We start from the raw sequence: 122,776 nt of genomic DNA, 5'->3' as shown, positions 1-122,776 counted from the left end.
CTTCGTGACCCCAGAGCATGCCAGGCACTCCTGTTTTCCACTGCCTCCCGCAGTTTGGTCAAATTCATGCTGGTAGCTTCGAGAACACTGTCCAGCCACCTCGTCCTCTGTCGTCCCTTTCTCCTTGTGCCCTCCATCTTTCCCAACATCAGGGTCTTTTCCAGGGAGTCTTCTCTTCTCATGAGGTGGCCAAAGTATTGGAGCCTCAGCTTCAGGATACAGTGGTACCTCGGGTTACATACGCTTCAGGTTACAGACTCCGCTAACCCAGAAATAGTGCTTCAGGTTAAGAACGTTGCTTCAGGATAAGAACAGAAATCGTGGTCCGGCAGCGCGGCGGCAGAAGGAGGCCCCATTAGCTAAAGTGGTGCTTCAGGTTAAGAACAGTTTCAGGTTAAGAATGGACCTCGGGAACAAATTAAGTACTTAACCCGAGGTACCACTGTATGTCCTTCCAGTGAGCAGTCAGGGCTGATTTCCTTCAGAATGGAGAAGTTTGATCTTCTCGCAGTCCATGGGACTCTCAAGAGTCTCCTCCAGCACCAGAATTCAAAAGCATCAATTCTTCGGTGATTCTTTATGGTCCAGCTCTCACTTCCATACATCACTAATCTGATCCTACTTGCTACCAATCCCCCATGGGCATTTCAGAAAGACACACCATATGGCTAACTGGTTTTGGAAACGAAGGATCGTTCAGAAAGCAGACCTTTCAGAACCATTTCAGCTTGCTGTTCCAATAAATAAAAAAATAAATTTGAAATCCCCAGGGCCTGCCCAAACTCTTGGGTGTGCCTAAACCAGCTTTATGGATCCCAGACATTATGTGAACTCTGTTGTTTAGTGGTGCAAAATTATGTGACTGGGCAGTATTTCCAGAACAACACTTATTCTGCAGCTTCATTGCTGCTGTTCCTATTTGGATGTATGGAGATACGTCCCACACATATATTGTTCTGTGCCCTTTTGCTGATAAATGTTGTGGTCACTGACAACCGCATGAAAATTAATGGTTCTGGAGATAAAAGGGCAGGAAAATGGTTGCCAATTTGGAATCTCTCCACAGACCCCAATGGCTTATGTATAAATATCCTCCAATGTTTGACTCAAGATACGAAATACTCAGAAGGAATTAAAAAGTTCGTTGTGTGGCAGTAAGGGAGCAACACCTATTTATACAGAATACACTTAAAACATGAGGACTGATCAAAGGGAAGACTTGAAGCTAATATTTTTCTCAAAAGCAGCTTCCAACATTAGCCTGCTATTTCTCTCTCTCTCTCTCTCTCTCTCTCTCTCTCTCTCTCTCTCTCTCACACACACACACACACACACACACACACACACACTGTTCAAGAGCAATTTGAAAGTAAGCAAAGTCAGACAAGGTTCTCTTGTAAAATAGAATTTTAAGTTTTATTATTTCCAGTTGGAAATTTACCCAAGGCAGGTCTTTGCCTTTCAGCTAAAGCCTTCCTGGAAATGAACACAATGGGAAAACCAATGTCACCTTCTGCATTCAAAATCTAGGGAAACAGTCAGCACCTTTGGTCTTTCTTCAAAAAACCCCATAAACAAACGGCTTTTAAAGTGTAGTGTGCTCAAAAACACCCAATTCTTAGGATGTTCTGGAGGTACATTTTCCTTCAAATTCACCTCTACACTTTGCATTCAATGGACAGTGCAATAGCTATTCAAGCTATGGGTAAGAAGAGGCTCATTGTCAAGTCACGACGAAGCTTTGTGGCTGAACAGCATCTTGGGCTTGCATTTGGAAAAAAATTAAAATCCCCACCTCCAGTGACATCCCCAAAACAAATAAGCTATTTTTCTTAACAGCATACAAAACAAATGAGGAAAACAGAGATTTGCTCCATCAGGCAACTGCAACTAGCAGTATATCATGTACTAATTTACTTCAGCAGGTGTTTTTGTAAAGACAGGCAGGCACACACTCATCCCCTGTTGGGTAGTCTCTACAATCCCATCCACGAAGGTGATTCTGCAGGCTTCAGCAGCATCCGTTCCCTCAAAGCAAGCAGCTTCTCCAGCTGGTCTTAAAAAATATAGGCAGATTAGCAGCTTTCCTTGCTCTAAGGCATCACAGTGTACAATCAAGGTAATGAGAGGATCCAGATGGAAAAGCAAGTAGTACTTTCTCCTTGTGCAGGAAGTTGTCAAACCGTGCAGACTACACAAACAGGTGTGTGTGTGTGGGGGGTCAAGTTCATGTCAAAGGCCTCTGGAGGTCTGGATTGCAGCGATCAGAAAGGCACACCAGGTCCCTGACATTGGGAGTCGTAAGGAAGGGCCTAGCAAAAATGCTACCCTTCCTTTGTTTGAGGTCCAGGGAGTACCTCTCCCCTCGCAAGTCCCCTTTTCTTTGGTAAAGGGATAAAGCTGCCTTGAGTATGCTTTAAAAAAGAGAGAAAGGGACTTATTTGCAGCACGATGGTGAGAGGCCTGACGAAGTAAGGCACTGGCAACGGGCTGCGCAAAGAGGTGAAAATTTCAGCCACAAAACAATACCACACTCCAGTGTTACACTATTGGAAAATGCAGTCCTAACCTACTGAAACTTGGGGGGAGGGGACAACAGTTTCTGCACTGCCCACCGGCATCTGTGTGCAAGATCTTTTTTTTTGGGGGGGAAACACAGCTGAGAAACTCTTAGAAATGTCCCCCCCAAGTCTTTACAATGCAGTTTCTCATTCCACAGTCTCCGTGTGGTCAGAAGATGCTTCTCCTATGTAACAGAGTTTAAAGTCATTCTTATCTTTGGCATCAGTTATTTTCTAAACTATCCCACAGGTAAACTATTTCTTAGGACAGGCTCGGCACCTCCGCAAGCTGCTACTTCCTACGCTGCTCACAGCATACAAAAGTTAAGAGGAAAAAAATATTTTACATCCTATCAACGTCCCTCCCCCTTTAAATCTACTGCAAAATAAAACCACTGTTGTTGTCCGTCTCACAATATGGAGCTTTGATTAACAATACTTATGGTACTCTAAAGGGCAAACTCACCAGCTTGGAATTTTACTTAATTAAAAAGAACTAAAGATACACCAATGGTTCGCTGTGTCCTCTTTGACCATCCCATCCCACAAAGGCACAAAAGTGTTTTGTAAGTCAAGTGTGATTACGCAGCATATTTGACTGGGTTCCCTTCTTTCTCTGAACTTGTCCTCTGTCTTCTTGGTAGTGGAGTTAAGAGAAGAGAAACTTTCACAAGAGGACCTTGGCAACAGACTTTGTGGCCCTTGCCAGGATTGCTTAGCTGAAGTACCAAAGCTGATGAGGATCTGCAGAGTTGCAGGAAGCCATGGAAGGATGCTCTCCCCTTGCAGACAGACATTTGTTAGATGCCACATTTTTAAGGAGGTGATCCTAAAAAAAGAAGATGATGAAGAGCATTGCCTTAAAGTCCATCCAAGCCCAGTATTCTATCCCTCAGAGATGTAGGAGAGATTCCTATGAGCAATTAGAAAAGGAGAACACAAAGCTGATAGATTTTCCCTGTATCCTCATAGAGTGTGATATATGGATATTATACCTCTGTACCTATAACTCAAGGATGCGGGTGGTGCTGTGGGTTAAACCACAGAGCCTAGGCTTGCCGATCAGGTCGGCGGTTCGAATCCCAGCGACGGGGTGAGCTCCCGTTGCTCGGTCCCTGCTCCTGCCAACCTAGCAATTCGAAGGCACATCAAAGTGCAAGTAGATAAATAGGTACCACTCCAGCAGGAAGGTAAACGGCTTTTCCGTGCACTGCTCTGCTTCGCCAGAAGCGGCTTAGTCATGCTGGCCACATGACCCGGAAGCTGTACGCCGGCTCCCTTGGCCAATAAAGCGAGATGAGCGCCACAACCCCAGAGTCGTCCACAACTGGACCTCATGGTTAGGGGTCCCTTTACCTTTTTACCTATAGCTCACAAGGCTTCCAAGGAAGTCCAGCACTCTAGGAATATGCAATTCTTTGGGGCAACACCAAATGCCCCTCTTGAAATTTGCCTGGTATTTGCTGGGGACAAAGTTCATTGGTTTTGGGGGTGGTGGAGGGGAAATATTTGCAGTGTTTCTGAAGTAAGGGAGGTTCACTTACCATAGGAAAAGCATCCTCTCCCCTCCTGACTGAAGGTGGGGAAAATATCCGCTACTCAAGTCAGGTTTTTGTTGTTGTTGTTTATGGCAAATGGCCATTGACAAGGAAAATGTTAACTCTTGTTGCTGCTACCATGGATAGAAGCAGCCAGGGGACAAGGCAGGAGTTCTTCTGGGTGGTCAGAGAGTGGCTACAGCTTCCTGCACACTCCTGAAGAGCAGAATATCCCAAAAACATGGTCGTGGGGAAGAATTGTGGCTCATTTGACATTTCCCCCAATTCTGGAAGTTTATTTTCTCCTAATCCCTAGCACCGTGGTCAGCATAACTCGCCGCTGCCAAAATACTGTGAATATGGCCACCCCAAAAACAAAATTACCCTGTTGGGGTCCTGTAGACTCACTAGCCCCCTCCAAGAAACAAAAGCCAGAAACATTTTAATTCCAGTGTTTTTCATCACAGCCCTATTGTTTAAAGATAGATTAAAACCCTGTCTTTGGCATCAACCATTTTCAGACAGGTTATTAAGCATCCGTGCTTATTTAGCTAAGCTCATTTGGCTCTTGTGGGCTCCCTGGGGAGGAAGGGCAGGATATAAATGGAATAAATTAATAAAAACTAGTTAGTCATTGAGAGACTTGCCCCTCCATGAATTTTTAGAATGACTTTTTTGGGGGGAGACCATCACCACACCAGGTGCTAGAGCAGGCATAGGCAAACTCAGCCCTCCAGATGTTCTGGGACTCCCATCATCCCTAGCTAACCGGACCAGTGGTCAGGGATGATGGGAATTGTAGTCCCAAAACATCTGGAGGGCCGAGTATGCCTATGCCTGTGCTAGAGAAACATGGAACAACCCAGCAAACAAATAGTGTTGTGAAAATGGTGTTCTCTCTCTTCCCCGCTTCCCCTTCAAAGTAGTGGGGGCGAATGGCTCCCACAATGCCAAGAGGGATCGTCAGATCCTCCTTTGTGGTGGCTGCTGCAACTTCTCATTACAGCACACCCCAAGCCCACACTCAGTGGCTGCTCTCAGAAGGAACTCCTTGCTCTCCAGAAAAAAATGGCAGAATAGAACTGCCCATTATATGCTTTGGCCAGGCCAGGCCAGACTGTAGCCATAGCAGCAAGGGATGTCTGCCTGGCAAGCAGCGGACAACTGATGGGAGGCAAAAATGGGGGTTCCGAGAGCAAGAGAAAAGCATTCCGCTCTGAAATCTACCTATATCTATAACTTAAAGCACTCACATTTGTCAGTTCCCATTCTTCATTTTCCGGCACCCGGGAGTGCTTCCCTGTATAGTGACAGTCTCCCAGTTCCACGGGTCCCATCTTGGAACGGAGGCAGAGCTGCTTGCCGATGTTGTGCCGCAGGTCTCGCTGGGATGTGTATTCAAAGTACTGAGAACGACACACAAAAGAACAGCCACCGGGGAGTTGCTAAGAGGCCTTCCTCATCAGAAAACAACTGAGAGGAGTCAGGCTTTTTGCTTTGTTCTGGGGTAGAGTAGTTTATTTTTACACTTCAAGAAAACATGGATGCAAAACAAAGGGGTAGGCAATCCTTTACCAGTTTTGCAAAACTGTTCTCAACTGTTTTGGGGAACAAGTCTATACAGTTGTACCTTGGTTGTCGAACTTAATCCGTTCCGGGAGTCCGTTTGACTTCCAGAACTGTTCGAAAACCAAGGCACGGCTTCCGATTGGCTGCAGGAACTTCCTGAACTCAATCAAAAGCCATGGGAGCGAATTGGAAATTTGGCTTCCGAAAAACGTTTGCAAACCGGCACAACTGCTTCTGGGTTTGCAATGTTCAGAAACTGATTTGTTCAGCTACTAAGCCATTTGAGATCCAAGGTATGACTGTAGAAGGTGTATTTTGATTAATGCAGTGTTCTTTTTTTCCTGTTTTAAAATGGAAACCTAGGGGGGAAATGTGGGTATGCTCTTATACTAGGAAAGTTGCAAGTAGTTCAGTGCAGAATAATCTCTACAGAAGCACTTGTTTGCCTGAAATCAGGGCAGCGCAAAACTTCCAGACTGCAGCGCCTGAAATCATAGCCCTGTGGTGTGTGCTCAGACATGAGAAGAGACATGGAGTGGGGTCCAATGAAGCAGTTCCATTCGCACAGGGACTTTTGGCTGTGCAGCGGAACATCTTTCCCTGTGCACCCCCTAAATCTGTTCTGGGGTTTTCTCCAATCCTCTAGAAGGGTGTGGGAAAGGGCATGAGAAGAGAGGAGAAGGAGGGTAAGTTTCATTGCACAAACAGAAACCCTTGCACGAATGGGAGTGTTTTGCTGGATTCCACCTTAAGACCGGACTTTTCTCATGAATTCCATACCTGATTGCCTCCCATCCCATGGCAGGGGTACATGATGAGCGGCTTCCCTCCATGATTGTTCTCTCCAACATCCAGGCAGCGTTTGGCACCCTCATTTCTAATCTGAAAACAATCCAACACTGTCAGGGGTCCATCTACAGCCAGAAGCAGTACCTAGGTGTGAATTTGCCTAAATACTCAGAGACACAGCCCTGTTGAATCTGCACTCTTTCTGTAAGCAGTGTGCAGTCCTGAATTCCCCCCTTCAGCCCAACTAACCTCCCACCTCTCTCAAAGCACCTCCCGACCTGGCCACAGTGATCCATGCGACCGTCATCTCCAGTCTTGACTACTGTAATTCGCTCTACGCGGGGCCAATTTGATTCCTTCCTTCCCTCTCTTTCTTTTTTCCTTTCCTTCTCCTCCTGCGACGAGGCTACATTTTAATATTTTAATGTTTCAATATTTTAATGTTGTATTTTAATTTTGTTTTTAAGTTGTATTCATTCAACTTGTTTTTATTAGATTGGTTCCTTAGTAGAACTGACGGAGATTGGTTCCTTAGCAGAACTGACGGAGGGAGGGAGGGAGAGAAGCAGGGGCTTAGGAAGGGAGGTGGTGGGGGTGGACCGCCCCGGGTGCCCTCACTGAGGGGGGTGACATTCGGCACACCACCTGCCCGTTACTCCCAAGCTTACCCTAAGCCATCGAGGTAAGAGGGGGAGCTGTGCTGCTTTGCCGGCGCTGTTCCGCCCTTCCCCCTTCATTTTGACAGCTTGGGGGAGGCTTGGGAGTTGCGGGCAGGTGGCGCACCGAATGTTCGCCATGGGCGGCTCGCTCCATCCCCAGCTGCAGGGACCCTGAGCGGCTATTCCATGCCTGGGAGGACACACTCTGCACCACACACCCCTTGGGAGCGTGCCCGCTCCGGGCAGCGCAGGCATATGCTCCGCTCCTGGAGGGAAGGAAGGAATCAAGAGTTCATAAGCTGAGAAGTAAAGGTAAAGGGACCCCTGACCATTAGGTCCAGTCGTGACCGACTCTGGGTTTGCGGCGCTCATCTCGCTTTATTGGCCGAGGGAGCCGGCGTACAGCTTCCAGTCATGTGGCCACCATGACTAAGCCGCTTCTGGCGAACCAGAGCAGCACAAAGAAACGCCGTTTACCTTCCCGCCAGAGCGGTACCTATTTATCTACTTGCACTTGGATTTGCTTTCGAACTTCTAGGTGGGCAGGAGCAGGGACCGGGCTCACCCCGTCGTGGGGATTTGAACCGCCGAGCTTCTGATCGGCAAGTCCTAGGCTCTGTGGTTTAACCCACAGTGCCACCTGCGTCCCTTAAGCTGAGAAGTACAGATTGACAAAGCAAAAATTAAAGCTTTTGAAGGCTGGTTAATGAAGGGTTTGCTTTATGTAGCAAAGCCAAAGGGCAGGTAATAAAAGACTCATCCAGATCGCCTTTTCTACTGCATAAGTCCCTTTTTTAAACCTCTGTGTCCAAGAGGTCCCCCCTCCTGCCTTGGCGCTTTCCCCCCAAAACCTGCTGAATCGGAGCAAATGGCAGTCTGGGGAAAACCTGAAGTGCCCTTTGTTGTGCTTCAGCTTTAAAGCATGGCGTTATGCCTGCAAAGCACAGGACAAAAGATATGAGTCGAAGTGTGAAGACATGCACCATTTTCACTTGCTGGAGAATCAAACGTATTCCCGGAGTTTCTCTCTCAGTCACATTGGAGTGGGATGGAAGATTGGAAATACATAAGCAATTTTAAATGTTTATACATGTAGATTTTACAGGCCTACCATCGGGATTTGGAACATACATATGTGCACAATCTGAATCTGGACCAGATACTGGCATTCTGAGCCATGTCCTCACTGCAGAATATATTATGAACCAAGGAAGGGCCAAGTGGAAAATTTGGGGTGTTTCTTCCTGAGGCATCTGGCGGAACGCGGTTGGATGTAGAAGGCAAGGCTAGATGCTCCTTTGCTGTGACCCAGAAAGAACTCTCTCATGCAATGAACACCCCAAACCCGCACTTACAGCTCCGTAAAATGCCGGCGTAAGGTCTGGGATGAAGATCTCGGGATAAATGGTTTGTAGGTACCAGGTGAAGTTCTTACAATGTAACCGCTCCTTCAGCTCAAGCCTCTCAGCGAGGTCTCCATATGTTTTCTGAAAATGCACAGCATGGTTTGTTTGTTTTTAAAGTATCACTTCATAAAAAGGAGACACTATCACTGCCCACCCTCCTTCCTGTATAAAGGTAAAGGTACCCCTGCCCGTACGGGCCAGTCTTGACAGACTCTGGGGTTGTGCGCCCATCTCACTCAAGAGGCCTGGGGCCAGCGCTGTCCAGAGACACTTCCGGGTCACGTGGCCAGCGTGACATCACTGCTCTGGCGAGCCAGAGCTGCACACGGAAACGCCGTTTACCTTCCCGCTGGTAAGCGGTCCCTATTTATCTACTTGCACCCGGAGGTGCTTTCGAACTGCTAGGTTGGCAGGCGCTGGGACCAAGCAGCGGGAGTGCACCCCGCCGCAGGGATTCGAACCGCCGACCTTTCGATCAGCAAGTCCTAGGCGCTGAGGCTTTAACCCACAGCGCCACCTGCGTCCCTTCCTGTATAGAGCCCACCAAATCTCTAAATGAATTATGAAAACAAACAATTCCTTACTTTATTTTTTTATTTGCTTAAGACAGCAGTCAGCAAACTTTTTCAGCAGGGGGCCGGTCCACTGTCCTTCGGACCTTGTGGGGGGCTGGACTATATTTTTTTTGGGGGGGAAATGAACGAATTCCTATGTCCCACAAATAACCCAGAGATGCATTTTAAATACATAAAAGGACACATTCTCCTCATGTAAAAACACGCTGATTCCTGGACCGTCCGTGGGACGGATTAGAAGGCGATTGGGCCACATCCGGCCCCTGGGCCTTAGCTTGCCTACCCATGGCTTAAGATGCGAGAAGGGCTGTCTTAAGCATATGCGGCGCTGGGGTGGAAAGATCCGCCCAGCGCCCCCCCCCCAGTTGCCCAGTCCCAGGCATGCAGGAGGACGGAGCTGGCTGACCGCTTCGTCTCCTCACTGGTTCGGTCTCCTCCGAACTCGCAGCGCAAAGCTGGCCGCAGGAGAAGAGCCCACCGCGGAGCTCTGACCGATGGGCAGGCTCTTCCCTGGACTCAACTCTCGGCCTGGTGCCCAAGAGCCCAGCGCCTGGGTGCCCCGCACCCCTAACACCTATGGGTAAGATGGCCCAGGATGTGAGCTTAAATCCAAGGTAGGCCTCAGCCCTGGGAGCTGCATCCAGGCTTAGTCTGCAAAGGCTTAGAAGGGCTCCACGCTACTCTCCTTTCTAGACTTCTGGAGGTTCTTGAGGGTAAGTTGCCTCCAACTGCCACGACCTGGCAAGGCCCCAGCAGATCTCTGCCTGCTCCCCAGCCTATGGCTGGGCACTCCAGAGGTGAGAGAGGAGGGGCAACTCTCAGTCACCCAACCGCTGAAACAGTGGAACGGTCTTCCTTGAGAGGTTGGACTCTCCTTCCTTGGAGGTTTTTTAAGCAAAGGTTGGATGGCCATCTGTCATGGATGCTTTAGCTGAGGTTCCTGTATTGTAGGGGGTTGGACTAGATGACCCTTGGGGTCCCTTCCACCTCTACAATTCTATGCTTCTATGAAATGCCCATACAGACATACCCTGGGATTACGGACGTTTTAGGTTGCACGATTTCGGGTTGCGCACCACGCCGAACCTGGAAGTACCGGAACGGGTTACTTCCAGGTTTCAGCACTTGCACATGCGCAGAAGCGCTAAATCGTGCTTTGCGCATGTGCAGAAGTGCTGAATCGCAACCCGCGTGTGCGCAGATGCGGCGCTGCGGGTTTCGAATGTGCTTCCTGCACGGATCACGTTTGCAACCTGAGTGTCCACTGTACAGGGCTTTTTCTTGCCTTGGTGAGGCTCCCTGCAACTATGTTTGAGAACCCTCTTCACTACAGCTGAATCAGCTCTACATACAGAAATGAGAAGACACGATGCAACAACTCTGAATCAGAGCTCCCCAAACTGTTGTCCTCAAGATGTTTGGACTCCAGCTCCCATCAACCCTGATCATAGACTCTGCTAGCTGGGGCTGATGGAACTTGCAGTCCAAAAACCGAGGAAGGCTGCTCTAAATACATGCTTGAAAACAAGGAACGGGCACTCCTGATCCTTCAGAGCGAGCTTTAGGGGAAGTTGGCTTACATACCTCTCTAGCCATCTGAGAGGCCTGCTGGTTCCTTCTGTAGAAGATTTCTTTGTAGTCGTCCATCCAGACTTCCGCCAGACGCACCTGGTTCCTGGAGATGACTTGAGTTCCTTTGGGGAAGGTGTGGGGACTCTTGGAACGGAACACGTGGCCAACCACAGAGCAGGGGATGATCTCCAGCTGGCCCCCACACTGCCAAACCTGCAGAAAAGATATGCCCCCCATCCCAACAGAAACCCTTAATTTGAGCCTGCCTGGGCCAAGGTGTGAAATGTGTGGCTATCTTTTATGCCTCTCTCTTCTTTAAGGCAGAGAATCAGCATCACAATTATTAGGAAGCTGCCTTATATGGCACTGGTCCATCTACTTTAGTATTGTCTACACTGAAATAGCAGCTTTGGAACGGTGGCATGGAGAAAATGTTTGACACTGCCTCTCTCGCTCTGCACCATGCTTGAAAGTCCAGGCACCAAAGCTGCTTTTGTTTAGAACAGTAATGGGGAACCAGTAACCTTCTGGGCACTGGTCAACTCCCGCTAGTCATCAAATCATTGAATTGTGGAGTTGGAAGAGACCTCGGGGTCATCTAGTCCAACCCCTGCATTGAAGGAATCCCAACATGACAGATGGCTATCCAACCTCTGCTTAAAATCCTCTAAAGAAGGTGAGTCCACCAACTCTTGAGTGAGTCCCAAATGGTCAGGAGTGAGGGGAATCAGAGTTAAATATCTGGAGGTCCACAGGTTCCTCACCACAACTTTAAAAAGCAAACTATCATATGTTCTATCGTATGTGGTGGACTTGTAAAAGGGTAAAAGAGTATTGGGAAATAATTTGTAATGAATTGAAAAAAATGTTTAAAAGTACTCCCCCCCCCAAAAAAACACACACAACAGAAATCCTTTTTGTTGGGGATAATTCAGATGGAAATTCCCAGGTGTCAAAAAAGACTATTTATGTGTGCCACTACTGTGGCCCATGTTTTGTTGGCCCTAAATTGGAAAACGAGTGAGGTTCCAACTAAAGAAGAATGGCAACTTAAACTGATGGAATACACGCAGCTGGCAGACTTAACTTACAGAATAAGAGCACAAGAAGAATATACATTTAAAGAAGATTGGAAAATGTTTACTGAATATATGAGTGAAAGTTGTGTACATTTGAAAATGCCGGCAGCATTAAGATATATTCAACAGTGTAAATAAGTTTTGATGGATGTAATAATGGGATACTGAATGGTTTAGTTTATGTAAAATATGCAGGGATCTATGGCATGCAAACTGAACAATGGAAGGAGAAGAAGGGAAGTCACTGATATTTTAAGGTTGTTCAAATGAATACTCTAAAATGCAAAATAGAAAAACGTAATAAAAATTATTTTAAAAAAAACAAATTAGCAAACTGAAACACAAATTACGCGTTTCACACGTCATCTACCCTCGTGTCACGACCATGAATGATGCGATTCAGGTACAGAAAGGTCCTGTAAGCAAGATTCAGAGAGCTCCAACAGCACCAGAGTCTGAGGAGCAGAAATCCTGAGATCATCCTCTTCCCCACCAGCTCCTTCAAAGGAGCCCAGGCCCCACACCCAGAACTGATGACCCCAATGTTACCAGTGAGGAGCTAAAGGGCCTCTTAACCAACCCAAGGATTCCTTATACCCCAAAGCACGCATTCCGCTCTGGTACGGATGAAACTAGGCCTTATCTTGGAACCTACTTAGAGGTAATCTGGACTTTGCTACTTTGAGATTTGTCTAGCTAGAAACCAGGGGTGGATGAACATCACTAGGGCGATACAAGCAGCTGCAACCATGCTTAATGTCTCTGCAACAGAACATGTGGCAGCTACTTGCTCCCTTCTGCTACTTGGCTGTGGGCACATTATAGATCTGAGTATACCACTGAAGGCACGACCGGGCATTTTTGTGGATGTGCATTGGCAGTCCTGGATAGGAGATCCCTGGCTCTCTAAGAAACTTCTATACCCACTTCTGATTTTCCTTGCAGCCACAGGGTGGCACTCCAAACAGCTTTTAGCCTTCGAAAGCTGCTTTTCAGACAGAGCCCTTTTGAAAATTAACCTTTATGCTCGTAAAACCACCATAAAGAGCACCCACGTGATCCACTAAAGCTTTTCATTGCAATAATGAAAGAAAACACACTTCTCCTCCTTTAAAAGTATTTCAGTTATTTCCTTTACTTTATATACCCATATCTAATCTGTAAATTTATCCCAGATTTTCTTACATTTTCCTAGTAATTCTAAGGTAGCATAACTCTTTCAATAATGTGTAGTTGTCGCACTTGCTGTGAGCAATTTCAGAACCACATTGCTGCTTGAACATATCCTTTATCAATAGAAATTGAAGGTACCGTATTTTTCGTCCCATAGGACGCTCCGTCCCATAGGACGCACCTAGTTTTTTTGGGGGGAAATAAAGGAAATTTTTCCCCCTTTATTTCCCCCCCAAAAGCAGGTCGGGGAAACCGAACCAGGTCGAGGAACGGCGCTGCGCCTCCCTGAGCTTGTGGGGCTGGCCGATGTCTGCCTCAGGCGCAGGCTGCTATCCGCAGCGTGGGGAGCCCTGCGGGGAACTCCCACAGGGCTGCCCAGGCTGCGGATGTGCTCCCGAAGCGCCGGGCGCTCTGCTTTCAGGGCGCCCGACGCTCCGGGAAGCAGGCTGCTATCCGCAGCCTAGACATCCCTGCCGGACCTCCTGCAGGGCTGCCCAGGCTGCGGATGTCTTCCTGAAGCCTGGAGAGCGAGAGGGGTCGGTGCGCACCGACCCCTCTCGCTCTCCAAGCTTCAGTGAAAGCCTGCATTCGCCCCATAGGACGCACCCAGATTTCCCCTTCATTTTTGGAGGCGAAAAAGTGCGTCTTATGGGGCGGAAAATACGGTATATACATGGAACTGCTATTTATGCAGGATGCATGTTTTATCACAACAGGAACAACCCTCTCTTCCCCACCCCTTTTTCTCCAAGGAGGAAGAGTTTGGAAGATTTTGCTTCCAGTTTTGGTTAACTACACCTTCCCTGTGCCATCCAAGTCCGACAAATGACGATTAATCTTAACTATGGTTTATTTGAAACAAGCCAACTTTGAAACTGTGGTTTATGAAGCTGGATTATTTCAACAAATCACAGATATCATCAATCACAGGTTTAGGGTTTGGGTGCAATGTTAAATTATGGTTAATTGAAACCTGAAAAAAGACATCTCGGGGGAGGGAAGTGAGCCCAGGGGGAGGCTAGGCTTGCTCACGTCACAATCCTTTAGTTTTGATTCCCCCCCCCTTTAAAGCAGCAAAACAAACCAACCCTAATAGCAATACATTACAAAGCAAATGATGGAATGTTGTTTCTCATCCTCTCCCCGGGATTGCCTTGTTGGAGAGCTGGTGATTGATTGATTGATTGGTTGGTTGGTTGGTTGGTTGGTTAGTTGGTTGGTTGGTTGATTGATTGATGAATGAATGCTTCCCTGTGCTGCAAATTTGGTATAGTTGGAAAATACGCCGGGCCAGCCATAGCTGTACTGCAATTAGGATATTGTACCTTTCCTTCTTACCCGAAAGGACATCTCCACGTTTTCCCCACCCCAGATTTCCATCTGATCATCGTAAGAGCCGATGTGCTCAAAATAGGACTTGGAAATGGCAAAGAGTCCGCCGGCAAATGTGGGAGTTCTGCAAAAAGGGAGAATTGTGAGTATGTTATTCAAATTCCAGCAAGAGAGATACTTAGTGAAAGGGAAACTGTAGCATCAATCAGTGCTCAGGTTCCTCTCTGAAATTCCTAGTTTGATCTTTAGGGTGTATAGACCTACGACTTGTTCCTTACACCGTCTGGGAGCTGCATGCATCAATTTCAGTCAAGCAGGTTCTGCCCACCCCAGAATACCATCATTACAGGAGATCAGATCTGTGGCGAGGAGCCAAGGCTTTTCTTGCAATATCCCTGAGGCTCTGAGAGAAGATTCAGGCAATTCTGCAAGGGGCATTCATTTAGGCTAGCTTTAGGAGGAGTGACCTATCGGTCCTTCTTTTTGCTGTTCTGTTGAATTAGGTTTTTTTAAAAAGAAAGTTATGCATATGGATTTTGTATGTGTTTGAGAGGTGCATTTGTTTATGATTGCTTATATCAAGTTCCCAGTAGTCTGCCGTCCCAAAATCTAACTACTTCCACAACTGATGCTCTTACAGACCACTGATCTGATCCTTGGAACTGTATTTCGAAAGTATTAAAACCAGTTTCTAAGCTATGCAACAGGAAGAATAAACGTGTATTAAATAAAACAGAACAAGAAGAACGTGCGAGAACAAGGGTCAATAGGACTAAGAGAACATCAAAGGCCTAGATGTTGACACCATTGCCCACCCATTGCTTCCATCACAGCTGCTGCTGCTGCAAATCTCAAGGAAGTGCAATCTATCTAGATGCCCAAAATGTTCTTCAGGAATTACTGGGTACAAAATCATGGCTGGAGAGCATGCAAAGTGTGTAGGGTTATTTTCCAACATGGTCCTTGAAGAATCATTTAAAAAACCCTGCACTTTTCGTGCAACTTTTCCAGTCACCACTACCTTCCAAACTTTTAAAAACCAATATATTTTTGTTGTATGCTATTTTGTCGTATGCTATTTTGCTTGGAGTCCTGCTGTCAAATAGATGTGAGGAGTGGACAAGTTGATTGAATATTGTAGGAATCAGTATAAACAAATACATAGCTTAGTAGGTCTCGAGTAAATCTAGAGTTGAAATAGATAGGGTATTTAATAGAGAACAAATTGGGTGATTAAAAAGTTGTGGATTACGCAGAGTAGTGGAAAAGCAAAGGAACCAGGAAAAGTGTGGAAGAGAAATCATATGGTATATGTATATATGCTGAAATATGTATATATGCTGAAACAAGTTTTAAAAAAAATCCTTCCAGTAGCAGCTTAGAGACCAACTGAGTTAGTTATTGGTATGAGCTTTCTTTACTCTATTTGGTACAAAGTTGTAAGTGGGACAGGGGAAGGGGGGAGGGGAGGGGGTTAAATATGCTCTCTGTTCCCATTTTTGAAAATGCAAATAATTAAAAAATAAAATTTGAGGATTTAAATGTTTTAAACAGTAGAAGCTGACCGGTGTGCCACACATATGCGCACCCACACCCACACCCACACATCCACCCTAGAAATTCCAAACACTTCATTCAAACTGAAACTATGAACAGCATAACTTTCATATGCTTATTTTGCTTCCAAAAGTGCCTAGAGCCCAAGACATGGCGTTGTATCCAATTTCAGCCATGCTCAGAGCAGACCCACTGCAATTAATGGACATGGCTGGCTTAGGTCCCTTCATTTCAATAAGTCTACTCTTGAGAAATGGACGCGGGTGGCGATGTGGGTTAAACCACAGATCCTAGGACTTGCTGATCAGAAGGTCGGCGGTTCAAATCCCCGTGACGGGGTGAACTCCCGTTGCTCGGTCCCAGCTCCTACCAACCTAGCAGTTCGAAAGCACGTCAAAGTGCAAGTAGATAAATAGGTACCACTCCAGCGGGAAGGTAAACGGCGTTTCCATGCACTGCTCTGGTTCGCCAGAAGCGGCTTAGTCATGCTGGCCACATGACCTGGAAGCTGTTCGCCGGCTCCCTCGGCCAATAAAGCGAGATGGGCGCCGCAACCCCAGAGTCGGTCACGACTGGACCTTATGTTCATGGGTCCCTTTACCTTTTTAGTCTTGAGAAAACCAGCAGCAACCAAGCCCAGATGTGTTAAAGGAGAGGGAGAGCTAAGGAGGAGGACGTGAGGCAGGCCTTGGCTGATCACATCAGAAGCAGCAGGAACAGCCCCAGTGCTTAGGATGGTGCTCAGTCACTAGGAACTTTGAGGCAGAGCCTTTTGGAAGCAAACAAGCCCTTCATTCAGCCTCAGGTATCATTACGATAAATGCATATTGCCAAGCCAAATTTGAGAGCACTTGGGGACGAAGCTTTTCAGTCTGCCCTGCTCCTTTCGCAAGAGGCATTTCTTTCTTTCTTTTTAAAAAAGAAAGAAATGGAGATTGCAGTCGAAAACTTGCTTCAACAAGGTCCCCCTCCCCTCCTGAAACACAGCTGTGTTCTTACCAAGGCGAACAGCGCAGATTAAGAGCCGCTGACAAGCCAACCTGCCAGTCCCTCTCCCTCTCAGAATATGCAGCAGCAACAAAAAGGAGTCCCTGAGCCCCTTTCATTGGGGGCAGAACAGCCTCCCGTCTGACCTCTGCACAAAGAAGAGCTGTACTTGAGGCCAAAAGGAACAGGGGTTTTGTCTCGCTGGTGCAATGGCAAGGGCCGGTATTAAATGTCTTCCACTTGATGAATTCAAGGTCATTTCGGGCTTTAAGAGGTTGGGATACTGGTTACCTTAATGACTCTGCAGCTGCCCACTGCCAAAACAGACAAGAGGCTGGCAGGCTTTGAAAAGAGAAAGGAATAAACCTTGGCTCTTTCATGTCACGGCCTTCATTATCCTGGCTTTTGTACCGCCAAAAGGGGGGAAAGGGAGGGGGAGTCCTGGCATTGTATCTCATAAAGAACTTCCGAGTATACCAAGTGGTTCATAATCCTTATATCCCAAGGAAGCGCCAGGAGGTAGATCACATTAATTTATATTTTTCTAACGGGGGTGGTGGTACGTGAAGTGGGGATCTACAACACAAAGTTATATTGTTGGACTCCAGGTCCCAGCAGCTCCAGCTGGCTTGGCCAATAGTCAGGGATGATGGGATATGAAGTCCATGGGTCCTCATCCCAGCATCTCAGGCCTGGCACCCACATGCAAAGTCATCTCTAGATGACTGCAGTATCAAAGGATGACTTGTGTGCATGAATGGGCCCACTGCACAGAAAGAACTGATTTCGTCACTATACCCTCAAACACATTGCTTTTCAGTGGCGTCTGTTCCCTCACTAAACTGCAGGCATCCAAGCCGGACAAAGGTTTCATCATAAAGTGCTTGGAAAAATTAAGAGTGATGTGCAAGCACAGCTGACCCAAATCTCAGGGGTCATTTACACCAAAGGTTGCCTCATCCACTAGAAGAATTACTGGGTACAAACCTGTGTATCTGTGCAAGAGGTTTCCGCCACATTTCCTTCAGCCAGCCTTTCGCTTACACACCCATTTATCATGCTCCGAATTGTTCTCAAAGCCACTCCACCTCTGCATACCAGAATTCCTTTGCTATTTTGTTTGCAAGGTCACTTATAGGTTGGAATACATGAAGGGACAGGAAGGACTGAGAAGCCCCTGATTCTGCCTGTGATTGCTGGTTTTCTTTGGCTCAATTCCACCGCCGATTGCCCTAAACTTTTTTATCCCACGGTAGCTGGCTTCCTGAAAAACCAACTGGGAAAAAGGTAGCTTTTCCAAATCACCATCAAACCATTGTTTGAAAAATAAAAATAAAATAAAATAAAATAAATAAAAATAAAATTAGTTCCGAAGGAAAGAAAAAACACACTTTTGAAGTTTTGAATTCTGACATTCGGTTATTACCTCAAACCTCACAGTGCTACAGTGTTGTATCATTTAGCTGTTATTTTGTAGTTGGGGTTTTGTGGGAGAATAGGTCCAACCAACCCAGTACAACTGATGCACTTCTCAGGCTATGCTCTCCCTATCTCCTACAGGAGAGCCAAGAGGTCAGGTGGAAAGAGAAAGAAAGAAAGAAAGAAAGAAAGAAAGAAAGAAAGAAAGAAAGAGTTAGTTGGTGGGATTATAGCACCAAACAGGAGGTGCCTGGAAAACTCTGTTGCTAGCTCTCACACAACTAAAATGAAGCAAGAAGGATGCTGCTACCTTACTCTACCCATCATCACAAACAGTGCAAAGGGACCGTTTTAGGAGAGGCTTTCCTCTCTCTTTCCACTTCATGACTCTTTTAAGATGACACCTCCTGGGTGGCTGGGGGACGCAGGTGGCGCTGTGGGTTAAACCACAGAGCCTAGGACTTGCCGATCAAAAGGTGGGTGGTTCGAATCCCCGTGACAGGGTGAGCTCCCATTGCTCAGTCCCTGCTCCTGCCAACCTAGCAGTTCGAAAGCACACCAGTGCAAGTAGATAAATAGGTACCACTCCAGTGGGAAGGTAAACGGCATTTCCGTGTGCTGCTCTGGTTAGCCAGAAGCGACTTAGTCATGCTGGCCCCATGACCCGGAAGCTGTACACCAACTCCCTTGGTCAATAAAGCGAGATGAGCTCCGCAACCCCAGAGTCGGTCACAACTGGACCTAATGGTCAGGGGTCCCTTTACCTTTACCTTAAACCACCACAACATCCGTTGCATTCCTGTCTCATTGAGGCATTTGGATAAATTTAAAGAAAGCTTTTAATTGATCCAACAAATGAAGCCAAACAAACATTACTAAATTTTATCAGGTCTAAGCAGTTAGTGTGTGGGTTTTGGTGCAGATTACGCTGTGATCCGCGGAGGTTTACTCAACAGGGAGTGGCATCAAAAGGTCTATCAAGAAGGAGCTTTCATCATGGACCTACTTGATGGGATAAGTCTCATCTTTCCTCCTCTGCTTCTCATGCTGAGGGATGGACTCCCATCCGAAAGTCAAGCTCCAGTCGAAGTTCCCCCGGCTGTGCTGCTTCCCATACTGAATTGGCTTGGAAAACTCAAAAGTGTTCAAGTCAATGGTGGTGATATCTGGACTGACCACAGCGGTGGGTTCCTCAGCAATGCGCGATAAGAGAGGCTCCAACCAGCCATGGAAACATTCACCTAAGAAGAGAGAAGGAGAAATGGGTGGCATCATCTGATGTTGTCTCTATATCATCCCGAGTCATTTCAGCCTTGCAAATCCTTTCAAAATTCCTTTCCCTGGACCTCATCTTCTTGACATTGTAACAGCCACTTCTTCTCTCTTCCACCTACTCCTTGTCCCCCACAGAATTTTTGCTTAATGGTTGCCATCAATTTGATTTTAATTAATTTTTATAATGAAATGTTTTTAGAATGTTGCATTATTTTATTGTTGTTAGCCGCCCTGAGCCTGGCTTCGGCTGGGGAGGGCGGGATATAAATAAAATTTATTATTATTATTATTAGTCCATTGTGAGACCATAACACCATGAGGCCATCCTGCTGTATCTGCGTGGCGGCTTCCTTGAGTTCCTTCAACAAAATTCAGCCCAGTCAGAAAGGCTCTGGAACTACGACAGGCCCCACACTGGGTGCCCCCATTTGTTCCACCATAGTTCTGTTGCTTTGCACTGTGGGGAGGATAAACCTCCTTCCTTTTGGCTTTCACTTTGTAGCCTCCTTCAAAAATACACTGTTCTGCTATTGATGCAATAGCCAGGGCGGGCACAAATGAATTGCATCCCAAAGAAAGGCACACTTTGTGTGAATAGAAAAAAAGAGAGAACAAAACATGCATGCCATTTTCATAACTCACAGCACGGGGCTGTGTCTTATTGTGCCTTCCATGAGCAGAACATTACTAAATCAGGATTCCTCACTCTCATCCCCAATAAAAGAGTACATTCACACATGCATGTAAGTCTCTTGATTTCTCTGCCTTTGGATCAGCCAGTTGATGCCATGTACGTGTGAGTGAGCCCGTTGAGCCTCACATCATCTCCTAACGCAGAGTCCTGCTGAGCCAAGTCTGCCCACACTTTCAGCTGCCAACCACGTTGATGCACCCGTACAGAGAAACCACGTTGTTCTTCTGCACCTTGTGAAGCAGCTCAGGTTGAGAAGCACAGCACCTGAGGCAATGGCCAGACTCATATCTGTGATGTTTGATCTGCCTCAGCTCAATCACGCATGCAGCTCACGATCAGATGCTGCCGTTAGCAGTAGTTTGCAAACTAGCCTCAAAGGTACAGCAATCAAACCACGTGCACAACACTCTGTGTGTGCTGGCTTTGCGAAGCAAGACAGAGTTGCCAGCCTTGGCAATATTTTGCCTCTAGAAGCCCCACATCGAGGACTGAGCTCGCCGACGGAGAGAGTTGCGACTTACAGTGAGCATCTAGGAAAGTGAGCACATCTCCCGTGGCAACGCTGGCCCCCAGCAACCGGGCAGTGATCAATCCCTTCCTTTCCAGCTGCCGGACGACCTTCACTATCTGCAGTTGCTTCACATAGCTGTCCAATTCGTCTTTCAAGTAGTCTGGAACAGAAGGTATCAAGTGTTAGAGGGGCACAGCGCTCAAACGCCTGGCAACTGCGTGGAAAAGGAATGATGCAAAAGGTGAGATTTGTTCCGGGCACAATTTTAAAACCTTTTTGTAAAAAAGCTGCTTAACATATCCTCTTATGCTCCCTTCACAACATATTAAAAACCAATAAGTGGTCATGGATTCGGACTGCAATAAGCAGGGTAAGGAGAAGAGAGGAAGAGGATGGAGACAGGAACGGGGAGGGCAGGAGTGGAGAAACTTCTGCAGTTTGGGGGGGCACATTTCCTTCTGGGCGCAGGGCACCAAGGGCAACAGCATCTGGAGCAATGGATGTCAATTCTAACAGGAGTTTGGATTTTATATCCCGCTTTATCACTACCCGAAGGAGTCTCAAAGCGGCTAACATTCTCCTTTCCCTCCCCCACAAAAAACACTCTGTGAGGTGAGTGGGGCTAAGAGACTTCAGAGAAGTGTGACTGGCCCAAGGTCACCCAGCAGCTGCATGTGGAGGAGCGGGGAAGTGAATCCGGTTCACCAGATTACGAGTCCACCACTCTTAACCACTACACCACACTGGCTCTAAAATAAATAAATTATATTTATACCCTGCCCTCCCTGGCCAAAGCCGGGCTCAGGGTGGCTAACACCAATAAAATCACAGTAAAAGCATAATAGGGGGAAAAGAGAGGGTGGGAAAAACCCAATTTAAAATACAGGTTAAAATGCAATTTAAAATGCAGCCTCATTTTAAAATAGCCGATAAATCAAGACCATAAGGGGAGGGAAACATAAGGGTCAGACTGAGTCCAAACCAAAGGCCAGGTGGAACAGCTCTGTCTTGCAGGCCCTTTGTACAGGGATGTATGGAGTGTTAGGGGAGGGTTTTAAGTCTTGTTTTCAACGTATTTGCGGTTTTTTGTGTTTGTAACTATCCCCAGTGTAAACTTTGAGAGGGTTGTTTAGAAGGCATCCCTTAGAATCCAGGCCTAGTCCTTCTCTGGCCACTTAGCTCACTGCCAGGTGTGGCGCATGGCAGGAAGCGGTTCAAGTCACTGTGGTGAGACGGCCTGCTTTTGCTCTTCTGCCACATCAGGTTCTGAGGCAAACCTGAAAAGCAGCTGCACGGAAGAGACCGCTTGAAACAGCATCCGCAGGAACAGCCAGCGCAGTACCAAGAAAAACAACGGCTGTGAAATGGAGGCAACTGCCATATAAGTGGTAGCTGTGCTAGCATGTTGCAGTAACTCTCTCTCTCTCTCTCTCTCTCTCTCTCTCTCTCTCTCACACACACACACACACACACACTCCTCCCCTCCCTCCAGACAACAGCTAAAGGTGCTTCCAGATGACCTATTTATTGAACATTCATTCTGCTTTGTTTGCAGGGAGGCTAGATGACATTAAATCAAATTAAGTGTCCCAACCTGTTTCCTACTGCATTTCCCCATCACTTTTCTGAGCACAGAAAGGCCGATCTTTTGAGGAACGGGTTTGTTGCGCAAGACCTACCAGTCAATTATAGTTGCACAACCTGAATTGGCCAGTTATGCGGTTGGGTCTCACCTGAAAATAGCAACAGTCTGGAAGTGCACCAAGCACTTGGTGATACTCAATAAACAACTTCCATCAGCCTCAGCCAGCATAGTCAACGGTCAGGGAAGACGGAAGTTGTAGTCCACAATATCTGGAGGGGACAATTTTGGTTACCCCTGGACTAGATGTAGCATCCAAATGTTTTGGATGGAAGAACCAGGAAAAACCCAAAACAGAACAGAACAAAACCCACAAGGAAGTGGAAACTATTTGATGTGTGCAAGTGTTAAGCATACAGTTCTGATACTCTGGTCACCTAATTTAGTGCAGCACAAGATTCAGAAGGCAACAGAAGTCTTACACCAACAACAGTATGACATGCTGAACAGGCATTTAGTTTTTCTCCCCAGTTCTTCCCACTGACTACAGAGATTTAGGGCCAAACAGCTATCATTTCTGTGCCCAGGAATACCATGCCGGCCAATACTTGCATGCATTCTTAACCTTCCCAGAAGCCATGCTCAGATGGAAATTAAGCAACACTCCCAGCAGAACATTTGCTTTGGAGATAGTGAATGCACTGTATACCTGCTCAAAGGCCCAAACATAAGTGATGGCATTTTCTAAAAGAAGGAAGGAAGGGAGGAAGGGAGGAAGGGAGGAAGGGAGGAAGGGAGGAAGGAAGGAAGGAAGGAAGGAAGGAAGGAAGGAAGAGCTAAGCAAGTATTAGGGGAGTAGAATTCCAAGCATAAGAGATGGACAGAGATTAAAGATTTGCTGCCTTCAGTCTGTCATTATTTTGCAGGAGGGACTCAAGCACAAACTAGTACTTTAGATTTGAGCAGCTAAAGTGGATTAAAGGGCTCTGTCATTACCCCAGCGCAACAAAACCATATGTCAGGAGTGCTCTGATGGTGTTTCCTGCTTGGCAGGGGGTTGGACTCGATGGCCCTTGTGGTCTATTCCAACTCTATGATTCTATGAAATCCAGTACAAAAGGGGACTTTTGCAGTTAGGAAAGTAACGGGGAATGCACGGAGAAGTGTGAGATGAAGAGATGAATGGTAAAAGACCCCACAAGCAAATCAGTGTGAACAGAAAACAAATGTTCCTTGACGTATGACTGCTCTGCAAACAAATCAGAACAAATGTTCAATAAAGTTTGGAAAGAATCTAACCCCCGGGTAAGCTTTGTGCAAGCAAATCAGGGATTAAATAACTATCTACATTAGACTAGCTGATATGTTAAAAAGAACTCACAAACCCTCCTTGATGAGTTCAACAGCCTTCTGAGAACCTGAGTAGCTGAGATTCAGCACAGCAGATACTCTTCATCTCCCTGCTCCACCCCTGGGAAGTCCTGATGTTGAACTGTGTCATTATCCTAACCTCGGGCACAACCAATTTAGATTACTAAATGGCAGCTTGTGGTTACTAAAGTTGCCCAAGTGAGCAATTTATTCCCAGAAGGGAGCTAAATATGGCCTGTCACATCTACAGATCATGGGGAAATGTGTCTCCAGTCAAATGGCAGAAATGGTCAAATACAGTCGTACTTTGGAATTCGAACGGAATCTATTCCGGAAGTCCATTCGACTTCCAAAACGTTCGGAAACCAAAGCACAGCTTCTGATTGGCTGCAGGAAACTCCAGCAGCCAACCAGAAGCCCCGGAAACCACACTGGACATTTGGTTTCTGAAAATTGTTCAAAAACTGGAACACTCACTTCTAGGTTTCGATCGTGCAGGAGCCGATTTGTTCAGGAACCAAGGTGTTTGAGATCTAAGGTACGACTGTAGCAGGATTAAACCCCCCCCCAATATAAACAGAACAAAAGCAAAACCATCAACAACCTGCCACAATGTGAATCAAGTTGAAGGGTGCATTCTAACAGCAACGGATCAGGAACAGGAAGCTACAAAAGGCAGAGCCTAAAAGTTATTCACTTCCCAGGGAAACCCAACTACACCAGGATCTGACCACTACCAGATTTACTTGTATATTTCCTCTCTGGCAAGTTCTCTTTCAGGACTACTAGTTAGGTTGAGCTCTGAATCTCACCTCTGCTGGCACAAAACTGGCAGGGGTTTTCCTTAAAGAAGAATGAAAGCAGCTGCAGAAACAGCACCAATAGTCACAATGGATAAATATTTCAAAATAAAGAACAATTGGGTAAATAATCAGTTCTCCACATTCCCACAGCAATTTGCGATTTTTTTAAAACCCAAAAAGTCCTCATGAAAATTTGTCAGCATATTATTCGGAATTTCTCCTCATACTTTTTTGCAAAGCAATTTCCCCATACTGCATGTTTCCATGTTATTTTCATTAATATATACATTTATATATGCATAAAGGTAAAGGTAAAGGGACCCCTGACCATTAGGTCCAGTCACAGACGACTCTGGGGTTGCGGCGCTCATCTCTCTTTACTGGCCGAGGGAGCCGGCGTACAGCTTCTGGGTCATGTGGCCAGCATGACTAAGCAGCTTCTGGCGAACCAGAGCAGTGCACAGAAATGCCATTTACCTTCCCGTCAGAGCAGTACCTATTTATCTACTTGCACTTTGACGTGCTTTCGAACTGCTAGGTTGGCAGGAGCAGGGATCGAGCAACGAGAGCTCACCCCGTCGTGGGGATTTGAACCGCCGACCTTCTGATCGGCAAGTCCTGGACTCAGTGGTTTAACCCACAGCACCACTCACGTCCCTATATATGCATACTTTGCCCTAATATAATGCATTTTTGTGGGTGTTACTTGGTGGAATGACTGCATTGCAAAATTCAGGGAAGTGTGAATTTTGGAGGAGGGCTGTGTTTCAGTTTGCATATTATTCTAGAAAGTGTGACTTAGGTAGGTTCACCTTCAAATTAAATAATATGTCTCTCTTCTCAGGAACATTCTACCATATGTGGTGGACATGTAGGAAAATACAGGTATTCTGGGAGAGTATACATGCAGAACTGCAAAAAATGCTAAAGATCTCTTTCAATAAAAAACCAGAGGCCTACCTCCTGGGAATAACAGATTTGGATATTCCACAAAAGAGGAAGGGTATCTTTTTATATGCGACGGCGGCAGCAAGAGTTTTGATCGCAGCAAAATGAAATGATGAATATCCCTTCTATACAATGAAAAAGTAATGAAATCCCCTCTATACAAGATTGGATCCAAAAGCTGACAGAATATGCTGAATTAGATGGTTTATCAGAAAAAATAAAGAATAAATCAAAACAGGAACTTGTTTCTAAATGGGAGGTTTTCAAATAATATCTGAAAAATAAATATAGTAGTTTAAATTCTGTTGCAGCATTCGAGGAACTTCAGTAATAGTTGCTAGGTAGATAGAAGAAATTAGATTTATTGAAAATAAGTTTAATTATGAAAAAAATGTGTATTGGCAGTAAGTAATATGAATTTGAAATATGGAATAGACGGGAAGTTGGGTCTTTAGTGTTAAGACCAATAGATGTTTTATTGTTTGCCAAGAAAATTATGTGTCTATGGTTATTTTTGTAATTTGTGTGTAATTTGGTATTTGTGGTTTTTTTGTGCGTGTTTTTCTTGTTGTATAAATAAATAAAATAATTTTAAAAAAATCCTATGTCTCTCTCATCCCTAGAGCCCTTATTCAAAAGCGAGAGGTTTGTTCTGCCTGTCAGGATGAAGCCCACCTGCACCCAGCTCCCAAGAGATTGTACTTACCATCTATACTGGCATCATCCACAAGAATGATTTCCTTCAGCAATATAGCTGGGGAGGAGTACAGGACGCTGAACACAGTGCGAAGCAAGGTTGACCAGGCCTCGTTATGGAAGACGATGACAACGGAGGTGGTCGGGAGGGGCGGGCAGCGTTTGAACTTTTGGTCGATGCACCTACAAAAGGAACATCAAATCCGTGGTGTGCATGAGATGAAGGAAGGGTGGTTCTGTTCCCCCTCTAGTTACTAGAGCAGAGATGGGGCAACATGTGGCCCTCCAGTTATGGTTGGACTACAACTCCCATCAGCCTCAGCCAGTAGGTCCAACAGTTAAGAATGACTGTTTGGGAATCACCCAAAGAGCTACATCTTCCCCATTCCTATAGTGAATCTTAAAAGCTTCTCTTTAAACCAGATAGAGATTGTTCTCTATGCTGCTAAAAACTAGGGTCGGCTCTACTATGAGACAGAGTGAAGCAATGGCCTCGGGTAGCAGATATTGGGAGGGGAGCATCAGCAACCAACCATTCGGCTACCCCCCCCCACAGAATAGACCAGAGTAATGTGTACTACCACTGAGTATCACCCCCCCCAAATGCTAGAAGGATCACCCTGAGCTCTGCTTATACAGTGGTACCTCGGGTTACATACGCTTCGGGTTACATATGCTTCAAGTTGCATACGCTTCAGGTTACAGACTCTGCTAACCCAGAAATAGTACCTTGGGTTAAGAGCTTTGCTTCAGGATGAGAACAGAAATTGTGCAGTGGCAGTGTGGTGGCAGCAGGAGGCCCCATGTGCTTCAGGTTAAGAACAGTTTCAGGTTAAGAACAGACCTCTGGAACGAATTAAGTACGTAACCAGAGGTACCACTGTATGTGTGAATGCTGCTACCTCACTTCCAGTCTTGAAGGAGGATTCAATTGGCAGTCCTCTCAGCTTCTGCACATCAGGTGATGGTGAGACACATCTTGTCTGTTGCCTCAGGCAGCAAAATGTCTTGGGCCAACCCTGCCAAGACCATAACTATTTATGGGAGTTTTAAGCAGGTAGAACTTTTGATCACAGAATCATAAAAAACCTCCAAGGAAGGAGAGCCCACAACCTCCTGAGGGAGACCATTCTACTGTCTATCAACTCTTTCTGTCAGAAGGTGTTTCGTCGGAATCTTCTTCCTTGTACAGTGGTACCTTGGGTTAAGTACTTAATTTGTTCCGGAGGTCCGTATGTAACCTGAAACTGTTCTTAACCTGAAACACCACTTTAGCTAATGGGGCCTCCTTGCTGCCGCTGTGCCGCCGGAGCACAATTTCTGTTCTCATCCTGAAGCAAAGTTCGTAACTTGAAGCATTATTTCTGGGTTAGCGGAGTCTGTAACCTGAGGTACCACTGTATCTTGAAACCGGAGCAGGAGGAGAAAAGCTTGTCTCCGCTTCCATGTGACAGCCCTTGAGATATTTGAAGAGAGAGAGTAGAACAGTCTCCCAAGGGAGGTTGAGGACTCTTCTTCCTTGGAGGTTTTTAAGCAGAGGTTGGATGGCCATAAATCATGGATGGTTCAGTTGATATTCCTGCATTGTAGTGGGTTGGACTAGATGACCCTTGGAGTACCTCCCAATTCTACAATTCTCTGATTCTATATGTAACATTTCCAGGACATGCAACACAAAGCATTTCTTGGTGAAAACACAAGGGGAGGAAAAAAAGAGAGTCCAAGGCTTTAAATAATTTCTACAACTTGCTCCCCTTCCCGTCAATCTCTTTTGATTTCAATGCCCATACCCTTCTCTCTGAATTTTCCAGCAGGAAGACAGACGAGTCCCTTACATGCCGCATACCTCTGGTCCACATCAAAAGGGGGAATACGTTCCACATGGTAGATCAGGTTTTTCTTCTGCCTCTCCCCCCGCCCCCCCCAAAGTGCTCAACAATAAAAGTTTCATTCATGGGCTCCCTCCATCTGAGCCAATTTCCCCAGCTCTCCCGATTTATGGTTTTGGTTCTGGGAGGGCTTTGCACTTTAATTTAAATTGGTTTATGCCTCTTTGGTTGACTGAATAACATTCTTGCAACTCCCTGCATAGAACAGGGCATTCTTCCATTGTGACATCTACACCTGCTAGGCAGAAATAATCGGTCGCTGGGAGGGCGGGAGGTAAGGAGAGGAGAGAGACTGTCTGCAATCGCTCCCCCTTCAGCCTAGGTTTTTTTTTTTTTTTTGGAGCCATTATTCGGGTCGCCTTTGTTGGCTCACTTCTTCCCACCCACTGCAAGGCCTTGACTGACTTATCTCCCCCTCTATGAGAAGCAGCAGTGGCCTCAGACCACAGGGGAGGCGGGGGAAGAAGGGGTCACGTTTGACTCCTTCTTTGCCCCCCTGCTGTACTGTAAGCCGTGTCTGTTCCACTTGGCAAGCAAAGTGAAGAAGGAGAAGAAATGGAAAGGGGCGCCGAAACTGTTAGAAGTGGGAAGGAACGGAACAAAACCAAGGGCGGGCAACGGAGGGAATGAAAAAGTTTTTGAACTTGGGCTGGTGGGGGGGGGGGAGAAGAAGAGAGGGTTGCAATTGTAAACGCTTGCTGCTTGATAAATGGGACGCTAGTGGGGCGTAGAAGGTAGGGGAAAGCAGGGGAAGAAGGGGTAGCCGTGGATAATTAAAAAGGGAGAAACGCACCTCAGGCCTTTCTCTTCACCACGGATGAGAACCAGCAAGATTTCAGCTCTTAGCAGAGGGGATTTTGGCAGAAGGAAATGTACCTCCTGCCCCCAGCTGCCTGCCGATTGCCACTTCTTCAGTAGACAGGGCCCAGGAATCTGTGCAGGCAGCTGGATATGGGGAGACCTTCTTGATAGCAACCCCCCCGTCACAGACCTCAAATGGTCCAAAGTAGTAGCTACAGAGTTATTTTCACCAGAACAGTTCAACCAGTATTGCCAGGTGGTCAACAGTTCACAAATTTTGAATGGTCTTTTAATTAGAGCCAAAATGAACATTTGCAAAATACTTAAAGCTCAGCACAAACAAAAAAACGAAACCCAAAGACTAACCAAACAACTTCTAAATGAGAATTTTGAACCAGTGGCGTAGCATGGGTTGTCAGCACCCGGGGCAAGGCAAGTAATTTGCACCCCCTAACCCGTGGATTTGCGCCCCCTAACCCTAACCCCAGATGTTGCGCCCGGTGCGGCCGGCCCAGCCTGCACCCCCCACGCTATGCCACTGTTTTGAACTCCACATTCACAATTTCAATGAAATGTTAAAAAATAATATCCTCACAATTGGAAAGCTTCAGACATGTTGGAATCTCTTAGTTGTTTTTATATGCTTCAAATATGAAACAATAATAATAATAATAATAATAATAATAATAATAATAATACAAAGAACTTGTATTCCAAGGAGCTGGAAGCAATGTTCTTAGTTGTAGCCCCTAAGAAAGTGTGTGACTGGCTCAAGGTCACCCAGCGAACTTTATGGCTGAGTGGGGGTTTAAACCCACATCTACCACTGGTCCTAGTTCAATGCTCTAGCCATTATACTGTACTGATGCTTTTATACTAATTAATTACATATTGATCCAAATTCCACAAAATGGTTGTGCTAGTGGGAGCCAGCGCAAGAACTCCATCTAGTGCAATGGGATTTTCTACTCTCTCTTCCCTCCCTAATAGGCTTGGGGGGGGGGTGTCAGGAGGAACCCCAGAACAGCACACAGGGAGAGCAGAAGTGAGACCATCCTGTCAAGCAAGCAGAAATTATCATAATAGCATGACGTTGAATTCTTCCCACTGTCTTCAAAATATGCTAATGAATGATCTTCAAGGCAACTTTTGCAGTCTGATGTGCACTTTAGACTTCAGCTCCCATCAGCCCCAGCCAGCATGGCCAATGGTCAAGGATGATGGGAGTTGTAGTCCACAACAGGCAGAGGGCACCTGGCTGTCAAAGGCTGTGCTAAGGAATTCTGGATCCTTGGAGTTTCTCAATGGAAAGATCATCAACAGGAGACAATCTTCCTGGAATATACTCTCCCTATCACAATGGATCTTTCTCTGCAACATATAGATAAAGGGCAACATTGGGTGTGATACAGAGCACATGATTCGCTCACAGTGGGTGGAGATGAAGCAAAAACAACATAGTATGCATACCCGGCAAATTTGCAAAGGTTCCATAGGGTGCAGGTGAGAATTCTTTGGCAAAGAAGACAATGTGGAAAGTGCTCCCTGAAGTAAGCAAGCTACACGTCCAGCTGGTTTTAATGGTATTAAGCTGATCTAATGTCATCTTTCGGCTTATGGAAGTGAGAGCTGGACCATAAAGAAGGCTGATTGCCGAAGAATTGATGCTTTTGAATTCTGTTGCTGGAGGAGACTCTTGAGAGTCCCATGGACTGCAAGAAGATCAAACCTATCCATTCTGAAGGAAATCAGCCCTGAGTGCTCACTGGAAGGACAGATCCTGAAGCTGAGGCTCCAATACTTTGGCCACCTCATGAGAAGAGAAGACTCCCTGGAAAAGACCCTGATGTTGGGAAAGATAGAGGGCACAAGGAGAAGGGGGTGACAGAGGACGAGATGGTTGGACAGTGTTCTCGAAGCTACCAGCATGAGTTGACCAAACTGTGGAAGGCAGTATAATGCCTGGCGTGTTCTGGTCCATGGGGTCATGAAGAATTGGACACGACTAAACAACAAATGTCATCTTTGCTGCCATGGTCATCCTAGTGGCTATGTATTTTATTGTTTTTAAAGATATCTTGATGTTACGTGTTTATGGCGTTTGCCATTTTGATTCTTCCTACTGCATTTTATTGGCCTTGTTAGAGTCCCTGCCCTAAAAGATGGCCTATAAATACCTTAATTTTTTTTTAAAAATGTACCACTGCTTATCAATTATGCCATCACAATCATATGCTAGATGCCTCTGCATACCAGCTCAGAAATGAAGTCTTGTAACAACTGTCATATCAAATATTGAAATGATTTCCTAACACTACTCACCATTGCCCCAAGACCAATTTAACACTCTTCAAGTTGTGCCAGGGTAAATTCTGCACCAGGGTGCACATATACGAGAATAAGACAACTTCTGTTAGATGACATGTATCAAGACTATGCCAAGTTGGATGGCCTGCAAGAGGCCAGAGGATAAATCTGGACACAGGGGACTAATATTTGAGTCCCCAATAATCTCGGGAAATTCCAGGCAACTTCAAAGCAACATCGTTCAGCCCAAGCAACTTCCAGAGATGCAATGTCTGCTGGACTTTTAACTCTCCCTAGGTTACACCCCGCACTGGTCTCGCTTTGCAGCCTCAAGTGTTTTTGCCTGACCGGATTGCAAACACTAATAATTCCTCTTGCTTTGTGTAGGAACTAGCCTATTGCACACAGGTAAAATATTGCTCCTCCCACTTTTGCTCTTCCTTGGCATGTGGCCCTCGGAAGGTTGAGTAGAAGGGAAAGTGGCCCTCATGCTGACAAAGGCTCCCCACCCCCACTGAATACGGCTGGCTCTCCATGAGACTGTATGTTCATAATGCTCAGTTACGCACTTAGTTAAGGGTTGCCTGTATCCACTCAACCCTACCTGCCCCAGACTGTCTCATAAGAGTGGTGCATGCTCTGGTTATCTCCCCCTTGGACTACTGCAATGCGCTCTACGTGGGGCTACCTTTGAAGGTGACCCAGAAACTACAACTAATCCAGAATGTGGCAGCTAGACTGGTGACTGGGAGTGGCCGCCGAGACCATATAACACTGGTTTTGAAATACCTACATGGGCTCCCAGTACTTTTCTGAGCACAATTCAAAGTGTTGGTGCTGGCCTTTAAAGCTCTAAACAGCCTCGGTCCAGTATACCTGAAGGAGCGTCACCATCCCCATCGTTCAGCCCAGATACTGAGATCCAGCTCCAAGGGCCTTTTGGTGGTTCCCTCACTGTGAGAAGTGAGGTTACAGGGAACCAGGCAGAGGGCCTTCTTGGTAGTGGAGCCCACCTTGTGGAACACCCTCTCATCAGATGTCAAGGAAATAAGCAACTATCTGACTTTTAGAAGACATCTGAAGGCAGCCCTGTTTAGGGAAATATTAATATTTGATGTTTTATCGTGTTTTTAATATTCTGTTGGGAACCACCCAAAGTGGCTGGGGAAACCCAGCCAGATGGGTGGGGTATAAAAAATAAATTATTATTATTATTCTATATCAGGCTTAGGCAAACTCTGGCCCTCCAGATGTTTTGGAACTACAATTTCCATCATCCCTAGCTAACAGGACCAGTGGCCAGGGAAGATGGGAATTGTAGACTCAAAACATCTGGAGGGCCAGAGTTTGCCTATGCCTACACTATACTGAGTAGACAAAGATGACGTTCTTACTCAGGAGGCCTAGTGTCTGGTCCCAGAGCCCTCTGGAGGGAAATCCGGTCACTGGCGTAGGCGTTGAAGCAGTGCTTCTCGTAGCCCCGCTCTTTCTCCTTCGTCTCTTCTTGCGTCCACTGGTCCTTCTTGAAAGCTTTGCCATCGGCCCCTGGGCTGTTGGGGTCCTGCGGAGGGCGCTCCATGAAGGGCTTCAGTTCTGCGGGTGTGTAGTAGCCGGGCAGGCAGGACTTGCTGTCTTGCTCAAGGGCCTCCTGCTGAGCCGGAGCCCGGATCTGCAGCTTGGGCATGGAGTCGCGGATATTGTTAACTGCCCCCATCATGATGTCAATCATCTGATCCTTCCTGTCCACAATGTTCTTCAGCCAGGGCTCCTCCCTTTGTTCCCCGCTGCTCACATCTCTCTGCATGATGAAGAGGAAGATGACAAAGACGACGCCCACCAAAGCCAGCTTCAGTGGGCCGTAGTGCCGCCGGAGCAGCCGCGTCAGGTGGGCCATGGCACACAGAGCGGTATCTCCTCCGTCAAAGGCACAAGCTCTCCAAGGCTCTGGCTGACCGGTGGAGTCTCACCATCTTCTTGCAAACCTGAGAAACACACAAGGATGCCCATCAACCTTGGGGCAATGGCTTTGTGTCCCACCCCCAGACCCCACCTAAGCAAAGGGGAGAAAAAGAAGAGGAGATATTGCAGGGGGCACCACATGTGATGGAGTGGTGGGCACATGTGCAAACCAGAAAAACTATTGTGGGCACCAGATGTACACTGCAACTTCCCACTACCCACCCTTGGTGATCACCCCCATCATGGAATCAGGCTAAAAAAAAGTCTACTAATGGTTAAGTAAGGCTTCTTTCAGCAGAGGAAGGAGAAGGGGGATGGGACGTTCTGGGCACCCAGGGAAGGTCCTGGGGGGCGTATGTGTGCCCACAGGCACCATGTTGGCAACCCATGAGAAGCTTAATTATATATTTTGCACCACATTGTTCCCTGGCATTAGCCTCTTCACTGCGCCATGCACAGCCACTGACCCACACAGTTCAAAATAGTAAATCAAATAAAAGAAAAAGGGAAGAGGAAAGGGGAAAGGCTGGAGGACGGAAGGCTATTATCTGCCTGGCAGGCTCCTGGGGTCAAGATGAGCCAGACCCACAAGCACCTAATACTAGCAGAAGACTTGCATTGATAAAGACATAACCCACAGCAGTGGAGAGGAGGCTGCAGATCAGGGGCGGATCTACACACAGGAAAAACCCCGCTATAAATAAGTCATACATTAAATGGTTATAACAAAAGGGGGGAAAATGCTATGTAAAATCACAAATAATTTTTTGTTTGCTCTCCAGAGCCATCTAGTGTTGCATGTTTATAACGCACTCAAAGTGCTGTTGTTTTATTAATGTAGCCGAGTCCCAAGAAGCTGGGAAGATCATCCAGAGGTTTGGGCCAAAGTCAGGGATGAACATGCTTGGCAAACCATTCCTGTGCCTGGTACTTAAGCAGATGAAAGTACTAGCGTTCAGGAACAGTATCACCAGCCCCTGTGTAACTGTGCTCTATCCGTACACACAAGCACACTCAATTGCAGGTGAACCCTAGTGTTGCCCCAAAGTTGTAGAATATGTTGATATTGCTTGCAAGCCAGGGACATTTATGGAAGTTGAGCTCAAGTTTGGAACTCCTGTGGAAAGCTACCTAAACATCATAGCTTTTGTATTTATTGATCACCAACAAATTTACAATAATTTTTGATAGCATCCCTTTCCATTTTCCTCTAATAGAAACTTTTTTGATTACTGTATACAGTCATACCTGTGCTCCCAAAGGCCTTGGAAGTCAAACATTTCGGCTCCCGGACAATCTAAAACTGGGTGTGTGTGTTCTGGTTTTCAAACTCTTTTTTTGGAAGCTGAACGTCTGGTGCGGCTTCTGCTATTGTTTCCGGCACGCCTGCGCAATCGGGAACCAATCGGAAGCCGTCCCTTGGTTTCCAAACTTTTCAGAAGTCGAACAGACATCCGGAACAGATTCCGTTCAACTTCTGAGGTACGTTTGTACTGTGTTCATAAGCAGTGCCCACATTTGTAAGCAACTCTAAGCCACAATGTCTGGTTTAGTAAACTAAGGCACCCTTGCTTAAATTGAGGAGTAATTGAAGGGGGAAGGAGAGAGCTACAGTCTTATTACGGATGCCTTCAGACAGTTAACCTTCAGACAGATAAACCAATGTGCCTATTTCTTGTAGCAAAGCCATGGAAACACTATGTTTGTGCATGTGACTTAAATGTCCCTGAAAGAATCTGGGATTTCTACGTAGCTGTATAGGAACAATGTGTTTCTATAGTTGTGACTTTTCAGCATTCCAGCACTGTATCTGACAGACTTCACCACTCCTGGGGTTTCCTCTTACGACTTTAATTTCCTGAGACTGCAGTCCTGCAGACACTTTATTGGGGGCAAAGTCCTGTTCAATCTAGTAGACCTCCTCCTGCGTAAACATGGACACAGGATCAGGCTGCAGGAGGAGGATAGATCTTGGTGAAAAGAGGCAGAGGAAAGGCAACCCAGAACATGCGTCCCTCAAGCTCAGAATTCACCATTTTTCATTTACATGCAGATGATACAGGACTGATGGAACAGCCTGATGGAAATACTGGTGTTTAATTTACAGGAGTTTAGCCTTTCATGTTCCACCACCTAGGATGCCCACCAGAGCTGGAGAGGATCAACATCATAGTTACCAGTAACCAAGGTTTATTAAAAAATGACTATCACATAGTGACACCAGGCCTGCACTTACTTTGCACCAAGCCACTAGAGCTTGAATGTTGTCCCATTATTTCTTTCTAAATCTCAGAGCCACTTAACACAGGGCATATGGCACCTGGGAACTTAACCAGCCTACACATTCCCACTTCCAAGTCTGCAGCTCAATGATGGGGCACATGCTCTGCACTACGACAGCTCCAGGTTTGACCCCTGAACCTCTCATGGAAAAGATTTTGGGTTGGAGGGCTGGCCAGCAGCCAACAGGCCCTACAGACTAGCGGACGACCTCTGTACAAAGCACTTTATAGTGGTACCTCTAGATGCGAACAGGTTCCGTTCCGGAGCCCCATTCACATCCTGAAGCGAACGCAACCTGCGTCTGTGCATGCGCGGGTCATGATTCACTGCTTCCGCGCATGCGGGTGACATCATTTTGAGCAACTGCACATGCGCGAGCAGCAAAACCCAGAAGTAACGCATTCCGTTACTTCCGGGTCGCCGTGGAGCGCAACCCAAAAACGCTCAACCCGAGGTAAAACTGTATTTAGTTTCAACAAGCATTGCTGTTGGATCTAAGATTTGGGGAGGGAGTACCCCACTGGGCAAGGCACTGGAGACAGGACATGCAGAGTGAGAATTCTCAGTGATAGTGGCGGATATGTAGATGTTGGGCTAGTGGCGTAGCATGGGTTTCCAGTGCCCAGGGCTGCGTAGAAGGCAGGGTGGGAAGGAAACGGATGGGATATGTATGCACATTCAACTGGCTAATTATGTCCACATTGTTCAGGAGATTCCAGCGGCATTCTGTTGTCTGGAGAGGTCATTTCCTGGTTCACAGGAAGCATGATGGAAGCACACAGCTGTATTGAGGCAGCACCGGGTGTTGAAATTGTGTGCCCCAGGCAACTGCCTCTGTGCCCCCCATGCTATGCCACTCCGGTGGGCCCTCTGGGGATACTAGGGCCCTTGTCATTCTCACAAACTGGCCTTGGGTTTGAAGGCCATTCATACTGAAGCCAGATGGGGAATGTGCAGTTTCCCCAAAAAATGCTCCTACCCGTGGAAGTGCGAGTCACTGGGGAAGTAATGCAGCCCTTTAGTCCAGGATCAACCGCTTAGTTTTTCAAGAGAGGTGGCGGGACTCAAGCGTGCCAACAACCCAAGCATTCACAATGCCCTCTCAACATGCTCAGAGGCACCAGCTTCACTGCTTAAGCCCAGGACAGCTGATAGATGCCCTCCAGCATAGCGTCAGGGGTAATGGGAGTTGCAACCTGTTCTAGCACTGAGCCCTGCAAGTTCAGAACTAGGTCTTTGCTGACTCTTAAAATTAGCCCCTATCCACCAACGTGCAGATTATAGACAAAAAGAACAAACTCACAAAGCTACAGTAAATAAGGAAGTCTCATGATATTCTTTAAACATTCAGCAAACCATAGCAGTGCCAGATGGGTGGGTGGTGAATATATATTTTTATATAAAAAAAGAAAGGCACAGTTCTAAGAAAAAGGAGTTTCTAACCCCTGATTGTTATGCTAGAACTATTAATCCTTTCTGGAATCAAAGAGGCGAAACCCTCAAGCAAGAGAGCCAACAACGCAGACTGGTAAAATCCAGGACTGGCATATAGAGGTGAGACCTTTGAAACAGATTTGCATGATTCCCTAGGAAATACTTGGATTTTGAGAATCTCCTTTTTCAGGAATTTAGAAAGACCAAAAAAAGGAGAAAGTTTCTCACTGAGATGCTACAGAGTTAATTTTTTTTTATTAATTACCAGTATTCTATTCATCTTCCAAACAACACAAGATACACAAAAGACATCAAAAAAGAGATCATAAATAAACCCATAGTTTCAATACCATATGTCTTCAGGATCTTCCATCTACCTCACTCCGGCCCCCCCGCCCCTTTTCCTATTCCTGCATCCTTTATTGCCTTAACCATCATCTATACTATATTCAATACCTTAATTATCCATCAAGTACTTTGCAAAAATTAATCCAGGCATACTAAAGATTTTAGCTGGGAACAATGTTTTCTTAAATACCCTCTGTAACATTCCCACTCCTGTGAAAACTTTTGGTTTGTTTGGTTCCTGATTATCTGCACAGAGTTAAATTAGAAGAAAGGATGTAAAGGATCAGAAATGAAGAAGCTAGTACCAATTATCCTCTGCGCCAGGGGTGCCAACTTGAATAAAATATTGGGGGAGGCCAGGTAAGCCCAGCCCCACATAATCAATCACATGACACAGTGCACACGCACCATTAGAATGGCAATGCCCACCAACTTTGGGGAGGCCCAGCCCCTGCAAATATTTTGCCGGGTGAGCCCCTGGGAGTTGCCTCCTATGCTAGGGTTGCCATATCTTGAAAAGCAAAAACCAGGACAGCCCAAGCTGCTGCCAGCCCGAGCATGCAGGGCCGCTGCCACCACGCCCATGCCCCTCTTTCCCCAACTCAGGCTGGCAGCGGCCATGGCATGCAAAGCAGCCAGAGCCCGCCAAAACCCAGACATTTTCTTTAACGTGTAAAAATCTGCCCAGATGATTATGTTAGTCTCCCAAAAGAGGAAATGTCCGGGTTTTCCTGGACATATGGCAACCCTACTCTGTGCCATGTTGGAGGGTATGCAATATGAGATCTGGAACATTCCCCTCCACCCCCGATCCCTTTGTTGTTGTGGAGGATGGAGTGCTAAGAGAAGCCCAGAAGAATTATAGGGAAATACTTCACAGACAAGATAACATTGTTTGCTGTTGAACGAGCACAATGGAGGACTAATTCCCAGAATCTGCATGTTGCAGCAAGGTACAAAAATGGGGAGGAGGGGAGAGGACCCGGAATCCGTCTTCCTTTTCCCTTGGCACACAACGCTCTTTATCTAAGCAACACCCAATCTCTCTTTATCCAAGCATTAACATTGGGTTAAGCTGGAATTACCTACCACACCTACTGCAAACAGGATGTCCTTTTCTCTTCTTGTTTTTTTTTTTTTTTGGGGGGGGGGAGGAAATACATTGTAAAGAATGATCCTCGTATGGGTTTGTAAGTTGCATTTTAAAAATAAAAGCCAGAGGGCTGCCGACTTTCCCCTTCCCAATTGAAACAGAATTACATCACTTACACTTTTCAGACTCGAGTCATTGATTTCATCCTGAAGGCAAACAGGCAAGAGGAGGCAGATTTTACAGCCTGGAATTGATTCGTGCCATTTCCTTCCTCAGCGCTTCCTAAACCCTTTGAATTAAATAGCGTTGTACCAGCATATCTGTGTCTGTGTGCAATATATAAATGTTACATCTGATATTGACGCATGTCGCCAGAGCATTCTTAAATCCAGAAGCTTGGGAAATTATTACAAAGGCATAATAGTTCAGGCAAGCATGTGTTCTTCTAAATTAAGAAAATTTACTTGGGTGACAAAGGGCTCTGTCTTCACCCTTCAAATGCCACCAGTACTTGAAACTATTGGCTAAGACTCTGGGAGGCAGCGATCACCGCCGTGTTCACCCTGCAAGTTTACTTGCAGAATCAGGAACCCCACCGACAAAAAGCAAATACTGCTTCTGCATTGTGGCCAGGAAGTCCTTCCTACAAACATATTTGCAGCAGAAGACAACCCCCTGGTTGACCGGTTGCCTGGACCACTTTCCTATAATTTAAAAAGCAGCATCACAAACTAATTTCCCCACTTATGAAGGCGTCCCACCACCAATAATTTTCTTTTTTTTTAGATCTCCTGAGGTCAAATCCTTTTGTAGCAGAGAGAATCAGTTGAGACACTTTCTCTGTTGAGAATCAGTTGAGACACTCCAGGGGTCCTAAAAAGGTTGGCAACCCCTCAGGTGGAGCAAGGCAGCTGAGTTCTGGATGTTGTGAAAGCACAGTAAACCCTACAGTCTAAATTTACTATTATAGCAATTAATTTACTATTATATTGAGGGGCACTTCCCTCTGTGTCTGAGAGGCCAAAATAACTTGGCCAACCTTGGATACTGTGCTTCTCAAATTGGGAAGGGATGACATTTGCCGTTCCCCTTCAGGCAGCGAAATATCTTGGGCCTGCCTGGGCCCTCTCCATTGTCCTGCGTAGGAAAGAGAGAGCGAAGTATTTCCTGTTTGATGAAGGCAAAAGAGCACTCAGCCACAAGATGACTGGTTACTTAACCCCCGCAGTCTCAAGGTGTGCCTGGGACTCGAGTGATTTCTTTCTTTCTTTCTTTCTTTCTTTCTTTCTTTCTTTCTTTCTTTCTTTCTGCCAAGGACTTTCAAGGATGAAGGACAATCTCTGTTTCCGTTCAGCAAACAACAGACCCAGGTCCTGCTTCTGTGCAGAAAGGGATGTGGGCACATGCAGAATGCATGTTAAAGATGACCCAGGACTGTGGTCTTTGTGGACCTGGTTAGCCCCAGGCAGGTTCCAGCACATATTTAATCTTTTGCTACACCTTCAGGGCACAGCTGAGGAGGAGAATGGAATTCCCCCCATAGGCCTGGTGGGCAAATGACCCTAATGCAGGCACCCCCAAACTCGACCCTCCAGATGTTTTAGGACTACAACTCCCATCATCCCTGACCACTGGTCCTTTTAGCTAGGGATGATGGGAGTTGTAGTCCCAAAACATCTGGAGGGCTGAGTTGGGGGGTGCCTGCCCTAATGGGAGAGGGGAACAGAAAAACCTTTTGGCATGACAAGGGTTTTTCTGTGCTGTTCGTCCACATGTGTGAAGGCTGGAAAACGTTCCTGCAAATTCCCATGCACACAGAATTGCAAGGACAAAGGCAAAAACCCACCAGAAAGAACGATGTTCCCATTCAGTTTGGTGGGGCTTGTGCAGAAGAATGGCTATATTGTGCCCCAAGAAGTCTGGCCACCCTTATCAAAGCTGTTCAAGGTTAAGGAGCGAATGCACCGTCCGTTTTCCTGCCCCTGGCTTTCTGCCTGTACAATGTGTGCGGAGCTCAGTTCTCTCGCTGGGGCCAACCTAATTTGTTTTACCAAGCAACCCCTTGTCTGCAGGAACCTTTTGACATGGCACACCGCCTTTGAGCCTGCTCTCTTGTTGAGAGAAGTTGCAGGCACAATAATGAGACTCAGTCTGAGAAGCAGTTTGATACACAGAGCAGCCCAGGTTAGCACAGTCTGACAGTGTTCATGGCTCTGATTTTTAGGAGCTTTCAAGACCAGGGATGAACACATCTGTCCATTTTGGTTTCTCCCTGTTTCTCCTTTTCCCCATCTTCAGTTCCATTCTCCACACCAGTTTGCATTTTCTTTATTTTTTTTTTTTAAATTCCCTGTGAAAATTCACCAGAATTTTAATGCTCCTATGTTTGTATGTAGTTTTGCCTCATATTTACTTATTTACAACCTGCAATTCCATACACCAAGGTGATGACTAACACAAGTGTAATAAAAATAAATAAATAAATAAATTTGTCCAGTAGCACCTTAGAGACCAACTAAATTTATTCTGGGTATAAGCTTTCATGTGCACGCACACTTCTTCAGATACCATCAATCAATCAATCAATCAATCAATCAATCAATCAATCAATATCTGCAATACATGATTAGAAACTTCAATAAAACAGCAATAGATTACTAGTTGGTTAAAGAGAAGAGTAATCATGCTGTAAAAGACTATTTAAAAAGTGCATTTTTAAAGAGACATTTGAACAATGACAGGCTGGGGATTCCACAAATAAGGGGCTGCCGTACTAAAGGTTTCATCCGTAGGGAAGACCAACTGAACCTCTGGTGTGTGGGGAACCACCTAATGTCCTCTATCAGAGGATCTATGTGATCAAATATATAAGTATACACATTTTTACAATGTTCCCTAATAGAATGTACTTTGAATGTTCATTTCACTAACAAATGCACATTTATGCAAACTTTATCTCATTATTTGCATTTGAGTACACCTTACTTGGCTGAAGAGCCACACTGCAGAATTCAGAAAAGTGTGAATTCTGAAGGCCAGCTATGTGCGGGTTTTCTTCTTCTTTTTCTTTGGAGAGTTCTGATTTGGTAAGTTTGCCTTTAAATGCAAACTGAATTGAAATTCTCCCCCTCCTCTGTTCCGCATGGCTTTCTTCATATGTGGCAGTGCTATGGTGAATAGACAGCAGGCTGATTCACACAGAGCAACATTCCATACCTGCCAATTACACATCTATGTACTGAAAAACATTTCAACCCAACTTTCAGGTCACATTGCCCTTGCAAATATTTAAACACACAAATCATAAAAAACATCACATCCCTCAATTCACAAACTGCAATAGTTAAAAACAGAGCTTTCCAAACTGTGTATAGGTGACAGGTTAGGGTGTCGGCTGCAGTGTGTAGGTGTGCCGTGTGAAAGCTCCCTGCTCTCTTCCCGGGGATGGAAAGGGGTTAGTTTAACCTCTGGTTTGCTAGAAAAACTGATTTACTGTGCCGCGAAATGATGGCCATCTAAAAAGTGTGTCACCAACATGAAAAGTTTGGAAAGCTCCCCAAACACAAATCAACACAAACATGGTTTGAAGGTTTTTTGTTTTTTTAAAAAGTCTTTGGAGTATGCGCACACACACACACACACACACACACACACACACACACAGAGTAATGACAGAGCCATGCATATTTCTCCAGGGATGAAATTCCAAAGATGTGGGGCCACATCAAAAAAGACCCTGCCTTTGGCATCCAGCAATCTAACAGGTCTTACCAGCAGGCAAAAGAACAGGGATTCCAATGCTGCTCTTCAACCTTGGGCAGGCTCACTGAAGCAAGCAAAGGCGTATTTTTCCATTCCACTTGCTCCTCGACCACATGAATTGGCAGGAGCAGCACTGTGGCCAGGGCAGGCGGTTGTAATACAATAGCCCCAAAGCCTCACAAAAGGAGGTGCCGCCTTTTAAGTTGGTTTGGTCTGGAGATTGTCTTCCTGCTGCCATGGCTCCTAGCATGGAAATCGGACAAGTGCGAACATGCAAACCTGTAGCAGACAACCACACAGCTCCTTTGAGATAAGGATGTCATCAGAGAAATCATGAGGAAGCCAAGTCAGGGTTGTGCTCCCACGAGGCATCTGCTCAGTGGTTTCAAAGTTGTTTCAGCTTTTAAGCTGCTTGTCTCTTTTTATTTATGCCTTTGTTGCGGGTGATACTTTTAAATGTCCATTATCCTAAGCTAACTTGAGTGCCCAGTTAAGCATACAGATAGGATATTCAGTGGCACAACCTTTAAAAACACACACACACCCTTTCCTTGCCTCGATGCCAGGATGCACATGTCACATGGATGATTCCAGTGTTGTTTTTCTAGAAAAAGAGGTGCCAGAAGTCACCATGAACATCTCCCTTCTTCTCTTAGAATGGCAGTGGAACCCAACTGAGAGGTGCCAGAACTGAGTTCATGTGAGTTTCCCCTGAGAAAAAGCCCTGGATGAATCACATCTCAGATGTGCTCTAAGTAAAGTAAAGGGACCCCTGACTATTAGGTCCAGTCATGACCGACTCTGGGGTTGCGGCGCTCACCTCGCTTTATTGGCCGAGGGAGCCGGCATTTGTCCGCAGACAGCTTCTGGGTCATGTGGCCAGCATGACTAAGCCGCTTCTGGCAAACCAGAGCAGCGCATGGAAATGCTGTTTACCTTCCCGCTGGAGCGTTACCTATTTATCTACTTGCACTTTGATGTGCTTTCGAACTGCTAGGTTGGCAGGAGCAGGGACCGAGCAACGGGAGCTCACCCTGTCACGGGGATTTGAACCGCCGACCTTCTGATTGGCAAGTCCTAGGCTCTGTGGTTTTAAGCCACAGCGTCACCCGCATCCCTCAGATGTGCTCTACATCACTACATAAACCTTCTTATTTTAAGAGGATCACTGCCACAAACCTACTGAGGCCTGCATTTCGGTAGGAGCCCACGGCCACCCACTCTGCACCTCTGGGTCCCAGGGAGAGTAGAAGCAACTGGTGGGAGCACAAAGGAACAAGAGCAGCATACCCAATATCCAATATCCCAGGGATCACATTTGGGATCCTTGTTTTTTGGCCCTGAGCTCTGGAGTGAGCCAGCTGAGTGGTGCAAGAGCACAAGACCAAAACAACAACAACAACAACACACCAAGTGTCTTTTGGTGCTCTGGTGCGAGCCAGCTGATTCACACGAGAGCATGAGACCAAAAGCAAGTGTCTTTTTATCTGACGATCTGGCACAAGCCCACTGACTTGTGCCAGAGCACCGGACCAAAAAATGGGACATTCTGGGATCCCATTAGAACCCAGGGTGGCTTCTGTAATTCTGTTTTTAACGGACATTTTTTATTTTCATGTGAACCACGTACAACTGCTTATTACTACAGTGTACAGTTACAAACACCTCAGGTTACAAACACTTCGGGTTACAGACTGTGCTAACCTGGTAGTAGTACCTCGGGTTAAGAACTTTACCTCAGGATGAGAACAAAAATATCGCGGCGGCAGCGGGAGGCCCCATTAGCTAAAGCGGTACCTCAGGTTAAGGACGGTTTCAGGTTAAGAACGGACCCCCGTAGCGGATTAAGTTTGTAACCTGAGGTACCACTGTATTAAGTTGAATATACAATTAATTAAAGTGGTACCTTGGTTCCTGAACAGCTTAGTTGATGTAGAAATCGGCTCCTGAACACTGCAAACCTGGAAGTAAGTGTTCCGGTTTGTGAACGTTTTTCGGAAGCCAAAGGTCTATTTCGGTTGTTGGCATTGTTTCCAGGGCCAATCAGCCAATCAGAAGCCGCGCCTTGGCTTGCAAATGTTTTGGAAGTCGAACAGACTTCCAGAACAGATTGAGTTCGAGAACCAAGGTACCACTGTAATTAAGTAGTTAGTTAATGGCAGACCTGAGTGTGTGTGCCATATATCTTGCCATACCTCCCTTAAGCTTGCCTGCTGTCCGCAGGTGACATGGAGGATGCTGTCCCTCGCTAGCAGGTATCTGTGGGAGGGGAGGGGAGGCAGGGGAGGGGGCACTTCCTTGTCCTTTGCCTCAGCACTGGCAGAGGAAGGGAGGGGAGAGTCCACCGCCCCCAGGACCATCGGGGAGGGGGTACCATCGCTGTGCAATCCCCACTGCGCTGGGCGTCACATCCCTGCAGGTGGCGTGCTATGCCCCCGGGACACATGCGACGCCACCCGGGATGCATGCCATCCATGCCCCCACCTGCTCCCCGCCCCCCCAGTACCGGACCATGGAGTTTCGCCACTGTGCCTCAGGCAGCAAAATGTTTGGGGCTGACCTTGATGCTTGCTGACAAAGCTCATACACACAGCGCTGCATAGGGAGCTAGGCTGTACTCCCTCAGACCATCTGTCCGTTTCATCCAGAAATGTCCATGGTTTGAATGGCAGCAGCTCTTCAAGATCCCAAGCAGAAAAGAGGTCTTTCACACTGCCTATTTCCCCTGAGATGCCAGGAACTAAGCCTGGGATGTTCTGCATGCAAAACAAGCCCTCCTTTTCCAAACCACGTTCCTTTCCCACAAATCAAGTGGGGGAGAGTTCCCTCTTCACTACTTTTAATTACTCCCAACTTGCTTGCATGTAAAGACCACACGTCCACTTAGAAAAGAAGCCAAGCAGAGTCCCAAACTGTGCTTCTTAGGCACAGTCGTACCTTGGAAGTTGAACGGAATCCATTCCGGAAGTCTGTTCAACTTCCAAAACGTTCAGAAACCAAAGCACTGCTTCTGATTGGCTGCGGGAAGCTCCTGCAGCCAATCGGAAGCCGTGGAATCCTCGTCGGACATTCAGGTTCCAAAAATAGCCATATTTCCAGTTATCAGGTCATATTTCCAGTAATAGGCCATATTTCCAATTATCAGACCACCCAAGGATTACACTTTAGAGAAGAAAGAATAGAGTATTGCCTTGAATCATCATTTCAAGCAAAGACTGGCTAAGCTGGCCACAGTGGAGCAGAGCAAGCAAGTCATATGAGGATAAGCAGAAAGGAACCACACCAGGTTTTCCGTGTGTGTTTGCTTTTATTTCATACAAAGGTGAACAAAGAGAAAAAGGAAAATACCTTGGCTCACATATACGCACTCGTAGCATTAAGAGCTGCACCTGTTTAGAGGGGTGTTGCATTTGTAACCAGGGGCGGGGAATGGTTTTCAGCCCAAGGGCTATATTCCCTGGCAGGCAATGTTCTGGGTGCTGCATGCTGGTGATGGGCAGCGCCAGAGTCAGAAATGTGCCCAGCAACGGATATGACTCTTACCATTGTGCAGTTGGCTACATTCCAGCCATGCCAAAATTAAAGGTTCCTACACCCCACTCCTCCTCCTTCTCCCAGTCTCTCCATTCAGGGGCAAGCCAGGGGCAGCGACACAGCTGAAGATCAACTGTGTGTACACACACCCTTCTTATCCAATAAAATAAGCCCCGAAGCTCAGTTTCTTGAGCTCCTAATGATGGGAATCAGTAATAACTCTCCTTTAAACCTAACTTCATTTTTATTGGCTGGCATGGATTATTACACATCATAAAAGACTGCCCAATTTGTCAAATAGGCTGAAGACAATGCATGTTAATGTATGGTGTACAGATTTTGAGAGGGGATGTTTATAACTAGCCAGTTATGACAGCGGACTTTGTATGCATTGATTCTGATGCTCTGTCTCTGGTCTTAGCGATTTGTGCATCTCTTTCTCCCTCCCTCCTTCCTTCTCTCTCTCTCTCTCTGTGTATCAATGAGCAATACATTTTGAAATATTTGAAACAGTATTTTAATAGTTCTGCTATATTGGTTTTTAGTATTTCTACTGTGTTTGTGGGACGCGGGTGGCACTGTGGGTTAAATGACAGAGCCCAGGGCTTACTGATCAGAAGGTCGGTGGTTCGAATCCCCGTGACGGGGTGAGCTCCCGTTGCTCGGTCTCTGCTCCTGCTCACCTAGCAGTTCAAAAGCATACAAAGTGCAAGTAGATAAATAGGTACCGCTCCAACAGGAAGGTAAACGGCGTTTCCGTGCGCTGCTCTGGTTTGCCAGAAGCGGCTTAGTCATGCTGGCCACATGACACGGAAGCTGTACGCCGGCTCCATCGGCCAGTAAAGCGAGATGAGCGCCGCAACCCCAGAGTCGTCTGCGACTGGACCTAACGGTCAGGGGTCCCTTTCCCTTTACTGTGGTACCTCAGGTTAAGTACTTAATTCGTTCTGGAGGTCTGTACTTAACCTGAAACTGTTCTTAACCTGAAGCACCACTTTAGCTAATGGGGCCTCCTGCTGCTGCCGCACTGCCAGAGCACGATTTCTGTTCTCATCCTGAAGCAAAATTCTTAACCTGAAGCACTATTTCTGGGTTAGCGGAGTCTGTAACCTGAAGCGTATGTAACCTGAGGTACCACTGTCGCTTTGAGTCATTTTTATGACTAAAGTGACAAATAAATAAAGAATATAAAGCAAGCCAGGCGTAGTACGTGTAAAACAGTATTGGTTGCTACAGCAAACAGATCATTTGCCAAAGGAGCCTATAAATCATGGCAGCTGCTACTCGAGAAACAGAAAACTGTGCAAGAGCGGCCACTTCCCTCACATTCAGTACCAGCCACTTCTGCAGGTGCCAAAAGGCTCTAGGAAACAGAAAGTGATTTACAGACTTGAGGAGGCAACACTACCATGTGACCATTCATAATATACTACCGGCTGAAGTAGATGGTGGAAGCAGCAGTTGCTTAAACAAGTTGGGACCAAGCCACACAACAGATTAAACCCTCTAAACTGCTTGCTTTTAACTGAAGCAGGAAGTTCAAATGTCACTCAGCCACAATCTGATCTCAGGCAAGTTGCTTCTCTCTCAAGGTGCTTAATTTGCAGACGGGAAATCAGTAACAGGTTTTGTTAAAAATATATATATTTATCGGATTGTTCCTGGAAAGGACTAATCCAGCGAGTCAAGGCCGAGGTCTGGCTGGCATTTTGATGCCAAACACGTTGTATGGAAAAGAACACCATCGCCAAAGCAAACTTGCATGCAGGGAGAGCACCAGGCTTCAGATATCCCACCAGCAACGTGGAGATAAGCCAGCTATGGGGGAGCTGTGGCCCTGCAGATGTTGCTGAACTAAAACTTGCACCACCGATAGAACTTTCTTTATGTATGCCACAACAGCAGCAAGAATACTCATCGCAAAGTATTGGAAGACACAAGAATCACCCACCCGGGAAGAATGGCAGACGAAGGTGATGGAATACATGGAACTGGCTGAGATGACTGGCAGAATCCGGGACCAAGGAGAAGAGTCGATGGAAGAAGATTGAAAAAAAAAAATAAAGTATATTTACAAAAATATTGTAAAATTAAGGATTGTTAGAAAGATGTTGGAAAAAGAATGTTATGTGGTTTTGGTAGAAATGATATAAAGGATTAAGTAAAAATGAGTTGATGAAATTGATGAAAGAGAGAACGTTAAACTATAATATATTAAATTAAATTATCTAAATGAAAATAAGGTTGGAAGGATTTGCTGAAATAAGGTTTTGAACTAGAATACAAAAATGGGGGGTGTGAGGAGGTCAAGGAAATAAGTAAAGGAAGGAAGTTACGTAAAGGTATAATCCGTTCTTTTCCCTTTTTTAAAAAATGAGTGTATGTTTTTCTTTTTGTTGTTGTTGTACTCTTTTGTATTTTGTATTTTTCTTTTTTCTTTTTGTAATCCTTAAACTTTGAATAAATATTATTTTAAAAAATAAATAAATAAAACTTGCACCATCCCTGGCCATTGGCGATGCTTGCTGAGGCGGATAGGAGTTGGAGTCCAGCTCCCCCACACCTGAGATAACCATAGGAATCTGGATTACGGCCTGGATTACAATACAGTGGTTGTTGTTGTTTAGTCGTGTCCGACTCTTCGTGACCCCATTGACCAGAGCACACCAGGCATTTCTGTCTTCCTGTTCTTAACCAGAGGTACCACTTTAGCTAATGGGGCCTCCCACTGCTGCTGTGCCGCCGCCGCACGATTTCTGTTCTCATCCTGAAGCAAAGTTCTTATCCCGAGGTACTATTTCTGGGTAAGGGAGTCTATAACCTGAAGCGTCTGTAACCCGAGATACCACTGTACCTAGAATCCTGCCTAGAAGCTGCCTCTATTCCCGCCCTAATCTTGCAATCATAGCCGCTGGCATCTCCTGGATGAGCAATTGGTAGGAAGGAAAGTCCACAAAATTTTCATACAATGAGAAAGATGGGAAGCCTTTTCCAAAGCTGGAATGCCATCAACATGCTCTGGAATGAGCACTGAAGGTTCCTCAGCTGGCTTCCATCAGCCTTCTTGCCATGGGGCAGGCACCCCCAAACTCGGCCCTCCAGATGTTTTGGGACTACAATTCCCATCATCCCTGACCACTGGTCCTGTTAGCTAAGGATGATGGGAGTCGTAGTCCCAAAACAGTTTGGGGATGTCTGCCAGTAAGGGTGTGAGATTTATATTGTGAAATGGTTGTGGGGAGGATGGGTTAATAACTCGCTCCTAATCAGACACACAAAAAAGGGAGGAGCTCCTGATCACCGATCATCTGTGCCTCTACTTACACCCTTATTAACTGCTCCAATGAGCCTTCTCTGGTATTCAAGAGCATCTTTCTGTCACCAAGAAAACACTGGGAGTAAAAATAATAATAAACGCCTTGGGGAGTGGTATCTATGTGTATACATGTAGAAATGAGAGGCACAATTGTAGCCACATCTGTCAAATTCCTTTTGCGCATGAAGGCAAAAGGGCTTATTTGCCTAAAAGATGAAATCTGAGAATTTCAGAAGCCAAGACTGTCCAATTGCATTCTGGATTTTGTTGTTGTTGTTGTTGTTGTTGTTTAGTCGTTTAGTCGTGTCCGACTCTTCGTGACCCCATGGACCAGAGAACGCCAGGCACCTCTGTCCTCCACTGCCTTCCGCAGTTTGGTCAAACTCATGCTGGTAACTTCGAAAACACTATCCAACCATCTCGTCCTCTGCTGTCCCCTTCTCCTTGTGCCCTCCATCTTTCCCAACATCAGGGTCTTCTCCAGGGAGTCTTCTCTTCTCATGAGGTGGCCAAAGTACTGGAGCCTCAGCTTCACAATCTGTCCTTCCAGTGAGCACTCAGGGTTGATTTCCTTCAGTATGGAGAGGTTTGATCTTCTTGCAGTCCATGGGACTCTCAAGAGTCTCCTCCAGCACCATAATTCAAAAGCATCAATTCTTCGGCGATCAGCCTTCTTTATGGTCCAGCTCTCACTTCCATACATCACTACTGGGAAAACCATAGCTTTAACTATACGAACCTTTGTTGGCAAGGTGATGTCTCTACTTCTCAAGATGCTGTCTAGGGCTGTCATTGCCCTTCTCCCAAGAAGCAGGGGTCTTTTAATTTCGTGGCTGCTGTCACCATCTGCAGTGATCATTGGATTTTAACTCAGTGTAAAAACCAAGAAATCCACCTGCTGCTTCTGCAATGGCATGGCAGATAGCAGCTTTGAGATAAGGTCTCCAAGTACAGCACACCCAGGGTATCTTCTTGAGAAATCAAGGTGCACTTGTAATCCTTTGGCTGCAAGCACTACAGATGCCTTTCCCTCTAGATGTGCCAACTCTTCGGGGGGAACTGGGTTCTGGGAGGAGAACGCATGCTGCAAACTGTGGCTCGTGGCAGAAAGAGAAAAGGATGGAAAAAAGCACAGCCGCCTCCAGTTGCAATTTCTATTAAGCATTCATCATGATTTGTGCTCATGATACTATCAGGGCAGTTATACGTGTTCCTGCTTTCACTACCATTTGCTCCTACAAATGTTTTGGGGCAGATATATGCCTTCCTGGTAAAATCCAGTAATTTTTCATATCACAATTGTTCCAGGCTTTCTTCCTCCCACTTTTGCCTCAACCTGCAATGCTAAATATGCACGCTTACCTGGAACTGTTCCCATTGAACATACTGGGTCTTACTTCTGAGTAAACATGCACAAACTCTCCACGGACCTGCCAAAACTTTGAAGTCAAAATCTGGGATGCCACCTCCTGTTTTTATCGCCAGAGCACGGCAGCCATTTTGATTGCCATGATTTCGCGTTGCTGGGCACTGTGCAAAATCTTTTTTGGGGGGGAGGGAATCGTGTTGTCAATTCACGCAATATCAGAGCAACAAAAATGGCTTCAGTTGTCCTTTTCCCCCCTGGAACACTTGCAGGGTATGCCTCCACTCCTATACAAATTGTTATAGGACTGCATTATTGGGAATCCCGTGACTCATAAAGATCCATAACTGTAGACAAGTGTCACCAGCTGCAGTGACATGCCCGATATGTTCTAAGGCACTCTCTCACTCCATTTGGGTTGACAGTGAGACATAGTCAGAATCAGGGGTGTACAAAGTGGGGGGCGTCGGGGGCGGGCCGCCGTGGGTGCCACTTTGGGGAGGTTGACAAGATGGCCCCTGCCTCTCCCCAGCTGTAGAGCGGCCGAGGGCGCGGGCAGTCTGTATGGAATGCCACACATGCGCAGTCCGTATGGACGCCGTGCAAACGGCAGCCCATATGGCTGCCACGCACAAGCGGCAGCCCATACAGAGGGCGCATGTGCGGCATCCTGTATGGTTGCCACACATGTGCAGCCCATATGGCCTCCCCCACATGCGCACTCCATACGGGCTACCCCACCCTGGGTGCCAGAGAGGATTCCTCTGCCACTGGTCAGAATGCCTGGCACTCTTGTGAACCGAGCACATCCCAGAATCTTCTACAAAACGCAGCTATACAGCGGTCAAATTGACATAAAGAAATTTCCTTGACCGTAGGAAATCTGGATAGCCACTGCCAGTTACATCACACTGGCTCACAAGAATCATGCCTCTCAGGAATCTGAAATCTATAAAGTAATCAGGCGCTCCTCTTTGAAACGCATTCAGGATGCCAGGAGAAAATTGTTCCTGGGGCCGAAACACTTGGCTGCAAGCTACTTTCACTTCAAAGCACTCCATCATTAACAGATGATATAATTGTAGGCTTAGGTTTGCTACTTGTGAAATAGGCCTTGCAAAAAATGACAGAGCACATTAATAGCCCATGTCTCAGACAAAGAAGGCATTCTGATGGGATGCTAGAAGAGGCAATTCATCCAGTTTACTCCAGTGGGAGGGGATGAGGTGAGGGGCAGGTTCCGCCTCCATCCAGACTGTCAGTATTTTGTGGGAGGAATTCAAGCGCATTCTGGGAAATTTAGGTTTGCACAATTAAAGTGAATTAAAGCATACTGTCACCATAGGGCAACTAATCCACTTGGGGGGTGGGGAGTGGGGAAGAAACAGACTTTTTGTGGTTGGGATTAGGAAAGCAACGGGAAAATGCATTTTTAAAAGTGTGGAGCGAACAGTCAGGGTACAATGTGTAAACACAATGCAAAGTAAATCAAGTTTAATGATCGTTGTCATTTGCCCAGCAAATGAATGAAAGTGAATGCTCAGTGAAGTTCAGATATAAACTCTGTGTAAGCTTTCCGAAAGCAGGATGAGTGCTCAATAAACAGAGCATCTGGAGCAGCAATATACCGTATTTTTCACTCTATAAGATGCACCAGACCACAAGACACACCTAGTTTTTGGAGGAGAAAAACAAGAAAAAAAAAATCTGAATCTCAGAAGCCAGAACAGCAAGAGGGATCGCTGCGCAGTGAAAGCGGCGATCCCTCTTGCTGTTCTGGCTTCTGGGATAGCTGCGCAGTCTGCATTTGCTCCATAAGACGCACACACATTTCCTCTTACTTTTTAGGACGGAAAAAGTGAGTCTTATAGAGCAAAAAATACGGTAATACTACCACCCACAACTCAGTTCAGCCCTCAGAGTTACTATGACAGAGGAAGAGGATAAAGAAATCTCCTTGTCTGCCATTCTCTGCAATGTGTTCTTGGTATGTGCATTAATGGAGCTTTATTCTGCTTTATAAGTTGTTCTGAAATGCTTCCCCAGAGCTGGTGCATTATTGTTTTCTGGAGAAGCTAAAGTGCCACAAAAGCAGGGCACTTCCACCATCACCCTGGAACGCTTGTGGTATAAAAAGTTTATGGAGCTGGAGCAGGAAGTTACCAGACATGCAGGTGCAAATAGTATTGCAAATGGGTGGGACTGGGTGAAACTGCCCTGACACCGTCATGAGCACAAATCTTCAGGAATGTGCAATAAAAGGTGCACCTGGAAAGCGTCTTCTGTGTATCTGCGCTGTTAATCCCCCTCAACCCCTTTACTTTGTTTTTAAAAAGAGTAAAGGTAAAGGGACCCCTGACCATTAGGTCCAGTTACGGACGACTCTGGGGTTGTGGCGCTCATCTCGCTTTATTGGCCGAGGGAGCCGGCGTACAGCTTCTGGGTCATGTGGCCAGCATGACTAAGCCACTTCCGGCAAACCAGAGCAGCGCACGGAAAAACCATTCACCTTCCCGCCAGAGTGGTACCTATTTATCTACTTGCACTTTGACATGCTTTCAAACTGCTAGGTGGGCAGGAGCTGGGACTGAACAACAGGAGCTCACTTGTTTCTGACCCCCCCCCCCCACTAATAGTCCCCACTTGAAATCATACATATTTATATTTAAGATGAAAACCAAGGTTTTGATCAAAGCCCACAGGTGATGGTGCTTTCAAATGTTGCTTGGTGTTCACCCTGCTGTCCCTTTGAGTTACTGCTCACTATCAGCCAATTTTTTTTTTTAAAGAAAAGGTAAGCGATCTAGCAAGTTTAGTCTTGCATCAGTTAACTCTGTGGCAAGAAAGGCTGTTATCTTTCAAGCAGCTGCTAACCTTTCCATGCAGGGCTGTCTAGCTGGCACAGAGGTTAACCCTTCATTTGAACTAGACTTTAAAGATGCAATCTTTATAGGTGCTTTCCTGAGAATAAACTCCATCGGACAGGATTTACCACTGAGCAGATGGGCACAGGACTGTACTCTAAATCCCCCACTTTCTCTCCATCTGAGGGAAAAGAGCACAAGGTAATCCTTTAAAAAAATAAAAATAAAAATGGTTTATTCTCACAACAACTGCACCACCTGTATAAAAGGTGTGCACCAGCCTTCGACAAGATCACTGCTGCATTTTAAAAAATCAGTGTGGAGCCTGATCCTATGCACATTTACTCAGAAGCAAGTCCCATTGAACTCAATGGATCTTTCCCCCAAGTACAGTGTAGAAGTCTGGAGTTTCATCTGCTCATTGAGGAGTTGTTGGAGCATTCTTGGAATGTAAGTTTGACCCCCCCCCAAAAAAAAAACACACACCCTGTAACACATGCAGTTTTGCTATTCAGTTTTGCTATTTTAGACTCTGGACTGAATGGTGTTGATGGGTGGCTGGGTGAGCACCTTAGATGGCAATGTGCATTACTTCAAATTGTGATAATCCTCCAACATTTGGAGCCCTCTTGCTCATACTACTGAGTAGGGCTCTGGATGACTGCCATGAAGTATTGCCCCACAACCTTATGTTGACCTCCAGACAACAGTGTAACAATGAGTTTTGATCGACTGCTTTTTCATTTGCAGTAGCTGCACATCATATTACCCACAGACTTCTCTTCCTGCCCCATCCACCTGTAAGATCTGCATAAAGGTAAAAGTAAAGGGACCCCTGACCATTAGGTCCAGTCGTGACCGACTCTGGGGTTGCGGCGCTCATCTCGCTTTACTGGCCGAGGGAGCCGGCATACAGCTTCCGGGACATGTGGCCAGCATGACTAAGCCGCTTCTGGCGAACCAGAGCAGCGCACGGAAACACTGTTTACCTTCCTGCCGGAGTGGTACCTATTTATCTACTTGCACTTTGACGTGCTTTTGAACTGCTAGGTTGGCAGGAGCAGGGACCGAGCAACAAGAGCTCACCCCGTCGCGGGATTCGAACCCCTGACCTTCTAATCGGCAAGTCCTAGGCTCTGTGGCTTAACCCACAGCGCCACCCAAGTCCCAACATCTGAATACACGTAAATAAATCTGCTGGAACGATTGAAGCCCATTGGTTCTTACAGAGCGATGGAGGTAATGATACTCAGCGTTTCCAGAAAAAAAACTTGAGATGAGACTGGCTGGAAGGGAAAACATCTAATGCTCAGTTGAGTGGCAGCAGCTCACCTACCTTTAGGCAAAGTTGAGGAGGGGGAAGGGGGAGGAAATGAAAATGAATGCAGCTTTGCAATGCACTGCTTACTGAAGACATATTGTGGTGCCATTGTCCCCCCAAGCAATTTTTGTTTGCACTTTTTTTAAAAAGAAAGTCAAGTATAGGCTGTGCCTTTCCACATGTCATGGGACTACAACTCCCATCATCTTTAATCTTTGGTCCACAGTGGCTGAAGCTGATGGGAGTTGTAGTGCAGAACATCTAAAGGGCACTAGGTTGGGGAAGGTCAGTAATGTAGTGGTATAATCTGATTGCAGACTCAGTGCATACATGCATAGGTGCCAACTTTGCATGTCAAGTTGTCTGCAGAGAAACTGGACAACCGAGATTTTTTTCCTCATCAGAAGATGAGTGCAATCACTGTCACTTTTGCCACTTGTGAGTGCTGCCCTGTGTTGCAGACAAAAAAAATGACCCACGATCTGAGCACATGTTGAATCTTCTCTTGACACGGGCATACTTTTCACAGGGGGAAAAAAAAGTGGGATTGCAAATGGTCCCAACTTGTGACAGGGGGTTGGGTGGACTGGGCAAGTCGCATCTCAAAAGAGAAACATCAGTGTCATGACTGCAGCGACTAATCACTCCCTAATTGTAGTTTTATTTTTGTTGTTTGGTGATGGTGGGATTGTGGTGTCTGCCAATCCAATCTTTCAGATGGATAGAATAACTTCCCTAGACATTTGTGCTAAATTGTCCAAAGAAACTAAACTGTACTGAAAGTCTAAGCTGTGGACACAGATGTCCCTGATTAAACCGTTGCCTAAATTATCAACCCACTCTCAGGGGTCAGCAAACTTTTTCAGCATGGGGCCAGTTCACTGTCCCTCAGACCTTGTGGGGGGCTGGACTATATTTTGAAAAAAAAAATATGAACAAATTCCTATGCCCCACAAATAACCCAGAGGTGCATTTTAATAAAAGCACACATTCTACTCATGTAAAAACAGCAGGCAGACACCACAAATAACCCAGAGATGCATTTTAAATAAAAGGACACATTCTACTCATGTAAAAACACACTGATTCCCAGACCATCCGTGGGCCAGATTTAAAAGGCGATTGGGCCGGATTCAGCCCCAGTTTGCCTACCCATGGACTAGGTAGTCTCCAACAAACATCTCTCACTCCCCACTTGCAATACTGGATAATACAACCTCCCTTACTACATACATTGTTGAACATACTCTTTTCACTACAGTTAGAACCACAGAATTAGAAGGGACCACAAGAGCAAACCAGTCGAACTCCCTGCAATGCAGAAGTCTCAACTAAAACATCCAAAACAGATGTTCTTAAAAACCTCTGCTTGAAAACCTCCAAGGAAGGAGAGTCCACCACCTCTGGAGAAGGTCCATTCTGAGATTTGCTTTAGCCCGGTTTACTCTTTAGTAATAGGAGTAACAACAACTACTACAACAACAACTGCAGGTGGAGTTTAGAGAATTGCTGCATCTCCAATTCCAATCAGCTGCATCAGCCAGCAGGGCCAATAGCCAAGGATGATAGGAGTTGGAGTCCAACAACCATAAAGAAGTCTGATTGCCAAAGAATTGATACTTTTGAATTCTGGTGCTGGAGGAGACTCTTGAGAGTCCCATGGACTGCAAGAAGATCAAACCTCTCCATTCTGAAGGAAATCAGCCCCGAGTGCTCACTGGAAGGACAGATCCTGAAGCTGAGGCTCCAATACTTTGGCCACCTCATGAGAACAGAAGACTCCCTGGAAAAGACCCTGATGTTGGGAAAGATGGAGGGCACAAGGAGAAGGGGACGACAGAGGACGAGATGGTTGGACAGTGTTCTCGAAGCTACGAACATGAGTTTGACCAAACTGCGGGAGGCAGTGGAAGACAGGAGTGCCTGGCGTGCTCTGGTCCATGGGATCACGAAGAGTCGGACATGACTAAACGACTAAACAACAACAACAACAACAACAGTGGAAAGGAACAACATTGGCTGCTGCTAGTCTATAAAGTTGCATGCAATGGAATGGGGATCATCACTGCAACATAAAGGGCAACTTGCAAGCCTCCCCAAAGCCTAGGTAAAGGTAAAGGGACCCCTGACCATTAGGTCCAGTCATGGCCGACTCTGGGGTTGCGGCGCTCATCTCAATTTATTGGCCGAGGGAGCCGGCGTACAGCTTCCAGGTCATGTGGCCAGCATGACCAAGCTGCTTCTGGCGAACCAGAGCAGCACACGGAAACACTGTTTACCTTCCCACCTGAGTGGTACCTATTTATCTACTTGCACTTTGACGTGCTTTCAAACTGCTAGGTGGGCAGGAGCTGGGACTGAGCAATGGGAGCTCACCCCGTCGCAGGGATTCGAACCACCGACCTTCTGACTAGCAAGTCCTAGGCTCTGTGGTTTAACCCACAGCACCACCCGCATCCTTCCCAAAGCCTACACACTCACAAAAGCTGTCATGCCTAAATTTTCAATGCCTAATGAACATTTGAACCTCACAAGGGGTTATTTGGGTGCACTTGTGAATGATGTTAATGCAGGATAGGCGCAGCATTTCAAAATCACAGGGACGCAAACCAGAGTCTGCTTTTAGGCAGAGTCGAAGGAGATTTGAGAAAAGTGCCGCTTCCTGTGGCGCACTCACACCCACATCCGCAGAAGCAATCCCCGCTCTATGCCCCGATTAAGCAAGTTTTGCAGGTTTCGGTATTGGTTCAAAACCTGTCGGACCTGTGAACCAGAGACCCGAGTGCAATGACTGTGTCACAATAAGAAGCCACCCCTCCTTCAAGTCAGTCCGCGTGCAATATTTGACCCCACATGACCTTCAGTGGAAAGGGCTGGAAAGAACTGACAAGTGAATGGATAGTTAAGGTGGTTTACTCCCAGTGGCAAAACCCGCTTTCCATTTGTTCAGGATAGTTTGAGGAAGGAGAGATGGGAGGGAGAAGACAGCCAGGAGGAAGCAGAAAGAGGACATCTGAAGTAGCCGGGTCCCATCTTTCAACTCGCCTCCAACGCAACCCAACCACACCCTCCCCCCGACATCTTTCCTAAGGCAATAGTTTAGCGGGACTAAGAAACACAAAAATAAAGCCCCCTCCTCTCTATTTGGATCGCCAGGAGTTAAAACGAGATTTTCAAAAAGAGGAAAAATATTAAAGCCTTCTCATGTATATTTGTATCACTAGGACACTTTTTAGGGGGGGGGGGGTTACCACAGGTGAAAGCATCCCCGCGCAGCCACGAATTCACCCCAATTCCAGGGGGAAGCCCCCCACGCCTTCAGCATCCCCCCCCCACGGGACCCTGTCCCCAAATGCGCTTCCTCCTCAAACGGGAAAGCCACCAAGGATGGGGGGGACGCGCGCCTGCCCCCCCCCCGTGGCCAAGGAAGGACCCCAGCCTAGCGGCTCCCCAGCCCCAGAAAAAGTGGGTCCGCGCCCCGATTCCCGGAGTCCGAAGCACAAAGGCGGAGAGGCTGCACTCACCTCGCCCGGGACCACCTCGGCGCGGAGGTCGGCGCGCTCTCTGGCCGCGACTGCGGGGCAGCCTCCGCTCTGGCGCAGGTGGAGCCCGGAGGAGGCGGGTCCCGCCCGCCGGACTTCTCACCTGCCGCCGACCCCGGGCGAGCCAGCGGGAAACTCCGCCGCCCCAGGCACAGGTGTATCTCGGAGCGGCGCTGCCGCTGGGTCCTAGGGCCGGCGCTCCCCCGGCCAGGCGCCTCGCACGTTGGGTCCTAGCGCCCGGAAGCGCCCAGTTGAGAGGGACCCGCAGGGGTCATCTAGCCCAACCCCTGGCAAGGCAGGAAGCAGCAGGCATTGGGCACATTTCGGATCCCGCTTCATTGCTGAGTAGCCCTCCAGGTTGAGAAGAAGCAGGCTCCATCATCGGTAGAGCATGAGACTCACTATATAAAAAAAATGTTTAGGGGCACTCTCACTTTCCTTCTCATATTGAAATACTGCCCCTCAATGAGGCCAAACTTAGATTCACAAAATGGCTAGGGGTATGCGTACCCCTGTGTCCCCCCCCCCCGAAAAAAGCACTGTGTCTATATATATATTTTTGTTTTAGACTTCAGAATATTCATTTAAACAAGCCTAAAATGTCAACGACGAAGATTTGGAGATACGCTTCAGAGGTCCAGACTATGGGGAGCCCCGAAAAATTAATAAATACAATTTGGATTACAATTTGGTCTTTTTTAATTTTAATTTCTTGTTTTTAATTGGATTATGATGTGGATAAGTTGATTGGCTGTTTTTATTGGAAAATCAATAAAAATGATTTTAAAAAAAATGTCAGTGACTTCCTTTCTTCTCTTTCCATGGTTCATTTGCATATCATAAATCCCTGCATATTTTACATAAAGGAAGCCATTCAGTGTTCCCTTATTACGTCCTACAAAACTTGTTTGCACTGTTGAATTTATCTTAATGCTGCCTATGTTTTCATGTTTACACAATTCCCACCCCCATATATTCAATAAACATTTCCCAGTCTTCTTTAAATGTATGTTGTTCTTGTTCTCTTATTTTGTATGTTAGGTCTGCAAGGCTGTGCATATTCCATCTTCTTTAAGTTGCCATTCTTCTTTAGTTGGGATCTCGTAGAGCATGAGACTCAAGGTCGCGGGTTTGAACCCTGTGTCGGGCAAATGATTCCTGCATTTCAGGGGGCTGGACTAGATAGTCCTCGTGGTCAAATGATAGACAACACACCTGATGAAATGGGCCCTAATCCATGAAAGCTTACAGTCTCCCCCCCCCAAAAAAGCTGTTTTGTTTCAAAACTCCAACAAGAGGGTTTGTGGTTCCTGCAATGATCTAACGCAGCTTAGCCAGAAACATGATTCAAATTGTGAGCACTCCACGTGATGCATTGAGACAGGAGAGGAACCAAAACCGAGAAGGGAGACAGTGGAGATAAAGGAGAAGCATGCTTGCAGTCAGTTAGACTTCACCACAACCTTTTCAGAACTGTACACTGCTAAAAACGTCAGATCAAAACCATTTTTTAAAAAACCGTTTTGAGTTTTAAAGAAGTGTCTGTGCTGATTTGCATAGCTGCAGACACAAAGGTGTGAGGCACTGTGTTGAACCACTAAATGGTGAGACCAGGAAACGACAGAACAAACGCCAACTGTGTATCCTGGTACCTATCCTTAGGCAGCTCAAACTGACTCTGGTAAAGAGTGAATGGATGATCACCAGCCCCATGGCTGCAAAACAGAAAAGGTTGCCTAGCCACTCATTACTGCTTCTCAGTGTCTAAGAATAATGCGTTGGGTTGCTGTAAAAAGCTCTGCAGAGGCCGGCTGACTGTGAATCAGATATGGAATCGTAAGCATTGGGGGAAAACAGCTTTGCATATATCAGTCATATAGGCCTGGCCCTAAAATGGCAGATTCCCCTTCTGTGCAAATGTGAATGGCATTAAAGGTAAAGAACCCCTGACCGTTAGGTCCAGTCGTGACCTAACCCTAACCCTAATAGGTATCTAAAGCCATTTGCACATTTTAAAAAAATGTATTTTATACAAGTAATTGTTGAACTGAAATACAATTAAGAAGAAGTATATTAAGAGTGAAATAATTATTAAGCTCTTACTTAAAATGTAGGCACCCTATATATAAGGTAAAGGGGGCCCTGACCATTAGGTCCAGTCGTGACCAACTCTGGGGTTGCAGCGCTCATCTCGCTTTAGTGGCCGAGGGAGCTGGCGTACAGCTTCCGGGTCATGTGGCCAGCATGACTAAGCCGCTTCAGGCGAACCAGAGGAGCTCACGGAAATGCCGTTTACCTTCCCGCTGGAGCGGTACCTGTTTATCTACTTGCACTTTGACGTGCTTTCAAACTGCTAGGTTGGCAGGAGCAGAGACAGAGCAACGGGAGCTCACCCCATCACAGGGATTCGAACCGCTGACCTTCTGATCGGCAAGTCCTAGGCTCTGTGGTTTAACCCACAGCGCCACCTGCATCCCTGTGAATGGCATTAGAGACCTCTTAAGTACCGGACCTGCTGGTGTGGATATTTGTAGATAAGAAGAAGCTGTTCCTGAACAGAAGAAGCTGTTCCTGGAGTGAAGGGAAAGTGTGAGAATATAGAGCGCCTTCTGCAAGCATAGAGTAATAGGATCATAGGATCTTAGAGCTGGAAGGGACCCCCAGGGGTCATCTAGTCCAACCCCCTGCAATGCAGGAATCTCAGCTAAAGCATCCATGACAGATGTCCATCCAACCTCTGCTTAAAAGCCCCCAAGGCGGAGAAAATACCATCATTATTAGAATGGCAAAGTAAACTCTGTGAGTTTGTGGAAATGGCAAAAATGACAGCAACTATTAGAGGCCATTCAAATCAGAGAATAATTAAAGAGTGGGAGGGAGTGAAGGAATACAGTATATGAAAAAATATGGTTCCGGACCTGGAATATTAATAGATAACGTGTAAAACGTGCAGGGGTAAGCAAGGAAATAATAAAAGAATCAGCTGAACAATGATTAAATTATAACAACACAACAAGACGGAAGAAGTAAAAATAAAATACACATGGGTAAAGGGGAACGGGGGGGGGTATAGGGGAATTTGAAATATTATTTATAATACAAAAGCTTTAATATAAAATTTCTAACTGTGTTGTATTTGTATACAGCAAAGAGAAATTTAGAGTAATTAGGTATACTTTCTTCACCGCCTCTATTGCATCTGCAAAAAATAGTAGCAGGAGACTCTTTCAGGTGGTCCGCAATTTAACGGAACCACCTTTACCACCGGGGCCTTGTAAAGACCCCAAGATCTCCTGCAACGATTTTGCAAAGTTTTTTGCAGATAAAATCGCTCATATTCGGAAGGAGCTAGACACCACCGTGGGAGCAGGGCTGGGGCGGGAGAGTGCTAGAGCCCTGTCTGGTCAAGTTGCATGGAATCAATTTCAATCTGTTACCCCCGAGGATGTGGACAGGCTGCTTGGACGCATGAAACCAACCACCTGTCTCCTTGATCCTTGCCCATCCTGGCTAATAAAAGCAAGCCGAGAAGGGCTGGGCGATGGGCTCTGCGGGGTGGTGAATGCTTCCCTCTGTGAGGGAACATTCCCAGATCCGCTGAAAGAGGCGGTCGTTAAACCGCTTCTTAAAAAACCATCTTTAGACCCGGCCAGTATGGCCAACTATCGCCCAGTCTCAAATCTTCCATTCTTGGGCAAGGTGATTGAGCGTGTGGTTGCTGAACAACTCCAGGCACGCCTGGAGGATGCGGACCATTTGGATCCCTTCCAATCAGGGTTCAGGCCTCATCATGGGACTGAAACTGCCTTGGTCGCACTGGTTGATGATCTCCGGCGAGCTAGGGACAAAGGTGAGAGTTGTTTCCTAGTTCTGCTGGATCTCTCAGCGGCCTTTGATACCATCGACCATAACATCCTTCTGGACCGTCTAGAGGGGTTGGGAGCTGGGGGCACTGTTATACAGTGGTTTCGCTCCTTCCTCCTGGGCCGTGTTCAGAAAGTGGTGGTGGGGGATGAGTGTTCAGACCCTTGGGCCCTCACTTGTGGGGTACCTCAGGGTTCCGTCCTCTCCCCCATGCTTTTTAACATCTATATGAAGCCACTGGGAGAAATCATCAGGGGGTTTGGACTGGGTGTCCATCAATATGCAGATGATACCCAGCTCTACCTCTCTTTCAAATCAGAACCAGTGAAGGCGGTGAAGGTCCTGGTGAGTGCCTGGAGGCGGTTGGAGGATGGATGGCGGCTAATGGATTGGAGCTGAATCCTGACAAGACAGAAGTACTGTTTTTGGGAGACAGGGGGCGGGCTGGTGTGGAGGACTCCCTGGTCGTGAATAGGGTAACTGTGCCCCTGAAGGACCAGGTGCGTAGCCTGGGAGTCATTTTGGACTCACAGCTGTCCATGGAGGCGCAGGTCAATTCTGTATCCAGGGCAGCTGTCTACCAACTCCACCTGGTACGCAGGCTGAGACCATACCTGCCTGCGGACTGTCTCACCAGAGTGGTGCAGGCTCTAGTTATCTCCCGCTTGGACTACTGCAATGCGCTCTACGTGGGGCTACCTTTGAAGGTGACTTGGAAACTACAGCTAATCCAGAATGCGGCAGCTAGACTGGTGACTGGGGACGGCCGCCGAGACCATATAACACCGGTCTTGAAAGACCTACATTGGCTCCCAGTACGTTTCCGAGCACAATTCAAAGTGTTGGTGTTGACCTTTAAAGCCCTAAACGGCCTCGGCCCAGTATACCTGAAGGAGCGTCTCCACCCCCATCGTTCTGCCCGGACGCTGAGGTCCAGCGCCGAGGGTCTTCTGGCGGTTCCCTCATTGCGAGAAGCAAAGCTACAGGGAACCAGGCAGAGGGCCTTTTCGGTAGTGGCGCCCGCCCTGTGGAACGCCCTCCCATCAGATGTCAAAACGATAAACAACTACCTGACATTCAGAAGACATCTTAAGGCAGCCCTGTTCAGGGAAGTTTTTAATGTATGATATTTTAGTGTTTTCTGGTTTCTATGGAAGCTGCCCAGAGTGGCTGGGGAAACCCAGCCAGATGGGCGGGGTACAAATAAATTATTATTATTATTATTATTATTATTATTATTATTATTATTATTATTTTAATTTACCGTATTTTTTGCTCTATAAGACTCACTTTTCCCCTCCTAAAAAGTAAGGGGAAATGTGTGTGCGTCTTATGGAGCGAATGCAGGCTGTGCAGCTATCCCAGAAGCCAGAACAGCAAGAGGGATTGCTGCTTTCACTGCGCAGCTGTTCTGGCTTCTGAGATTCAGATTTTTCCCCCCATGTTTTCCTCCTCCAAAAACTAGGTGCGTCTTGTGGTCTGGTGCGTCTTATAGAGCGAAAAATACGGCAGTTAATTATGTAATAGGTTTAAGTTAGAAAATGAATATGGATGTTGAATTTGAATTTTTCTTTTTTCGGTTTTGGAAATAAAAGATAATAATAATAATAAAAAACCAAGGAAGGAGAATCCACCACCTCTTATTCCACTGCCAAACAGCTCTTGCTGTCAGAAAGTTTTTCCAAGTGTTAAGTCGAAATGTCCTTTCATGTAGCTTGAAGCCATTGGTTTGAGTCCTACCTTCCAGAGCAGGAGAAGACAAGCAAAGAGAACATTTCCCACCATCACCATCCAGTTCCTTCTATGTCTTTGTGACTGGTTCCCCGTCTAGACTGGTGACCCAGCTGTCATTGCAAATCTCCCAGACCACAATCTTTGAAGAGGATCAGTGTTTGTGAGAGATTCTCCACCCATTTCCTCCCTCTGGGCTGGGTTCTGCTGCGTTATGTGGCTTGGCTTGATCTTAATTTTGGTTTTCACATCATGAGTTTTAAGTAAAGATATCCTTTTTGTTTATTGACTAAAGCATTTATATCCCACCTCACGAGGTGTGGCCAAGGCACAGTTCGACCCCCTCCTTTGGTAATCCTCATAGAACTCTAGCCCAATGGTTGCCATTAATTTGTTTCTGAATTAATTTTAGAATGAATTTATTTTAAAATGCTGTGTTACTTTTATTGTTGTTAGCCGCTCTGAGCCTGGCTTTGGCTGGGGAGGCAGGGATATTAATAAATTATTATTATAATTATATTATTATTATTATTATTATTATTATTTGTTTAATGCAGAAATGGAGCACGTGGAACTAAGGATTTGAAACCTACAATTGCAACCCCTTTAAAATAAGCAGTAAAGGTAAAGGGACCCCTGACCGTTAAGTCCAGTCACGGGCGACTCTGGGGTTGCGGCGCTCATCTCGCTTTACTGGCCGAGGGAGCCGGTGTTTGTCCACAGACAGCTTCCGGGTCATGTGGCCTGCATGACTAAGCCGCTTCTGGCGAACCAGAGCAGTGCATGGAAACGCCATTTACCTTCCTGCTGGAGCGGTACCTATTTATCTACTTGCACTTTGACGCGCTTTCGAACTGCTAGGTTGGCAGGAGCAGGGACTGAGCAACAGGAGCTCACCCCGTTGCGGGGATTCGAACTGCCAACCTTCTGATCGGCAATATAAATGTTTTGAGAGGCCTTTTAGAGTCATGAGGCCATTCATATGACTGAACAGGCCCTCACTCTGGTGTGTGTGCTTGTGTGTAGGTACTTGTGTAGTCAAAAATAGACAAATCTCAGACTATTCAAGCTGACCAGACTATTCAAGCTGGCACTTCTCACACATAGAGAGAAGCGAAGCTGGTCCCTGAGGGTGTCTACCAAGCTCTACTCATGCCTGCCTCCTTATTTATCAACATCAGATCGGGGGTAGCACTGATGGGTGACCCATTTTAGTTTCTTTGAAGAAGAAGTGTGTTTTGGATTGCAGGTGTGACAGACTTCAGACACCTGTTGTCGAAGGAACTTTGCTAATTTTATTAGGTCCTTCAGTGAATCCACACTGCAACTGTGTCTAATGCTCGACGGGAGCTGTAGACATTTACGGCACGATCTTTGGATGGAATTAAAGTAAGAGTGATTCAAGACAAAAATGGTATCTTATGTGAAATGATTTGGGGGGCTTTGACAGATAAAAAGTTCTCTCGTGTGAAATGATTTGGGAGGCTCTGGCTGTGTTAGAGAAGAACCAGGAAGGGAGGGCAAAAACTATTAGAGGTTATCATATGTGGTGGCAATGTAAAACTATTAAAAAGGCCTGGGAAAAGACATATAAAGACCTGAAGAGAATGTGGAAAATGACTGTTGTTTAAAAAAACTGAAGTTTTGATATTGAGAGGTACAGGATTTGACGGCCTTATAGAGCAAAAGACTTGGCTCCTGTATTTGAGAGTGGATTCCAGGCCAAAACCAGACCATCTCTACAGAACAAAAAAGTCACCAGCAAAGAAGAAGAAGAAGAAGAAGATTGGCAAAGCAAAATACTGAACTATGCAGGACATATTAAATAATTTGAAATCCAAGAAAGAAAAAGGACATTGATTTTTTTTTAAAGGAGAAATGTTGAATGCATATTATGTAAGCTTTGTGATGTCATTAGTAACAATAGGAATAAGGTTTTAAAATTAGATTATTAAGAATATAAGATCATATGGACGTGCATGAACAAGTATAAAATAATGGAAACGGGCGGGGGAGTGGAGTGGAGGGAAGTAAAGACTTATGGTTTAAATATTTGATTGTAATGGGTGTTGTTGTTGTTGTTGTTTTTAGTTAGCATAAAATTAATAGTAAAGGTAAAGGGACCCCTGACCATTAGGTCCAGTTGTGACCGACTCTGGGGTTGCAGTGCTCATCTCGCTTTATTGGGCGAGGGAGCTGGTGTACAGCTTCCGGGTCATGTGGCCAGCATGACTAAGCCGCTTCTGGCGAACCAGAGCAGCGTACGGAAGGCTGTTTACCTTTCCGCCAGAGTGGTACCTATTTATCTACTTTGATGTGCTTTCGAACTGCTAGGTTGGCAGGAGTAGGGACCGAGCAACGGGAGCTCACCCCGTCGTGGGGATTCAAACCGCCGACCTTCTGATTGGCAAGTCCTAGGCTCTGTGGTTTAACCCACAGCGCCACCCATGCCCCTATAAAATTAATAAATTGTATCAAAAAGAAGAAGAAGACAAAGAAGAAGAAGAAAGAAGAACACCAGACATGCTACCATCACGGCAAAGGTGCCAGCAGAAAACTTCACCAGCAGAGCTGTTTTGCCAGGGAGCAGGCTGTGGGAACCGGTCCGTTTGGGCAAATGGGGCACTGCTCCACCAACCTCAGCCAGCCCCCACCTGCCTGCCTCCTTTCTTACATTCAATCAATCCAAGGTGTGGCCCCGGCTGTCAGCTTCTTCCTCCTTAGTGTCAGTGTTGTGCTGGCAGAACTCAGCAGGGAGGATGACAAGGACAAAGCTGGAATTAGTTAGCTCAGACTGTCACTGACTCTGGCTCCACCTACTGTTAGCCGCTCTGCCTTCTACCCAACCAGTCCCATCGCCCCCCCCCCCCCGAAATATACGGTACTCAGAGTCGCAAACTGTTTTCATGCTCTTTATTCAGCTCATAGTGTTGAGGAGGAATGAATGAATGTCCCCTCAAAGTATCTGCTTTATATACATTCTTTACACAATGGGCTGCACATGATTGGCTAATTCCGGAATTCTACTGTAAGCCAATCAGGTTGTGGATTCACTTCTATCTGGAGCATGATTGGGTGGTTCCTGCCAACCAATCATACTGCTGCATTGTTCTAGGACCAATCAGACTGCTGCATTCTGAATCCTATTGTTCTAGGACCAATCAGACTGCTGCATTCTGAATCCTATTGTTCTAGGACCAATCAGACTGCTGCAGTTTGGATCCTATTCAACTCAGTACATAACACCCCCCCCCCCACTTGGCAGAGCAGCTGGAACAGGACAGACTCAGAGGCAGGATGTGGCGGGAATGGGAGCACTGCTCCCAAGGAAGTATAACCCAAAAGGGGGAAGCAGGACCACTGGAAAACTGGGATACTGGAGTTGGGTGATGCACGGTACGTTTGTTAGGATCCCAGGAAGCTTCTGCACGAACCTAGCATAAGAAGCGGTGTTTCTTTGCATTTGCATACCAACATTCCCCCCCCTTTCCTTATTGGAAAAAAAGAACCCCAAGGCAGCAAACAACATAGTTAAATAGTTTTAAAACACTAGTTCAGGGGTCAGCAAACTTTTTCAGCAGGGGGCCGGTCCACTGTCCCTCAGACCTTCTGGGGGGCCGGACTATATTTTTTTGGGGGGAAATGAATTCCTATGCCCCACAAATACCCCAGAGATGCATTTTAAATAAAAGCACAATTCTACTCATGTAAAAACACCAGGCAGGCCCCACAAATAACCCAGAGATGCATTTTAAATAATAGGACACATTCTACTCATGTAAAAACACACTGATTCCCAGACCGTCCGCGGGCCGGATTGAGAAGGCAGTTGGGCCGCATCTGGCCCCCGGGCCTTAGTTTGCCTACCCATGCACTAGTTAGAGAAACGTTGAAACAAAAACACACAAACAAAGCCCCCCACAAAAATAAACCAGCAGCAGGAGGAAACATTATTCTAAATCAGCAGATTAGAACTGATACAAAAACCCCAACCATATGCAAACCAAAATTCTTCTTTAAAAGGAAGTTTAAAAAACAAACACATTCCTGCTACAGTATTATTACCTTTAGTTTCTGCGGTTCCTAGGTTGCAAAATTCTAATTACTGTTGGCTACAGTTGCCAACCCTTTATTCACGGGAACTGTCTCCTGTTGTGGTCCCTTTAACAACAGCTCCAGGCCCTTCCAGGTGGCCTGATCTTAAAGTATTCATCCTGAATGGTTTTCAGGGAGATTAGATGATGCTGGCTGTTTCATGAGCATATATTCTGATTTGTTTGTTGGGGGGCGGGGGCGGCCTGGATGATGTTGTGCCAAAGCAAGTGCCATGCTACACTTCCCACTGCACCGCCCCCCATTTCCTTAGTGCAAAAAGTCTGGTCTGTTGGTTTGCAGGTTTGTTGCACAAGACTTCCCAATCAATTATAGTTCTGCAACCTGAACGTGCTGCTAAGTGACTGAATCTCACCTGCGCTAAATAGGCCATCTAGAAGTACCCTCAGGCAGTGTGAGAACCAGTGTGGTGTAGTGGTTAAGAGCGGTAGACTCGTAATCTGGTGAACCGGATTTGTGTCTCCGCTCCTCCACATGCAGCTGCTGGGTGATCTTTGGGCTAGTCACACTTCTCTGAAGTCTCTCAGCCCCACTCACCTCACAGAGTGTTTGTTGTGGGGGAGGAAGGAAAAGGGGAATGTTAGCCACTTTGAGACTCCTTCGGGAGTGATAAAGTGGGATATCAAATCCAAACTCTTCTTCCAAACTCTTCTTCTGCAGTCACATTCAGTGTTTATGCTTATCCCCTGCTCACCCACCATTTTCTGGATCTCAGGCTTCTGTTAAAGGCATAGGTGCAAAGGCCAGCTCAAGCCATCTTGCTGTCTGACATGAAGGACAAGATTTCCCTAAGATGAAGGATAAGCTATGCCACCCCCCAATCCATGCACAGAAGGTGACTGAACTGGTGCTGGACTTGTCCGTCAACCCTGGCGATGGACAGCATCCACTATGTTTAGGGGCAGCAGGTGGCTTTTTAGGGTACAGGACATACTCTAACACCTTGCTACTCCCTATTTCTTTTCCCCGTCAGATGCCTGTGGGGCTGATATTGACACACTGCCACATAGTAGTGCTGGGATGGCCTGGTGGGGAAACAGAAGTGACTCCTGGTCCTTTAATAGTAATAGAGCAGCAGGGGTAGGCTGTGGCCATGCAAGCTATGCAAGTTGAAGCAACCTGTTCCACACCTGCCCACTTTAAGGAAGGCATTCCTGCAAAGGAGAAAGCCATGCCTGTTGTTATGTACTGAGTTTGGATCCTAGAACAATAGGCAGGTAGGATCCTAGAAGGCAGCAACCTGATTGGTCTGCAGGAGCCACCCATTCCGGTTCCAGGAGGAAGTGAATTAGCAACCTGATTGGCCTGTAGGAACAGTCCAATCAGGCTCCAGGTCGGGAGTTGAATCAGCCAATCACACGGGACCCATTGTGTAAATAATGTACAGTCATACCTTGGGTTACAAATGCTTCAGGTTGCTTTTTTCGGGTTACGGACCACCAAAACCTAGAAGTACTGGAACAGGTTACTTCTGGGTTTTGGCGGTCGCACATGCGCAGAAGCACTAAATTGCTCTTTGTGCATGCGCAGAAACACCGAATTGCAACCCGCGCGTAAGCAGACATGGCATTGTGGGTTGCGAACGCCGTGGGCTGCAAATGTGCATCCCGCACAGATCACGTTCTCAACCTGAGTGTCCACTGTATATATAGCCAGAGGTTTTGGGGGAAAGCACTCACTCACTGTTTACCATGAGCTGAAATAAAGAGCATGAAATCAACACTCAACTCCGAGTATATTTCACCTGTCTTTTTTCTGGACTAGTGCTGGTGGCTCGGGTAACGCGAGGGCTTGGTATGCAAGCCAAATCTGTCGATGCCATTGGCAACACAGCCTTTCCTCGAGTAAGAGAAATGACTGTTTAAGCACAGATAGGCGTGGATATCTTTCAATAAGCAAATCTCCATGGACAAAGGGAAGCACACACACCAGAATGTTTAGTCAAACCAAGTGGAAACATTGCCAATTGTTCTCTTGGTAGCTCCGCTGCGCCGAACGTGGTGGCTTTGAAGGATGCCTGGTGGACTATGTGCAGCAAGTGAGCAACCAGTGTCCAGTACTCTGCAAAGCACTTAGAACGGAAGGGCACCTTTGATACATTATGCACCTCGGTGGAAACTCCCACAGTCGTGTCCGTGCTGAGCTTTGTCACCGTGCTGCCCTAGTGCTTGGGATGCCGTCGGAAATGAGACTGGCGAAGCTTTCTCCATCCCTTTAACTCTATGGCAGTTCCCTCATTGCGAGAAGCGAAATTACAGGGAACCAGGCAGAGGGCCTTCTCGGTAGTGGCGCCCGCCCTGTGGAACGCCCTCCCATCAGATGTCAAAACGATAAATAACTACCTGACATTCAGAAGACATCTTAAGGCAACCCTGTTCAGGGAAGTTTTTAATCTGTGATATTTTAATGTCTTTTTGGTTTCTATGGAAGCCGTCCAGAGTGGCTGGGGAAACCCACCCAGATGGGTGGGGTACAAATAATAAATTATTATTATTATTATTATTATGCCAGCAGAACAGGAAGGTGCCCAGTCACACCATCAGGTCCTTCTGGTTCTGCATGATACCGATTAGCAGTGGCTCTCCAGGGCTTCAGATACGAGATGCTCCCAGCCAGTGCTGGATTTATGTATAAGCTAAACAAGCTATAGCTTAGGGCCCCACTCTCTTGGGGGCCCCAAAAAAATCAAAGGGAAAAAAACTGGATCTACATTTCCAAAGTATAAGATAAAAAGCAAATAAAATAAAACCTACATACAGCAACAGTGTTTTGTGTTGTGTAAGCTTATATGATGTAAGTAATGGGCTGCACCTGCCAGCCTGCTCCCTAGAATATCACTGGTTTGCTCATTTCATTTCTATATATAAGGGTGGCACTGTGGGTTAAACCACAGAGCCTAGGACTTGCCGATCAGAAGGTTAGCGGTTCGAATCCCCATGATGGGGTAAGCTCCCGTTGCTCAGTCCCTGCTCCTGCCAACCTGGCAGCTCGAAAGCACGTCAAAGTGCAAGTAGATAAATAGGTATCGCTCTGGCGTGAAGGTAAATGGCGTTTCCGTGTGCTGCTCTGGGTCGCCAGAAGCGGCTTAGTCATGCTGGCCACATGACCCGGAAGCTGTATGCCGGCTTCCTCGGCCACTAAAGCAAGATGAGCGCCGCAACCCCAGAGTTGGTCACGACTGGACCTAATGGTCAGGGGTCCCTTTACCTTATATATAGGGTGCCTACATTTTAAGTAAGAGCTTAATAATTATTTCACTCTTAATATACTTCTTAATTGTATTTCAGTTTAACAATTACTTTTATAAAATACATTTTTTTAAAATGTGCAAATGGCTTTAGATACCTATTAGGTCCATAAATTACCATATAGCATATATTCAGCACAAAAAACTGTGACAATTTGTTGTTGAAAAGGACAGCTGGACATATAAAGGGCCCCATTGCCTTCAGTAGCTTAGGGCCTCATCAGACCTAAATCTGCCCCTGCTCCCAACCCTACTTGCAGAAGCCATTGGGTGGAACTGGGGCGAATTTATGGCACAGTTACAGGTTAGAGTGGCAACCAACTCCAAAGACTGTAAAATCTTTGCTGGCTTGCAAAAATCACAGTACTTTGGGGTGGCGGAGCAGGTAGTACTTTTTGATGGGGCTAAGGACTAAGAGCTAGTACAGATAGCAAAAATGTACAAAACCGGGTCAAATACATGTTGGAAATGTAAAGAAAAAGAAGGGACTTTTTATCATATGTGGTGGGAATGTAGAGAAGTTAAAATTTTTTGGGAAATGATATATAATTGTAATGGTTATATGGGGTTGCTCGTGCGTAAGTTGCCGCCACTCCTGGCTAGGTTGCCTGGTTAAACCTTTTCCTGGCTGGACAGCCCTTCACTTCGTGGCTGTTCAGTCGCTAGCAGAATCCGTCAGTGGGCGTTTCTTGAACTTCTTCCAGCAAAGAAGTTCTTTGACACCAAGTCTACGCCTACTTTCCCTGCGTGGAGGTCTTCTGCGCAGGGTGGGTGTGGGTAGCGGAGGACCTGTGCTCTCCCCGCTGGTCTCCAGCGAAGAGTCCTGGAGCCCTCTCTCCGATTCCCCCATTCGCCCCCCTTTGTCCCTGGTGTTACGCTGATTTCCTTCCCCAGCTGCTGAGTCCCCTCTCTCCCTGCTTGGCCCTTCTCCGGCATCGCTTGGGAGCCCTGCCTCCACTTCTGGCTCCGATGTCAGTTCCCTGACAATAATGAAGTGGAAAAAAATGTTTAAAAGATATTTGTAAAAAAACAACAACCAGAAGCCTTTCTGTTAGGGATTGTAGGACAAGACTTGCCAAAAAAAACAACAAAAAACCAAGGAACTTATTCATGTATGCTACAACAGCAGCAAGGGTCTTGATAGCACAAGGATGGAAGAACGAGGAAATCCCAATGAAGGAACAGTGGCAAGAAAAACTGATGAGCTACGCAGAGCTGGCTAAATTGACATACAAGGACAACTGTGACTACGAGGAAGAATGGGAGCTTTTTACAATTTATCTAAAAAGACAATAAAATGAATTGGGCTCCTTGGCAGGTTTTGAATACACAAATTTATTAGTTGATAATATGGTAGATAGATAATGTAAGGATGTGTATACATTTATAACATGCAGAGAATAATATGTGCTGAGAAATCAGAGAGAGAACCTGAGGGAAGTATTGGGGGGGGGGGGGAGAGGGAGGGTTTGAGGGGAGGGAAGGGAAAAAATAATGAATAGGATATCTTTTGATAATTTGTTATGTTGAAATTGTGAATAACATCTTTTTTTAAAAAAAGAAAAGAAAACAAGAGCTAGAATGACCCATGCAATGGTACTACGTGATGGCAATGCATTCTTACCAAGAGCATTCCGGGTGGCGGCATGGGAGAAGGCAGCCACCATCTTTTTCCCCAGGAATGACCCTGGGATTGATGTCCCATCATCACATACTTTTCTTAGGAGGCATTCTGGCTCTTATTCTCAAAGTATTTGGCAGCCAGGCTCAACGTGGTTTCTCCTTTTTTCGTCTATTTTTCTTTCTCCCGGTTCCAGTTGTTCTTTAATTAGCTGTCTTCTTGTCTGGGTCTGTACTCAAAATTTGGAATATACAGGAAACGAATGCTGGAAGGTGGAGGTGCGTTCCTATTTAGAATGTGAAATTGCAACAAACATTGCCTTTGCCAGTGTGAGGTTGCTGAGCCACAAACATGAACAAAGGGTGACTCAGAATCCTATTTTTAGTTGGCTCGATGAATTGCTGAGTTGCCCTTCTGAAGGTGGTGCTCTCAGGATTACTCAATGAGTCGGTTTGGGTGATCCCATCTTGGCTCAATAAGCTGAGATATGCACCAGAATTTCACCTCTGTGTGCATCGCCTTCCCATTTCTCTTCTCTGTGAATTGCGATGAAACCGTAGTTCAACTAACCATAGCTTCCCATTGCATCCTAAGCAGGGAGTAAGATGGTTGCTCAGTTTAGAACAGGCACCCCCAAACTCAGCCCTCCAGATGTTTTGGGACTACAATTCCCATCATCCCTGACCACTGGTCCTGTTAGCTAGGGATCATGGGAGTTGTAGTCCCAAAACATCTGGAGGGCCGAGTTTGGGGATGGCTGGTTTAAAATGTTGTAAAAATATTTAATGAAAATGCTTCAGATGTGCCCAGGGATTTATAACTACAGTATGAGGGAATAATAGAATCAAAGAGTTGTAGAGTTGGAAGGGTCATGCAGGTACCTCAACTAGATCATACATGACAGATGGCCATCCAATCTCTGCTCAAAAAACCTCCAATGAAGTACAGTCCACCATCTCTCTGGTCCACTAACAGCTCTTGCTTCCACAAAGTTCTTCCTGATGTTTAGTCGCAATCTCCTTTCTCGTAACTTCAATCCATTGGTTTGGGTCTTAGCCTTTGGGAAAGGAGAAAATGCAATGCGTTATTTTGAGAACTTCATTTTTCTACAACTTTATAGTGAAATGTAATTCTGTTTTAGTGAATATCTATCATAAGAGTTTTGAGCTGAAAAGGGGCTTTGGTGGCCACCTATTTATTTATTTAAGACATTTATAACTTGCGCTTAATTAAATATAATCACAGAGCATGGTACATCATAACAAACTTGATACAAATTCAAAACAATATAACTTTAAAACAGCAAACGAAAAAAACAAGTTAAGTCCAGAGTGGGCAGACATGTTGACCTCCCACCAATTAACCTAAAGCCTAGATGAATAAGGACAATATTAACTGGCGCGGGAAACCCATCAGGGTTGGCAGTCGTTGAACCGGAGGAGGGAGGGCATCCCATGATTTGGGCACTAGTATTGAGAAAGCCCTCTCAGTCTGATGTGTTCAAGGGCCCTGTCAAAACAGGACCTATAAAGCAGTATGTGGCTCATACTTGACATTTTCATTCTCCTCTAGGTTAATAGCTCATTTCATTGAAGTACATTCTATATTTCACAACACATTTTTAAAGATTTGATTTGTCTGCCCACAATTCATAATCCAAACTGCTTTTGTGTTTATCTATGCTCCTGGCAAATAGAAGGGGAAGAAATGGAGGCAGTGAGAGATTTTACTTTCTTGGGCTCCATGATCACTGCAGATGGTGACAGAAGTCACGAAATTAAAAAACGCCTGCTTCTTGGGAGAAAAGCAATGATAAACCTAGACAGCATCTTAAAAAGTAGAGACATTACCTTGCTGACAAAGGTCTGTATAGTTAAAGCTATAGTTTTCCCAGTAGTGATGTATGGAAGTGAGAGCTGGACCATAAAGAAGGCTGATCACTGAAGAATTGATGCTTTTGAATTCTGGTGCTGGAGGAGACTCTTGAGAGTCCCATGAACTGCAAGAAGATCAAACCTATCCATTCTGAAGGAAATCAGCCCTGCGTGCTCACTGGAAGGACAGATCCTGAAGCTGAGGCTCCAATACTTTGACCACCTCATGAAAAGAGAAGACTCCCTGGAAAAGACCCTGATGTTTGGAAAGACTGAGGGCACAAGGAGAAGGGGACAACTGAGGACGAGATGGTTGGACAGTGTTCTCGAAGCTACCAGCATGAGTTTGACCAAGCTGCGGGAGGCAGTGGAAGACAGGAGGGCCTGGCGTGCTCTGGTCCATGGGGCCACGAAGAGTCGGACACAACTAAACGACTAAACAACAACAACAAATGTGATTGCAACTGTGACTCTCTGCACACACCGAACCCAGTGAGAATTACTTCTGAGTAGACATGTGGAGGATTGAACTGCAAACCTGCTGCATTCAGTTTGTGATGTGAATCAGAACGGTGTCTCCCCTCCCTGCAACTAAATGAATCACCACCCCCTTACATGTGCTGCTGTGCATTTCACGGTCTGCAGCAAGGGTGGGGAACTTTTGGCTCTGCAGATGTTGCTGAACTATAATAATAATAATAATAATAATAATAATAATAATAATAATAATAATAATAATAATTTATTATTTATACCCCACCCATCTGGCTGAGTTCCCCCAGCCACTCTGGGTGGCTCCTAATCAAGTGTTAAAAACAGTACAGTATTAAATATTAAAAACTTCCCTGAACAGGGCTGCCTTAAGATGTCTTTTAAAGATAGGACAGCTGCTTATTTCCTTCACATCTGAAGGGAGGGTGTTCCACAGGGTGGGCGCCACTACCGAGAAGGCCCGCTGCCTGGTTCCCTGTAACCTCACTTCTCGCAATGAGGGAACCGCCAGAAGGCCCTCGGTGCTGGACCTCAGTGTCCGGGCTGAACGATGGGAGTGGAGACGCTCCTGCAGGTATACAGTACCAAGGCCGTTTAGGGCTTTAAAGGTCAGCACCAACACTTTGAATTGTGCTTGGAAATGTACTGAAAGCCAATGCAGATCTCTCAGAACCAGTGTTATGTGGTCCCGGCAACCACTCCCAGTCACCAGTCTAGCTGCCGCATTCTGGATTAATTGCAGTTTCCGGGTCACCTTCAAAGGTAGCCCCACATAGAGCGTGTTGCAGTAGTCCAAGCAAGATATAACTAGAGCATGCACCTCTCTGGCGAGGCAGTCCGCAGGCAGGTAGGGTCCTAGCCTGCGAACCAGGTGGAGTTGGTAGACAGCTGCCCTGGACACAGATTTGACCTGTGCCTCCATGGACAGCTGTGAGTCCAAAATGGCTCCCAGGCTGTGCACCTGGTCCTTCAGGGGCACAGTTACCCCATTCAGGACCAGGGAATCCCCCACACCCGCCCGCCCCCTGTCCCCCCAAAACAGTACTTCTGTCTTGTCAGGATTCAACCTCAATCTACAACTCTCAGCAGCCCCAGCAAGCATGGCCAATAACCAGGGATGATGGGAGTTGTAGTTCAGTAGAGAGCCAGATGTTCACTTCCCTTGGTCTGCAGAAACTAGCAGGAAAAGCTTCTCATGGCACAGAGGTAAGTAAGCTACTCTTATGGCATAGCTGCAGTGCCTGGTTGGAAAGTTGGCAATCCTAGAAGCCCAGGAGGATATGCCTGGCTCCTGTGACTGTTTGCAAAGGATATTTCAGTAATGTGGAATGAGAACTTTCTCCCATGTCAGTGTCATAATTTGCCTACATACATTTATTGCAGCTAAGGTTCCAAAGGCCATGTAAACGTCACGGCTAATGGCAAAGTCTTTCTTGTTGAAACGCACAGGTACACAATGGTTTCTCAATATTTAAAGACCAGTCACGGAAGATCCGTTTCCTTCTGGAGCAGATCAGAGTTTGACTTTTGTGTTGCAACTTTGTCACGGCACAAAACATTGACATTTCAGTTTTTCTTTTAAGCTCCTCCAGAACTTCCTCCTTGGCTACCGATTGTGCACAGAAACCAAATTGGCTTGTCAGGCTCTGTTGCAAAGACTTGACATGTCAGCTCAAGGATATAATCTGGAATCCACGTCAGCCAGGGCACTATCTTGTCTAGGGCTGTAGCAAGTGATCTACATCGCTGAAGTCAGCACACTGGCCTTGTGTCCTGGTCAGCCAGAGGTTTTAGGAATCATTTTGCAATAGAGTTAGTATGCCTTTTATGTTTTCTCTTTATTTCCTGCAACACTTCCTTCCTTTCCATTTTCCACAAAGCCACAGAAAGTGTCCCTCTTGGCTTTTCAATAATCAGGTCCAGTTTTTCAAGGAAAACCTTGGTTATTGTAGATCAGGATCCCATTGTACAAGGCCTCTGACCACCACTAGGTGGTGCAAGTGCGCAAGAAACAGACCCCCCCCCCGTTTTATTTCTAATTACAAGATAAAAGCAGAAAATAAATATGCAGCGTGTCGAGCAAATATCTCCAGAATGTGGTTGTTCTTGTTTTGCTTTTCCATTTGTAGTTTTCTTGTGGGGAAAAGGCAGCATGAGACTATAGGTGGACCGGAGGCTTTAGATTTGGGCATAGAAAGAGGTCTTATGAAGACTGATGCCGCAGGCAACATTCAGCTTCTGCCCACACCCTTATACACCAGCCTGGAAACTTCCCTCCTTCATAAAGTGACTTTGTGACTTGCTCAATCTTGTGAGGGCCTCCTCCATCCATGGAAGGTCTATGTCAGGGGTCAGCAAACCTTTTCAGCAGGGGGCCGGTCCACTGTCCCTCAGACCTTGTGGGGGGCCAGACTCTATTTTGAAAATGAATGAATTCCTATGCCCCACACATAACCCAGAGATGTATTTTAAATAAAAGCACACATTCTACTCATGTAAAAACACACAGATACCCAGACCCGTCCGCAGGCCAGATTCTTCTTCTTCTTCTTCTTCTTCTTCTTCTTCTTCTTCTTCTTCTTCTTCTTCTTCTTCTTCTTCTTCTATCCCGCCCATCTGGGTGGGTCTCCCCAGCCACTCTGGGCAGCTTCCAACAAAACACTAAAATACAATAACCTATTAAACATTAAAAGCTTCCCTAAGCAGGGCTGGCTTCACATGACTTCTAGATGTCAGGTAGTTGTTTATCTCTTTGACATCTGATGGGAGGGCGTTCCACAGGGGGGGGCGCCACTACTGAGAAGGCCCTCTGCCTGGTTCCCTGTAGCTTTGCTTCTCACAGTGAGGGAACCGCCAGAAGGCCCTTGGCGCTGGACCTCAGTGTCCTGGCAGAACGATGGAGGTGGAGACGCTCCTTCAGGTATACTAGACCAAGGTCGTTTAGGGCTTTAAAGGTCAGCACCAACACTTTGAATTGTGCTCAGAAACATACTGGATTTAGAAGGCAATTGGGCCGGATCCGGCCCCTGGGTCTATGCTTACAGAGACAGCCATCAGCTGCCCCTTTCTGGGCTTCCTAGACTGTTCCATTCTTTTCTAAGCCTGCCAGGGACACACCATATTTAGTTTGACACTTAAGATACTTTAAACCTATATTTCAAGACACAACCCATGTGCTGAAGCCGACTGAGATCGAACAGGCTTACGCATGCTTAGCTCTGTATTGAGTTTATAACTTGTGAGCGCGCCGTTCAAAGTCTCCAATCAGGAAGGAAGCTCACTGGGTGACTCTGAGTCAAGGGCTGCAGCTCCCTGATCTCACTATGAAGGATTTAATGGGTCACTCCTGCCACCTGCTGCAATGAAACGGTATGTCTGGCATATTCACTGTGCAGTTTTGTCTGCAAAGTTCAAGTTTCTGCAAGTTTCTCAGCCCTTCTTGTCCTTCGCATTTGACAGCGAAGGTACCTTGTTTTGTGGGATACCCACCTCTTTTGCTGAATTTGCTGTTCTGCTTCAACTGGAGCAGTTTTACTTATTTTAATCATTGCAGCTGCTTTATATGTTTTGATAACTGCATTTTAGGGGTGGGGACCTGATACCGGGGAGCTAATTATGCTCTTCCATGTATCTCTGCATCTGGCCCTGGGAACTCTCCCCAGCCCCCCCCCACTTTACACCCCCTGAGTGTTTTTGCCTGGCTGGAATCTGTCCTTAAACTTTGATGACGCCTGGAAAATAGAAATGGGTGTGTGAGTGATCGCATTGAAACTAGCCTACTGTTGTTGGCATTCATTCATCTCGAGAAACAATGGAGTGCGCCTCCAGGGGTGAAGTCAGTGAGCTTCCTGGTACACAAGTCTGGGCAGTGTGTATGGAGTTCCTGGGCTGCCCAGACAACAAGACCACCTTCTCAGCCTCACTGGTGTGGCTCAAAGGAAAGCAATATATTTGACATGGGTGGTGCTGTGGTCTAAACCCCAGATCCTAGCACTTGCCGATCAGAAGGTCGGTGGTTCGAATCCCTGCGATGGGGTGAGCTCCCCTTGCTCAGTCCCTGCTCCTGCCAACCTAGCAGTTCGAAAGCACGTCAAAGTACAAGTAGATAAATAGGTACTGCTCCGGAGGGAAGGTAAATGGCGTTTCTGTGTGCTGCTCTGGTTCGCCAGAAGTGGCTTAGTCATGCTGGCCACATGACCCGGAAGCTGTACGCTGGCTCCCTCGGCCAATAAAGCGAGATGAGCGCCGCAACCCCAGAGTTGGCCACGACTGGACCTAATGCTCAGGGGTCCCTTTACCTAAGCTGCAGGAGTTGCCAGAAGGAGGCATACAAGGCGTCATCCAATCACCTGAGGGACTTTGTTCTGGATTTGTGCATAGCTGTCAATGTTTCCCTTTTTAAAAGGGAAATTCCCTTATTCCGAACAAGATTCCTCTCAAGAAAAGGGAAAAGTTGACAGCTATGTTTGTGTAGATGTATGGAAGTGAGAGCTGGACCATAAAGTAGGCTGATCGCCAAAGAATCGATGCTTTTGAATTCTGGTGCTGGAGGAGACTCTTGAGAGTCCCATGGACTGCAAGATGATCAAACCTCTCCATTCTGAAGGAAATCAGTCCTGAGTGCTCACTGGAAGGACAGATCCTGAAGCTGAGGATCCAGTACTTTGGCCACCTCATGAGAAGAGAAGACTCCCTGGAAAAGACCCTGATGTTGGGAAAGATGGAGGGCACAAGGAGAAGGGGACAACAGAGGATGAGATGGTTGGACAGCGTTCTTGAAGCTACCAGCATGAGTTTGACCAAGCTGCGGGAGGCAGTGGAAGACAGAAGTGCCTGGCGTGCTCTGGTCCATGGGGTCACGAAGAGTCGGACATGACTAAATGACTAAACAACAACAAAATGTTTGTGTAGGGTTCACTCCTGAGCCTTCTTCTCCCAAAGAGATCCCACAAGGCAGTGGAGGTTTAGGGTCAGAGTTTTCCTTCTCCTGCTTAGGCTAGCTTCCCAAGTGGACGAGCCCAATCTACCCCTGTTGTACAAAGGTAAAAATTTAATTTCTTGCTCCAGTCATTTAGTCGTTCAGTCGTGTCTGACTCTTCGTGACCCCATGGACCAAAGCACGCCAGGCACTCCTGTCTTCCACTGCCTCCTGCCTCCCCTTCTTCATGTGCCCTCCATCTTTCCCAACATCAGGGTCTTTTCTCTTCTCATGTGGTGGCCAAAGTATTGGAGCCTCAGCTTCACAATCTGTCCTTCCAGGGAGCAAGAAATCATATAAAGAAGTAAATATCTAACTCCGGTCTCACTACAGAATGTTTCACTCCTGCAGATCTTGGGGCTTCTCCAAGCTTGCTAATACTCCCTTTTTTTGTGAGGACTCTGTCATTTTGGCTTGACAAGGATACACCCTCAGAGAATGTGTTCACTATTAGTATATAGGACACTGAGCACATTTTCCCAAGAGGCAGCTGAAACCTGTCTCTGTCTGGCAGTCCTTATGCCTTGAGTAGCAGCTGGGCAAGTGAGAAAGCAACTCTCTAAGGCGGCAATCATAGCATGTTGCAGGGGCAGGGGTTTGCTTTATATATCTGTAGCTATTGGTTACTGCTGTGCCCTTGAGAGGGAGAAAGGTAGGAGAGGAACGAGTGACAATCTCGTGCAAATGCTGGATGTGTGAATCACACTGCATGATAAATAGGTGCTGGGACACGAGTTGTGCAGGTGGCGTATTGAATAGTACTCAGATGGTGTGCAGCAGCATTAATTGAAAGTGCAATTGCAGGCTACTTTGTGGGGTTTAAGAAAGCTCACCCACAAGTTCTGCGCAGATTAATTGAGAACACGGGAAGAGCCCTGCCTGCCAAAGGCCCATCTAGTCCCACACTCTGTTCTCACATTGGCCAACTAGATGCCTCTATGGCAAGCCCACAAGCAGCCTGGCTCAGTGAGAGTTGTGTAGGATGTGAAACACAAGAGCAGTCAAGTACAACATTCCTAGAGTGAACATGTTTGCACATGGGGAGGAATGTTTGTCCAGCCAGCAGGTAAACTTCCTGTTTCCTTCTGGGCTGGGACAGACTTCCTCCTCATGTGACTAGAGGTGGGTGTGGCCTCACCTGTGCAGGTAGTGACAAAAGCACAGGGCAGGGCAGCCATCTCTTTCTCTTTTTCTTCACATGCATCGAAGAAACAACATCTACTAAGCCAGAGATGCCCTCTTGGCTTCCAGCCAAGAGAGGACAAAGGGACTGTCTTCTTATGAGATAGATTCCAAGTGTATGTTACTTCATTAAGCTAAGTCTGCCTTCTGGGATCTGATTGTGAACAGAATGTGAGTAAACTCTTTTTATACTTTTGTAAAAGACTGTGTCGTCTCTTATATTTTATGAGGGAATTGTGGGATGTAAACACAGGAGCAGTCAATGACAACATTCCTAGAGTGTACATGTTAGAACATGGGGAGGGATGTCTGTCCAGCAAGCAGGTAAACTTCCTGGGGACGGACTTCCTCCGCATGTGACCAGAGGTGGGTGTGGCCTCACCTGTGCAGGTAAATGATAAAAGCACAGGGCAGGCAGCCATTCTCTCTCTTGCCTCTTGCCTCTCTCTGCCATCTTCCTTCCATGAGGAAACATCTAAGGATGCTCTCTTGGCTCCCAGCCAAGAGAGGAGATAAGGGCTATCTTGCTACAAGATAGATTTCTAAGTGTATGTAACCTTTTTAAGCCTGCCTACCTTCTGGGATCATATTGTGAACAGAACGTGAGTAAACTCTTTTATACTTTTATAAAGACTGTGTCGTGTCTTGTATTTTAAGAGGGAACAAAGGGGAAATTACCAGAGTAATTATTATAGAGGTTCTAGCGAACCTGTGCAAGCGTTACCGTTGCGTACTTAAAGGGGAATGTCTATAAACTCTGCTGATATTTTGGGAACTTGTTAGTACAAGTTGGATAAGGATATAATTAGTCAATATATCCTCTCCTGCACCCCAGAACATTCCCACAAAGGGTTATTGGCCCCAGTATTGCATATTTCTGCGTATTTTTGAAGGATTGTGTTGGATTGTGATTTTGAGTTGAGTAGTATTTTTCTGAGTTAACTTCCTGGTAAGCACATGGTCCTTTGTTCCATTGTGCAGTGGGGATTAAGCAACCCCCCCCTTCCCTCAGAGTTCACAGTGACCCAAGGCAGTGAATAATTGTTTTGTATTTTGAGATTTTTGAGATTTTGATTTTAAAATTTTGAGAAATTTTGAAATTTTGAAGAATTTTCAAATTTTTGGATTTTAAGATGGCTAGAGCAGCTTTTGATAGTGATGCAAAGCTAGGAATGCCTGTGCTGAATGAACACAATTTCATGCACTGGAAGCAGCGCTTGATAGCATGCTTAGATTATAAGCACATTTTGGAAGCTTTAAAACCTCAACCTACGGGATTGTCTGAGGAAGCTTTAGTCAAGATAAGTGCTTGGAAATGCATGAACAGCGAAGCTAGACACATAATTTTGAGTGGACTTCGTGATGAGCAGCTATCATTAATAAATAGTACAGATGATGCATCTCAAATCTTAAGAGATATTGAGCGCGTGTATGGAGAATCTAGCATAAACTGCTTCAGAAACTTGGTGTGTAAATTAACCAGAGTGAGGATGAATTCAAAAGAGGAATTCACAGAGCACATCAACAAGTTTACTGAGATTATTCAAAGAATTGATTTGACTCCCAAAGCTTTTGATGAAGATACAAAGATAGCATTTTTGTTATCATCGCTTGGACCATGCTTTAGCGCATTTGTAAGTTTGATGGATCATAGACAAGGTCTGACTTTTAAAGACTTGATTGGTTATTTAAAAGAAGAATGCAGAGATAGAGCTGAATCTCCAGTGAGAAATGCTAGAAGCAAAGACAGCAGTTATGCATCTAGGCAATGTACAAAGTCCAAAGAGATGCCTAAGAAAGTGATTTGTTTCAATTGTAACAAAGAAGGACACATTGCAAAGAATTGCAGGGCTCCTAAAGCCAAGAAACCCCACCCCTTTCAGCCAAAAGGAGAAAAGAAGGGGAAATGTGAATGCACATGGTTACTGCAAGAAAGGAATTTAACTGTCCAGAATCGTGAGAATAAACGTAATAAATGGATTTTAGATTCAGGAGCAAGTTCGCATTTTTCATATAAAAAGGACTATTTTAATGAGATAAATGATGAAGAAGGATCTGAAATTGAGATTGCAGATGGCAACATTGTTAAAGCAAAAGGTGCAGGTTCCATGAGTCTGAAATGCAATATAAACAATGAATGCATTGAGAACACAATCTCTAGAGTTTTGTATGTTCCAGAGCTGAGCTGCAATTTAATCAGCGTGTCCACATTGGACAAGAAAGGTTTCCAGATCACATTTGGAAATGGAGAATGTAAAGTGACTAGAAATGGCAAAGTGTTTGCTCAAGCAAAGCTAATCAATGGTGTATATGAGATTGATCTTTCAGAGAATCAGTCTGCAAAAGTGGCACATTCCAGCCAGAAGGATGAAGCAGATCTGGACCTGTGGCACAGAAGGCTTGGACATAGAGACACCAACGTCATTCTGGATCTACAGAAAAGAGATCTTGTAAGAGGTTTGCAGGTAAAGCAGAGCAACAAAGCTCCAGCAAAGTGCATAAGCTGTATTACTGAGAAGGCTGTAAAACCTTCATTTCCACGTTGTGCAGAACAAAGAAGCAACAAAGTGCTTGACATAGTGCACACTGACATATGTGGACCCATGAATGTTCCCTCACTGGGAAAGAATAGATACATTTTAATATTTCTGGATGACTTTTCAAGATTTTGTGTTGTGTATTTCCTCAAAGAGAAGAGTGAAACAGTGGACAAGCTCCAGGAATACATTGCCATGGTCAAGAATAAATTCCAGAGAGCTCCAGCTGTGCTAATGAGCGACAATGGAGGTGAGTACTGCTCAAATGAAATGCAGGCTCTCCTGGCCAAGGAAGGAATTGCACACGTAACCACAATTCCTTACACACCACAGCAGAATGCCATAGCTGAGAGAAAGTTTAGGTCCATTATGGACATGACAAGGTGCATGCTAAAGGATGCATGTTTGCCACAGAAGCTGTGGGCCGAAGGAGTGTACATGTCGGTCTATTTGCAGAATAGACTGCCAACTAAAGGTGCAGAGCGCACACCATTTGAACTTTGGCATGGGAAAGCTCCCAATCTGTCACACATACGTGTATTTGGAAGTCCGTGTTACTTCCACGTGCCCAAGGAACACAGACACAAGCTTGACTCCAGGGCAAAAGCAGGTATCCTTGTGGGATATGCCTCTGGAGGCAAAGGATACAGAATTATGGACTTACAAACTGGTAAGACAAATGCATACCATGCGGTTTATTTTGATGAATATGGAAAAGTAGACACTAGGAACACTGTTGTGGACTCTTCAGATGAGTCAGAAAGGACTCAAGAGTTTGTATATTTCCCTTTTGAGACCCCACAAAGTAATAATCTGCCTTCAAGTGTTACAGCGCCCCCTACAGGCGACGCACCAGAAGACGCAGAGGACCAGAACCCTGGCGGCACCAGAGACGAAGAGGAGGACTCAGATGGGGACATGCCTGCGTTGGAGGAGGATGAGGAAGCTGATGCGGTCGCAGAACCAGAGGTCAGGTGCTCATCCAGAACCAACAAAGGTGTCCCACCATTACGGTTGTCCTACTTTGCAGGGTCGGCGTTTCCACAGGAACCTTCCACTTGGGAAGAGATACAGGAGATGCCAGCTGCAGAAGCCAGTCTCTGGAGGAAGGCCGCGCAGGAGGAGATGGATGCACTGCATCAGAACAAGACCTGGACACTCACTGAGCTGCCTCCCGGTAAGAAGGCCATTGGCAGTAAATGGGTTTTCAAGGTTAAGAAGGGGTCAGAAGGAGAAGTGCAGCGCTACAAAGCTAGACTTGTAGCACAGGGATTTTCACAGCGTTTTGGTGAAGATTACGATGAAGTTTTTGCACCAACCGTGAGGTACAGCAGCGTAAGAATGCTTTTAAGCATTGCAGCCTCCAAGAAAATGAGGGTGAAACACATAGACATTGCTACCGCTTTTCTACACGGGCAGATTTCTGAGGAAATTTATATGAAACAGCCTAAAGGTTTCGTGAAACCACATGAGGCACATTTAGTGTGCAAAGTGCAGAAAGGACTTTATGGACTTAAACAGGCTGCCAGAGCCTGGAACCAGAAGTTGCATAAAATGCTGACGCAACTTGGGTACAAGCAAGGCGACGCTGACAAGTGCTTGTACAGTAAGTCAAATAATGGACAATTCTCATATATCTTAGCATTTGTTGATGACCTGATTATTGCCACAGCAAGTGAGAAAGACTATACACAGATAGTAAAACACCTTAGCAAAGAGGTGGAGGTCAAGGAGCTAGGAGATGTCCAGTACTACCTCGGAATCCAGGTGGAAAGAGAAGAGGACGGCTCATTTCTTCTCAGCCAAAGACAGAAGATCCACGAGCTAATTGAGCACATGCCGATGCAAGACGCACATCCAGTTGCTACACCGATGGCTACTGACTTCCTGAAGAATCAGCAGGATTCGAAGCAGTTGCCAGACAACAATGACTACAGGTCGGCGATTGGTAAACTTTTGTATTTAGTTACCACATGTAGACCTGACTTAGCTAATGCTGTGGGGATTCTTAGCAGAAAAGTGAATTCTCCCACTGAGCATGATTGGGCAGGTGTAAAGAGGGTGGTGCGATATTTGAAGGGTACCATGAATTGTAAATTAAGGTTACCAGCCGTCAGAGACCCTAAGTTGGTTGGGTATACTGATGCAGATTGGGCTGGGGATAATGCTGATTATAAATCAACAAGTGGTTATGTTTTCATGTTTGGGGATGGACCTGTTTCATGGGGCAGTTATAAACAGAGCTGTGTAGCATTATCTTCCACAGAATCAGAATACGTTGCAGCAACAGAAGCCTGCAGAGAGATCGCCTGGCTTGATCAACTCATAAAGGACTTTGGGTTGGTGAGAAAAGGGCCTGTCAGCTTGCTGGAGGACAATCAAAGTTGCCTGAAGCTGACGCAGAGTGAGAAGTTCCTGGCCAGAACAAAACACATTGGGGTTAAATACCATTACATACGCCAGATGATCCAGGATGGACTTGTGGAACTATCCTACTGCAGCACCCAAGAGATGACTGCTGACATCCTGACGAAACCCCTACCAAGAGAGAGTTTCCAGAATCTACGTGTCAAGCTGGGACTCTGGGTGGTTGAATAAAGTTGTTTATGTTTTGTGTATGTTGTATTGCCTGAGAAGGGGTATGTGGGATGTAAACACAGGAGCAGTCAATGACAACATTCCTAGAGTGTACATGTTAGAACATGGGGAGGGATGTCTGTCCAGCAAGCAGGTAAACTTCCTGGGGACGGACTTCCTCCGCATGTGACCAGAGGTGGGTGTGGCCTCACCTGTGCAGGTAAATGATAAAAGCACAGGGCAGGCAGCCATTCTCTCTCTTGCCTCTTGCCTCTCTCTGCCATCTTCCTTCCATGAGGAAACATCTAAGGATGCTCTCTTGGCTCCCAGCCAAGAGAGGAGATAAGGGCTATCTTGCTACAAGATAGATTTCTAAGTGTATGTAACCTTTTTAAGCCTGCCTACCTTCTGGGATCATATTGTGAACAGAACGTGAGTAAACTCTTTTATACTTTTATAAAGACTGTGTCGTGTCTTGTATTTTAAGAGGGAACAAAGGGGAAATTACCAGAGTAATTATTATAGAGGTTCTAGCGAACCTGTGCAAGCGTTACCGTTGCGTACTTAAAGGGGAATGTCTATAAACTCTGCTGATATTTTGGGAACTTGTTAGTACAAGTTGGATAAGGATATAATTAGTCAATATATCCTCTCCTGCACCCCAGAACATTCCCACAGGAATAAGGGGGAAATACCAGAATAGTTATTATAGAGGCTTTAGTGAGCCTGAGCAAACGCAGCCGTTGCAAACTTAAAATTAAGGGGAATGTTACTCTGCTGAAATTGTGGAACTTGTTAACACAAGTTGGATAAGGATATAATCAGACAATATATCCTCTCCTGCTTCCCTGAACATTCCCACAAGTTGTTTATACCACCTTGCAGTGCCACCTGCAGTCTTATAAAGGGCTTGTCCACACTGGAGCAAAATGTGGTTTTCTACTTTCCTGTCTCTGTGGGAATGTTTAGGGTGGCGGGAGAGGATATGTTGTTTATCAATATCCTTCCTAACTTGTGTTAGCAAGTTTCTTTACTTAGCAGAGCTTACATTCCCCTTTTTACATGCACAGCAGATGGCTTGTGTAAGCCTCTCACTGTTATACATTTCAGTCTGTCTCAGATTGAATTGTACGTTCCTGGTAAGTTCCGTTGAATCCCTCTTAAAAGAATAAAGTCACCACAATCTTATTCAAAGTCAATAAAAGAAGATTACTTACATCAGGCAGAGCACAGTGTGATCCCTTAAGGCACACTTGGTTACAAATACAGTGGTACCTCGGGTTAAGAACTTAATTCATTCCGGAGGTCCATTCTTAACCTGAAACTGTTCTTAACCTGAAGCACCACTTTAGCTAATGGGGCCTCCTGCTGCTGCAGCGAGCCGGAGCACGATTTCTGTTCTCATCCTGAAGCAAAGTTCTTAACCTGAGGTACTATTTCTGGGTTAGCAGAGTCTGTAACCTGAAGCGTATGTAACCTGAAGCGTATGTAACCCGAGGTACCACTGTATGTACATGTGGATCGACCCCATATGGGGGGATGATCCCAGTACTCCTGCTAGCTGAAAGCTAGCAGAGCAGACCTAGCTAAAAGCTGGTCAAATGACAAAGGAAGTCAAAAAGAGAGAGGTGTGCTGCATGACTTGTCCTTTGGTTACCTGGACAGGTTAGGTCACGCCCACCTGGTATCACATGCAAAAGGAAGGATGCTCCAGCCCAGGAGGAAACAGGAAGTTTTGACTGGCTGGATCAAACATCACCATGCATGTCCACTCTAGGAAAACAAGGAATGTTGTATTTGACTGCTCCCAGTAGATTACATCCCACAGTCTCCCCATTAACATAAGGCCATCCATATGACATCACCCGAACCTCTGTGTTGCCCCTTTCTGACCTGGGTTTTCTTTAATCCTTGAGAAGCCTGAAGTGGCCAAGACCGAAAAGCCATGCTTTTAAATGAAGGGAAAGGTCCAAGGACAACATCAGGAGAGGATGTCAGGTGGACACCTGGCGGGCAGGTGCAAATGCTCATTTTGCTCCAGGGTGGAAAAGCCCTGGGATTGTGCACCAGCAAAACCATGTTCAGTCAAGTGATCAGAATGGGGGTATGAAAATCAGTGTAAGTACCATCTTGGACTCAGCTTCTTGGTCTTAAGAGGGTAGGGATGGGTGGCCCATGGCCTGAAACTTGCACCAGCTCTCCAAAAGGTTTTTTTGTGGCCCTCCAAGACTCCCCCTCCAAATTTGCCATTAACAATGCACACACACACAGAGAGTTTTATTTATTTATTTATTTATTTTAAAAACCTGCCCCTATGGATCTTGCATAGCGACAGGACAGTGGTCTCTTGGAGGGCTGACGATGGCTCAGCGTGGCCCTTTTTGTGATGTACAGACGCCCCACATGAAGGACTCAGGAGTCAAGCTGTACTTTAAGCAGGGCTTTATTCCAATTGCAGTCTTGCATCATCATAAAGCAGTCTTCTTACATCCAGGAATCAGCATACACAGGTGGGATTGCATACAGGGGAGAAGCTAGCATGGGTGGCTATAGACCAACTAGGCAATGCCCCATGTCTCATGATGCTGACTCATCACATGATACTGAGTCAGTATTTGCATTTAGCACAGAGTGTTAACCCCTTGATACCCAACAGCCCTTGCCTGAAAAGCTATAGCCACCCCAGTACTATGGCATGACAAAACTTTGGAAGAGTGAGACAGAAAGTTGGGAAAACTTTGGAAGAGTGAGACAGAAAGTTGGGAAAACTTTGGAAGAGTGAGACAGAAAGTTGGGAATAGATACAGAAGTCCTATCCTCCATCAGAGGGTTGTTGGCCAATGCCACAAATTTTGTTCTGTGTGCCTTGACCCCAGCTCATTCAACTTGAATTTGATTCTCAGGATGACATCTTGTGGGGCTCACAGAACAGGATGGAGGCATGGAATGGTAACCAGGGATGGGAGAGAAATCCAATTCAGCTCACATTCACACTTCCCAAAGCAATGTATGAATTGAAACACAGCCATCCTTTGAAATTTGTACTCCTCTGAATTTTGTGATTCAGTTCTCCAGCCAAGAGATGTGTACATATACTAGGGTAAAATGTGCATTAAAATGCATATATTAGTGAAAATAACATGCAAAAATGCATTGCATATGGGGAAATTGCTGTGCAAAAATGTGTACATTGGGCGAAGTTGCATACTTTTATTTGGGCTTGCATTAGGAGAAATTTGCATTGAAATGCTGATTAATGTTCAAGGGGTTTAAAAATAATAATCCACAAACTTAATTTAAGATTGGAAAAAAATAAGAAGCTAAGAGAAATGGAAATTGACTGAGCTACACATCTTTAATGGCAACCAGCTGATTTCCTGACTACAGGCAAAGAGCAGAAAGCTAGCAGAATCCTAGAGAATCTTATAAAAGGACAGGAGACTTTACAACATGATCTGCTTTGTCCCGTCTGAATGGTAACTGCTACTTTCGATTTTGCAGCTCTGTTCCAGAATGCATTTCTCTGCAGTTGTATTCCAGAGCCATCCACTAAGAACACAATCAGAAAAACTACCTGATACTTTTTGGCTCCATTCATTGCAAGCTTAAGTCCTGAGGTTTTATGACACTCCCACAGCTCCTACCCCAAATACAGTGGTACCTCAGGTTAAGTACTTAATTCGTTCTGGAGGTCCGTTCTTAACCTGAAACTGTTCTTAACTTGAAGCACCACTTTAGCTAATGGGACCTCCTGCTGCCGCCGCATCACTGGAGCACGATTTCTGTTCTCACCCTGAAGCAAAGTTCTTAACCTGAGGTACTATTTCTGGGTTAGCGGAGTCTGTAACCTGAAGCATCTGTAACCCGAGGTACCACTGTATCTATTTTTTTTCAAATAGGTAAGCACACCTAATAATATAAATATCCAGTTAGCTAGTAAGTAATCATCCATTTTGCATCAAGACTTACATCACTATTCAATGTTTATGCAGTGCCAACAGAATTGTGCAAACTGAACAGATTGCACAGGATATTTGCCTGTTGGAATTGGGGGAATTTGGACGCAATAATTAGAATATTATTACTGTTATTATTAATCTTCATTCAAAATCCACGTGTCTGTATTTATTGGCTCCTCTGCACTCCTTTAATTAGAATGACCTCATTTTCTTGATTCCTAAGCAGAGATAAGTCTTGTCTTCTTGGATAGAAGGTGCTTTCTTCCCAAATTCAAAATGTGACAAGCTGTTAGCCCCCGTCCCTCCCTGCTGTGCTTGTTTCCTGAGAACAGATTGGATCTACAGAACAGCTTACATATCTTGGAGGCGATATTGTTTCATCTGTATGGCAATCCAGAGGAGCCGCAGGTGCATTGGCCTGCAAACCTCCCTAATCAAACAAGCAGCCTGGCTCCGCTTGCCAGTGCCAGATTTACGTATAAGCTAAACAATCTACAGTGGTACGTCAGGTTACATATGCTTCAGGTTACCTACGCTTCAGGTTACAGACTCCGCTAAACCAGAAATAGTACCTCGGGTTAAGAACTTGCTTCAGGATGAGAACAGAACTCATGCTCTGGCGGCACAGCAGCAGCAGGAGGTCCCATTAGCTAAAGTGGTGCTTCAGGTTAAGAACAGTTTCAGGTTAAGTACGGACCTCCGGAACAAATTAAGTACTTAACCTGAGGTACCACTCTATAGCATGGGTAGGCAAACTAAGGCCCGGGGTCCGGATCCGGCCCACTCGCCTTCTAAATCTGGCCTGTGGATGGTCCAGGAATCAGCGTATTTTTACATGAATAGAATGTGTCTTTTTATTTAAAATGCATCTCTGGGTTATTTGTGGGGCATAGGAATTATTTCATTTCCCTCCCCCCAAAATATAGTCTGGCCCTCCACAAGGTCTGAGGCACAGTGGACTGGCCCCCTGCTGAAAATTTTTGCTGACCCCTGATCTATATCTTAGGGCTCCACTCTCTTAGGGGCCCCCCAAAAATTAAAGGAAAAAAACACCTGGATGTACATTTCCCAAATATAAGTCAAAAAACAAATAAAACAAAACCTACATATAGCAACACTATTTTGTGTTGGGTAGGCTCCTGTGATACAAGTAATACAAGGAATGGGACTGCTAGCCTGCTCCCTAAAATATCACTGGTTTGCCCATTTCTATATATAGGGTGCCTACATTCACTTATTATTATTTCATGTTAGGACTCTCCTCCCTGGAAGAGAGGGGAGTGGTTGTGGGTGGGAGCCCGAGCACCGCCCCTAGCAGTCACCCACCCTCCACTCCCTTTGAGTTAGGGCTTGACTCGCGACGAGACGATGGCGAAGAATGAGGCCGGGGAGAGGCTGGCGCCGTAGCAAAAGGCTGCTGAACACGCCCCCTCGGAGGCACCTGGCTGGGTGCCTGCCGAGGGGCGTGGGCGCCAGCCAGGAGAGGCGGAGGCAGGGGGCCAACGCCCCCTGCTAGGGGCGGTGCTCGGGCTCCCACCCACAACCACTCCCCTCTCTTCCAGGGAGGAGAGTCCTTGTGGTTTGAGGACCCGGCCCCCGCAATGTGAAATGAATACACAAGGACACGTGATTTAAGGTTAATGGGCAAGGAAAGGCCACAACTTTATTGATTACAGCAGTGAAAAGGTATTGGCTTAGGCATTGGATCTCTAAAACAAGTGGGTTTATTCACCAGTAGGTGGAGCCTGTTGATGCTAATCCAACTATAGGCTCTCCCCTGATGTCACCGAGGGTCGTGCCATGGCCTCCCGCCAAGCAGGCATCGGACAGAATACACGACCGCCAGATTCCTTTAACGGAATACCCAAAAATTGAAGGCATAGGCGATGGCCACACCTAGCCCTTCGACACACCACAACACATTATTCCAATGCCTAACCGCCACCCGAGCCGAAAGGCTCGCCGCCAATACCCTCACGGCTGCAACCAATCCCAGATGTTATTGATGACACTATCTAACCAAATGTCGTACCCCAGATCTGATAGATGCACCCCGTCATTCCGGTATAAGGCTTGGTCGCCGATCCGGATATGGTCATGATAAATGACTCGGCCATTCATGAAGCGCACCCAACGGGCCACTGCCCGATTTACGAGTTTCCTGGTTTTTTCAATGGCCATACAGCTCCGCGCACCGCGCCAAAAAATTATCTTCAGGAAGGAGGACCAGAACACCGTTGTTCTGGGACATAAAGCAGCAAACACATCTGTCAGGGGTTCAGGAGCAGAGACACAGGAGATGGAGCAAATGGAGAGCGAGGAGGAGGAATCCGAGGGGGGTGTAGGCAGTGACAGTGGTCAGAGAGATTCCACGAGTCTCTCCAGCGAATCGGAAGATTCACAGAAAGGAGCGCCGATGGCCAGGGCAAGGGGGGTGCCAAGGGGGAAACCCCAGAAGGAAGGGGCCAGCGGGGACTCCCTGAGCAGCAGTTGGAAATCAGGACCAGCTTCCCCACCAGAGCGCAGTGGGGGGGAGGAGTCCCAGGCATCGGGACCAGTGTTCTCACCACCAGAGAGAGGAGATGAGTCAGGATTGACCACGCCTCCATCGGAGAGCGGGGAAACGGTCAAGAGGAAAGTCACAGGCTGGGCGCGCGCGCCAAGTTCAAATGTACAGGCAAGCGGCACAGCAGGTAGCCCGGATAGGGAGCCAGGTCCTAAAGCCCGCCGGAAGGAAGGGCAAGACTCAGGGGGGTCAGCGTCAGAAGAGTCCAGGAAGGAGGAAACCCCAGGGGGCAGAAGGACCCAGAGGAGGAAGGAACAGCGCAGGAGGTGGAGCCGGGCTAGGATCTTAAACTGGTGCGGAAGGGATAGTGACTCAGAGGGGACTTGGCCGATCTAGAGTCAAGACGTAGGGCTGCACGCTCTGGGGTTTGAAATGGAAACTAAACTTCAATAAAGACTTTTGTACATTACATCAACCGGGCGTTGGTCCTCTGTGAGCTGGGACCTAGAGGCAGCTCTGACAGCATCCAAGTCTCTTTTTATGTTCGACAACAAGTCCACACTCCTTCTGTTAGCAAGGTCATTCTCCCCCAATTGAATGACAAGGATGTTGGGAGGGCCGAACGTGGCTACTTTCTCCCACAGCAATGGCATAAGCTCCTCCCAGAGCATGCCTCTTCTCGAAAACCAGGAAACTCGAACTCCAGGTGGCAAACCAAGATTAGGCGCGAGGCCACAGCTGACCGCCCGTACGCGGGCCCAATGGATTATACTGTGGCCGCAAATGTACATTTCCCAAATATAAGACAAAAAACAAATAAAACAAAACCTACATATAGCAACAGTATTTTGTGTTGGGTAGGCTCCTGTGATGCAAGTAATAGGCCTGCTAGCCTGCTCCCTAAAATATCACTGGTTTGCCCATTTCTATATATAGGGTGCCTACATTCACTTATTATTATTTCATGTTATAGCAAGTTTTTGGAGACTAGATTATGAGTCTTTGTAAAGTGTGTTTCTAAAGGTACTTTTGTTATTGCCAAATGCCAATGTGTTTGCATTATTAAGTTTGTTATTAATAAAAAATCCTTTTAAGTTAGAGCTTAATAATTATTTCACTATTAATATACTTTTTCTTAATTTCAGTTCAACAATTACTTTGATAAAATACATATTTGGTTACGTGCAAATGGCTTTATATACCTATTAGGTCCAAAAATTACCATATAGCATATATTCAACACCAAAAAGTGGCAATTTGTTGTTAACAAAGGACGGCTGGACATATAAAGGGTCCCATTACCTTCAGTAGCTTAGGGCCTCATAGAACCTAAATATGTTGCAGTGATCAGATTATTGGTCTTGCTTGAAACCCAGGTTCAAATCTTCACTCTCCATATGGTGGTTTGCTTGGCGGTTTTATGCAGACCACCTTTCACGACCAACCCCACCGATTTGGCAGTGGCTAAAACTACCACACCTTGCTTCTTGGATGTTGGGTCTTGAAATACATTTTGCATTGCAGTCAAAAAAGATGGGACCCAGTTTGGATGTCTGTGTAGAGCCCCCAAGTTACGGACCTGAGATTAGGCTAACTAGCAGTACCAACAGCAAGAGCAACAACAACTTTTTTAAAAAATACCTCAGTAATATACCCAAAAAACACACAAAGATGTGTCAATGAAAGTCTATATAATTTGGCCTTCTCATATTTCAACCAAAGCACCACTGAGTCGGAAGACACAAGATCTACCCACTTTGGAAGAATGGCAGACGAAGGTGATGGACTATATGGGACTGGCAGAAATGACTGGCAGAATCCGAGACCAGGGAGAAGAGTCGGCGGAAGAAGATTGGAAGAAATTTAAAGACTACCTACAGAAATATTGTAAAATTAATGAATGTTAGAACGATGTTGGATAGAAATTAAGTGGTTTCCAGCTGTAATTCTTTAAGAGAATATGAAAAAAAGGTTATAAACAGGTAAAAATCTAAGGGTAAGGATTTGCTGAACCAACAATTTGAAGTGGAATACAAAAAAGGGAGGTATGAGGAGGAAAATAAGTTTAAATAAATAACTTTAAATAAGTTAAAGGAAAAGTAGTAAATGGAAAATCTGTGTGCTTTTAATTATTTTTATTTTTGTATTTTTGTTATTTTCTTCCCCCCCCCATTTTTATTGTAATACTTTAAAAAATCTTAATAAATATTGTATATAAAAAAGCAAAGCACCACTGAGTCATTTTGGTAAGCTGGTGTCCTTTGCTCCCGTTGCCAAGAGGCAAAAAAATTGAGAGCATCACAATGCATTGGTCCAGGAGAGGGGAGCAGCAGGCTCCCGTAATTCCTCAAAAAAACTGAGTTCCAGTACTATTGGATCCAACCGACAGTAACAGCAAAAGCATGATCCTAGCTCCTAGGATAGTTCAACACTTCCTTTCCTTGTGGAGTAGTCTAGGGTTTCAGATCATGTGATTCCCAAAGGAGAAAAAAACATTGTGGCTGTACTCCATATATTTATGGGAATCAGACAACAAAATATGGCCTCTTTGCCGAGACTGAGTTTAGTAGTTTGAACCAATAGCAATTGGTATATCTCTGCTGTAAGTGAAGTGGTCAAGAAATTACTTTTTAAAATGGCTCAGTGTTCCTAAAGGATCTGAATGAAAACAGCTAACTAATTCAGACCAGGTGTCTGTTCTGAAGAAAGGGATTAAGCTGGAAAGGTGGGCTGGATTTAAAATCAAAAGGGTGGATGCTCCCCACAAGAATTCAAAGTCCCAGACACTTTATATTAGGGCTGTCATAGGTTACTGGGATTTCAAAGGTGGAATTGATGGCTAGGGAAAATTTCCCAAAGGTGGCACTTTGCCCTGGATCTTAGGTAAAGGTAAAGGGACCCCTGATCATTAGGTCCAGTTGTGGCTGACTCTGGGGTTGCGGTGCTCATCTCACTTTATTGGCCGAGGGAGCCAGCATACAGCTTCCGGGTCATGTGGCCAGCATGACTAAGCTGCTTCTGACAAACCAGAGCAGCGCACGGAAATGCCGTTTACCTTCCCGCTGGAGCGGTACCTATTTATCTACTTGCACTTTGACGTGCTTTCGAATTCGACGTGCTTTCGAATTGCTAGGTTGGCAGGAGCAGGGACTGAGTAACGGCAGCTCACCCCGTCGCGGGGATTCGAACCGCCGACCTTCTGATCAGCAAGTCCTAGGCTCTATGGTCTAACCCACAAGGCCTAATCGAAAAATTGTTTGGGGTTTGTCTACAAAAAGCTCAACCATTTTGGTGGTTTCCTAAAAAAAAGCTCAGCAACAACTTTTGGTGTGTCCTGCCTGGCCTTAACTTTTTGAAATATGGGAACGCTACTCTATATGGCATTGTTGGTCTGTAGTGGAGTTCTAAACATGAACATATTTTCATATTAAATCATAGTTATTTTCACATTAATGGCAGCCTTCTTCTTCTTTTTTTTAAAAAAATGATGACTTAACTGGGATCTACTTGTTCCTGTTGCCATATTACTAAAGTGCTTTTTGCAAGCATATATATATTGGTTTCTGATATTTCCGGCCACCACACCTGAGTCACTGAGGCATTTTGGAATGTTCTCCTGGTGTGCATGCGCACAGACAAAATCTTTAAATACCACATATGCTTGTTCTTCCTTTCAGAATTAGCTTTCTTGGAAACTCAACACTGAAATGTCATACAGGGAACATTAATCACCTCTGACGAGGCCATCAATGCTGGAAGAGAACCTTCAAATTGTTGCCTCAAGTGTTCCTTTTTTCCTTAAACAACCTTAAGGCAAGGAAATTTGTCTTAAACCAAGGCCCAAGAGTAGGCGGTGTCTCATTACTGCTTTCTAGTTTCGGCTCACTGAAATCACTGTAGTTGTCACCTTGGAGTGAGGACGTGTTTGACTGATGTTCATTTTAGGCACTGAAGAATGACAGACACACAAAGCCCCATCTGCAGCGCTTGATGTATAAAAAGCCTGATATGACTGAAATCACATTTTTCAATCAATTCTCATCCCATTTGTGTAGTAATCTGCAAGCATCCCTGAATACCTACAGACCGAAATGAAAAAAGACATACAGTACAATGCTCAAAGTATATGTCAGCAGTTGTTTTTTTTAAAAAAGACATTGGATCGATTATTATTTATAGGGTCATTGTCAGAAGAGTACTTTTGAACCCAACCAATTCATAGTTAATCCAAGTCAGAACAGACCCACTGAAATCAATGAACATTGCTAACTTTGGCCCATCTCGTCCTCTGTCGTCCCCTTCTCCTTGTGCCCTCCATCTTTCCCAACACCAGGGTCTTTTCCAGGGAGTCTTCTCTTCTCCTGAGGTGGCCAAAGTCTTGGAGCCTCAGCTTCAGGATCTGTCCTTCCAGTGAGCACTCAGGGCTGATTTCCTTAAAAATGGCTAGGTTTGATCTTCTTGCAGTCCATGGGACTCTCAAGAGTCTCCTCCAGCACCATAATTCAAAAGCATCAATTCTTCGGCGATCAGTCTTCTTTATGGTCCAGCTCTCACTTCCATACATCACTACTGGGAAAACCATAGCTTTAACTATATGGACTTTTGTCAGCAAGCTGATGTCCCCCTCATTACCGAATGGCAAAATCCTCGAAAGCAACCCGACAACTACTTCCTCTTCTGCATCTTTTCTGATTTTGGTCATCTGTGTGTTTGTCTACACCACAGTGGCTTACCTTGGCATAATATTCTAAAGCAGAAAACATCCTCCTACAGAAAACAACTATCTCCCTTGGCCCATTATTTATATGCACTGCTAGAACATATAGCAAAACATATTGCAGCTAGGTTTCCTCTTATTGATTCTCTCCCACGCTGCTTCCTGTAATTCTTTTGTGATAAAACATGCTCTCCAAAGGGTGCACAGAAGAGTAGGTTAAGTGCAAAGCTATAGTCTGCTTATCAGTGAATTTAGTCGCAATGAGTGAAAAATTCTGTTTGCCAGACACGTGCACACAGTCGGAGCCATTTCTGTTTGATCACCTATGGATTTTGTTGGTGGATTCTCTGCATTTTCATGCATCATAAAGGAAGGGTGGATTCAGACAACCACATTATTCTGTGATACTGAGGCTGTGTATCTAACAAGGAACATCCTCTTCCACTCCTGTCCCTGCCACCCGTCCCCAAGTGCCCTTAAAATCAGCCCTGGGGGAATTCCCAAGAGCAGATTTGGGGGGAGGCCAAAAGACAAAAGTCTCATTGCGCCAGTGGGACCCCACTGTTACATTTCTATGCTTACCTCACCCTTGGCATATGCATTTTTGGCACGCATTTCTTGGCTTGAGAATGCCATTGCGAAATTAGGAGAAATGTGAATTTCGAAGAAAGGCCGTCCAGTGAACCCGCCACTTATACAGTGGTACCTCGGGTTAAGAACTTAATTCGTTCCGGAGGTCCGTTCTTAACCTGAAACTGTTCTTAACCTGAAGCACCACTTTAGCTAATGGGGCCTCCTGCTGCCGCCGCACCGCCGGAGCACAATTTCTGTTCTCATCCTGAAGCAAAGTTCTTAAAGCGAGGTAATATTTCTGGGTTAGCGGAGTCTGTAACCTGATGCGCATGTAACCTGAAGCATCTGTAACCCGAGGTACCACTGTATGTGCATTTAACTTGTGTGCATTCAGCTTTATGCGCATGGCAAAGATAAATAAATAAATAGACAGGGGCAGTAAGGGGGTGGGGTCCTGGGAAAAATGACGTTGGCAATCCCACCTGCCATTGAACCCAAAGAGTTTTTGACTGTACGTGATTTTGGCTTTAGGCGCAATCAGTGCTTTAATTTTTTTAAAGAAAAAAAAGTGCCAGTACTACCATGAAATTGTTACAACAAGTGCCACACTTATAATATTGAAAAAAAGAGAGATATGCCGGTAATGGGTACCCTTAAGTACCCCCAGAAAACACCCCTGAACGTAATCCCTGTGTAAGTTGTGGACTTCATAGGAGCAAACTCCTAGGGGCTGAGGGGTTTTTCCTCCCCCAATAAAATATTTGCGGGATTCCCAAAGCTGATGGGCATTGCCATTCCAATGTTGTGCATGTCCACGTCATGTGATCAGTTATGTGGGGAGGGGCTTACCTGCGGGCTCCCCTATATTTTATTCAAGTTGGTACCCCTGGCGGGCTTCTTGTGTTAGTATTATTATTCATTAAATTTCTTAGTCGCTTGATCTTGCCCCAGGCAACTCAAGGAATTACCACGAAAGGTTTCTCTTCTGCCAGTGAAATCAGTGATGATACACTGGGTAAGAGACTTTGGTTATGATATACAACTTCTATCATGGGAAAAGCTATGGAAAGAGGATTTGAAGTTTACGGCTTGCTGTTTGTTGAAAGAAAATTATATGAAAATGACGTACCGTTGGTATTTAACACCGAGTAAGATTGCAAAAGGGACGCTGGTGGCGCTGTGGGTTAAACCACAGAGTCTAGGACTTGCCGATCGGAAGGTCGGCGGTTCGAATCCCCGCAACGGGGTGAGCTCCCGTTGCTCAGTCCCAGCTCCTGCCAACCTAGCAATTCGAAAGCACTTCAAGTGCAAGTAGATAAATAGGTACCGCTCTGGCGGGAAGGTAAATGGCGTTTCCGTGCGCTGCTCTGGTTGGCCAGAAGTGGCTTAGTCATGCTGGCCACATGACTGTATGCCGGCTCCCTCGGCCAATAAAGTGAGTTGAGCGCCACAACCCCAGAGTCAGTCACGACTGGACCTAACGGTCAGGGGTCTCTTTACCTTTACATTTAAGATTGCGAAAATGTATGGAACCAGCTCAAATTTGTGCTGGAAAATGTAAAAGAAAAGAGGGTACATTTTATCATATGTGGTGGTCCTGTGGAGTGGCAAAAGCTTTCTGGGAAATGATATATAATGAGTTAAAGAAAATGTTCAAGAAAACTTTTGTTAAAAAACCAGAGGCTTTTTTGTTAGGTATAATAGGAGAGGAACTACCAAAATAAAATAAAAGACTGTTTATGTGTGCAACGATGGCAGTGAAAATGTTTCTAGCCCAGAGATGGAAAGAAGAAGATCAGAGAAGAATGGCAGACCAAGTTGACGGAATATGCAGAAATGGCAAGACTGACGGGAAAGATCAGAAACCAGGAAGACCAAGTATTTTTAAAAGACTGGAATAACTTTATAACATACTTAACATACTTAAAAGACCACTGTAGAGAATTAAAATCATTGGCAGGGATACAATGACACTTGTAAAGTAAAATGAACTTTGGTTATATATGGTTATATAATAGATGGATAACGGTAAAGTATTCAGGGGAAAGAAAAAATCTTTAGAATCAGATCGCAGAGAGGGAGGGAAGGAGGTCTGAAGGTTCGAGAGAACCTTTTTTGTTTTTCGGTTTTGAAATGGTTGTAAAACCATTTTATGTAAAACAAATAAAAAATGATTGAAAGAAAGAAAGGTTTCTCTTCTGCCTTCGCGGCCACCTGTCAGTTGAGCCTCACTTCCTCTCACCCTCTGCTTGTTCCAACCTCCTGCTTTGGCCCCATCACATTCCTTGGATCCCACCACTCAGGGAGCCTTGTCCCTCCCTAGAGAGCCAGTGTGGTGTAGTGGTTAAGAGTGGTAGACTCGTAATCTGGTGAACCGGGTTCGCTTCCCTGCTCCTTCACATGCAGCTGCTGGGTGACCTTGGGACAGTCACACTTCTCTGAAGTCTCTCAGCCCCACTCACCTCACAGAGTGTTTGTTGTGGGGGAGGAAGGGAAAGGAGCAGTGGCGTAGTGTGGGGGGTGCAGGGGGGCCGCCGCACCGGGCGCAACATCTGGGGGTTAGGGTTAGGGGGCGCAAATTACTTGCCTTGCCCCGGGTGCTGACAACCCACGCTATACCACTGGGAAGGAGAATGTTAGACGCTTTGAGACTCCGGGTAGTGATAAAGTGGGATATCAAATCCAAACTCCTCCTCCTCCTCCTCCTCCTCCTCCTCTTCTTCTTCTTCTTCTTCTTCTTCTTCTTCTTCTTCTTCTTCTTCTTCTTCCCTTGTTCCCGCCTTTTCCTCTCCACCATCACCAGTGCTGGATTTATGTACAAGCTAAACAAGCTATAGCTTAGGGCCCCAAGAGAGTGCCCCCCCCCAAGGAAAAAAAGCAGGATGTACATTTCTAAAATATAAGATAAAAAACAAATAAAACCTACATACAGCAACAGTGTTTTGTGTTGTGTAGGCTCCTATGATGTGTAAGTAATGGGCCCCACCTGCTAGCCTGCTCCCTAAAATATCACTGGTTTGCTATTATTATTTCATGTTATAGCAAGTTTCTGGAGACTAGATTGCGAGTCTTTGTGAATTGTGTTTCTAAAGGAACTTTTCTTCTTGCCAAATGCCAGTGTGTTTGCATTAAGTTTGTTAGGAATAAAAAAAACACTCTAAGTTAGAGTATCTGAAGAAGTGTGCATGCACACGAAAGCTCATACCAAGAACTAACTTAGTTGGTCTTTAAGGTGCTACTGGAAGGAATTTTTTTTGTTAGGAATAAAAAAAACACTCTAAGTTAGAGCTTAATAATAATTATTTCACTCTTAATATGCTGCTTCTTCATTGTATTTCACTATTAATAAACTTCTTCTTAATTGTATTTCAGTTCAACAATTACTTTGATAAAATACATATTTGGTTACGTGCAAATGGCTTTAGATATCTATTTAGATCCATAAATAATCATATATAGCATATATTCAAAACATAAAAAACAGCGACAATTTGTTGTTGACAAAGGACAGGTGGACATATAAAGGGTCCCATTACCTTCAGTAGCTTAGGGCCGCATCAAACCTAAATCCGGCCCTGGCCATCACCTGCCTCGCGCCCCTCCCCCCAGCTCCTCCTCCTCCCCGCTCCCCCTCCCCCGTTTCCCCTCCCACTCTCTTGCGCCCCCTCCCCATTCCGCGCCCCCCGCATTCTTGCGTCTCCCCGGACTGTCCGCTGCTGCGAAGGCCCCCCCCGCCCTTTTTCTCTGCCCACCCCCAAACCCCGTCCAAAAAAAAAAGCCACCCACCCCTCTCTACCCCCCCCCCCGCGGCTAAAATCCCTGGCTTGGGATTGGCTGCTTGCCGCGGCCGGAGGGGATGGTGCGGTGCGCGGCGGGCAGCAGGCGCCGGTGACTGGGCTCCTCCGGGGAGTCGCTGGGAGCCGCGCAGGGCGAAGCCCACTCCGTGCTGCGCGCCGCTCGACGGGGCCCCCGCTCCGAAGCAGCTCCGGCCACCTGCTCGCCCGGCTCCAGCCAGCCAGCCAGCCAGCCATGCCCGCCGACAGCAACGAGCCCGACTGCCTGCTCAGGTACCAGGTAAGGCGGCAGGCGGGCGAGGGTCTCCTCGGGGGAAGGGGCGTCTCCTGCCGCTGCTGCCGCAATGTCACCTTCCCGTGCGCCCCGGGCGGAGGCGAGGCTGGAAGATGCTGGCTGGGGCTCCGCGCTTGGTGCAGCCGCTCCGGGGGGAAGGAGGCAGCTCACTGCGGCAGAGCCGTGCGCCTCGCCGAGAAGACCGGGAGAGGAAGGGAAGGGATGGGGCGCGCGGCTGAGGGTCCGATCCGGGCAGAGGGGGACGGGCCGGCGGGATGGATGGAGGGATGGATGCGAAGGGGAAGCTGCCCCGGCTTCCTCCCGGAGGAAAACGCGCGCACACGCGCGCGCGCGCGCACACACACACACACACACACCCTGCTTTATTCCAGGAACTGGGCACCTCAACCTCGGATCTTGCTCTAACGGGGAATGGGGGCCGCCCGTTCTCTCGAGCCGAAAAACAGTTCCGAGGATACCTGTTTTGCGCGAGGAGCAGGCGAGCTCTTGGAGAGACTCGCGACGTCAGGCGATCTATTGGATCCAAAATATCCAGGGATCGGGGCTAGCGTCATCTTCTGCACTCTCGCTTTCTCTGCCTTTTGTGTGTGTGCGCGCGTGTGTACACACACACATTAAGCATTACTGGAAGACTTCTCCTTTTCTTAAGCTCACCGATCGCTTCCAGAGACAGAGGTGAACCCTTCTTCGTCTCCAAAGTAGGGGACGCTCTTTTCTAAAGTGGGGGATGGCTGGCTAAAATCCCCTTTGTAACACCAAACGGTTTCATCCAGGCTGATTTTGTTGGTGATCGATCAGTCTGTCTACATATAGCCACTTTTTCAATTCACAGACACAAACACACTCATTCGCTGGGATTTATTTACCTGTTGGGTGTCTGTGCTGAACATGCCTTTGCACAGTTGTTATTTCTGCCAACCCAGACTCTTGGGGATGAGCTTTGGCAGCACAAACGGGCTCCAAAAGGAACTGAAGGGTTTGCAGTCAGTAGAAGAATGAAAAGTCAAGCGCTATTGTGCTGGATTGTGGATTTACCCTGTGTCTGTTAAGATACCACTGCTTTGACACACCAGCCTAATATTACAACATTTGTGTTTTTTTTAAATGGATATTTATTAGCATTTTCAAAAAAATATTACAACATTTGTGCTGTGTTAATTCCCCCCCCCCCATTTTTACCCAGCTTTTTGTTCTGCAGTCGGTAAAAATAGCATTTGAATAGTACTTTCCTAACATTCAAAGTATTGCATAAACGTTACTCCAGTAAACTTTACAACAGCTCCTCCAGGTTGGCCATCAGGTAAAGGTAAAGGTAAAGGGACCCCTGACCATTAGGTCCAGACATGGCTGACTCTGGGGTTGCGGCGCTCATCTCGCTTTACTGGACGAGGGAGCCAGTGTTTGCAGACAGCTTCCGGGTCATGTGGCCAGCATGAGTAAGCCGCTTCTGGTGAACTGGAGCAGTACCCGGAAACACCGTTTACCTTCCCGCCGAAGCGGTACCTATTTATCTACTTGCACTTTGACGTGCTTTCAAACTGCTAGGTTGGCAGGACCAGGGACCAAGCAACGGGAGCTCACTCCATCGCAGGGATTCGAACCGCTTACCTTCTGATTGGCAAGTCCTAGGCTCTGTGGTTTAACCCACAGTGCCACCCGCGTCCCATGGCCATCAGGTAGACCAGTATTATTGTTCTTTCATTGCAATGGTGGCTAATCTCATGTTGGACTGATGAGAGCTGGAATCCAACAGCATCCGAAGGGCCACAGGTTGCCCACTCATGCTTTCTTGCAGGATCTGCGCCCAGCAGCTTGCTTAGGTTACTCAAAGAGAGAAGGGCTGAGGAGCTGGAGGTTTCTTAGCTAACCCTCTTAGGTCTCACTTAAGGCACTTTTCTCCTGCTCCGGAGGGTAGGATCCGAACCAATGGATTCAAGTTACAAGAAAGGAGAATCCGACTAAACATTGGGAAGAACTTTGTGACAGTGGAATGGACTCCCACAAGCAGTGGCAGATCTTGGGGTCTCAGATTTCAGTGGTGCCTTTTGCAAAGTAAAAATTCAGTGCCCTTCCTCCTGTTGTAAAGGTAAAGGTAAAGGTACCCCTGCCCGTACGGGCCAGTCTTGACAGACTCTGGGGTTGTGCGCCCATCTCACTCAAGAGGCCAGGGGCCAGCGCTGTCCGGAGACACTTCCGGGTCACGTGGCCAGCGTGACATCGCTGCTCTGGCGAGCCAGAGCCGCACACGGAAACGCCGTTTACCTTCCCGCTGGTAAGCGGTCCCTATTTATCTACTTGCACCCGGAGGTGCTTTCGAACTGCTAGGTTGGCAGGCGCTGGGACCGAGCAGCGGGAGCGCACCCCGCCGCAGGGATTCGAACCGCCGACCTTTCGATCGGCAAGTCCTAGGCGCTGAGGCTTTAACCCACAGCGCCACCTGCGTCCCTGTTGTGCTCCTCCTGTTGTGCTCCATTCTAAATCATAGTTGGACTAGATGACCCTTGGGGTCTCTTCCAACTCTACGATTCTATGCCCTCTACCTGTACCCCACAAGAGTTATATAAATTTGGGGATTGATTCCTTCACAGTCTGAAAATATAGGAAGCTGCCTCGTACAGTGGTACCTTGGGTTACAAAGGCTTTGGGTTATGAACACTTCAGGTTACAAACTCGCTAACCCGGAAGTAGTACCTCGGGTTAAGAACTTTGCCCCAGGATGAGAACAGAAATCGCGGGGCGGCGGCGGGGCAGCAGCAGGAGACCCCATTAGCGAAAGTGCACCTCAGGATAAGAATGGTTTTGGGTTAAGAACGGACCTCCGGAATGAATTAAGTTCGTAACCCGAGGTACTACTGTACTGAGTCAGACCGCTGGTACCTCTTGCTCAGTATGATTTACACTGACTGGCAGTGACTGTCCAGGATTTTCAGACAGGAGACACTCCCAACCCTACCGGATTAAACCTGGGACCTTCTGCATGCAAATCAGATCCTGTCCCATATTCCCTTTAAAGTTCTCCTCCCCGTACAGAACTGTGTGACCCTTTTCAATGTCACCAGCACAGATTTCCTTCATGACCCTCTTCCTGGTTCCTGGGAGAAATCGACAAAGTTGCCATTTCCGGGGAAAGCATAGCTTGCTTCAATGAACAAATGAAGCAGGCAAAGGTTCCCAAGCAATAAAATGCTTTGGATTTGAAATACAGGTGTGGTTTTTATCCTTTGTTGCCACTATGCTATGTGTGTGTGAAAGTTATTTTGTCAAACAAACGTTTTTGCCATTCGACTTGTCATTCACAGGCAAAAGGGATTGGTCATACGTATGCCTTAGACCTGCTTATGCTTAAACTGGTTTATAAAGTGAATGTAAGCATATATTAGGGCACACAGGTAGCACTGTGGGTTAAACCACAGAGCCTAGGACTTGCCGATCAGAACGTCGGCGGTTTGAATCCCCATGACGGGGTGAGCTCCCGTTGTTCAGTCCCAGCTCCTGCCAACCATGTCAAAATGCAAGTAGATAAATAGGTACTGCTCTGGCGGGAAGGTAAACAGCGTTTCCGTGTGCTGCTCTGGTTCACCAGAAGCGGCTTAGTCATGCTGGCCACATGACTCAGAAGCTGTACGCCGGCTCCCTCGGCCAATAAAGTGAGATGAGCACTGCAACCCCAGAGTAGGCCACGACTGGACCTAATGGTCAGGGGTCCCTTTACCTTTACCTAAGCATATATTGGCCAGAAAGTTTCTCTGGTATTTTCTCATCCATTGCCAGAATTCATGTGTAGCAGCAATAGTGTAGCAGAGAGTCAGATACTCCATCCAGAATCATCTCTGGTGTTGGTCTTAGGGCTATAGCAGTACATGCCACATTCATTATCCAAGATGCGATGGGTGGAGTTTTGCAACATGTCTCAATATTACCGTTTAATATTATTAATTAGGGACACAGGACACTGCCAAGTCAGACCACTGCTCCATCTAGCTCAGTGCAGTCTACACAGAGGGACACCTCTCAACATTTTCTTTGCAGCCCAATGATGTCAGGGACCAGACGCTGATGACCTTTTCTGAGTCCAAAGCAAGTACTGTACCACTGAACTTCAACCCTTACAGTGTAGCGTAGTGAAATGTGTGATTTATAGTACATAAAAACAGCAAACATGTCAGGAGACTGTAGTTCTCACTTTAGAGGTGGGTAAGCTAAGTCTGGGACGTGGGTGGCGCTGTGGGTAAAACCTCAGCGCCTAGGACTTGCCGATCGCATGGTCGGCGGTTCGAATCCCCGTGGCGGGGTGCGCTCCCGTCGTTCGGCCTGCCAACCTAGCAGTTCGAAAGCACCCCCGGGCGCAAGTAGATAAATAGGGACCGCTTACCAGCGGGAAGGTAAACGGCGTTCCGTGTGCTGCGCTGGCTCGCCAGATGCAGCTTGTCACGCTGGCGACGTGACCCAAAAGTGCCTGCGGACAGCGCTGGCTCCAAGCCCATAGAGTGAGATGAGCGCACAACCCTAGAGTCTGGCAAGACTGGCCCATACGGGCAGGGGTACCTTTACCTTTAAGCTAAGCTGAGAGACAGCCAGAGGCTACAGCCATCCCCTTCCCAGCCAAACTGCTTCTCTCACGCTACCATTTAGTCCCACCTAGCTGCTCTATCCCAGGCTGATTGGCATCCATCTGTCTCAGGACACAATGCACCTTTCTGGGTGAAGTCAAACAGTATGAGAGTTACAGCGCCTGCTGTGGCTGTAGAGACCAGTACAGGAGAGACGTGTTTTATTGCAGGTGGGGAAGATGAAGGGGCTGCCCATGGGAACCCATTTTAGACATGATGACTAAACTGAACCCCCATATTTGGAGGCATTACACCAGAGGCCAAAACAACTGGCCTCATGTCCTCCTTGTTGGTTTCTTAGAAGCGTTGGCCTGGTCTTGGTTGTTCAGAATGCCTGACTAGGTGGAGACAAGCATTTTGCACCAAACTACAGACTAAGTGGACGCGGGTGGCGCTGTGGGTTACACCACAGAGCCGATCAGAAGATCAGTGGTTCGAATCCCCGCGATGGGGTGAGCTCCCGTTGCTCGGTCCCGGCTTATGCCAACCTAGCAGTTTGAAAGCCTGTCAAAGTGCAAGTAGATAAATAGGTACCACTCCTGCGGGAAGGTAAACGGCGTTTCCATGTGCTGCTCTGGTTCGCCAGAAGTGGCTTAGTCATGCTGGCCACATGACCCGGAGGCTGTATGCCGGCTCCCTCAGCCAATAAAGCGAGATGAGCGCCGCAACCCCAGAGTCAGTCACGACTGGACCTAATGGTCAGGGGTCCCTTTACTTTTACCTTACAGACTAAGTGCAAGGCAGAAGGGAAGTTTGAAACCCAAGCACCACTCAAGGTCCCCGGGTTCTACAAAAGGAAGAAAAGCTTCTATCTCTCCACTGTCTTTACCTAGTGTGCAATTTCATACACTTCTATTATGTCCCTCCTTGCTCACTGACACCTCCCCCCAAATTAAGAAGCCCCAAATGTTGTAAGATTATTGTGCCCACAGTTATCTGGAAGAGATGATGAGGGGGAATGTGATGACCCTGCCCAAGTTCATGCTGAACCACAGTTATCACCCAGGTCAGCACGAATCCACCATGCTTAATGAGAAATAGATGGATTGAACTAGCTCTTTCAGCTGTAGTGAGAGAAGAAATCAAAGCAGATTCAGCCTCAGAGCAGGAGCAAACAAATTCACAGGAAAGGCGATGTAGGAAGAGAAGGGAGTGATGGCAGGCAGGGAAAATGATGGTGGAAAAGTCCTAATATCTCATTCTTCCAAAGCTGTTATGAGTTGAAGCAGCCCATCAGCTTTATGGATTCCGTAGACCTCAACTGCTTTTTCGAGACGCCAGAATTCTCACAGGTTCTGCAACCATAAATAGCATCACTGAAACCTTTGCAGCACAACAGCACCAGTTAGTGGCTGTCAGTGCACTTGTGGGTGTTGCTTATAAGCTCTCACAGAGAAAGCCAACTTTTATTTGCAATCAACCACTGCTGAGGTTCTTATTGAGCCTACCTAGCGGTAGTGAAGGTAGCAAAGAAGGCATATTTTGCTGCCTCCATTGCATCCTCATTGAGCTGTATAGCAGAGCTTTCCCAAGTAGTATGGGGCCTTTTACAGTCTGGCTCAAATGAAGTGGTAGAACCAGTGGCAGCTCTCTGTGACTTGTTTGCAAAGCAATCTTGAGGATAAAAGTGTTGGGAGGTGTTCAGAGCACTGTCTATGTTGGATACGTTTTATTTGAGGATGTGGACAAGGTGCTTGCATCAGTCAGGGCAACAACTTCCGCTCTGGACCCTTGCCCCTCTTGGCTGATAAAAGCTAGCAGGGAGGGTATGGCTGGCTGGGCCAAGGAGGTGATTAATGCCTCATTGAAAGAGGGGGTGGTCCCTGCCTGCTTGAAGGAGGCAGCGGTGAGACCGCTCCTCAACAAACCCTCCCTGGATCCAGAGAATGTAAATAATGTCTGGTCAGTTGCCAATCTCCTCTTCTTGGACAAGGTTCTTCAGTGGGTGGTCCTGGACCAGATCCAGGTAATCTTGGAAGGAACTGATTTTCACGATCCATTTTAATTGGGGGTTAGGCCCAGTTTTGGCATAGAAACTGCTTTGGTCATCCAATATGGTTACCTCTGTCAGAAGAATGAACAGGGGAAAGGTGTCCTTGTTAATTCTCCTTGACCTCCTAGTGGCTTTCAATACCGTCAAACATGGTATCCTTGTGGAGCGATTGCCTGAGTTAAAGGTGGGTGGCAGCACTTTATGGTGGTTCCATGCTCATTTGCAAAGGGTGATGCTTGTGAAGTGCTCTTTGGCTCTGTGGAGCCTTCAATGTAGGGTTCCTCAGGGCTCGATTTTATCCCCCATGCAGTGTAACATTTACATGAAACCCTGAGCGGGGTCATCTGGAGCTTTGGAGTACGCTGTTATCAAATATGCTGATGATTATAATAATATAACAATTTATTATTTATATGCCATCCATCTGACTGACACTGATGGATGGCTGGAATGTTGCCTGTGCTTGATGGGATTACACACCCTCTGAAGGAGTGGGCAAACAGTTTGGGAATATTTCTGGTTCCTCTGCTGTTGCTTGAGGCTCAGGTGGCCTCAGTGGCCTGGAGTGCCTTCCATCAGCTTTGGCTGGTGGCCCAGCTATACTGCTGTCTGCACAGGGATAGCCTAACTACTGTTGTCTATGCTCTGGTAACCTCTAGGTTAGATTACTGCAACACGTTATGTGTGGGGCTGCCTCTGAAAATGGTTATGTGTGGGGCTGCCTCTGAAAATGGTTCAGAAACTTCAGCTGGTTCAGAACTCAGAGGCTAGGTTGCTGCACCTGCTGCTGATTAATTTCAAAGTGCTGGTTTTGACCTATAAAGCTTTAAATAGCTCAGGACCTCAAGAACTGCCTCTCTCCATATGAACCAACCTGGACTTTGCAATCATCACCTGAGGCCCTTCTTTGTGTGCCTCTTCCATGAGAGGTCTGGAAGGTAGCAACATGAGAATGGGTCTTTTCTTCAGTGACTCCCCACTTGTGGAATGCTCTCCCCAATGTGGCTCACCTTGTGCCTTTGCTACATTTTGCGCATCCGGTGAAAGGGTTTCTCTAGAACCAGGGCTTTGGCTGGTTAAACAAGCTATGGCAGGCTTCCTCAACCTTGGCCCTCCAGATGTTTTTGGCCTACAGCTCCCATGATCCCTAGCTAGAAGGACCAGTGGTCAGGGATGATTGGAATTGTAGTCTCAAAACATCTGGAGGGCCGAGGTTGAGGAAGCCTGATCTATGGCCTTTTAAACTGTGTGTTTGGGGACTATTGGTTTGTTTTTGCTTGTATGTATGTTTTGTTTGTATGGTATGTATTTTTGTGTTTTAATATTGTAACCCACCCAAATAAAATTTGCAACAACATCAGTACATCCGTTATGTTTCTTGGTGAACAATCTTGGAATGTTACTTTATATATTGCCCCATCTCTCGCTCTCTTTCCCTGTTGCAAGTCTGCCCATGACCCCCTTTTAAACTTTGGGAGTTTAAAGGTGGAGGTGGTTAGACTTGCAAAGCTGTGCAAGGGCTTTTTTTTACAAGGTGGCATCTCTGCCCGCCTGTCAAATTTGACTGGCAAAGTTGATCCTAATAAGGATCAGGCCTGTGAAGCCAAGAAATCTCCCCACTCCTGGTCTAAAATGATCTAACTACACCAGCATTGCTTTGGGTGACCATTCCTGCTCAGTACAAACACCCCTTTCCCAACCGGAGCCAGTGTGGTGTAATGATTAAGAGCGGTGGACTTGTAATCTGGGGAACCGAGTTTGCAACTCCACTCCTCCACATGCAGCTGCTGGGTGACCTTGGGCTAGTCACACTTCTCTGAAGTCTCTCAGCCCCACTCACCTCACAGAGTGTTTGTTGTGGGGGAGGAAGGGAAAGGAGAATGTGTGCCGCTTTGAGACTCCTTAGGGTTGTGATAAAGCGGGATATCAAATCCAAACTCTTCTTCCTTCTTCCTTTTGCAGCATGTTTTGGAATAGGAAACAACTCAAAGGGGATATGAGCCTCTGCTTTTTATTACCTTAGAATTCTCCTTGTACAATTCTCCCTATAGCTCCAATCCACTGTAGTTAGCAGGAGAAAAATCTGTTGTACATGCTGTGTTTTTGTAACTACACCCTTCCTTTAACGAAGCATTTCCTCTACTCCAAGAAACAATTTTAACCAACAGAGCTGTTTTAAAGGCAGGTGTCAAATAATAAATGAAAACATGAGTAGTTATTTTAATTTACAGATGAATATATGCATGTAATAGATGCATTCCTGAGCCTTTTTTTTTGCAGTTTCAAATACTAGAATGAAGACTATAGCATGTACAGTGTGCCTTTGTCTCCCATCATCGAGTACTGCTGTCTTTCCCTGCAATCGCAGAATTAAAGAGCATTCCATGGAGCTTCTTATTCCCACTGTAGATCTGTGCACTGGAACATCATCTTTTAAAAATTAAGCAGTGTCTCCATCTCCTTGGACAGCATTCTGAGTATATAATCCGAATATTCTTTTTGAGACTTTAAATATTTATAGCGGCCCTTTGTACTGAATTAGACCCACTGATTGTCACCACTGCCTTTATTGAAAATACAGCCTTTGTTTTCAACAATAGCTGTGTGCATGCCAATTGGGTTTTTGTGTGTACTTTTTTATTTTTAAGAGTTCTGAGCCAACAGGGCTTTTAAGCACTCAATGCTCAGTGCCAGATTGGAGTCCCTCCTCCACCAGCTTCCCAAGGTAATTTAGGTACCAATGCAACTGCTAAGTTTTCCAAGGAACCAGGAAATGCATGTTGTGCTCTGTCTGGCCTACGGTGGCCATGTGCCCTACTTTATGTCATCTCTTTGAAAGTGTGCTCTCTCTGAAGGACTTTCCAGTCCAAGCCTGATTTGCAGATACCCTAAGAAGGGAGAGCAGGGTGGCTTTGCAGTTGCCCATCAACAGTTAGCACCTGGACAGCTGACTGAGCAGGTGCACAGGTCACCTAGTCAAGGTCTTCCACACTATTGTATTTCCATTTAAAATATAGTCATTATTTCTACATTTTGCATAGGTACAATTTATGCAAATACGTGTTCTCTTTTGTCGTCCTCCTCCTTTTTTTTGGTTGATGCCTTTCACCTTTCTCTTTTTTGGCAATGCATAACTGGCCTAAGAGCAGGCGTTTTTGGAGGGGAAAGACTTGGATCAGCTCAGCAACCATGCCATTAATTTATTGATAAACTGCATCAGACAAAGGAAAAAAGTGCATTCCCCACCCACTGTACTCATTTATTTTTTTAGAAAGGAGAGGGGAAAAGTGGCACCTTTATTTCGTGAATCACCTGCTAGAACAGAGAAGCTGAGGTATTATTATTATTATTATTATTATTATTATTATTATTATTATTCCTCTTGAATCCCATCCTTCCAGATCTGAATTCTGGAGCAGCTAAGAACATGGATAAGATACATTGTAAGAATAACACTAATAACACATACCACAATATACATATATGGAAATATATATGGCAACATATATGGCAACATATGGCAAAATTGATGCTTTTGAATTATGGTGCTGGAGGAGACTCTTGAGAGTCCCATGGACTTCAAGAAGATCAAACCTATCCATTCTGAAAGAAATCAACCCTGAGTGCTCATTGGAAGGACAGATCCTGAAGCTGAGGCTCTAATACTCATGAGAAGAGAAGACTCCCTGGAAAAGACCCTGATGTTGGGAAAGATTGAGGGCACAAGGAGAAGGGGGCGACAGAGGACGAGATGGTTGGACAGTGTTCTCAAAGCTACCAGCATGAGTTTGACCAAACTGCGGGAGTCAGTGGAAGACAGGAGTGCCTGGGGTGCTCTGGTCCATGGGGTCACGAAGAGTCGGACACGACTAAACGACTAAACAACAACAACAATATGGCAATCATTGGTAGGTTGAGAGGAAACCAGGGCTGTCCTGGTAGGGAATGGACAGAACGTTATCTCTGGGCTAAGCATGTGCTTGGAGGCAACTCACTCCTAAAGACCTGGAGATTATAATCATTGAGTAGTGCACATACTACTACTACTACTACTACTACTACTACTAAAATTAATTATATCCCACCCATCTTGCTGGGTTTCCCCAGTCACTCTGGGCAGCTTCCCACAAAATATTAAAAATACATTAAAACATCTGTCATTAAAAGCTTCCCTAAACAGGGTTGCCTTCGGATGTCTTCTAAAAGTCAGATAGTTGTTTATTTCCTTGACATCTGATGGGTGGGCGTTCCACAGGGCGTTCCACATATATGCTGAGGTATATTTTTCTTCTCATGGTCCAAGATTTAGAATACAGATCTCTGCACTGCATTTTGATACAAAGTGGAGAAGAGGCAGGAAGAGTTTAGTGGGTCTGACTATAGCAAGATGTGCTGGTGGTGGAGAACTGTGAAAAAAGGGAACATGTTTTTGAAAGGTTACTAGAAGGAAAGGGGGGAAAACTAGTGGTGGAGTAATGGGGGCTGAGTCAGCACTTATTTTATTAAGTGAGAGTTTAGATTTGTGTTGGAGAAATGCTATCACATTGCTTTGTAATTATAAGTGTGTGCAGAGGGGAGATGCTGCAGGTGGTAGGAAGAGGAAAGCATTTGATGATGTTCTGTTTCCAGCTGCTAATTTTACTTAAGATTTTCCCGCTGTGGATTCACTGACTCGGTTGCTTATTGCTGTGGTTGATTGTTCCATAGCTACAAAATGGGGAAAATGTCCTCTTAATGCAGTATAATAAATGCATGTGTCTTATGTGGTTCTTAAAACTGAAATTTGAAAGTTGAATTTCCAGTGTGAGAGTTTACTTCAGAATGGCAAATTTTAAGGCTCGAGACTGAAAAAACTATATAAAAACAAATGAGATGTACCATCTTGGAATGAACTTTCATTTCATCAAATCCAAGCTAAAATTGGACCACAGGGCTTCTCTGTAATCTGCTGTACATTATTTCCTGATGCTTATTTTGTCTAGATCGTTGTCTTTCACATATATTTGTGCCTGAATTCCCTTGGTGGTTTTGCCATGTAGGCTATGTACTCGCTTGCATTTTTCTTCTGGAAATTGTGAGTCTGGATTGAGATTGTCCTACCACACTCTTAAGTGACTCCTCCTAACTTGTGCTAGAAAGGAGACAACCACGTCCTTCCCAAACCTTGCTGTTGCTGCTGATGCAACCTCCTCTTTTAAACATACTGTACTTTGTTATAGGGGACATGGGTGGCGCTGTGGGTTAAACCACAGGGCCTAGGGCTTGCCGATCAGAAGGTCGGGGGTTCGAATCCCCGCAACAGGGTGAGCTCCCATTGCTCTGTCCCAGCTCCTGCCAGCCTAGCAGTTCGAAAGCACATCAAGGTGCAAGTAGATAAATAGGTACCGCTCCAGCGGGAAGGTAAATGGTGTTTCCGTGCGCTGCTCTGGTTTCGCCAGAAGCAGCTTAGTCATGCTGGCCACATGACCTGGAAGCTGTATGCCAGCTCCCTCGGCCAATAAAGCGAGATGAGCGCCGCAACCCCAGAGTCGGCCACGACTGGACCTAATGGTCAGGGGTCCCTTTACCTTTACTTTGCTATTGTTCTCCCATGACTATCAAACTTTTAAAGATGCAGAGGGCATTTAATATCATGTTATAGACCAAAGGTCAGCAAACTTTTTCAGCAGGGGGCTGGTCCACTGTCCCTCAGACCTTGTGGAGGGCCGGACTATATTTTTTTGGGGGGGAAATGAACAAATTCCTATGCCCCACAAATAACCCAGAGATGCATTTTAAATAAAAGCACACATTCTACTCATGTAAAAACACGCTGATTCCCCGATCATCCGCAGGCCGGATTTAAAAGGTGATTGGGCCGGATCCGGCCCCTGGGCCTTAGTTTGCCTACCCATGGTATAGGCCCTGCACTCATGTTACAGACACATCTCTATTTGCATTGCTCTCTGAATTGGCCACTGCACCGGCACTCTTCCATACCTTTGATACCCCTTGCAGTAATTAACTGGTGGTGAAGATGATGTTTACTTCTGTGCCCTAAAAGCTTCATAATATAATGAATCTGCTGATGTCTGCAGATCAAGCTGCTGTTAAAAGGCACAAGAGCACAACAGGTTCCCCACTTCATCAGTTGGCAGCCCTATTCCCACCCACCCCTGGTTTTTTGGAGAAGCACAGCTGTTGAGTGGAACTAATTCAAGGTTGCAGATTGAGCAGAGGAGAAAGGGAGATGGGCCTGCTCTTCCCAGTAATTAATCATACTTATTATGTATCCTCATTACCTCCAATGATACAGATCCAGTAGGTGGTGAAATATAATCTGGGGCTGGGGAAAATTGATGGCTAATGGCTGATTCACCATTTAGTGTACTTTCTGGCACCATATGCAGCCATAAACAGCCCCAATCAGACACCTGCCCTGTGTAAGCAGGAATACTTACGGAGGTGTATTCTTCACAGAAATGTTGGGGCATGACTCAAAGAAGTTTGAATTAGGCATATATCTATCATTCCTGACTGTAACAGTCCTTTAAGTGCATGTAGCTGTATTTCCCTATGTTCCTCACATAGGATGGAGCCCACAAAAGTCTGAGATGCAGCTCAGACTTCTTTTCACTGTAACCACAAAATAAAGCCTGCCTTCAGATGACTGCTGTGAACTGAATGTAAAACATTGTTCGTACTTTTAAAGAAAACTGTGTTGTGTTATTATTATTTTAAGAGGGAAATAAAGGGAACATACCAGGAACAATCCAGACTGGACAATCCAGACTAGATTGCTTAATTAAAGGGTTCTAAAGAATCATCAACTTGCTTCCAATAAGTTGCAAAGGGAATGTGCTCTGTTGTTTACTCACTAGAGTGAGTGAGGAGGGATACTATCAAAACAATAAATCCTCTCCTACCTTCCTTAACATTCCCACAGGTATGTAATTCCAAAGAATATTTCCCTCTGATTTCCCCCCCTGCACAGTCATGTTTATACAATCCCATACTTTCTACTGTAAAAGGAAAAGGACCCCAGGACGGTTAAGTCCAGTCAAAGGCGACAATGGGGTGCGGTGCTCATCTCGCTTTTCAGGCTGAGGGAGCTGGCGTTTGTCCACAAACAGATTTCTGGCTCATGTGGCCATTATGACTAAATTGCTGTTGGCACATGGAGGACTGTGGCGGAAACCAGAGCTCACGGAAATGCCTATTCCTTACCACTGCAGTGGTATCTATTTATCTTGTTGCACTGGTATGCTTTCGAGCTGCTAGGTTGACAGAGCAATGGGAGCTCACCCTGTTGTGCAGATTCGAACCGCCAACCTTCCGATCGGCAAGTCAGAGGCTCAGTGGTTTAGACCACAGTGCCACCCATGTCCCCATTAATACTGTACATTTTGGTGGGAGGGGAAAGAAAGCTTTGAGATTAAAAGAAAAACAGCCAACCTTGTGTGCTCAGTCAAGCTATCATGCTGATTAGGAGCATCTAGCAAGTTTAAAACTCAATTTAATGATCCTCCAATGTTTCTTTTATTCTGAAAGCTTTTGATGTTGCAAGAGTGCAAGGAGCAGTTCCTTTCCCTGGAGTGCAGAAGAGAAATATCAATTATTTCTTCTTAGATGATTCTCTAGTTTCTTCCCTGTATTCTTATAACCCCAAAATACCTTTTATGTGATACCGTCAGTAGCTAAAGGCAAGTACACGTTGTTGTTCTTTGAATTAAAAATTGCTGCACTTAGCACCAAGAAAATGAATGCTGCAACCTGTATAAATGATGCAAATTTAAGCTAACCCCTTTTTCTTTTTGCCTCCTCTGAACCTAGAGAGGCTCAAGGATCTGTTCAGGGTGAATTCGGCTTTTCCGCCCACTTGCAAGTTGCGTGCTGAGGTCCCCCAAAACACCCCTACCCCAATAACTCACACATCACTCATACATTTTTGTTTAAGGTTTTTGGCATAATTTTGGCCACAACTTTATTAAACATACAAATTGTGAGTGGTTGCTTAGGCATTGGTTATGACTATCTGTCCCCCCCGCCTTGGGGGACAGCACTGACTTCCGGATTCCAGCGAAAGCCAGTGTGGAGGAACAAGATCAGGGATAACTGGAGCTGCAGCACAGGCCCTCAGCTTCTCCCCGCATGCTCCCAGGGGCCTGCACTCAATTCCAGGGGTTTGGACGAAAGGATGGTAAGCCCCTGAATTCCTTTAACGGAATTCCAGTGCAGCAGCAGCAATGGAGGGGCAGGCACAGCCAATCCATACCCCTCCACCAACCAATTTAAACCAATGCCTAACCGCCAACCTTACAAGTTGTGACGATTTGCTATGCAGTAGGCAAAAACCTGGGACGCAGGTGGCGCTGTGGGTTAAAGCCTCAGCACCTAGGACTTGCCGATCGAAAGGTCGGCGGTTCGAATCCCTGCGGCGGGGTGCGCTCCCGCTGCTCGGTCCCAGCGCCTGCCAACCTAGCAGTTCGAAAGCACCTCCGGGTGCAAGTAGATAAATAGGGACCGCCTACCAGCGGGAAGGTAAACGGCGTTTCCGTGTGCGACTCTGGCTCTGGCTCTGGCCAGAGCAGCGATGTCACGCTGGCCACGTGACCCGGAAGTGTCTCCGGACAGCGCTGGCCCCTGGCCTCTTGAGTGAGATGGGCGCACAACCCCAGAGTCTGTCAAGACTGGCCCGTACGGGCAGGGGTACCTTTACCTTTACCTTTAAGGCAAAAACCAAATGGCACACACTAATCAGCCAAATGGAAAAATTCCTACCAGGCCCCCGCATCAAGGCGGACGACCCCATGACAGGCATAGCAAGGTCAAAGCACAAGCCCAAACAAGGGAGGGCAGGCGGGTGATCCGGTGCCCACAGTGAAAGAGAAAGCAGCTTGCTGTGAACCTTGTTTAAATAACCTCTGTTCCCACCCCCAAATTGGCAACATCAAATTTACCCCAGCAGCACCAACCACCAATCCAAGCCAGGCCCCTTCGATCTATCCTGCCTGGCAACTACGGGGTGCTTTGCCTGGCCCCATCCGCACCACGTGCTCTCCTTTAGTGAGAGCACGCTTTCTCACTCCTTTGAGAACTACAAACTTTGTAAAACGTCATACCAAAATTCTGAGCACAAAGGCAGATTCTGCTGCTGAATATTGGATTCTGTGTTTCAGATGAATTGTGGACTACCTATGGTCTTGGCCGCAGCATATATGGTTGTAGGCTGAAATTGGCAAATAAAATATGATTTACAACTGATTTACTCTAGAGCAGCAGTCACATAAGCTTTGAGAAGGTAAACTACTGTGGAGTAAGTTGCATAGCCTCCAACATTTATCCATAATAAAAGTGACATGCCTTTCATGGGACATCCAAACTGAGAGTAGCTCCATGTGTAGCGCAAGCCATGCATGTTTACACAGAAATTAAATCCCCCACAGTGATTGACAGAGTTCACTCCCAGGTAAGTAAGCATAGGACTGCAGCCTAAATCAGGGGTCAGCAATTTTTTTCAGCAGGGGGCCGGTCCACTGTCCCTCAGACCTTGTGGTGGGACGGACTATATTTTGAAGAAAAAAAAAATCCTATGTCCCACAAATAACCCAGAGATGCATTTTAAATAAAAGCACACATTCTACTCATGTAAAAACATGTTGATTCCCGGACTGTCCGCGGGCCAGATTGAGAAGACAATTGGGCCAAATCCTGCCTCCGGGCCTTAGTTTGCCTACCTGTGGCCTAAATCAGGGGTCAGTAACCTTTTTCAGCCATGGGCCGGTCCACTGTCCCGCAGACCATGTGGTGGGCCAGGCTATATTTTTTGGGGGGGAAATGAACGAATTCCTATGCACCACAAATAACCCAGAGATGCATTTTAAATAAAAGCACACATTCTACTCATGCAAAAACATGCTGATTCCTGGACCATCCATGGGCTGGATTGAGAAGGTGATTGGGCCGCATCTGGCCCCTGGGCCTTAGGTTGCCTACCCCTGGCCTAAATAGTGCAATTAGACCTTTTGCAGAATCTTGCCCTTAGCAACTCTCAGCGATATATTTGGAGAACTTCATTTCAAAATATAATTTCCCCTGTCAGCTGGAAAATACACTTTAGTAGTTAGAGCTGCAACATCCTTCTAGGTCAGGAATGTGCTTGGAACCCCCGCTCCCATCATTCCAAACTACCATGGCCAATCACTAGGCATGATGGGAGTTCAGCAGCATCTAGCAGACCACATTTACTTACACCCCTATTGTAGGTAAATGGCTCACCCAAACCTGTGGTCCCCACCATGCTCCCCTTCCCTTATTATTGTGACGGCTGGGAATATTTCATGTACAGTAATGCTGTTCTAAGTTTCAGAGATGCTTTGAGTGGCTCTGGAGAAGTGGAGCACATCAAACTTACAGTCAACAGTAAACTGGCTGGGTCTCCCATTGAAATCAATGGGGGGGGGAATGGATGGGAATGATAAAACAAATGAATTACCGTATTTTTCACTCTATAAGACGCACCAGACCACAAGACGCTCCTAGTTTTTGGAGAAGGAAAACAAGGGGGGGGGGGGAAATCTGAATCTCAAAAGCCAGAACAGCAAGAGGGATTGCTGAGCAGTGAAAGCAGCAATCCCTCTTGCTGTTCTGGCTTCTGGGATAGCTGCGCAGCCTGCATTCACTCCATAAGACGCACACACATTTCCCCTTACTTTTTAGTAGGGAAAAAGTGAGTCTTATAGAGCAAAAAATACGGTAATTGCAAATCAGTTATTAAAACACATGAAAAATGAAATGAGCAAATAATGAAACAAAATGAAGTTTTCATAATAAAAAGGAATGGAGAAACTAAACTAGCCTAGTTCTTGCACATCCCTGCAATGGAATCGGTGAGTGAATTAGGCGTAGCTGTTTCAATTTTTATATTTACAAGCAGTTTTGACAATGGATGGAAGGTTTCTAGATCTAAACTCATTCTAAGTATGTTTGCTTTGAACATTGTGTTAATACAAATGTAGTTGCAACCTCAATTGTAATTTTTCTCTGTGCAATTATTGGACTAGGAAAAAAATTTTGAAGCTGATTTTCAAGGCTAATTTAATTTAAACCTTATTAAATATGTGTTTTAGGACTATCTGTCCCCCCCGCCTTGGGGGACAGCACTCTGGAGAAGTGGGCATACACACGAAAGCTTATACCCAGAACAAACTTAGTTGGTCTCTAAGGTGCTACTGGACAATTTTTTAAATTTCTTAAAATTTCTTTCAACTGTGTCAGACCAACACAGCTACCTACCTGAAGCTGAAGCTCAGCGTGAGGTCAGAGGAAGATTCTTTGTCCTTCCTAGCACTGAACTCAGAAAAGCTGTGGTTTGCCAGTTTAATTAGAGTGGAAAGGGATGTTCATGGCTGTGAGTGCCATGTGTGAATTTGTGGACCCCTTCCTGAATAATTACGATGGTACCTCGGTTAAGAACTTAATTCGTTCTGGAGGTCTGTTCTTAACCTGAAACTATTCTTAACCTGAGGTACTACTTTAGCTAATGGGGCCTCCTACTGCCGCCACGCCACTGCTGCACGATTTCTGTTCTCATCCTGAAGCAAAGTTCTTAACCTGAGGTACTATTCCTGGGTTAGCGGAGTCTGTAACCTGAAGCGTCTATAACCTGAAGCATCTGTAACCCAAGGTACCATTGTATTTTTTTTAAAAAATAATGTTTACTGAAGTTTCAAAAAATCACAAAAAGAAAAAAAAAGAAAAAGAAAAAGAAAAACAGAAAATACAAAATACAGAAAAAGATAGAAACAATTAAAAACAAATCCATCTTTCCATGTCTTATCTTTCATTTACTTGTTTCCTTGACCTCCTCACACCTCCCTTTTTTGTATTCTAGTTCAATTGGTTATTTCAGCAAATCCTTTCCATCCTTGTTTTTATCTTACTAATTTATCTCAATATATTGTAACTTTACATTCTGACCTGTTGACAATCCATTATTACTTAATCCTTTATAACATTACTGCTAAAACCACATAACTTCATTCCAGCATCCTTCTAACTTTCCTTAATTTTGCAATGTTTCTGTAGATAGTCTTTAAATTTCTTCCAATCTTCTTCTACCAACTCTTCTCCCTAGTCTCGGATTCTGCAAGTCATTTCCGCCAGTTCCATATAGTCCATCACCTTCATCTGCCATTCTTCCCGGGTGGGTAGATCTTGTGTCTTCCAATACTTTGCAATAACCAAGGTACCATTGTACAGTGGTGCCCCGCAAGACGAACGCCTCGCAAGACGGAAAACCCGCTAGACAAAAGGGTTTTCTGTTTTGGAGGCGCTTCGCAAAACGAATTTCCCTATGGGCTTGCTTTGCAAGACGAAAATGTCTTGCGAGTTCCTGTGGGTTTTTTCCCCTTCCCCCCTTTTCCTAAGCCGCTAAGCCGCTTATCAGCTGATCCGCTGATAAGCTGCTTAACAGCTGATCGCTAAAAGCTGCTAAACCGCTAATAGTGCTAATCCGCTAAACTGTCAATGGGCTTGCTTCGCAAGACGAAAAAACCGCTATATGAAGAGCCTCATGGAACAGATTAATTTCGTCTTGTGAGGCACCACTTTATAGGCACAAAAATGCAATGCAGAGATGAATTTATTCTGCCCATTCCATTGCAGAATCTAGAACGCATAAGTTTCCTGTTCCTTTTAGCTGATGTAATCTTTCCTGGCTACTAGAATGCATAAAAGCCTAACACTACTTTCAGTGTGAGGTCAGTCCATCATTCAATTTCGGCCCCTCAGTTAAGTGAAGGTAGGCTGTCATTGGAATCTTAGGTTTTCTGGAACTTGGAATGGAATAAGGGTGTGCATTTGTTTTAATAACTAATGAAAAACAAAACCATTGTGCCTCATTGCTTTAACTTGTTTTTGTTGCAAAAACAAATTAGATTGCAAATGGATGAATTCTTAATTAGAAATCACATTACTCATTTGTTTGATTCATTTTTCGTTAGTTTCTAATGAAAAATTGGAATGTTTTGGAACGGCATGTAACTGAAAGGGTACAGAAGGATAAAGAGAGGGAGGCTGCACTGAAACTCACAGATATAAAATGGGAACCCTTTGCTTTATTTGAAACTTTAAAATGTCTCATCTACTTGAGGAGTGGTACAATGACGGAAAATTTCATAGGAACAGGTGTAAAACACAGAAGTTATAAGCAGGAGGGGAGCACTTGAGCCTCTCACTGAAAGGATGTAATTACAACTAAATAATTTTATCTAGACAAATGAAATTAATGAGGCACATTTTCCCCCCATAGGATATCAAAGCAAGTTCCAGAGAGCATAAAATTCCAGTAATGAACATCTGGGCTCCCCATTGAATGGATTTTTTTTTTAAAGCCTCTAAAATGCCCTTTTCGAATGTGTCTCAAATTTGGCAGGGGTGCTGCATTCAAGGCACCCTCAATTGTAATTTTTCTCTGTGCAATTATTGGACTAGGAAAAAATTTTTGAAGCTGATTTTCAAGGCTAATTTAATTTAAACCTTATTAAATATGTGTTTTAGGACATTAGAATCAACCGGGTCCCCCAAAAGCTTGAGAAAGCCATTTCCGAACTTGAGGGAGAGGAGAGGGGGTTGCGGGCCACCCCCTCCCACACATGCGGGGGCTGGCCTTCTGCCCCCACGAGAACAAGGGAATCCCCGGGCGTGCCTGCGACCCTGCCCGCCAATCAGCGGGTGGGGGAGGCGTGGCCTAGCCCATTTAAGGCCAGGCGCTCGGTGACCGCCCTCTTTGCCCCATTCCAGCTGACCGGTTTTCCCATCCCACCCACCCTTTATGCTTAGCTAGCTATGACCTTGCTATGGACTCTGGTTGGTCGCCGCAAGGGGCCTGGTAGGAATTTTTCCAACTTGGTGCTCTTCCAGCCTTTTGGTTTTTTTGCGTACCTCGTAGCAAACGTCACAACTTCCTTGGTATTGGCGGTTAGGCATTGGCAGGGGTAATTGTTATGCAAATGAAGGGGGGAAGGAAGCGCCATCACCTTCCCCCAAGGAAAAGGGTAGTCCGGCAGAGGACTCCAGGGGGCGTTGCCTTGTCCGAAACCTAGGGAGGTAAGGGCCCCCGGCACGCCCCCGAGCGGTGACACCCGTGGGATCCTAGTTGGTGTACTTCAACAGGACTCCCACGGCTTGTGGATAACCCTTCCCGGTCTCCATGCCGG

General features: G+C 46.0%; 1 protein-coding gene and 1 long non-coding RNA gene across 3 annotated transcripts; one reads left to right on the top strand and one right to left on the bottom strand.

The window, feature by feature from the left end:
* Positions 1-1,389: 1,389 nt before the first annotated feature.
* Positions 1,390-63,631, bottom strand: GALNT6 (polypeptide N-acetylgalactosaminyltransferase 6). 2 transcript variants are annotated; one of them, XM_083729418.1, is made up of 11 exons: positions 63,520-63,631; positions 32,488-33,075; positions 26,107-26,279; positions 20,707-20,856; positions 19,223-19,457; positions 14,260-14,377; positions 10,682-10,882; positions 8,472-8,603; positions 6,449-6,550; positions 5,353-5,505; positions 1,390-3,390 (listed from the first exon to the last, which is right to left on the bottom strand). In XM_083729418.1, exons 2-11 carry the CDS (start codon positions 32,985-32,987, stop codon positions 3,277-3,279), a joined length of 1,878 nt encoding a protein of 625 aa, XP_083585544.1. In that variant the 5' UTR covers positions 32,988-33,075; positions 63,520-63,631; the 3' UTR covers positions 1,390-3,276. The 2 variants fall into 2 exon arrangements, with proteins under 2 accessions (XP_083585544.1, XP_083585543.1); XM_083729417.1 differs by lacking the exon at positions 63,520-63,631 and adding an exon at positions 57,898-58,120.
* LOC310840263 lies at positions 14,346-15,602 on the top strand. The gene is made up of 2 exons (XR_014561884.1): positions 14,346-14,395; positions 14,894-15,602. It is a non-coding gene; the product is annotated as an uncharacterized lncRNA (long non-coding RNA).
* Positions 63,632-122,776: the final 59,145 nt, after the last annotated feature.

This window comes from Podarcis gaigeae, assembly GCF_964106915.1.
Source record: "Podarcis gaigeae genome assembly, chromosome: 2".
NCBI classification, from domain to species: Eukaryota; Metazoa; Chordata; class Lepidosauria; order Squamata; family Lacertidae; genus Podarcis; species Podarcis gaigeae.
This window is presented reverse-complemented; position numbering and strand designations above follow the sequence as displayed.

Excerpts from the sequence above, each read along its gene's own strand:
- GALNT6 (XM_083729418.1), bottom strand. The coding sequence starts at position 32,987 with ATGGCCCACCTGACGCGGCTGCTCCGGCGGCACTACGGCCCACTGAAG. Across the intron at positions 26,280-32,487 it reads CCAGACACTAGGCCTCCTGA|GTGCATCGACCAAAAGTTCA; the intron begins GTAAGAACGTCA and ends TTCCTTTTGTAG. Across the intron at positions 20,857-26,106 it reads GGATGATGCCAGTATAGATG|ACTACTTGAAAGACGAATTG; the intron begins GTAAGTACAATC and ends CTTCTGTTCCAG.